The sequence below is a fragment of the Chrysemys picta genome, chromosome 14 (genome assembly GCF_011386835.1).
Source record: "Chrysemys picta bellii isolate R12L10 chromosome 14, ASM1138683v2, whole genome shotgun sequence".
NCBI classification, from domain to species: domain Eukaryota; kingdom Metazoa; phylum Chordata; order Testudines; family Emydidae; genus Chrysemys; species Chrysemys picta.
In genome coordinates, this window is record NC_088804.1 from 40213255 (window position 1) to 40357433 (window position 144179).

Below are 144179 nucleotides of genomic sequence, written 5' to 3' on the forward strand. Positions count from 1 at the left end.
CAAGGACTGAACTAGCCATAGACTCTCAGTGGCTCCTGTTTCTCATAGAAGTGCTTGCACAAAGGGTAGGGCTGACAAAGTACTGTGTGGGTACATGTTCAAAGGACAAATGCAGGACTGTGGTCTCAAGGGGTTTCAGTCCCAATGACTTGCACTCTCCCAAAATTCCTTAAAACAATACTATTAAAAAAGACAATGCAGCGGGTGTGAATGTGATCACTGGAGAGCTGTCTGTTTTCGGTCCAAAAATGTTGATTGTTGCAGCCCCTTTCTCACTCGGGCGCCTGATTTAAATAAGATACAATCAGTAACAGGCATGGCTGTTAGAGAAGAATTCCTGTTTAATTATAGATGAATACAAAGTATACAAAACAAATGAAGTTCAACAGATGAAAACGTGGTTGCAAAGAGGATCTTAAGATGAAGGTGTTGGTACAATGAATCCTTCTGGATGCCATCAGTGGAGAACACAAAGGGAAGCCAGATGTTAACTCTTGTGTCCTGGCTAAATTCCAGCTGTGTGCTTAGTTAACTTTCTGCCTACCTGTAACTCCCCTGGAACAGCTGTTCCAGTGTACTTTGCTGTATTTCTTGCTCAAGTCCTTTGAGTTGGCATCACACAGCTGTGATGGGATGTACGGTTTATGTAAGGAGAGGGAGGTTGCCTAGGTCATCAGAGTCAAGCTGAGCTGTTCGTACTTTTGGCTTCAGGGGTTGTTTATTAACCGCATTAGCACCTCTCCAGTGAGTGCAAATAGGCTAGGCAGCTGCCAATCCATTGAGAGGAATGAGTGGAAATTTGCCCACCTTGGCTTTGCCATTTCACTCTGGTGAATTTTTCTTTCTTTCTTAATGTTAAAATGTATTTGAGGAACTTCAAATTCAAGATCTGTCTAAACTACAAGAAGGACAACAAAGTGGAGACCTCTGGATGTTACCCTCACATCCTTAATCCTTACCCTTTGCTGTCAGTTTATGTAGACCAATAATCTGTCACCAGTAATGAGCAGTACTCAGTTCTTCAGAGACAGATGCAACAAACCCTGCAGTAGGCAGTTACAGGCTAACCTATTCTCAGGGGAGATTTCCTCCTAACCACTCCATAGTTAGAGATTGGCTTGAGTCCTGAAGCGTGACAGTTTATATCCCTTCTCCAATTCCAAACTTTTTTTGTAGCATTTACTATTATAACTCTTGATATTATCATTCTCCATAGAAATTTCTAATCCATTTTGAATCCTGCTAAACTATTGGGCCTCAGTGATATCTTGTGGTGGTGAGTTCTACAGGCTGATTGTAGCTGTGGGCAAAAATGTTTCCTTTTATCGATTTTGGATTTTCCAGCTTTCAGTTTCTGTGAGGTCCTGTTGTTTTGAGTCATCCCACCATGAAACTAGAGAATAGAGGCTATGGGATCGGGTGTACCAGTCATTTGCTGCCCATCAGAGGCCCTGCTGCCTTGGTACACCCTGCCATATGATGGTGTCCTTTTGAAAGAGAAGAGTGGTGAATTCAGACCTCCAGGGGTTCCATAGGGAGGCCTCTCAGGATCATCTTCTGGCAGAACCAGTGAGAATTGGTCCTCCAGTGGCTAGAAGGGCTAGAAGCAGGCAGTGGCCAATCTGGGCCCAGTAGGCCAGATAAAAAGGGCTAGCTGCTTCTTGCAAGGGCCTGTTCTGGGTGATGTTGGAACTGGAGAAGAAGACTCTCCCTATTTCACCCAAGAAATCTGGCTCGGTCTGGGGCCTAACTCGAACAGCATTTTAGTTGGCCCACCGACACACAGTTTGAATTTGCCCAGGTGACCATTTTCAGTTAAGCGTTAATTAATTTTCTGTAAAACTGAGGCGAGCCCCTAACATGCCTCTTGGGCAAATTCAAACTGAGCAGCTAATCCACAGTAAGTACTTTATTTGATTAATTTAGCCTCTTTCTGGTTGTGAATTGCCTGTGAGCAGTTAGGATAATTGTGAATAATTATCAGTCTCTTGATACTTTGCGAGCCATTCATTGTGATTATTGAGAATTAGAGTGGCATTGGTTGGTGCTGATTGGGCATGTAACATCAAATGATATTGTATCTCTTCCTTGATTGGATGGACCATGTCTGTTTGGTTTTGAGCATGAACATGCACATTGATGAGTTTGAACTTTTTCTTTCTGTATTCTCTAATATTCTTTTACAATTTATTATTTCCATAAACATTCCCGCCATGAAACACATTCACTGGCAACAAATACAAAGTTATTGTCAGTATTTTATTATTACTAATATTTATATTGCAATAGCATTTACTATGCTATTTACTAATGCCCACAAGGAATTTGGGCCCTGTTGTGTTGGGTGCTTGTAGACATCTGGGGTGGGGCTCATCCCTCGCAGGGGCGACCGGGAGCCAGGCCGTCTCACGTCACGAGGCTGGGAAACCATTCAGTCTGGCAAGTCCAAGCCCTAGGTCGGGGCGGGGCAGCAAACAAGCAGTAGTTCAGGGGCTCAGACCCTCAGGCAGGGCTGAGCCAACAAACAGCACTCCACTGTGTCCCAGCCCGGGGCCCTAACAGCAGCAGTCCGTCTGCTGCTGGGTCAGTGGGGATCCTGACCGCAACACACTGACATGGGCTCGGGGTCCGTTATCCCCAGGCCACTTCCAATCTCCCCCTCCATGGGTACCTGTACGTCCTCAGTCTCCTCCACCGTGTCCCAGACCATGGGCTCCTCAGGGCACCGAGCGCTGGGTAGGTCAGGCGGCTCCTCCAGACCCTCGGCGAGGGCAGGCTTGGCCAGTCCTGCTCAGGATACCGGGCTCGGGGCAGGCTCGGCCAGTCCTGCTCAGGACCTCGGGTACCTGCGTCTGTCCTCTCCCGCGGCCGGCGTCCAATGAGCGCTGGGGCCGTGCCTTTATACTTCCTGTCCCACCCCTTCACTTCCGGGGGGCGGGGATATACGGCGGTGACTCCGCCCACTCGGGCAGCTGTTCTGGCTCATCCCTCGCAGGGGCGACCGGGAGCCAGGCCGCCTCACTACAGTGCTGTACAAACATGTGACAGTCGCTAATCTTAAGTAGTGCCTAGAGGCCCAAACATGTTCTGGGCTAGATTGTACTTGGCAAAGCACGCGCACATAGTAAGAGACAGTCCCTGCCCTGAAAAGCTTATAGACTAAATAGTCGAGACAGATAAAGGGTGGGAGGAAAAACAGAGGCACAAAAGCAGGTGGCTGGGGCTAGCAGGGGCTCCACCTCCCAAATCTATCTACCTACCAGCTCCTCAGCTGCCAGCCTCCCTGGTACCTATGCCCAGCTCAGCAGGCAGTCCTGATGTACGCCACTTGACACGGCAGTGGGCTCCTTGAGCCTACTGCTAGTGGTGAGAGCCAGTGGGCCGGACTGGGGAGCTGGGACCAGGCCAGCACCGAATCACTGCTGCCTGGGCTTGCTCTCCAACCCCTGGACCCAGCACCATAGGACAGGAGGAGCCAGAGAGCCTGAGGGGCTGGGCAGGCTCGCTCTGTGGGACAGGAGCGAAGTTGCTACTGCCTAGTGTGAATGCAGATTGGTTTCTCGCTTCAATCCCCCTGGTGGGCATAAAGCTGGCCCAACCCTCTCCCTAATGTTTTCATCCTCTACCTGTGGGCATAGGGAGGTGAAGTGACTTGCCCAAGGTAACACAGCTAGTTAGTGGCAGAGCTGGGACTAGAACCCCGGTCTCCTTGCTCTATCCAGTAGCCTGCACTGCCTCCTGAAGACAAGGGCCGTTTATTTCAGCAAATGTTGGTGGGAGCTGTTTTGAGGCATTTGCCCTGCTTTTTGGTAAATGTGTTGAGCTTCCTGCCAGAGAAGTGGCACTGTAGCCTGAGGTTCACAGACCAAACTCGCAGGGGTCACATGCTCAGGCCCCTTCTGAGGCTACGCCTCACGGCACTCAACACCGACGTGGAGGTCTCATCCTGCTTGGCGGGGGCGGGGGGGACTGATGACTAGAGGAGGCTGGAGATCCAAGTGAGGTGAAAAGTAGGCAAATCTCCCTAGCTGTGTAGCAATGCAGTGAACCCCCTTTAGAGCAGGTGGTGCATTGACAGCGCATCTTTCCTTGCTTGTGCAACAATGTGTGCTCTAGAAGATACAGGAGACCACTGACACAGAGAATTCCGTCTAGGAATCCCGTGCAAAATACACATACATTAGCCATGCTTTAGGGTTGCATTTGCATCCTAATTCTCCTCATAAGGAGCATGCGAGCAGCTTGTAAATGGAATGTATTTACTGGGCAATATTACTCCAGTGCAACCCCCCTTGAAGTCCTTGGGGTTCTACCAAGTGTTTCTGAAAGGGAGAATTTGGCCCGGAGCATGTTCATTAGTCAAAAGCTGGCCCGGGCTCTGAAATGTGGTCATTAGCGTTACTAATTCCGTGATCAAAAAAAAGAGAGAAAAAAGTAGAGTTAGCGTTGGTAATCGCTGTGTGCATTTGCCAGGAGGTTTCATTAAAAGATAACAGATGTTTCAAGGATAAACTAGATTTAACAGTTCTGTGGGATTATTAATTTGTTTTAAATACATCTGCTACCACTGAATACTGCAGGACTACAGGCCCATTCATAACTGTGGCTTCAGTTATGCTAACAAACAGATTATGTATATTTTCCTACTGCTGAAGAATTCACGCGGCCAGATCCTTGATAATCAGCATGTCTAGGGAATGGGTAAAGGACTATGCATTTCAGTGACTCCCATAGGGTGTTCAGGCCTCTGGAGGTTTATTATTCTGGTCCCAAATCTGGTGGCATGACTGATTCTGTGCCAGTTTCCACATGGTCAAAGCAACGTCCAGAGATCTGCTGCATATCCAAAGCCCTGGGTGAATGCACTCCTGGAGCATTGAGACAAAACTAGATGTCCAATTACAGTTCCTCTTTGAGTAGTGACTCTTGGTAGTACCTGCACAGCTTCTCTTTCCCTGAGGTGTAGGAGAGCAGGGCAGGCTGGGAGCTGTAGTCCATTGTGGCATCCCACATTCAGATTCTTGTCTTCTGGCAAGATGGTAATAGGGGATTACATCTAAACGCCACCTTTCTACAGACCAGAGCGAGACCTGGAAGGAGGCTTTCCGGGAAGTGGTGGGCATATAAAACAGAAAGAAACCAAGTCTATTTTGTAGTTGTTTTTTAAAATGGTTCTGAGCGTATTGGAAAAGGCCGTGAGGCTGTGTAGCTTTCACTCCCTTTCAGAGCTGCTTAGAATAAAGATGCCCAGACAAAGGGATTTTTTAAATTATTTATTTAGTTAGTTAGTTCTTGCTCCTAAAACCTGCTTTCTAAATATATGAAGAGTGCCAACAAAGGGGAGAGGGGTATGGAAGGGGAGGGCCAGGAAGGGTAAAGACAAGGTCGCCATGATCTCATTACAGCAGACACAATGAGCAGCAGTTACGGCCAGGGCGGCTCTATGTATTTTGCTGCCCCGAGCACGGCAGTCAGGCGGCTTTCGGCGGCGTGCCTGTGGGAGGTCCGCCGGTCCCCGCCGCCAAAGCCGTGGGACCGGCGGACCTCCCGCAGGCATGCTGCCAAAGGCTCCCTGACTGCCACCCCCCCAGTGACCGGCAGGCCGCCCCCCCGCGGCTGGCCACCCCAGGCACGCGCTTGGTGCGCTGGTGCCTGCAGCCGCCCCTGGTTATGGCACGCTCAGTGCCCAACTGTGGCTGAGTGTTGTTGGTCAGGATCGGTGTAAGGAATGAAGGGGCTCAGAACTTCTCAGGGTCAGACCATTTTAAAAGTCATGGGGAACATTTTAAAAAACACTTGGATTCCATTTTCAAAAGTGAATTAAGCACTTAGGGCTGAACTTTCAGATATACTTAAGAGCCTAAACCCCACTAGGCACCTACTCTTATTGAAATCAATAGGCGTTAGGAGCCAAAGCACTTTGGAAGATCTGGCTGCACCTTTAGGCACCTAAATACCTTTAGGAGTCTGTCTTGTTTAAATTCAAAGGCACGGAGAAGCTTAAGTCCCATTTTCAAGAGTTGCTTAGGCCAGGTCAGCAGTACAGACCTATATCGGTATAATGATGTTACTCGAGGTGTGAAAAACCCACACCCCTGAGTGATGTAGTTAGCTTGACCTAGCCCCCGGTGTAGACAGCACTAAGGCGGCAGGAGAGCTTCTCCCGTTACCATAGCTACCGCCTATTGTGGAGAGGGATTAACCACACCGATCGGCATAGTAGTGTCTTCACTAAAGCGCTACACTTGTGCCACTGAAGCATTGCACGTGAAGACAAGCCCTTAGACACTGTTGAAAAATTCCCCCTGGGTCTCATTTAGTTACCTATTCAGCCTGCTGATGCATGTTCTTACCAGCAGAAAGATATCCCCACTGCATAAGTCATGAGATATATTTGGCCACGGCTCATTTTAATGGAGGCTAACGTGTATTTAGTTGTGGATTTATGTCTCTCCCCTCCCCCCAATTGTATAGCTTCTGTGATATCCTCAATGAAAGCAATACCTTCTCAAGAGCATGAAAGGATTAGAGTCCTGAAAGTTTTGGTTAAACCCATAAAGAGCTACAACTAATAGGCCGCCAGCACACAGCAGGTACCAGGCGCTGGCTGCCAGTTCCCAGCTATAAAAACACACCACTCGCACAGTTCACGCAACGTGCACAGATGCACTGTCAATGGCTGCCAGCAGGGAGGAGGAGAAAAAAGACCGTTTGGATGGGAGAGGAGAGGAGTTGTGTATTTCTTCCCAAACAAAAATAGGAGCTCGATAGGAAGGCGAAGCTCTTCTGGCAACAATAATGTAAGGATGGGCAGCATATTAGTAGATTTTCCTAGTCTGGAGCATGCAGATGTTACTGTGTCCACTGAAATTATGGCAAAAAGCATACAGCATAATTCACCTACTGCACTGGCACCATTTTGATCTCCCCCTGTGTAATCCAGGCAATTCCATTGAAGTCACTGCCGTTGCAACAGTGTATGCCAGAAACGGGTCCCAGGAGTGGTATTTTGATAGGTAGAATATTAAATGCTGAAGATTGACCTGGATGAAACCTCTGGACTTTATGGAAGTTCAGGTCTAAACGCAGACTTCACAGCTGCACCCCATTGTCTCTGAGCCCAATAAAATCCTAGATCTGAACCACCCGTGAGCCCAGGGAAAGTTTAGGTCTAGATCAGGTTTCATGGCTTGGAGCCATCACTGTTAAGCACATGCAGCATGCTCCTGACTCTCCTCTCACTCCAACTGGTGTAAATCAGAATTAACGCCAGGGAAATCAACTGAATTTCCCCAGCGGTGTAAAGCCGGAGTAACTGAGAGCAGTTCAGGCCCAAAGGATTTCTTGAGGAGGAAATGAACTCCTCTCTAACCCTGACCTGGACTGAAAGGTCACCCTCCTTCAGGAGGAGCGTTGCTGGAGCCTGGGATTCGATTTGGACTAATTACCACGGCACGCTGTTGGGGAGTATGAAGTGAACAATGGCTAGTTGTGTTTCGAGCTCACCCCGTTCTTGGTGTGTTAGGAGAGCGGATGCAGCGAGAAGTGGAAATCTAGAATGAACTCACACAGGAAAATAAATGATAGAAGCCCAAAGCACGTCATCACCTGTGGGTGAACACTTTTCACAAAGCAATCACTCTATATCTGACCCATCAGTCCTCATCCTCAAAGGAAACCTGAACAACACCTTCAAAGGATGAGCCTGGGAGCTTACATTTATACCTTTGTTAGACACTAAAAATCATGGACTCTACAGAGACTTTGGATTTATGGTTTATTACAACAGTCTGTAACCTACTAACACCCCCTTATTTTATCCTATGACTGCAGAGGTGTTAACGGGCCTCCATCTTGAATGGTCCCTTAGGTTGTGTGCTAACTACCTATTCAAAACAATCTGTTCCAACTTGTATTTAGCTGTGACACTCCGAGTACCTTTCCCAGACCTGAAGAAGAGCTCTGTGTAAGCTCGAAAGCTTCTCTCTCACCAGCAGAAGTTGGTCCAATAAAAGACGTTACCTCCCCCCTTGTCTCTCTAATAAAAAAGAAAAGCGAGAGAGAAGAACTTAACTGCTTGAGGGGCGATACCTCCTTATCATAGGATCACTTCTGTTACCCAAGTTAAGTAGAGCCGGGCCAGTGGGAGTGCGCTGCACCAAGATACTGGCATGTGCTGGTTCATGGCAAACAGATGTTTGCTTGTACGGTAACTCACTCTTTGACTTCATGAAGGTGGATGCAAATGACATTTCTCATATGGCAGCAGTTTCTGTCTCAAAGGAGGGAATGTGTGCTGGTTAGAGCAGATGATATCTTGCTGCATAATGCTGGGCAAGTGACTTAATCTTCAGTGCATCAGTTACTCCATCCACAACACTGGAATAAAACGTGTGCAATGTCCCTCGCCGTAGAGAAGAGACAGGACTCAGGTGTCGTAAACCCAAGAGGGATTCTTTATTCTGAATGCTGGATGCACATGGGCCCAGGTAGCTCCTTGGTTCTGTGGCTTGCGAACTGAGGAGCACAGTTTATGCTGCATGGTGTTGCCACGCAAGGTCTGCCTGAGTCCTGGCCCATGTTAAGTCATTAAGAAATGGGTTGGGGACTGCATTACATTTACCAAGCTGGGGAGATGTAGTCTGGCCGAGGAGTCTGCCTAGAGAGGAGAATAGGGGTATGACGCTTCTGAACTCAACTCCTGTGGGAGGCAAACTCCCATCCAGACCAGGGCTACTCACTCAGCTACAATGACACCCCACGCACACCACCTCTGTGGCCTCAGGAAGGCGTTAGAACTCCTCAGCAACCTCCTCCTGGCGTTGGCCAAGGTGGCCGTCCATAATGCCAGGAGGAGGCTGAGGGACAGGGGGCTGCTCTGCGACTGTGGGGCCTATTTCCTTTAGGTCATGTCTCCGGGCAGAGTTCCTCTGGGCCATGTCCACTGGCTCCCTGGACGCCTTCGAGGAGCAGTGGGCCCTGTCCAGGATTCTCTGTTTGTGTCCCCCTCTGGCTCCCTGATTTGGACTCTGTGACCCGCACTCCCTTCCTTGTTTTTTTCATCTGTTGTCCCCTGGAATTTCTTGAGGCCTGGGTTCAGTAGCTATTCCCCTTAGGGTGAGGGAGAGGCCTTTAGATGTGGGTGGGCTCCTGCCCGCCCATTGCCCAGAACTCAATAGGAACAATGGCTCACCCTTTCAGCAGAGCCTGCAGTGACACTGCCCAGGGTCCGTGCAGGGCCCAGGTCAGATGTCCTTCAGGTAACAGGTATTTCGCTCTCATTACCAGAGCTGCAAGTTAGTCTGGGAACCTCCTGCTGCCTCGTGGTGTTACAGACTCCCCAGGCTTCCAGCCTGTCCTCGAGCCTGTCCCTGCTCCTGCCCCAGCCTTGCCCCAGGCTTGTTCCAGCCCACTCCAGCCTTTTCCATGCCCTATTCCAACCCTGCTCCAGCCCTGCACCTGCCTCCCTGACCCCCAGGCCCAGGACTGACTCCATCCCGGCTTCACCTTCGGCCTGCTTCCGGACTCTGACTCTGATCTTGATTTGGCTTGTCCTATGGACTCTGAACCAGTTCTAACCCATGGCCTTTTCCCGGAGCCCAGTTTCAGCACTACCCTCAGCCCAGTCCTAACTCTACATCCGGCTTTGACCCTTGGTACCTGTTCTTGATCACTGCTCCAACCAGGTCTGACCACCTAGAGCCCAACGCCTGCCATCTGTGAGGCATCACTGAAGCATTTCTGAATCAAAATTTTTGGTTTTCAGCTGAATTTTTTTGTGCTAAAAAGCCAACATTTTGATGAATATGGATTTTTTTTTCCATTTTCATCAATATTTTTCATGGCGGAACCCCCCCCCCATTTTCCAACCATCCCTAACCTGATTCCTAGTGTAAATCTTTGTGAAACATTTATGTTTAAAATCGATTCTGCCTTCAGACAATATGCCCTCTGTGGTTTTTCCTTCCCTTGTTCTTTATTTGGGACTCCTCCTCCCACTACTCAAATGAACATGGTTCCTCCCTGAGCTAAAGTTTTTCAGCTGTGAATGCATGGGTGTTGGGAGGAACCACTAGAAGGAAACATTTTCACCCGCACTACACCAGTGCATCCCCAAAGCAGTCAGAACCGATTAAAACAAAGGACCCGTTTCCCACCTAATGATTTGTGAAGCAGAGAATGAATGAAAACATACAGTCATCTCTGACTAGAATGGCTTTCAGTGTTGTCCATGAGTCATCAGTGTTCCTTTTACTTTTACCATATATGATAGAAAAACCACTCCTGACCAATCTTCTCAGAAGACACAAACAAACCTGATATTGCTTAAACACCACCAATAAAAATTTGCTTAATGTTAGAGTTTGGACAACCCATAATAACAAATACAACCTCCTGTCTCAGGGTTTTGTACCCATGTCAGTCACTATAGTAACCTCAGGCCTTCTTGCTCTCTATTAGATTGCTAAAGCACACTCTCTAATGGAATTCTTGGAGTGTCAAACCCTTCTCCCATCCTTGCGCGAGCCAGCACGCTAGATACGGCTCCTGCGTTGTTGGTTTTTTTAATACTGCAATTTCCCGAAGAATAATCTATTTTTTCAAATCTATTTTCATAAAAAATACTCTTAGGATCAGTGCATTTCAAGTCCTGCCTCCTATGGAACGAACGCTTGGCGTTTCCTGGTTGGTTATTTTTCCATGACATTATTAACAGTGTGTTTGAACTTTCTGCTGTTATTATTTACAGCTTCTCTGTGTCTCATCTCTCAATAGCCATCCGTCATGCAGAGGTAGTCCTTTGCTCAAAGTTTGCTGCATGTGAATTGATTGGTTTAGTTCCATATGCAATAGATTTCTGTGTCCATTTGCTTTTGTTCTTGGACTATGCCATGGAAATGCTGCTGGAAAAAATTCTCCAGTCGAAAAGAGGTTAGGTGCCTGATTATTGGGATTCCAATTTGCAGGAGTTTAGTTCCACTGTTTTTTTTCTTGGAAATCTTGCTGTTTTCCCAGATGGTGGAAACATTGTGTGGTCGAGCCTGTCAGCCATTAAAAAACCCTTCAGAAACCAAACCAGCGTGGCGCCAGGCGTGCCATAAGTATCTAGTGGGAATCGCTCTGAAAAAACCACCTGATCTCTATTTATAAAAATTCCCGTTATGCAGTACAACAAGGCAAGGCTGGTAAAGCAGATAATGTTTCCATAACCTTAGCAGCTCCTTGTCTAGTAAGTATTGGTGAGTATTTGGAACTAGTGCCCTCTGTTGGATGGAATCAGACTTGCCCAAGTGTCTAATTGTAACAGCCTTGAAGAATTCTACTCTGAAGCACCCTGTGCCTATTTTCTTTTCTTTTCTGAAGAGTGAGCAAAATATCATTAGTTTTCCTATCCTCCTCATCAAGAGAAGGGTTGGGCAAGTTGATCTTGTGTCTAGGCTTAGTGCCTATGTGTTGCTTTTATTGATCAAAGTGCTCTATATGTTCCCCTCCCGCGGCTGCGAGACATTCAGAGAGCTATTGGTACTCTAGCTGCTGTGATGGAGATCCTCTTTTAGCTCAGTTACTAGAGGTCTCCGTTTCTGGAGTAGAAGGTCCTGAGTCATAGCCTTCGTGTCGTATGTTTGTTCCATCTCTGCCCCAGTTTTCCCACCTGTAAAAATGGGGATGATAATATTTACCCGTGTCATGTTGCGTGGGTTAGCCAGTCAGTGTTTGCCCCGTGCTTTGAACATATGAAGTTCAAAGAGCCAAGTGCTGCCCTTGGATGGACATGACTTCAGATTTCAGTGGGAGTGGCACATAGCCAATTAGTGCCCGGTCCCATGCCATTGAAGCGTTACCATTGGCTTTAGTGGGCACGGGATAAAGCCGTGAACGTAGAGGGCCAGATACTGATTTTAGTGAATGCTGATGTAAATCTGGAGTAACTCCACTCAGGCTAGAATGTGCTTCTTTGAACTGCACAATTCATTGCACATTAGGACAGTGCCTACGTTTTTTTGGTTCAGTCCATGCGATTTCTTATTTCCAAGATAAAGTACTTTGCATAGTTAAAGCGAGTTCCCTTTGAACAGATGTGGCTAGTTTGCAAGGACTCTTCCTCCCAGAGTTCTGATCCCAGCCTTATATGCAGAGCTGGATTTCAAAGCCCACGGTTCAGACACAGTTTTATGGCGCCGGAGGAAGGTGTGCAATGAAGGCTTCATGATATTGGTAGGTTGTTGTGTGGTTGGTTAATGTGAGTATCAAATGCTTGAGAAATCAGTGGAAAATAAAAATAGCTCAGTAAATGGCCTTGTAACTATATAGTGTCCAAGTTACATTGTATTAAAACACCATCCGTCATGAAGTTTGTCTCTGAGTATTCCCTGGGCATGCTGTCCAAAAGTCCTAGCAACTCCAGACACAACATGTAATTCCATCTGCCTGCCGTAAACAGAGTGGAGCTAGCAGCTTGGCTTTTAAACATAACCCATCTTGCAGGGCCGGCTCTGGCTTTTTTGCTGCCCCAGGCAAAAAAGCCTCCCGCCGCCGCCCGCCCCCCTCCTCCCCCCGGCGGGGAGCGCGGCCGCAGCCCCACTCTCCCCGGCCGGCTGGAGCGCCGGGGGGAGGGCGGCAAGCCCGGCCGGGGCCCCGCTCTCCCCAGGTGAGCGCCGCCCCCCTCCAGGTGCCGCCCCAAGCACATGCTTGGAGGGCTGGTGCCTGGAGCCGGCCCTGCCATCTTGAAAGAGAGCAGCATTCTGGGTGACTTGTTAGCCTGCGTTTCTGCTGGATTTTTCACTTCTCTAGCAGCTGGGGCAAATGGGAGGAAGTTTTTAGTAAAGTCCAAGCTGTGCACTGTTGTGTTTAGGTATCGCACAGGACTGGGGGTCAGGGAGATCTAGACGTTAGTCCCAGTTGTGCAATAGTGTGGACATAAAAGAGGAGTAAGCAGTTTATTAATAATCATACTTTACGTTCAACAGAGAGTGCCCAGTTATCTCTCTAGGTTACTTACCTGGCCCCATCACCAGAGTATCTGAGCACCTCACACCCTTTCATGTATTTATCCTCACAACATCCCTGTAGAGTAAGAAAGTGCTATTATCCCTGTTTTACAGATAGGGAAACTGAGGTAAAGTGAGAGTGAGTGTCCTGCCCAAGGTCACACCTGGGTCTGTGGTACAGCAGGGAATTGAACTTAGGTTTCCCAAGCCCCAGACTAGCACCCCCTAACCACTTCATCAAAATGGGGTGTGCAGGCCGTTTTGGTGCCTCATTGTGTAGCACTCCAGGGTGCACTAGGAGGAGTTCCTATCAAACCAAGCCACGGCTTGGGATTTCAGGGGCTGATTACCAGCCAGGGGTGGCGAGAGAGGCAATCCCAGTTTGGAAGTTAAGTGGGGGCAGCTGCGCTGTTCAATCTGAGGACTTTGCAGAGGGGTGAATGAGCTGTAGGGCTCTGAGAGATGCAGGGGGCTTGTGCTGACCACAATCCTGGGCAGAAGCTTCCGTGTTGGGTTTGTGCCTTGGTTTTGTGTGTTTGAGTGTATTGCCCGCAGCCTGGCCGGGAGGGACCCATGGAGGGAACGCAGCCAGAGAATGCCAAGTTTGGAACAATCTAGGCTAAACTACAACCTTTCCAATAGACAGCCCACCTGGAGTGTTCAGGCTCAGGGCTACCCAGTCATGGGTTTAGAGGGACATCAGGAGTACAGCGGCAGCCCTCTCCCACATTCATCGCACCTGTTGGCATATGTCCAGGGACAAAGGAAGCTGTGTGGTTCTGCCTCCCCAAAGCATTTGCTATAGCACATCTGATGGCACTCAGGAAGTTCATCAAGGGCATATGGCTTATCTAAATGTCCATCACCCAAGAATGGGCTATTCTGAGCCCTGTGTGAAATCACAGCCTAGGAGACCAGGGGATGATGAATTATTATTTGTCTTTTGGTAACACGCAGTCAGGATTGAGGCCTCCTCCTGCTATGCAGTGTACAGCAAGTTCACCCCCTCAGACACGATTTAGGATCCGCCGGCTCCGTATTTATTACTATAATTTCATATTTGTATCACAATAGCACTCCGAGGTTATGATCAGGATCTGGGCCTTGTACTTTTACAGTCCCTGCCCTCAAGAGCTTCCAGTCTAAGGCTCTGTATCCTGATTGCAGACAGTTGGCTCTGTGACTGCAATGCACTGCCCTATCCCCTCCATCCTCAAACAACTAGTTTCCCTTCCTGTCACCATTCATTTCAGCCTCCAGCTTCCCTTCATTTATAAACGCCTTATTAGACTTGCCCTTGGCTGTCTCCCTCTGTTCCCTCCACTTGCATTGTCGCCCCCTCTTTCCATTCTCACTGTATCTCTGCAGCTCCTGCCATCTGGAACGGCTCCTCTGTATCTCACTGTCTCATCAGCGCTCTCTGTTGCTTTACATCTCAGCTGAAAGCCAATCTGTTCTCCCCTCTCTGTGCCTCTCCCTTTCTCTGTACCATAGATAGTCCTATTGAGCACTGCAGCTGTATTGTCTGGCTCTGTAACATGTCTTGTGTGGGTACAGTTGCTCTGAAAGGTACTATGCACAGTGAAGTTGTATTGTGCTGTACGGTGATGTTTCCAGGTAGAATCAATGACTTGCTGGCAGCCTCTCCCCTGTATTCTGCAGGGGGCTGGGTTTCACAGAGTGTTTTTTATGTGCATGCACTTTGGGGAACTAACACCTGCAGATTTTGCACACACAAACTTCCTTTGGACAAGTGGGCTTTGTACGTGACAGTTCCATCACCTGAGCATGCAAGTGTTAATCTCTGTCAAAGCTCATGCGTACAAATGGAGGCAAGAGCCCAGAAATCAGCCCCCTTAACCCCTTTAAAGAACATGAGAACGGCCATAGCGGGTCAGACCAAAGGTCCATCAAACCCAGCATCCTGTCCTCCAACAATGGCCAATGCAGGTTCCCCAGAGGGAATGAAGAGAACAGGTCATCATCAAGAGTTTATTGGTATCTCAGTTTAACTCTTTGGCATCTTACTGCCATATCTACAGTGGACCTTTTATTTTTGGTTAGTGTTGAGCATATGCAACTAGTGGTGTGGTCATAAAAATACAAGTGGGTAAAATGGCCTAAACTAAACTCCATATCCCCCAGATGAGAAGTTTGTAAACTCGCGTTTACCCTTGATTACATGACTGTGGAACCACTGGAAGTCCTTTCACACAGTGGCTTTTGTATGACTCCAATTAGAACCACCTTCCAGATCTTCTGCACACTTGTGGTAATTCCATGCACAAATGACTGTGCATTAATTATTTCCACATGCCAGGTGGATCCACAACTATGCATCTATTTTTGTGCATGCATTTGCACACCTTAAGTTCCGGATGCTTAAGTAGAAGAGAGAACATTTTAAAGAATATAATTCTCAAATGCCTGTTTCAGAGCAGCTTTGACTTTCCCCGAGTGCAGTGAACACAAACAGATGTCCTCAAAGGCCAGGGTGACTGGGAAATTATTAATTAGGTAATGAGTGAAAGAGGAGATTGCAGTATTTGGATTTCCTTTAAAGATAATTATTTTTATCCTACCCTGACATAGCCCAGCACAGCCCAACACAAATTTCCATCTGGGCAGAACAAAAAGAGAGAGAGAGAGAAGTCCTAGAAAGATGGAAAGAAATGAGATTGTTGCACATTCTGATAGAGACAATGGTTGAGACTGAATAGATGGGCTCATGATAAATTTTAATCAAAGTCTGGACACTTATTTTGAAAAACAAAATGAAAACATATTCCACCCAAAGAGTGAAAAATAGGAATACAAGAAGTGATTTGAGAACAAGAACTAAACTGGACCTCTCCCCAATTCTGGAAGTGAATCCAAGTCAAACTCTCTTTTTGAGGCCACTTCCATTGTCCTTTTTCTGTACCATTCTGCACTTATACATTTCACCCAGAACTGGGAATTCTAAAATCTCCCACAGAGTATACTGGAATTTCTTATGATCTATCCAACCCTAGTTTGCAAATCAGAGTGTTTTAAGACCCAATCCTGCAAGGTCCAGAGACCTTCGGCTGCAATGGACTTCAGTGGTTGTTGAGGACACCTAGAGCGTCACAGAAAGTACCTTGCAGAATTGGATTCATAGGTAGTTTGGAGAAACATTCACACTTTGGGGTACTTATCCAAGACAAACATCCCAACTCCTTTGATCTTCACTGATCAATAGTAAAAGTGATAACAAGAAATCTCTGTCTGGAAATAGGTCCAAGATGCAAAATTAAAATCCATACCTAGACTTCAAATATGCCAGAGTTTTGGATGATCCTGGGGGTCTGGTTCATGCCCTTCTCTATATGTTACTCCTCTTCTGTCTCCTTGACCGTTAAACCAAACCCCGTTGTGTGTGCTGTTTCTTTTGGGTTCTCAGGAGATTTCTGCTGCCATTTGAATCAAACTGCAAATGATGATGCACTTATGAAAAGAAAAAGTAAAACTGTGCAACCAGCCCCTAGTAAAAACTGACTTGAAAGGTATGTGAGGTTTAGAGCATAGCCCCTGAGGATGTTCATTTCAATTTGGAAGAACTGTTCAGTTCATCCAACGTTTTCCCCTCTTCTGTTCACCATTTTTTCAAGAGTTTGTGTGAGCTGGTATTTGGGGAACGGCTATTCCATACTTACATGCTGGCAAAAATATTGGTGTGGGAGTGTGATATTAGCCCTTTGTAAAAGAAATGCTTGTGCAGTTTTATTACATTTGTCATCTAATCAGAGAACAGAAACAACAGCATGTGGCTAAGGTGGCCACTCGTGCACCGTGAATAGAAAATAGTGATGTAGCTGAAGTGAACAGTGTGTGAAGAACTCCTTGGCTGAGATTTTTTTGCATAAAGGTGTTGGACAGACAATCATATCTAATAAATAAATTAGTCAGAATCCAAGCCTGTTAGTGGGTAAGTTGTGAAAAGAAAAAAAGGTAAGATCGGAATAAATTGTTTGCTCCTAAAGATCCTCCCAGTTCTAGGCATGTGCATTCCTTCTGCACAGTAACAATGTGCCTTCCCCTCCCTGGCCCTTTCATGGCAACCATCTCTCTGGGAGGCTTTCAACCTTCCCCTAATTAGTATCACAATAATGAAGCTTGACTTGGCAAATATTATTTTGTCTCTGACGTGCTTTGCAATTTGATATCAGAACAGCCTCCCTTCTGGATGAACGAGCTCCTCTAAGGGACAGGCAAGCCAGCTCCCTTTGCTGTCCTAGGAGATCGCCAAGTTCAGGGAAAGCCTTGTGTGGAGATTAAGGGATCTGTGGCAAGGAACCAGACGTATCCAGGCTTCGGGAATTGCTCGTACTGGATTATGATTACAGATAAAAATACACTATGAATAGACAGTACGTTTCTACCCTCAGTCCTCCACAGGGTAATATCAGCATTTCCTTCAGCCAAGATTAGCGTGTAGCAGACTAGTAATAATAATAGTTTGCATACATGTAGCCCTTTTCATCAACAGATCTTTTATCTCTAAGGCCAGTTCTTAATTTGTGCCAGGGCAGAGCCCTGTCAGCTCTGGGCCTGGCAGTTCAGAGCCCCGGCACCTCTCCGCTTGTTGCATCAGTTATGAATGTTTGAGCTCCAGCACCTCTTTCATTACAAATTAAACCCCGTCTAAGGCTCTATTTGAATTGCGGGATGATTGTCAAAAAAAACTGCAGCTGAGTTGTGGACAAGCCATGGAAAATTCCAGAAAAGTAATAATAGACCTTATTATTTGCAGTAATAAAGGCCATTATTACTTTTCTGCAATTGTCTGCTGTCTGCTGCCCGGAGCGCAGAGTGGGGGCTCCCACTGCCGGTCATCCGGGGCTGACAGTGGCTGCCTGGGGCTGACAGCGGGGGCTCCTGTTCTCAGACCCAAGGCAGCGGGGGCTCCCCCGGTCAGCCCCACACACGGCAGGGCTCCCGCTGTCAAAACTGTGGTAGAAGCCTACTATTGCAGAATCCACAATATCACAATTTAAACATGACCTTAGTTATTTCCGTTTTAAAGATGCGGGTAGCTGGGACCTAGAGAAACAATTTGCTCAAGGTCATCACAGCAAGTCTGTGGCAGAGTGGGGAATAGGAGGGTTATGGTGGATAATCAGCTGAACATGAGTTTCCGGTGTGACGCTGAGGTCAAAAGGGCTAATGCAATCCTGGGATGCATGAGCAGGGCCATCTTGAGTAGGAGCAGAGAGGTTATTTTACTTCTGTCTTTGACACTGGTGCAACCGCTGCCAGAATCCTGTGTCCAGTTCTGGTGTTAGCAATTCAAGAAGGATGTTGATAAATTGGAGAGAGTTCAGAGAAGAGCCACAAGGATGATGCAAGGGTTAGAAAACCTGCTTTAGAGTGATAGACTCAAAGAGCTTGATCTGTTTAGCTTCCCAAAGAGAATGTTAAGGGGTGACGATCACATCGGGAATGAACGTTTGAAAAAGGGCTCTTCAGTCTAGCCACAGCCTCTCCAGAATGTGGGGTTATCCAAACAGCAGCAAAAAGCTGGTGAGCCCATGTATGACTGCAACCCTAATTACCATGAAACCGAATCCTGGATTCCTTTGTGTGAGCATGCGAATGCTTCCCTTCGAGGGACGGCCTTTGTTTCTATAGAAAACACAAGGTGGTGAGTGATGGCAAGGAAGAGAAAGAGGCTTTTAGTACCTTCTGCGGGAGTTTGCTGGCTTTTGTTTCATTTCAAAGCTTTCCGCTCCTGCAGGGTCGGAGGGAATTTGCCAACATGCAAATCTGGCCGTGGTCCTTGTTGTCTTTCCCCTTTCGCACCTTCCCTTGGGCCAAATTCAGAAGTGATGTAAACAGGTATGAGTTACGTGTCCTGGGGACAGATTCTGATCTCTGCTACAGGCTGTTGGTGTAAACGATATCAGAATCTGGCCTAGTGAGTGTTGGTGGTTGTATATACTGAGGTGGGGGAAAGCTGAGACTGTTTCAGGAAAAAAACACCAGCAGCAGTGTGTGAGACGAGGCAGGAGGCCTGTTTTCTTGTAGGCCTTCTTACACTCTCCTGGTGTTTGCATTTCCTGGGCATGTGCATGGGCACTTACCCGTGTATGACTTCCACTGGCACTTACCTTGCCTCTAAACTGTGTGTTCATAGAGTTGAACTTTCCAATGGCAAAATATTTCCCAGAGGTAAATTCATTCTGTAGGATGATTTGTGGTTGGTCTTGGCAGCAGGAAACAAGCTCACAAATCCATCGTAGTAATAACTAGGAAGAAATTTTTCTCCTCTGGGTAGGCAGGGAGATGCTTGAAAGACTGTGTGATTCTCACAGAGTATGTAATCAGACAACCTTCCTGTTACCCTATCCACATATCGGTGTCACAATACGTAGCTAAGAAGGACAACTAGTGTGATGACATTTATCTTAAAGTCTAAGGAGAGGCAACTAAGGAGTAAATAATACAGGTGAAGGCCTGTGGCCATGCAGTGGGAACATCATTAGACACCTATGCTATGAGAACACTTCCTCCTATGCTTTTGAAGCCAACATAAACATGTGCAGATGAGTGATTTGCACAGGTGATGGGAAGATGTCTGGTGCATCAGTAACCTGTGTCACACCCCACTTTGGATCTACTCCAACTCCCAATCTGGCCAATGGGAGTCTCTCCATTGACTTGAATTGGAGTTGGATCAAGCCCTTAATCCCCACAGAACACTGAGAATTTGAGGTCCTGCCAAGAGCATCAGAACCTTTGTAGAAGTGTAGGGGGGGGGAGGAGGGGACTGATGGGGAAGGGGAGGGGAGGACCAAGGCCAAAGAGCCCCCTCCCTTTTTGCGGCTGGCTGCTCCTGCTGTGAGCCAACTGCCTTCTCTTCTGGCACCACAGCAGCCTCTGGTGGGCAAATGGTGCAATTGAAGTGCCTCCCTGGCAGAATCTATTATTCTGCTGGGGGGAAAAATCTGCAGGGGACATGAATTCTGTGCATATGTTTCTTTTGTTAAATAGGTGGGAGGGGCATGGCCTCTGACCCCCTGGTTCTGGCGCCAGTTCTGGGCCTGCTACATAAAGGCCCAAATTTTCAAGAGTAGCCTCTTACTTTGCCCTTGGATAATTGTAAGAGCATATCAGGTTGTGTTTCTAGTGATGAAATATGACAGATTTTTTTTTCCTAAGGCCAGATGACAAAATGGCCAGAAGAGTGTCTCTTGGCTTTCTGTTGCTTTAATTTCTTGGCACCATACTGGCAGATGCCTAAAACTAGGAAGCCCTTTCTCCTACAACTGAAAAAGCTTTTACAGCAGGTTAAATGTTGTGTCTAAGCTGCCTTTCAATGTTTTTCTGCAGTATAAAGTGCACGGGAGTGGAGCGTGGTTTAATATGTTTGGTTCCTTTGGAACAGGGGAGCTTTGAACACATTGACTGGTTACGTATTCCAAACATGAATTGTATTATCTTGCTGTAGATTTTTTTAAATAAAGAAATGGGTTGGCTGAACAATGCTAACAGTTTGAGCGCTCGCTATATGATGAGCAGTGAATTGAAATAATGTTTACTTAACCTACAGCGACAGACTCAAACTTTATTGTTTTTAATTTTAATACATATTTTACATAGGTGAGATGACATTGTTATTAAAAATGAAAAGATTTGTTGATCTAAAGCATAAATAAACTGTAGTCCGAAATCCTTTGAAGTGGTCTGTCTTTCTCGTAATGTAATACACCTGGGCTTGTGAGCATAAACAAAGTCCACCGATCCCGTGATATGCATTGGGGCCAAAACCCAATATATAAAATGATCTTAAAAACAAAAAACAACTGAACATCCTACTTCCTGTTTGTCCTCAGTGCCTGCAGTCACTCTGGGGAATAAGCTAGGACCAAGTTGCATTGTACAGATTTCATAAGTACAAGTTTCATAAGTGCAGCTGTAGACTGACCTTGAAATGTTGTGCTAGGCAGAGTTAGATTGCTAGGTGTGTTGGCTTAGCTTGACGATACTTCCTGCTCTGAATGAGCCATAGAAAATGAAAAGATGGCAAAAGGGGAAGGTGATGTGTATTAGAGATTAGCATGAGGTCTGGGGTTTTTTTGTGTTGTTTGTATTTCAAGTTCTACAACAAAAAGATGCTGGCCCAAACCTTTAGATGACCTGCCGTATTTTAGAATTGCTGACATCATGCAATAAATAAAGCAACCCTCAATCAAGCTTGCCTCTGAGCTATACCAGCTGCAATCGAGTCATAGCATAAGCAAGCCAAAACTGCTATCTGCTTCAGACCTCGTCTCTATTTGCACGTTTTGCTGCTAATCGGCTTTCACTGGCAGAGAGGAAGGATAGTCGTGCAGCTAAGGGTACTTGGAATCAGATCTGAGTTCCATTCCTGACTTCACTGTATAATACTGGTCAAGTTACTTCACTGCTCTGTGCCATAGTTTTCCCATCTGTAATAAGAGGGTAATGCTTATCTTCCTCAGAAGAGTGTTATGCAGACAAGTGGCTGGATTTTCAAAGGTGTCAAGAGTTTGCCCCTCTTTTTGACTGTATTGAGCTTTCTGGGTCTCAGCATTTCTGAAGATCAGGACATTATTAATTAATCATCCTAAAGCAACTGGAAATACTGGTGTGGACGGTCATAGTGCAGTACAGATAGATATAAGTGCAAAACATATATTGCTGTTGATGGCTAGATGATCTCAGCCAAAGACAACTTGGAAGTGCTCATTTCACCCAACTGACAATATCCAAAAAGCTCCATCAATTATTTCACAGAGTACAGCAACATGGAACACTCATGGCCAACCCTTCCAATTCCCCGTGGCATGAACATAGCACAGGGCTGAAGCGATAACTCTGAGTGTCTCTGTATTTTGCACAAAGTTAGCAGTCTCATGTTGACTGTGGTTTGGAAAACAGCCTTAGTCAATGACATGGTCCATGGGTTCTCAATGTGTGGGTTACAACCATCCTACTTTTCTTTATGGCCAGATGAGATGGAGGGGCCAGGGCCCAAGGGGAGGAGGATGTGACTTGTGGTATGGAGAACATTCAGAACTGCTGCTTATGGGCAGCATGTCCCTGTTGGACAGGCTCCCATAATACTTGGGAATATACACGACTGTATATCAGATGTGTCCCAGATGATTGACATAACAAGGCTCCAGCCCTCCAGTTCTCTGAGGGGAATTTGTGATCATGGAACCACTGTAAATATATGACTCTTACTTTTGGCAGCCTCGGCCAAAGAGCACTCTGCATTTGTATCTTGGGAAGGTTTTTTCCCTAATGTTCTTCTTTGTGAACTTGTATGAAATGCATCCCGGAGCCAGGAAACCTTTTAAGTCTTCTTCCATCTGCTTCTTTAGTCTACAGCACCCTGAGGTGTATAGCTAAAGTGTGGGAAGCATGTGTGTGTGGGTCCTGATGTGCTATGATCAAACAAGGAAATGTTTACTTCTTTATATAGGCCCCACTACATATCTGCTTGATTACAGCGTACCTTCCTTGGGGAGAACGCAGCAAATACTAAAGGGCTCTTTAATCTAGCGTAGAAAGTCAGAACGAGAACCAATAGTTGGAAGCTGAAGCCAGGAAAATTCAGATTAGAAATTAGGCACACATTGTAAGCAGTGAGGGTGATCAAACACTAGAACGAGCTGCCAAGGGAAGTGGTGGATTCCACATCTCTGGATAGTTTCAAATTGTTGCTGGATGCCTTTTTGGCAGATATGTTTTAGCCAAAGACCAGCTATCATCCTCATTTCCTTTTTCTGTTACCACGGTTGGGTAAGGCCAACTTCTGTTGGTTGCTTGGCTTAGTAGGGACCGCCAGCCACCTCAAGTGTAGGCCCCTTTTACTGATGGGGGAGAGGCACAGAAAGTATGTCTCCTGATGAGTCAGCTGACTCAGACTCGCAGGGCTATAAAATTGCAGTGAAGACGTTCAGACTTGCTGGACTCTGAGACCCTGCAGGTGGGGAGGGTCTCAGAGCCCAAGCCTCTACACTGCAATCGTATAGACCTGCAGCCCCACGCCTAGGGTGGCCAACTTTTCAAAAGGCAAAAGCAGGAGGCAGGAGCCCCTCTCTCCTCTGTGGCCTCCCCCATGCTACTGCTGTGTCTCTCGAGGCCCCGCCAGAGAGCAGCCCCTGGCCTGTGTCCCCACCCTCAGGACAGGTGGAGGGTCTGGGGCTCCCCACAGCAGCCTGGGTGGCTCTTACCACAGCCTGGTTCTGGCTTCTGGCTTTCAGGGGGCGGGGCATTGGGGGAAGAGGAGGAGCAGGGGGTGGGGCCTTGTGTCAAGGCGATGCTAAGGCCCACCTCAGCTCCCCCATCGGGAAGAGGCTGGTGCTGCCCCTGAGCCTCGGGCAGGCACGCAGCGATGCCACAGGGAATCTGGGGGAAATGCTGTCCTGGAGTCAGCCCGGGACCAGGACTTGAACTCTGTATTTTGGGACTGTTCCGTGCAATTGGGGACTGGTGGTTACCTTACCCAAGCCTAAGTCAGGCTTTGAGACTCAGTGCTGTGGGAGATTTATCTCAGCATAGATGTACCCAGGGAGGATAAGTGACTTGCCTAAGGTCTCACAGGAAGCCTGGGTTGGAGTAGGGTTTGAACCCAGGGTCTCCAGTGCTGTAGGCTATTGCCCTAACAACTGAACAATCCTTCCTCTCAAACTTAGTAAAGTAGAAATTATTGTGCTCAATACAGGAGTAACTGGATGCAATTTTATGACCTGTGATATCCAGGAGATCTGACTAGATGATCTAATGGTCCCTTCTGCCCAAAGCCCTATGAATCTGTGAATCTAGGCCATTTCCCGCCTGCCGGATCCTTCATTTTATTTGTAAAGTTGCAAAGGATGAGTAGGAAATGAAGTAAACAAAGGTCACATTTGTGCTGGAAAGGATAAATGCGGAATGTCAACTGTTCACTGCAGATATACACATGCTACCCGAGCTACAGCCTCACATGGTTAGAAATGGATTGCCATTGTACTTAATGTTAGGATATAGATATTCTTATCACTTAGCTAGTTATAGAGGTACAAAACAAGAATCAAAATTGGTCGGCCTGTGTATGGGCCTTCTCTCACTATGATAGGCTAAGGCAGGGGTAGCCATAACCTGGGAAGCGAACGGTCACGTCCTTACCAGTCACACTGAAATAAGGCAATTTTGGGCTGTTAAAAAGGTGATCCAATCTATCACCTCCAGAGAAAGGGAAGATCCTAGAAGATTTAAAGGAAACATCCTGTCTAGCAAGAACTCACGTATTAATAGCTGGGGTGTGAAATCCTCATTTCTTTGTTGTTCTATCACTGTAGTCCCCACTTCCCTATTGTTTGTCTGTATAATCTCTGTCTGGTTCTGTGATTGTTTCTATCTGCTGTATAATTAATTTTGTTGGGTGTAAACCAATTGAGGTGTTGGGATATAATTGGTTAGATAATCATGTTACAATATGTTAGGATTGGTTAGTTAAATTTCAGTAAAATGATTGGTTAAGGTATAGCTAAACAGAACTCAAGTTTTACTATATAGTCTGCAGTCAATCAGGAAGTGGGGGTGGGGGGGGGATTGGAATCATGTTTTGGTAAGGCGGGGAATGGGAACAGGGAATGGGAACAGGGACACAGGCAAGGCTCTGTGGCATCAGAGCTGGGAAGGGGGACACTGAGGGAGGAAATTGGAATCATTGCTTGCTGGAAGTTTACCCCAATAAATATCGAATTGTTTGCACCTTCAGATTTCGGGTATTGCTGCTCTTTGTTCACGCGAGAAGAACCAGGGAATGGGAAGGTGAAGGGATAAGCCCTTTAACGCTTAACTTCACAACCACTCAGAGCAGCTGTCTGTGGACCTCAGGCTTGCTGTCAGCCATATGGTAGCAGGTGTTGGTTTGGGTTGTGGGCAAGTGGATAGGTAGTTTTTTTGAGTTTTTTTGCTAACATAGCAGTAAGGCAGCGATTAAATCACACCAGTCTGTGAGCTGTCAAACGTATACCTGTGGAAGTGAGTGCTGTTAAACATCATACGTCTCCTTGCCATTGCAGTGGACGCAACTCCCGAGTAGTCATATTGGGAGCTCTGACCACTGGAGCATGCCTCTTTCTGACTCATAGTCCAGTAGCGCCCTTTGTGCATAGTGAGAGACAATCCCCATAGTGCAGAGCTTACAGGCTAAACAGAAATACAGACCCAGGGCAAGAGGGGAAACAGGCACAGAGGAAGCCAAGTGGCTTGGCCAAGGTCTCACACAGCAAGATGGCGGCATAGCCAGGAATAGAATCCAGGTCCATGATTCCTATCTGTCTTAGGTATGTATTTGGCCCCCCCTTACCACAGTATCTGTGTACCTCAGAATCTGTCATGTATTTTTCATCACAAAACCCCTGTGAGCTAGGGCAGGGCTATTATGCAGATGGGGAACTGAAACATGGAGAGGGTACGGGCCACATTTTTCAAAAGGGGCCTACGTGCCTCTTTCCATTGATTTCAATGGGAGCTAGGCTTCTCCACGCCTTTGAAAATCCCAGTAGGTGCCTCTTTGTATCTTTAAGTGCCTAAATATCTTTAAAACCCTGGCTGTGACTTGCCCAAAGTCACATAGGAAGCCTGTGGCAGTGCAGGGAACTGAACCAAGTATCCCAAGTCCTACTCTAATACCCTACCCACTGGATCAGTGGTTGTCAAACTTTTTTTTTCACGGACCACTTGAAAATTGCTGAGGGTCTCAGTGGACCACTTAATGATCTTTCCAAATGTTGTTTGTACCCTTAGCCAACTATTGTAAAGCGCTTTGGATAAAAGCGCTATATAAAAAACCCTGAATAATAATTAACATTTTTTTGTTCTACAAATAAAAGCACACAACTCATATTTTAATATCAGTCGTCTTACCTTTCTAATGCGATGATGTGCCCTCTCTCCCCCACCGCAGCAGCCCCTGAGCTGGGGCTGGGAAGGAGGGGGGTCTCTCACCCGCCACAGCGCTGAGGCTGGGAATGACGGCTGTCTCTCCCCAGCAGCCGCAGCCCTGGAGCTGGGGAAAGTCGCCTGTTTCTCTGGCAGCCCCAGCCCTGCACATCCCAAATTCCCCCCACCCCCTCTTCTCACCCCACTGCCCCCTCCCACCTACCTCCTATTCCCCCCAAAGTCACCACCTCACCTTACACGTGCGTCTTCTCCAGTGTCCAGGCACCTAATTAGTGGAGCCATGCCTGCGTGGCTCCACTAATGAGGTGGGTGGCCCTTCATTCTCTTGTGTTTGGCTGCCCAGGCACGCACCTTAGAGGGAACTATCCGTGGACCACCTGAATGGAGCTTGTGAGCCACTGGTGGTCCACAGACAATAGTTTGAGAACCTCTGCGCTAGACGACACTAACTTTCCCAAAGCTCCCTTTCCTCAATGTTTCCAGTCTGTATACATCCCTACGGGCACATAGGCTGCAATATAGATCAGGTACAGTTATGCTATGTAACCTAATGAGCATGTATGCAGGCACAGAAGCCATGCAGTGCTGGGAGAACACATGCCTGCACAGGTGTAAGGTGTCGCTGTGCATCTTTCCTTTGAGAATGCACGTGCCCGTATCGTGATGTTGGTTATCATCCCATGGAAAGGCATGTTGTGAATCATATAATAATCCTGGAAATATCGCTTTCCTGCTTCTGGGGAAAGTGTAATGCCGATATAACTTGAGCCGGTGCGGCTATCAGATTGCTCAGGTCTACATGCGGTAAGGCAGGGATATTAGATATTAGAATTAATATTAGTTCTGGGCACCGCATTTCAAGAAAGATGTGGAGAAAGTCCAGAGAAGAGCAACAAGAATGATTAAACGTCTTGAGAATATGAGTTAAGAAGGAAGGCTGAAAAAACTGGGTTTGTTTAATTTGGAAAAGAGAAGACTGAGAGGGGACATGATAGCAGTTTTCAGGTATCTAAAAGGGTGTCATAAGGAGGAGGGAGAAAACTTGTTCACCTTAGCCTCTAAGGCTAGAGCAAGAAGCAATGGGCTTAAACTGCAGCAACGGAGGTTTAGGTTGAACATTAGGAAAAAGTTCCTAACTGTCAGGGTGGTTAAATACTGAATAAATTGCCTAGGGAGGTTGTGGAATCTCCATCTCTGGAGATATTTAAGAGGAAGTTAGATAAATGTCTATCAGGGATGGTCTAGACAGTATTTGGTCCTGCCATGAGGGCAGGGGACTGGACTTGACCTCTTGAAGTCCCTTCCAGTCCTACTTGTGGCACCTTAGAGACTAACAAATTTATTAGAGCATAAGCTTTCGTGCATATATGCATCCGAAGAAGTGGGCTGTAGTCCACGAAAGCTTATGCTCTAATAAATTTGTTAGTCTCTAAGGTGCCACAAGTACTCCTGTTCTTTTTGCGGATACAGACTAACACGGCTGCTACTCTGAAACCTTCCAGTCCTGGAATCTATGAATCTATGAGTACCTTGTACATTCTGGTCCATTAGCAGATATGGCCTTAGAAATGCAATGCACATCAAACATTTATTATTGTTGCTGTTTGTCCTTGGTTTAGAAGTAAAACGTTTCTGGCTGTAAGTGACAACACCAAATCTGATTAAAGAGCCTGCAGGTCCCTCCTCTCGGGTCCCTCATATGCCTCCAATGCTTTAGAGTTATCTGTTTTCTAATACACTAAATAACACCACTAAAACCAGGAAAAGGAAGATCTCTTCCTGTAGGCTCCTTTAATTCCACTTTAGACAAGTGCCTACGCTTCCCTGATTATTATAGATGAAAACATAGCAATTATTGGCACATTCCTTCCCTATCAACAAGCCTTAGGACTGAAATAATTTAGGTCTCTGGGCCCTTTAGGATCTTTTTCCAAACACACCTTCCTCCCTAGTTCTCGGTCTAAATGATGCGGCCTAATCTAATTTGTAACTAATTACTAAAAAATAAACAAACTTAAATTGTCTCCGCTTACTTGGCCTGTTAGAACTTTGCCAAGATTTCGTTTTTTTTTTTATTGGGTGTTGAAATATGTACTTGACTCATTAGAATGTCAGTTCAGATTAGCCTCATACCTTTCAGCTGTGTCTGGTTTGCAGAGATATCTGATTTAAGGGGGCTCTGCCAGACTTTCACAAAAACACAATTCTTCCAATATTCCAAATCAGTACAGCAACATGGGACAAATCCTGAAATCCTTACGCAGGCACAGCTCCCATTGGCTTCAGTCTGTTACTCTCCTAGGCTTCCATTCAACTTTTCTGCCCCTGGGAAAGTACATTCAATATATGGAACTCTTTCCCTATTATGCTGGCTTGTTTTTGACAGACACCCCTTTGGCTCTGACCTCTCCAAGACACAGCGTGGTGCTTAGTACAGTGCGTGATGTAGGATTCCCAGGAAATAAATAATCACAATTACTATTTATCTTTGGGAGGTCTGTAACTGTTTTTGTTTTCAATAAGAAATCCTTATACAGGTAACCCCTTCCCCCCGGATTCCCTTCCCCCATCTCCCCCTCCCCCCTTGGATTATAAAATAAATAGCATCACCTGAAAAATTACAGAGCAAACCCAAGAGGTTTGTAACATTTTGCATATTTCTTTAAGTCCTGGAGTGGGATTTAAACCTATGATGATCTGGTCTAGCAGTGTATCCTGCTAGCTGAGTCACGGTAATGACTAAATAGATAGCCAGAGCAATCATTTGTTTGCACTAATTAAATGTCACTTGTTTAGCATAGAATTAACATAATGCAAAGCCTGAGCAAATCACTGCGAATGAAAAGGGACTCCTGCACTGGGAAATGGACAAATAGAATCCTGTAAAATTTCTTCCATCTCTAATTATCCTTCTAGCTTATTATTTAAAGCCTTTCCATTGGGGTTCTTTAGGAGTGGAGCAGACAAAATTTCAGGCTGTTTTTGCACAACGAACTATAAAGTCTCACTTTAATAATTGTTGTCTAGGAAATAAATATATTAGGACCAAGTTGTAAAGTGCAGATACTGATAAGTGTGCTGAGGAGGTGTCATCTAACAGCAAAATGTGACCAGCAGGCACTGGGGACAAAGCAAAGCGCTTCTTACAAGAGTCCTCATCAGGGAGACCGTCTATGTGTCTGATCAAAGGTTGCAGCTGGTGGTGCTGAATCAGTGTGAACAGGGTCAGCTAGGAAATGAGAGACTAAACTGAAATCAGAAGCTCCGCTCAAGGGCTTTTCAGTTGCTTGTACAAGTTTCCATTGATACTTGGCAGTTATTCTAAAGCATCACATCTAGGAGATTTAAACAGAGAGTTCCTCCTTATGTGCTTAATATCTGGCTGCTGCGGGCCTTGAGGGGAACAAAAGTGTTAAATAACAGGTTGCATGGCATGTAGCAACCCTCTTTGTTCCCACTTCGCTGGCCCAATCCCGTTCTGCTCTTCCGCTTCTGGGGGTTTCCTCATTCTTTATGGAATTGTTCCTAAAATCTGATAAGCAGACACTTGGCTCAGGGTGTGTTAGTCTGCAGTGTAGCTACCTGCTGAGGATCAGCAATGCAATCAGTCTTCTTGGTGTGTTAAGACTAGATTTTATCATAAGAAGACAGGTTCTGGGCTCGGGGAGCATGCACAAACAGTAGCTGAATTAATGCAGGTAAAGGCTTCTGGTGAACAGATTAATTCATTTTAGCAGCTTTGCTAGCGGAGATGCTCCTTTGTGCCTGAACTGACCGCCCAAGAGGAATTCATCTGTGCATAAAAATTGTATGTGCTGTGATGTTTTCCTTCTCTCCCCCACCTTTCATGTATCACATGTTGTCTTAGATTGTAACTTTTTCAGGCAGGAAACTTTTCTATCTCAGTCTGTACAGTGCCTAGCAGGGTCTTAATTGGGCCCCCTGGGTGTTACCATAATATTAGTAGGTAACAAATGACAATACTAGCTCTCACTGTCCCCTAAAATTTCCCCATGAAATACTTTTGGCAGTAGAATTGGGTCAGAGATAAAAAGTTTAGATTCCAGTCTAGATTGAAACCTCTCCAGAGTTCTAGGCTTCCAGATCTAGGGTTTTCGCTTGGGTCCTAGTAGAGATGAAAATACTTACCTGAAATTCCTCAAAGTTTGAGTAACTTCACATCTAAACTTAGTCTGGACCTGTCTTTCTTGCCAGGCTGAGTCAGACTATTGGTCTGTGTTGTCGACTCACTGCCAACAGAGGCCAATAGCTGGCACCTTGGAGAAAAGTGGACAGTCACCATGATGTACTTGATTGTCACTGAAATGCCACATTATATTATGTATAGGCCTTGCTCTGTTGAAGATGAAATCAGGCACACTGTTCCAGAAAATTAAAGGAAGTGTTTTTGGAGGCTGAAGGAAAAAAAGGTGTTTTAAAAGACTGAATAAAAGCCTGTTTCAGCGTCACATTGCTGATTTTATTAGAATAATGTAACATCAGTAAAAGGAACAGTGCAGTTTCAGACCAAGCTGAAGTTGCATTGATGAGATATTCATGCTCTGACAGTTGATGGGAGTTATAGGGGAAGCAAGAATGGGGATTAAAGATGTTTTCTGTTTTCATCAACTTTACAAAGGCATTTGATTTGGTTTGAAGGGACGTTTTATGGAAAGTAGTAACTTCATATGAAGTGTCAGATAAAATCATTGCAATGGTAAAAGCTATGTATGAAGATTCTTGGGCTGCTTTAAGAATTGATGGAAAATGAAGCAACTGGTTCCAGTTGAAGTTTGGTGCAAGACAAGGGAGTATGGAATCATCATCATTTTTCATCCTGTTCTTAAACTGGATGTTAAGAATGGTAGATGACATTGGATGATCTCATATTAAGCTCCTTAGCTTATGCAGATGTTATCGTGCAAATGTCAGACTTTGCTACCTTGGAAAAATGGTGTAGTCGACTTGGACTTACAAAAAATGCCAAGAAGACAAAGTGGTTACATCTTGTAAAAGGGGCAGTAGCTGAAGTGTTGAAATGCAGAAGCAGTGAGGTCATAGAATATGTAGAATCTTACGTTCTCGGAGGATGCTTGACTAGAACCAATGGTTCCACTGAGGATGAGGTTAAAAGATGTCTCTTAACCACAAGTGCTGTGCAGAAATTATGGACTGATAAACACATTATGTTTGGTGCCAATGTGAATATTTATTAAAGCATTGAACTACCAGTATTACTCTATGGTTTAGAAGCAGCTGCATTAAATGAAACAGACACCAGAATGTTGGAGGCAGTAGAGATGACAATTCTTGGAAACATGGCAGTATCAAGTGGAATGATTTTAAGACGACTGAAGTTAAAAGGAGAGTAGGATGTGAAATCACGAGGACTGCAGAAGACACACACAAGATAGGATTGCCAACTTTCTGATTGCAGAAATCTGAACACCCATGCCCTGCCTCTGCCCCACCCCTTCCTCGAGGCTCTGCCCTACCTAGCCCCTTCTGTAAGGCCCCGCCTGCCGCTCACTCCATTGTCGCTTGCTCTCTCCCACCCTCGCTCATTTTCACTGGGCTGGGGCAGGTGGTTGGGGTGTGGGAGGAGTGATGGCTCCGGCTGGGAGTGTGGGCTCTGTGGTGGGGCCAGAAATGAGGGGTTCAGGGTGTGGGAGGGTGCTCTGGGCTGGGGTGGGGGCTCCAGCTGGGACTGCAGGCTCTGGTGTGGGGTTGGGGATAGGGGTTTGGGGTGCAGGAAGGGGCTCTGGGCTGGGGCTGAGGGATTCAGAGTGTGCTCAGGGCTGGGGCAGGGCATTGGGGTGTGGGAGGGGATGCAGGGTGTGGACTCTGGGAAGGAGTTTGGGTGCAGGAGGGGGTCAGGGCTGGGGTGGGGACTGTGTGAGGGTGTGGGCTCCAGGCGGCACTTACTTCAGGTGGCTCCCGGACGTGGCAGCATGCCCCACGTCTGGCTCGTAGGCACTGGGGCAGTCAGGTGGCTCGGCTCCATGCACTGCCCTTGCCCGCAGGCGTCACCCAAAGGGAGCTGTGGGGCCGGTGCTTGAGGTGAGGGCAATGCGCGGAACCTCCCTGGCTGTCCCTGTGCCTAGGAGCTGGAGAGGGGACATGCCGTCACTTCCGGGAGCCGTGCAGAGCCAGGGTAGGCAGGGAGCCTGCCTTAGCCCTCCTGTGCTGCTGACTGGACTTTTAACGGCCCGGTCAGCGGTGCTGACCAGAGTTGCCAGTGTCCCTTTTCAACCGGGCATTCCAGTTGAAAACCGGACACCTGGCAACCCTAACACAAGATAGGATGCCAATGAAAATAAAGCAAACACAACCAAGCTTAGTCCGACCCCGAGGTTGACCGCCAACTAAATGGTGGGACATCATATGCAGGGACATGACCAGGCTAGACTTAATGGAGAAACAAGCCATGGGCAGGGGTCAGTGGCAACACTGTATTGCTCCCCATGTCTGCAAAGATACTTTGGGATTTTTTTCTTTCATATGTCTTAAAACCCAGCACTGTTTGATGTCCAAGTCTAGGTTGGCAATCCAATGGATTGATTCAGATGACGCGGCGGGGATGGCAGAGATACCACAGGGCTGGGATTGTTTGGGACATTGATTGATGAAATCAGTCCTTGTGGTCTGCTCTGTGACGTGCTAAGGCGCAGCCAATGTCATCACAGCCAAATGCTGCTCAGTGCTGGATTGAACAGCAGTGGAAATGGTTACGTTAGGGTGAAAGAAGAAGAAAGTAATAGCCTTGCTTTGTTAGCAATGATTCTCAAAGCGTTAGGGGAGCACAATTACTGTGAGTGCATGTGCAGAGAATGGCGTAGTGGAGCTGGTGGGAAGATGCAGGGTTTTTTTATGAACTGATTTCGACTTTTTGTTGAAAAAACAAGTTTTTGACCACAAAAACTGAAAAGTTTTGGGGGTTTGGGATTTTTTATTTCTTTATTTTTTGGATGAAAAGTTGACATTTCGGTGAAAGTGTCCACTTTCCAGAAAAAAAAAAAGAAGTCAAAACCCAGTTTTTCACGTAAAAACTATTTTGACAGTAGTTTTTCATCCAACCTTACCAGATGTACATCTTCACACACCTGATTTGTGTGCACAAATTAGATGTGCAAATAAACACACATTTGTGTGCCTTAACTTGCAAATGTGGCCTCAGGAGGGACCCCCAAAAAAAGCTCAGGTTGACAAGTGGGAATGACTCCAGTACAGATGGTTGTACATTCTGTAGGAAATAAAATCTCTAGGCAGTCCCTAACAGGCCATTAGGATTGTAGGTATAACCAATCAATCATCTTACTTTCAATAGCTCCCTCACAGCAGTGCAATCCCTTCTGTCCACAGAGCACTTTATAGCAACTAACCACTGGAATATAAGTGCAAAGACTGGTATATCCATGTATTTTACACTGGTAATGTGCAAGAAACATGGAGTTACCTTCTGCAAATAAAGCTTCTGCTAATAATATGTTACCCTTCTCTAATGCCTTCCATGTAGGAATTTTTAACTATATGACAAATATTAATGGATTTAGCTCAGTAACACGCCTCTTCAGTTATGACCTTTTTGCAGGTGGGGAAACTGAGGCACTGAGTGGTTAAGTGACTTTCCCATGGTTGCAGAGGAAAGAGAAAATTTGTCCTTTATATGCAACTTTACTGGTTTCAAGTGGAATGTTTTTGGCCTGAAGTCCATGGCAGAGTCAGAAATAGAACCCAGAACTTGATCATTAAGGGCAGAACGGAGCTGTCTCTATCTATCTGACTCTCAGTTGTGCAGTTTGACCTTAATGCTGTCAATCACATTAGTAATGTGTCAAGTTGCCGGGAAATATTGTATAGCTTTTCAGACTAATAGAACTGTTCAGTTAACTGCTAGCAGTGCATGCATGGCAGTCACAATCCATTCATGCCAATACCAGCACAGAGATTAGAGTCATTCCTTTTTCTTAGCTGAAGAAACTCTGACCAGATAAGTCGAGCATCTGAAAGATATTTTAGCTCTTTATTGATTAGGTAAAGAAAAGTGAATATCTGTTCCTGGCTATCGGCTAATCAAAGGGGAGGCACTGACTTCTCAACATTAACAGAGAGGTGAAAAGAGAAAAAAGGGCAAAAGAAATTGATTACTCAAGGAGATGCTGGGAACCCAATGTACCTAAAAGTCAGAGATCCATAAACTGTGCTTTCTGCTCTGCTGCCATCATGATGGGATCCCTGTACATGTTTATGTGGTGGCTGTTATGCTAGAGGGGCCTTTAAAAAACCTCAGACATCACATTTTTGCAGTGGTTTTCGTGACCACTTAGTATTATTTTTGTCCTGGTGCTCCTAAAAACTGATGAGAACAGCCAGAAATGAAGCTTGGGCTTGTGAGGAATCACAATCGACAGAGTCAGTGTTTCAAAGGCCCGTGCAATGGGTGAGATGTGCAAAGTGAACAGCCACACACCTGTCGCATGAGGCTGACTCCTGCATTTATGACTCCACATGTGGGGGTGCATTTTGCATGGCTTCATTTATGGCAGGGGCCATGATCACTCCTGGCTAGTATCTGCCTCTAGCACTGGCATATGTACCTACAATCCTTCCCCTTTCGCCTTTACTGACCCAAATGTGCATGGGCTGCATGTGGTATTCCTTCCTTCCTGGATCCTGTTCTACAAATCTCCGGCTTATTCCCTGCAGTGCAGGTTGAAATGGAGCATGTGCTCTCCAGTGTCCAAATAGAATTTGGATTTCGCTGTCTCTAAAGCTCAGTTCCATTGAGTTTTCGTCTTTTCTTTTGGATTAATTATTAGCTTTCTATCCCAAGAGCAATAATACTTGTTCTGGTTGGAAGCTCATGGCAGCCAAGTTCTTAATATAGCTCCTCCATAAACATATTCTCCCTACACCTACATTCTGAAGCGTTCTGCTCCCAATACTGAGTGTTAACAGAATGTTTTTCTACTCTAAAATAAAGAAAAAAGTGCCGCTTTTATCCTTTGGCGCACAATCCCTGCCAGTGCATTTGAGTTAGAGACACCCCACTAAAAACCCGTCTATCCTGCAGAAGGGACCAGGGACAATTGCATCGTGGAAACAATTATTTGCTCAAAGACTTGCAGTTGGCTTTAGCCACATGATAAAGGGAAAGGCCCTTTCATTACAAATTAGTTCGACACCAACACCTGGTATGTGCCTTTGTTGCTTTCCTTGGCACACCACATCATCTGTCAAGCCAGGCAAGGGAGCTGGGGCAGCCAGGAGATGTGCTGGCACTGAAAGAAGGGAGACCTCTGGGGCTGTCCAGGGCAATTGAAATCCCATGCCTTTTGCATTACGAACCTGATTGTAAAAGCTCCTGGGACACCCACAGGTCAGGATTGCTGTTTCTACCCGTATCGTTCATTTACAAGTTGTAATGACCCACATGGAAGCTGAGATTGTTTACAAAAAGCAAAGAAACAGTTAGACTCCAGTCTGACTTTTATATTAGATTTAGGGAAAACAAGGAAGAACAAAAGTAAAGTATCTGAGAGAGAACGAGAGAGAGAGAGAGCGCAAGTGAGCATTCTCTCTCTCTCTCTCTTCTGGAACAGGTTGCAGTAATGCTGAAAAACTATGGCCACTGCTTCTGCAGGCAAAACCAAGTTCTTAGAAATGTAAATAGCGGTATGATAGGGGATGCTGTCACTTTAAGATGTCTCTCCAACTGGGTTGCTGTAACCATTGCTTTCTTTTCTTTGTATAGCTAAACATTAGCCAGCATACTTCTGTCGTCTTGGCCCCTTTTCAGTGATCCTGCAGAGGAAAATGGATAAAGGCGGAGTAGCCCTTTAAGACTGGGGCATGATGGGAATCCATTCTAGGGTATAAAACAGAAATTGCTCAGTTGGGTGGAGGCTGTGGTAGAGGGAGAGCTTGTGAGAAGTGAAGGGACCTGGAGGCTCTGTGTGTCTGATTTTGTCTCTTGCTTTTCCTTTGCAGCATTTATTTTTAATATTAATAAACTCGGATTGAGGTTATGTATTTGCACAGCTGAAGTCCTTGCTTTGTTTGCTAAGAGCTCTGGGATCCTGATGACCCTGTCACAAGCAGTACACCGAACACCAGTGCATTACAGGCCTGATCCAAAACCTATTGAAATCTAGAGAAGGACTCCCTTGTGTTTTCTGGATCTTTTCAGATTTGTCTAGTGCTAATCTAGAAAGCCCATACGGAAAATATGTAACTTATTACCTAGCGTCTCTATGCTGGTCAACAGCCGGACGGAGTTCCCAGACACAGACAGAGAATGTGAGAGAAACCACCTGTAGTGTGACTGCCCCCAAAGCCGCCCTATCCAAGTGAATCAAGTTTTCTCCAAGGCTGAAAACTGCTGGCCTTGAAAATACAACTGTGTGCAGCTGTGGTGTTTTGTGACACCCGCAGCTGGTACCATTGACCTACCCCATGGATTTTGTAACTCCTCAATGAGCTTGTCCCCAGTTCAGCTTCAGACTAGGGTGACCAGATAGCAAGTGTGAAAAATCGGGACGTGGGTAGGGGGTAATAGGAGCCCAAATAAAAAAAAGCCCCAAATATCGAGACCGTCCCTATAAAATCGGGACATCTGGTTGCCCTACTTCAGACCCACCCTTATTGGATGCTGCTGTGGTGATTTGAAGGTGGTGGGGGCTAGAGCCTTAGAAGGCAATTGGGGGTGGCGCCTTTTAAGTTTTCTTTTAAGCAGGTATTACAGGGTGTGATAATATGTAGTGCTCCCAAACACGCCCTATACATCCATGTGGCTGGGGGCTCTAGAGGCTTGTAATTGGAGTTTTGTTCTCATGGTTCTTTATAACAGCCCCAGAATGGAATTTCCTTGGGTGCATTTTGAATTGAGAAGGGGCTATGCAGAAGGGTTTCAATAAGATTTTCTTCCGCCAGCCCCAGGCATTCAAATGCTGTTGTCTTACTGCAGAGCAGAAGCATTAGGTTGCTGTCATTTTGCTGCTTTTGCAGACCAACACGGGAAACTATAAATTAATTGGGCTGAAGTTTTGTTACTGAAGACCATTCAGAAGGGTCTTCTCCAAATACTGGGCCGTGGAAGTTACGCAAATGGGCACGATGCAAAGCCCATTGAAGTTAATGGAAAAACTCCTATGGACTTAAAGGCTTTGGATCAGGCCCATGGATAGCATCCAGGACTGTGGCTAGTATTGTAAAATCAAGTGGTGTCTACTCTCTGGTCTGCCAATGTACCCCAGCCATGTTTTAGAAGGACCTACTGTAAGGGAAAGACGGGAATTCAGTCATTGGCCTCTACTCTCACCCCCAATGAATCTGCCAGTTGTGATGCTGTTTTATTGAAACGTGGACTTTTGTCCACCGGGAAATGGAGTGAGAACAATATTGCCCTATGTAGGTCTTGCTCATTTCTGGGAAGCACTCCGTGCTATCTAGTAAATGTGGGGTGTTTGCTGGTTTTTGGGAATGTCACCAATCCAGTTCGAAGGTGACCATTTGGGGCCTGCTCCTGCTCCCATTGAAATCAGCAGCCAAACTTCCATTGCCCGTGAAGGTTGTAGGATTGGGTCTGTTGTGAAAGCGTTTTAAGGTGTGGGGAACTTCAGAGGGGTTTTGTTGCTCAGGATGGTAATTCTTCCATCTCAAGCTGTGATCTTGTCACATGTCATAAGTTAAGCAAGGTAGAGCATGCTCTGTTCTTAGATGAGAGAACTCCAAGTAAGCTAAGTATCGGGGGAGTCGTGTTAGTCTGTATCCACAAAAACAACAAGGAGTCCGGTGGCACCTTAAAGACTAACAGATTTATTTGAGCATGAGCTTTCATGGGTAAAAAACCTCACTTCTTCAGATGCCAAGTAATGCTAGTGTCTCTTCTGATCATTAGTGGACAAATACCCCAGCATTGGACAGGATGGTACCATGCTCCCGGACAATCCCATCTGTTGCATGAAATCTAGTACTGAATTGCTGGTCACTCATTAAAAGGCCTTTTTCTCTTGTTGGGCAGAATCATGCTAATAAATTCACATCCTCCTGAAGTCATGACTCCCTTAGAATGGGCCAGTAGTTCTGAGGCCTGGCTTGTATACCTAAGCAACAAATGCAACGCATGTGGTTATAATCAGGTCTGCTCCTTGGAGGCATAACAGAGACACAAGACTAAATAGCTGGTGCTTTAAATGTAGGTATCCACCGTTACTGTTCTTCTTGTAGTGTCGTTGTATTAACAGCCCCCTCACAAACATGCATGTATTAACTACGTCAAACATTTTTAAAATGTTAATGTTTTAAGCTTCATCAAGATAAATGAAACAAAAATTGCATGGTTGACAGCTTTAGTAATTCAATATTTTGAAATGTTTTTTAAAATCTATTTTTAATAACTTTCTTATTTGAGCCAATAATCCACAGCCCACCCTGTCTGATTCTGCTCCTCTCAGCTTTCTTTCTGTTTAAAATAAAATAAAATCCTCTTCTCTTTTAACAGCTGCATTCTTACTTGGTGTTTTTTATTTTGGAACAGGATTATTTGCTTCAGATGGGTGGGATTTTACGTAAGGAACTCTAAGCATTCCTAGTTCTTCTCACTACATTCAACCCTCTCTTATCTCCTATTGTAGCCTTTTGGAATATGGAACAGTGAGGACAAAATAGGAGTGCTGATAATTATCTCAGGTTTTCAGTGTGGAGGTTAAAAGCAAACCTGTGGGATTGTTCCGGATACCTAGGCAATTAGAATCTTTGCTAGCTGATTAGATGCCATATTTACCACCAGGGAAAGTTTTCCAAAGGTCTAGGGTAAGATGTGGTGGCAGCTCCAGCGCTTGAGCGATTTAACATTGGACTTGATTATATACTGTAGTGAACATTCATGCCTTGGGGGAGATTGGAGATAATTAGGTCTCTTCCATCTCCAATTTCTGTACCACTTTGGTATTTGTCTTAAGGGCCATTTTATACATGTGCCCTAATCTGCAGTTATGGAGAATGTCACAGAAAGGTTATGTGTGTATCTGTATTGTAGAGGAGACTGATCTTCAAAGTTCTGATCTAGATGCAACATTTCCTGGTGGTTGGAGATGAAGCATCTGGAAGGTTGGTTTGACCCATTTTGAAGAGAATGATCAGCCATGAGGTTCCTTTCCATATCCCGAAGTTTCCCAAGGTCCAGGAGCAGGGTGGGTATTTGGTTTGGTCCCATCTCTGCAGAGTGTGTAGAGAGGCATGTGTACATGCGACATGACCAAGCAATGCTGCTGTGGATCTCTTTGTTACATCAGTGACTGATGAGATCTGGAATTTTGGCAAAGCCCCTTTTGTAATATTAGGGCCCTTTTGAGCCTTTTCACTAGTACCTCCAACACTACAGCCAGGGAAAGGGAAAACTGAAAAGAAAACAGGACTTCAGAAGTCTGGCTGGAGCCCAGTCCGTTGTCAAATTCTTACTGCCAGAAAGATTTGGCAACATCTGTACAAGAAAATAGGCTTTAATTTTGCACCGACGTATTCAGAGTATGGAGGGGACAGTCTGACTTCTGATTTTCAGGCAGTATTGCTGAAATAACAACGCGCACCAAACAGACCCTCTTGGGCCAATAAACTTCAATAATAGCTTGAGTGAAAACTGGTATTTGCATATTGGACAGGTAGTAGCAGCCACAGGGGTAGATGTGGTGTACTTTGCTCCTAGCGTTGGGAAGTAAATAGGTGTAAATAGTCCAAGAAATGCATGCTTCTCTCCCGTGTGATTTTTAAAGCGTGGGCTACTGGCTGTTGTGTAACAGGGTTACTCTAGATGGAACTGTTCAGATGACTGTTTAAGGCCTCTAAAATATTCTCATCTGGAAATAGAGGAAATTGGAGAAATCTTATTTAGTTGCAAATTAAATGAAAATGCTTTGTTACCGTTTGGCCCTATTGCAGTTGGTGTCTTGGGTGCTTTCCTTTACTATGTCCTCTCTGATTTCTCCTGACCTTATTCCTGTTACTCTGAGTTCCTGACTTTGCCGACTTTTGCTGAATGTTTCAGACCATAAACATGATTGATCTCTATGCTCAGCAAGCCGTTGAATTATTTATGGATCTTCTGGGATCCCCGGACTTGCCAGCTACAGGCATCCGGCCAGTGAGGAAAGGGGCCAAAGCCTCAGCACACATTGAAATTAACTTGAGGAAAACAGACTGTGTGGTAGTTCAGTTATTGTTCTCTGCAGGATCTCACGTACCCATCCGAATTGGTGTCCTATGCAGTAACGTTCCAACGGCAATGTAAAAGGCCATCGAAATTCTAACAGTGGAATTCTTTTGGTCTTGATTGTGGTAAAATGCTATGAGTGTCCAGGAAGGTCAGACGCTGTGGAATAAGATGAACTTCGTTCTTGATCATTAAGGTATAGAAAACGGTGCATAGTCAGGATTGTAGCGTATTGCAGCTACAACCGGCTATCTCCATTCACGGGATGCGGCAGGCCAGGACTGAGTTGTGTGGGAGGGAGCCCTCAGACGAAATAGCAGGGGGCTCTCATAGATCAGGAGTGACGTGCATTGGCAGAGAGGTTCGTACATTTGGGAAAGAGAAGGAATACAAAAGGGCCAAATGCGTATGGGGACCCAGGAGTGGAAAAGCAGGGCGTGTTTGGGCCCTGGGTGAAATGCTTTGGCAGAACTTCCCATGGAGATGTGTCCGACTGCTAGGACTGGGGTTATGTGTGGAGAAAGAGGAACCAGAAGGCTGAGGTGTGGGTCTCTGGACTGGAATAGCACAGAATGCTGCAGGTCAAGCCTGGGGTGTGTTAGTGGAGATCGGTACAGCAGCTGCCCTTTCTTCTGCCTGTCTCTAGCCTGCACTGTCAGGTCTATGCACCAAATCCCCACAAAACGAAATAAAATCATGAGAGAAGTGTAATGAAAGCGGTTAGCAAATTAGAATAGTGGGCGGCTGGCTTTCCTCAGCTGTTATAGCCTTTAATTACCCTTTTTGAGTTCTAGTCCGGTTAGGATGCACAGGCTTGGGGAGAAAACGCTGACATAATAAAAGCCATTCCTAAGGTGAGATGGGGCTGCCTAATCCCGACTCCATTTGTCATTCCATTTGTTGGAGGGGGATGGGCTTCAGAGCCCGAGCTTCGGCCCGAGTCTGTTGACCCAGGCTGGGAGGCTTGTGGCCGCGGGCTGTGTAGACATATCCAGAGATGACTGAAATGAGAACAGGTTGGCTAAAGTCTGAAATGGCCACATGAGTTAAGGACAACGGGTCAGATTCTTTCCTGTGATCTAGCCCCTTTGCGCTGAGTTGTCCAGTCTATCAACCCTGCGTGGCAGAATCCCTAGCTAGCGTCGTGCCAGAATAACCAGCACCTCTGACCCCCCCAGCAAGCCCCCTTGCTGAAGGCAGCCTGGCTGGAGCACTGCTGCCGTCTGGCTAGTCTCAATCAATGCGAAGGCTTCCTGGGGTCTTAGCCAGCCAGTGTAATTCGGAGCAGACCCCAGGCTGCTCTGAAGAGGGCCAGGGCCAGCCAGAACTGGCCCCAGAATTAAACTGTCACAGCTGGCTCCGGTGCAGCATCCCACCAAATAAGTCATGCCCAGCAGACAATGGACACGGCTGAGAATCTACCCAGTGAAAGGACGAGGTTAGCCCGTTTAGTCTCTCCAGCCTGATCGTTCTGAGGCTGATCGTTGCTGGGGCATTTTGCCTGGATTTCCTAATTCCAAATGAGAGATTTTAGATAGATTGGAAGCTTCTGGCGCTCCTGCCCTTATGAAGATTTATTAAGAGCAATTGCAAAGAAGATTTCTCCTGTCACTGGCCAGGAGGTTTGAATAAAACAGAAAATCTTTGTTTCCACTTTAAATGTTTTAAATTGAAATGCTTAAAAATATTTCATCATTGGAACAAAGCTTCGTGTTGCCTGGTTGGTTGGTTGGTTGGTTTCTTCTCCCTGAGCAAAGCACTACCCGGAGGATAGACAGCTTAACAAAAAATAAAAAAATCATGAACATGACATTTTGTACAGGCTGGAATGATCCATTTGTAATTGCAGTTATCTGCTGGGTTTTGCAGCATTGCTGGAACAAACTAAGCCTCAAGGTGCCATTTCTATCCCCCACATGCACACAATATATTTTTAGTGTTAGTTACAGTGGTAGATTTCTCGAATTAACATTTTAGTTGAGAACATATGAGTCTACGGTCTAAGGAGACAGTTGTTAGCAATATACATCTGTATTCTCCGTAGATGTTGTAATGGAATGGCCAATGTGCGTGGACCAATGCCCTCTACTGTATAGAATCTGAAATTCTCCACCCTGTATCAAAGGGCCTTTAGAATTCACAGTCATTTTCCTTTAGATCAAGAGGTTAGAGGCCAGTGCTTTTGAATAGGAGGATCTGAGTTCTATCCCTGCTCTTGCCAGAAAGTTTCAAATGGCCTTGGTGTGCAGTACTGCGACAACTTGGAAGGCTTAAATGGCTGCAGGTTTGTTACAATACCAATTAAATTCAGGCTGTGAAAGTTGCCTTGTGGATCATGTGTATGGTAAATGCTTTCTAGAGAACCATTTTCAGGTTTCTCTAGAAAGCAATAGGTTTCAAATCCCAGTGCAAAGAGGGCTGCGGTATTGCAGTTAAGGCCACATTCACTTAATAGCTGATAAAGCAAGTGAGCACTTAACATTCCTGTATACCTACCTGTGGGAGCTGGAACTGTAAATGAACTTCTCTTAAATGATCAAACACATCACAGAATTGTTAATAACATTCTCACATTAATCATATGCGTTGTGCCTTCATTCATCTTGGTGCCACCATCCATTCTTGATTAGCCAGGTTGTTAAGTTAATATTTATTTGTATTCCAGTGGCACCTTGGAGCCCTAGCCACAGACCATTGTGCTAGGTGCTGTACATACACAATACAAAAGAAAGTCCCTACCCCAAGGATCTCACAATTGTCCAACATTGGTAAGGTGTGAAAAGTCACCTCTTCTTTCCCAGCAGTGTCACCCAAATGCAGTCGACACTCATCCTGCTGTAGGCTATGGCAGTGGGGTAATGAGCTAGTTATGTGCCAGCAGCAGTTTGTAATCCACACCTCAGTTGTCTGAGCACGGTCCCTGTGTGTGAATCATCCAAATGGCCAAAAAATGCATAAATTCATCAAAGGTGAGTGGCAGCAACATTCATTGAGGGTCAGGTCCACAAAGCCTGAATTAGTTGGGCTCTGTGCACGTGTGCGGTTGAGGAGATGAATTCTATCTCCCTTAACCCAGGGCCAGGGGGCGGTGCTACTGGGCAGCGCGCTTGAGTGGCTCTTTTAGCCTCTAGGCTGGAATAGCGACCAGAGTTCCTCTGTAGCGCTTGTGTGAGGGTACTGGGGGCAACTGATCTGTGGATCTGCACGGATTCACAGCCCCTTTCTTCCCTCCTTGTGGCCTTCTGGGTTGGCATGGAGACCCTTTCTGGCATGTATACAGTGTGTGTGTAAGCACCCATGGGGGGCTGCTCTGCCATTCATTCCTCCCCACCCCACGCAGTCCTTATGCAGGGATTAAGTGGTACAGAGGTAACTGCCCTGGCCCTCCACACCATGTGTGAATTTCACCCTTAAACATCACAAACCCCGCTATGCTAGGTTCCTAGGTGTCATTTATTTTTACGCTGCTCCCCGGCGGGGATGATGTAATTATTAGATTCATATCGCCAAAACTCACCGAAACCACAGGTTCCAGTATCAGGGGAGGTCAACTCAGACCTCCATCCTTTTGAGATACAATAGAATTCCCTGGAGTTTACTGTGTGTGTGCGTGTGTCTGTCTGTCTGTCTGTCTGTCCTTGTCTGTTTCTCTTTCTTTGTCCATCTGTCTTTCTGATGTGAATGTGCAAAACAAGTTTATGTTGGTTACTCTGCACATATTTTATAGGGGCAGGAGTTTGCCCTAATGTCACTGGACAAAATCTCTCCATTGTTGTTTTACCAGTGGCCTTTGGATTGATCAGCTATTTCCCTCCCCCTAATAGGTGGCTGCATTTCTCTGGCATTGCGTGTACAGAGGTTGTGAAGCACTTTAGAATGAGAGGTGGTATAGATCTGTGAATTCTGATTGCTAATAAAAGGCCTTTATTAACAATAAATTCCTTTTTAATAAATCAGATGCAGATACAAAATAAGTAAACCAAAGTGGCACATGCCATAAATTATCAGCAAATATTACATGCAGCCTGACAGGCACAAGAGCATAACAGGTGTTAAACAGAAAAATTGAATATCTTATAAAGGTGAAAAATAAAGAAGGTTTACTGGGTTATATGCATTTGTGCGACTTCACTTCTTGACTCCTTTTCCCATCTACACAGGGTTAGGGATACACATGATTCTTTGCCACTTCTTCCCGTCCATGGCACAGGTTCAGGTCTTGGAGTTCCAGTCCTTTTCTCTTCAAACTTCTCTTAAAAGAGTCTTTCCATTGTATCCCAGTCTTCCATGTCCTTTCTTACTGTCCTCTTTGTCCCACACTTTCTTTGCTGGTCATTCTTTTCCCATTCTTATCACATGTCCATCTCAAATGTCTGCTCTCCAGTCCATCTACAACCGAGAGTCCCAAGCTCATCCTATTCCTGATTTCGTCCACACACACTCTGTTTATCCTCCACTTTCTACCATTCTCCTCGGTATATTATTTTCCACTACATTCTTCCATCTCTGGAAGACCCACCTGTTCCAAACCATAGAGCAGCCAGGGATAAACAGGCAGCACACGCTTTTCCTTCCAATTTATTACTTAATTGCCAGTTCCACAGTACTCCTACCACCTTTTTCACTGCCATCCATGCTCAGTGGTTCTTCTTTTCAATTCTCCAGAGCTCTCTCCAGTGGTACTAAACGTACTTTCTAAGCACACACATTTTTTTCTTCTGATTCAGCTTGTCTCCTGAAACTTCAATCAACATCTCTTTGTGTGACTTCCAAGTATTTAATCAATGAACGCCAGTTTTCAAGACCCGGATAATAGCTATAATTTCTAATTCTGAATATCTAGGCTGTTTTTGTTCTGTTTATAGGTATGGGACCCTCACATTGTAGGACTGATCAAAAAATTATAGCCATTTTTGAGAGATTTGGAATCTGGGGTTTTACTTTTGAGTGATTTGCCTAGGGTTAGGATGCTGTACTGTATTACTAGTATAAATCTTATGGAAAAGGAATCACTACCCTTGGAATAACCTCAGCATTAAGGCACAAACCCTGCAAATATCAAGCACATGTGTAAGGCTACTCATGTGAGCAGCGCTATTCAACTCTATGAGGCTACTCATATGACTAGAGATATGCAAATGCATAAGTGTTTGCAGGAGTTGAGCCCTAACAGAAAAGTCTCATAGTCATTAAGGCCAGAAAGGACCATCGTGATCTGACCTCCTGCACATTGCAGGCAGGAGAACCTGACGCATGCACTCCTGTATTAGGCCCATAACCTTGGGCTGAGTTACTGAAGGCTTCAAATCTTGATCTAAAGACTTCCAGGTACAGAGAATCCACCATTTACTTTAGCTCAAAGCGGCTAGCGACCCATGTCTCAGGCTGCAGAGGAAGGCGACCCCTTGTCCCCCCAGAGTCTCTGCCAGTCTGACCTGGAGGAAAATTCATAGACAAGGCCCTGTATACTCTGCAACAAGCTGGACCTGGATCCTCCTGCAAGGCCCCATAGTGTTTGCATCACCCCAGTGCTGACTGCTGTTGCAGCGCTGAAGAAAGCATGGGCGTCCCTTTGGCCTTGTGTTTCCCCAGAGGTAGCTCAGGCCTGTCTCTGGGAGGGGACCTGTTTCCTTGTTCCTCTCCATGTTGTAGGCAGGGGCAGAATGACTTGAAATTCTTTGTGGGGTGTTGAATTCCTAGGTCTCCAGTTGCCCCACTGCCCCTGCTTAATGGAAGCTTCGCCTGAGGTAGGACTGGATAAAAATAGCATCACAAAGTTTAGGGCCAGAGGGATCAGACCTGTATATCAGAGGCTGCCAACCCCACCCAGCACCCACACACGAAACTCAGCAACAGAAATGAGACCAAAGTAAATGAGACCCCCAGGAGACTAGACTATTATGTGCCACAGGCAGAGAATTGGCGCGACCAAGGTGCGCCAGTGCTGGAGGGCCCCTACAATGGCCGGGAAATGTTTGAGCACTTCCGAATTTGGCTCGTAGTTTTTACTGGGAATTTTGCCTGAATAATTCTTGAGTAAGAACTTTGGCATTTGGTCCAGGGGTTGGCTACAGCCAACCAAGCAAACATCCTTTTAAAAGTCAATGGAAAATTCAGAGATGACTTGCAAAGAGAAAATATTTGTGCATTTCTGCTTTTTGATGTACAAAGGGCTGAATTAGAAACATCAGTTCTGCTTCTTTTTTCACACTAGAAATCCCAGTGGGAGGCGTTTTGAATCTTCCACAGAGCGGTTTCCCCCCAGCTATGCAGTAGGGGGTTGAGTTGAGTAGGTGTTGAGAGTTTTAAGAATTCTGACCATAAATCCCTCCCCCTCTCACAGTTGCTCAGGTTTCAATCTCTTGTGAGGTTATAAACCGACCAGTTCTCCAGTTGTCCATAGAGTTTCAGGCTAGACTGGACTTGTAATTCTAATATAAAAATGAGCAAACTTAACTCACTTTGGCCTATTTTATACATCATAAAGAAGCTAAAAAGGGTCACAAATGCCATTAATTTTCCTTTGTGGGTCAATTTTAACTAAAGCACCATGGTAGAAACAAAGACGCAACAAGAGTAGCCCCCCTTTAAAAGCTATTGAGGCTGAGAATGAAATCGTTAGGTAGGCTGCATTCCTGATCTATTATACCGAGAGAAGTACATTTTTTACCTGGGCTTGGGAGCTGCCAGCTGACATGGTGCCAATTCTAGATGCCTGCCATTAACCTTAAAACAGTCTCACATTGTTGGATTAATGAGTCACCCTTGTATCAACACAGAGACAAGCCAAGCATATTATTTCTTCTCAGGGAAATTACTGGAAAAGACAATTCCTTCCTTTTCAAATCCCACTTCACCTCCAGCTTTGGCATCCAGTAGCCAGTGTCAGCTGTTACTCGGCAGCATGCTGTGAAGTTGGGCAGGGGTTGTCTGAGGGATAGGGAACTAGCCCAAACCTGGGATGGGGGTGAATTTGCTTCTTAAAATATACTCTGACGTCGCAGCTCCTCGGTAAGGAACACAGTTGGTGTCTGGAATGGGAATAGGACAGGCTGGCACTTCACCCAGAGGAAAATAAACAAAGAGGAGAAGCCTTCTATTGAGTGGGACTCCCAGCCAATTAGAGAGGAATTTGTTTCACATATCTGCATGTTTTTCTTCTTACCTATATTAAGGTTGAGTTGGTAATCCTCAGCCTCTGGTTGCTTACAATATCTATGGCTATGTATATAGATATAGATATTTAAGCAACAGTAAGACTGGCCAGAATGAGGCTGGGAACCCTAGCAGAAGGATTGTCTGTTGTAAATGCTAGGCACCATTACAGCGTGAGGATGGATTTTTAAAATGAATACTTTTGCTAGGAGGAGTCTGGAGACAGCAGACTCAGTCCTGAGTGACAGGGAAGGAGAATGTCACACACGGCCTGGTTCTTCTAGATTCTCAGCACCTTTCTGGAAGGAACCGAGCACCCTCAAACCTTGCAGGATTTGGCCCACCGTTTTGCAGGAATTGTTAATCAAGGAGAACCATCCAGCTGAATCGCTTGGGAGGAAGGTTTCCGTCGGGCAGAGGAAGTCAAGATTCCACTCTGAGATGGAAGTGGAGAGGGAGGAGCCTAGAAGAAACAGACTAATCTATTTTTTCTTCCACCCCCTTTGCTTTCCAGGGTGGTGTAAGACTAACTCACTCCATTATACTGTATCTCATTCCTTCAATTGTTATGGTTAGGGCATAAGCACCACCATCTAGGAGCAGACTGATCTCCCTCTCTCAGTTGTCTGTCTCCAAGAGTGGCTGATGCCAAGTACTTTAAAGGAACATGTAAACCTTCTATAATGCACCTAATTGTGCAATCCAATCCTGTGGGGGGAATTGCTTCCCGACCCCAGCTGCTGCATCTGTAGGTTGTATGCGAACATCATCTTGATCTAATATTCATTTGGAAAAAGCACACGTCTCTGCATGGCCAATAATGAACTCAGAGTAACTTCCCTCATGCATTCACCTTTTGAACATGCTCTCATGTCTTGAATACACTTTCCACCCATATGTCTCTAGAGTAGGAAAAACAGTGACTAAACACAAATGGAAACCCTTTCCCGTGAGATCTGTGAGATCTGAACTAAACACAAATGGAAACCCTTTCCCGTGAGATCTGGGAAGGGAACGTTGGAATATTAAGATATGCATCTTATGCACTAAGGATTCTATCCTCCTCTACAGGCAAAGCCTCAAAATGAAGTCAACAGTATATTCAAAGTATCATTGCAACATTTACAATCATTAGAAAAGCACATGCTGAAGGGGGGGGGGTGTTGTAATGGGGTAGCTAGTCTGTCAGCTGTAGGTTACTAGTTCAGCTCTCATCTAAGGTTCAAATGCTGAGGTTTTTATTAAACCCAAAGAGTCTAATTTGCAGAGATCTGAGCACACAATCCATCCATTGACTCCAACTAGGGATGGGGGTGTTGGGGGTGTTCCACCCACCTTGGTGCCTGAATGTGGAGTTAGCCGCCTAATTTCAGGCATCCACGTCTGAAAACTTGCTCAAAGTCCTTACTCCACCCGCATTTCCATTGGCTTCTTTGGGAGGAAAGCTGCAGTAAGGGATTTGGGTTGGACTCTCAAAGGCCCAAAGCGCACTTAAGCTCCTAACTCCCACTGTCTTCCAGGATGCCTTCGAAAATCTCCCCCTTCACCATCTGTCCCTCGGCTTGCGATGACCAGGTACTGGAACTGTTCAGCATCTTGAAAGGAATGACTGGTGGTGGGGATCTGAGCTCAGGTCTTTGTGGGGGAGGGGTCCAAATAACAAAAAAAAAAATGACCAGTCCGGTTGGAAATATCGACAGACATCCAATAGGATGGGAGACTCATCTGTCCATTAAGGACATGGTCCCTTCCAAACAGGGATGAGGTATATTTGCAGGGAGCAATAGGTGAGAGAAACTTGCAGAACCATTGTCCAGGATGTACCCATTTTGCAGATAAAGAGAAGTCACTCTTTAGGGATGTTAGTTTGGAACAAATATGATCCTCATGTTAGTAAGAGAAAAGACTGGATGAAGTTTCAGGCGGGAAGCAAGAGGGAAGGAAAGTCCCCTTATTGTAGCTGATTTGGTTCACCCACCACCTAGGATTCATACTGATTGCTCTATCAATGAAGGACCTGCCTGAAAGAACCTACACCCAATGGCAAAGCAAGCGAGATTTGTTTGCTGACTCATGTGGCAAGCAAGGTCATGGAACTGTATTGTATATCAAAGCAATGTTAATATTAGGAAATTCCATAACAAATCATATTGTCTCTTGACCTTTCTGTTTCTGGAAATGTAGACGTAATAAACAAATGTGGAAGGGATGAGCTTGTACTGAAATATGAGCATATGGCAGAGTAGAAAATAAAGAAAACAAGTAAGCAATTAAATGCACAACGAAGGGAATTCACCAATATGCAATCCATTACATATTTATTTATACTCAGGGGCACAGCAAATAATAATAGGGTTTCCACAAGGAAAATGGTCTCTGTTCCCTATTTAAACACCCTTATGGAATCACAGCAGTTACAGATGGAAAAGTCCTTTCTATCTCTTTGTTCATTCAGGGTTCTTCCATGCAGCAGATTTTCTAGTGCTTTTGTCTATGGTTGTGGAAATGAAGTTCCTGCAGCATCTTAGATTGTCAGCTCCTTGGAACAGGGTTTGTGTCTTCATATGTGTTTGTACAGCGCCTGGCAGAATAGAATTCTGATCCTGCTTGGAGATTCTGGGCAGTGCCATAAGAGAAATATGAAATAACCACAGCTGTAAGAATTGGCTAGAGGTGGGCAGGAAGGAAAATTGGCTTTGCTTTTGCCAGCTCTCACTGATAGGGTTTCAGTTCTGCAAACACAAATTCAAGGGGCGTTTGGCTCTGTATCCCATGTATGCAACCATCCTAACATTTGAGGGAGAGAGTTTGGGGAGGTTAAATAGGTTTTGGTGTAGGCCAGTGTTTCTGAACCTTTTTGATACCAGGGACTGGCTTGCTGCCAGGGAGATCTCAGAGACCGGTGCCGGTCCATGTACTGGTCATTGAGAAACACTGGTCTAGGCCATCTGTAATTGGCTGATTTGAAATGCAGTCCCCAGGTTCAACTCACCACTGCTCATGTGCTTAAAATTAGGCAGCTGCTTGTTGAATTGAGGCCTGAGCGTCTAGGTAGGTAGTCTGATTTTCAGAGGTAGTGAGCACTCGTCGCCTCTGATGACCTTAATGGGAATTTCAGATGCTCAGCAGCTCTGAAAATAAGACTATTTGTAGGTGCTTAAATATATGTTTAGTGGTAAAATTGTCAAAAGCTTCCAGTGGGTTCTTAAGTCACTTGAGTGCTTTCAAAAATTTCCCCCCGGATGTCTAACTTTAGGTACTCAAGTCTGAAACTTTTTGGTCCTTGTCTTTTGACAAGACTGAAGTCCTGCTTTGGAACTGCCCACAGAACCCAGATGTCTCAGAGCTTGGCTCCTCTCAGCGCTGGTGTTGGACTGCTCATGACGCTGGATGTGTTACTTATTGCCTGCCATGAAAGGCATCTTTTCCATCTTGCTGAGCTGCTTGATGGATTCCAGCCTCAATGTGGTCTTCTTCGATTCTGCTGTTTGTCATTGGCGGGGGGCCTTGCGTCTCACACTAGAGGTTGTTCTATGTCTGTGGTTATACATGGAAACATTTCCAAGTCTTTATCCTATTATCTCTGGAGTCCCATAAAGTTTGGTTTGAGAACATAGCTTCTTTCCCCATTTATCTCTGGCATTTTGGTTGGCACGGTGCTATTTGTGATTATGAGCTAAATTCTTCTAATCTGGGTGATGCCAATCTAGCATAAAAAATGACGGCGATGCAGTTGACATAATTAACGAGTTTGCTGGAATGGGGTGAGGTCTCCGTAAGGATAGGATATCTGTGCAGCTTCTCTTTGTGACTCAGAATTGTTCATTGTTGGCCCTTCTCGGGATGCTAATGGAATGCAGAATTTCCCTTTTACATTTGGGTCTGGATATTATTATACCAAAAAAAAATTGTGATCCCTAATCTTAGTTTATTTATGGACCTGGCTTGAGCTGTTAAAAACCCTGTTTCAAATGTGATTAGAGCTGCCTTTTGTCAGTGAAAAGCTTTGGCATCCGTCGGTTTCCCTTTGGATGATTCTCCTATGGCCATCATTATCCTGGCTGTTTTGATCTAAATGGGTCTGCACTGCATTTGAGCCTCTACTTTGTTAATGGGCAGCCACCTTCATTCCTGAAAGGCCAAGGAGACAGCTAGAGTAGGTTGGGAAATGATTTTCGGAGTCAGACTGCCTCCCATTTGGAGTCGCCTACTGACATTGCTTGTGGGATTGATTGATTAGTGTGCACAACATTTTGGAGGTGTCAAATGTTATACAAATGCTAATTGGGGTTAGGTGCTGTTTTTTATTCGTCATTTTTCTCCAACTAGCTATGGCTGTCTTGCAAAAAAAACAACAACAACCCACCACCAAACAAACAAATGAAAAAACAAATGGGTTAATGGAATCTTGTGGTTGAAATATCAAACACTGAACATGAGTGAACATATGGGGAAAGTATGGTGGGGTTTTTTCTTCACTTGCCAGTTAGAAAAATGATGTTGCTCCAACTTTGATACGTTTCCCCCCACACACTTTGGACTCAGACAAAGCACGGAAAACTTCAGCTTGGAAGGCATTTGAGAACATTATGAGAAATTGAAAAGAACGGGGTTAGAATAGAATTTGGAAATCAACCTTAAGTAGAGTGGGTGCTACCCAAAGGCATTCTAGTATAGATTCAAACTTTCTATCTGTCTGAAGTACCAATAGGGCCTCCATCACACTAGTACCTAAGCACCTCACAGTCTTTAGTGTACAGCACTTCTCTGAGGCAGGGAAGTGCTATTATGCCCATTATACAGAGGGGAAACTGAGGCATAACCCAGCTAAGTGCCTTGCCCAAGGCAGTCTGTGGCAAAGCAGGGCCTTGAACTTCAGTCTCCCTGTCCCAGGTGAGCCCCTACCCACTGGACCATCCATCCTCTCTACTTTCCATACAATAAATACCATCAAGTGCCCCATTTGTTCTGCGCGAAAATGATGCTTCTTAGACATGCATCAGAACCCAAACCTTGGATCCAAAGATCTTTGAACTTTGGATAAGTCTAAATCCAGATTCCATGGCTGAACCAAAACCTTGGCTCCAAATACCCATGAACTTTGGTTTGATTTGAATACTTGCCTTCTGAGCCACTTAAAACAGAAATTTACAAAGTTGGGGAGAGGTTGCCTTCATTGTCTGGGGCTCTTCTTTTCTCCGTGTTATGCCACACCACTCCCATTGTGGTAAGTGAGAGTTATGTGTGTCAAATGGAGTAGAGACTCCCACCTGTATGCTAAACATTCTCAGAAGGATGTTCGGATGCTTTAGTTTGCAAATGTTGATTTAATAATGTGAAGACCAAGCCAACTCAACTGAGTCTTTAACTGTGAGGAACTTATCCCAGACATGCTGTGCACGCCTCTCTGTAGAGCAGTTAACAGCGATTCTTGTGGCTGAATGCCCACTATGCTTCTGTGCCCAAATGCTGCATTTTTATTTACTAACCTTAATATCACAGCTTATTATTTATCCGCGCTCCAGTGCACTGGCATAAAATAGAGATGTCAGCTCAAGCAGTGACTACACAGTCACAAAGGGGCAATTTAGAAAAGGTTTGCAGATGGAGATGCATTTCCCCAGGTGAAAACTGCTCATTTATGCTGTCTGGCGTTGGATCCAAACTGGAGGTATTAGCTTCTTTCGTTAGATGGACACACAATGTCACTTTCTCCCCCACGTTTGATTACACCATGATGGCTCTATTGGACATCTTTGGGAGCATCACAAACCACCAAATGCTTCAGAAGGGGAAGAATTAGTACGCAGGTTCAAGGAACATGGGAGAGTATAGGAGACTGGTAATGAGGTAGAGAATCTTTCACCGTTATCTTGCGGGTTTGAATCCAGTGCAGGTCAGTGAAGACTGAAAAGCATTGCTGTCTGATGATGGTGTGGCGGCCTGCATGAAATGAGCTGGTGGCTCTCCCTCCCAGTCCTAGCAGGAAAGGTGTCACATGGCAAGTAACTGGCAGCCTCAATAGAGAGGCCAAGGCCTGCAAGAGGCCTGGAGATGGAACACATCTCCCACTCTTGAAGGAGGTTCCCCCAGCGTAGAGTCAGCGGGGTGGGGGTATGGGGAATGCAGAGAGGATGTAACTCAGGCCTTTCCCATGTTGTTAAATTACCTTTTTGTATTGCCAGGGGGGTTTGTTTTATTCCTCCCATTGTTTAGAAACTTAAAAGTAAAGCTCCTTTCTCTGTGGCCAGTCTTGTTCTACAGGGCAAAGAGCTTTGTGCCCATGTTGGTGCAAAGCACCATGGCTTTTGTAACACCAACCCACCCCAGTCATCGGCAGGCAGGATCGAACCTGGAACCTCTGGGGCTTAGTGCATGAGCCTCTGCTGCCACATGGCTCTTAGCTAAAGCTGTAGCAGACTCATTAATCTCTAAGTGGTGCCACTACATGGGACAGACCACCACACCCAGGAGGTGTGAGGGTTACACTTTCATTTGTTGACGTGTTTGTTTATGCATCACGGCCACAGATGCTGCTAACAAGAGTCTGCAGACCTCTGGGACCTACTGTTCCCAGCTCAATGTTGCAGACAGAGCTTGGAAACATACACATTGGGGTGGGGTGGCTTCCTTTTATGATGCTCCCCAAGGGGACAAAAGCTGCTTTTCAGTAACACGGTGGTGTAATTTCTGTGGCATTTGTTGCCTTGGGAGGTCATGGAGATAGATATTGTGGCTGGATGTTAAAAGGGGTGGGAGGATTTGTGCCCATAGTTGAGCTTGACATCTGAAGCTTTGGAAGATAAGGTGGTGAGATGGGAAGATAAAATGTCATGCTTCAGGCCAGGAGGTGATTTACTATAGGTATCAGGAATGAAACTCTCCTGAATGTACAGCATTGTACAATTAGCTAGGGGTATTCTGAGGGCATTAGACATTGGCTACCATTGGAGACTGACTACTGCAGTAGATGCATTGATGAACAGACCCAATACAACAAACCCTGTGCCCTCATCAGTTTCCTAAACAAAGGGTTCTCAGCATTTGTCCTAGTGTGAACCACCTTCTTTTCCAAAAGGGATCAAAGAACTTCCCTGGGGGAGCTGCAAAAATTGCTCACAAGTGGAAGTCACGTTAGGAGAGTATGGAACGTAATCTTAGCTGTTTTTAATGCAATTATTTGGCAGCTGGAAATGAGGAGGAGCCAACACCAGATGATCTCTTGGCAGACAACTAGCAAATACTCTATGAACCTCTATTTGGGAAGTGCTGGTCCAAAAGACATTGTAATATTGTCTCTCTCTAGGGACATAGGGTGTGTGTGATGCTGTCCTTTATTGGCTGGCCCTTGTATATTCATTTACGCCCATTTACCATTCTGATCTGATTAAAAAAAATTACCCATTTTTGCACTGGTGTTCATGACCATACAAAGTGCCCAGCAGCGGAGAATCACGCCCCTTGTGGCTGTTCTCTGTATTATGTGGATTCATTACGGCATCAGCCAAAGAATCCAAAGAGAATTCATAATCACTCTTTCACCATTCTGGCTATACCATGGCATTGCCCTGTTTAGGATCTCCTGCCCCTGAACTAGTGGGGCTTAGAATCACCAGTTAGGCGGCAGATTCAGGCTTACCTCTCGAGGTGTTCCAGCACGAGCAACAACAATAGAATGATACAGTTGAACGATCTGTAGCATAGTGTTCATCAAAGGTGCTCCTTTGGGTCTAGCTTGTCAGCCCCGTTCTGTTTTGCTTTTCCCTGTGGTCTGTTATTGTCTCCTTGATTTAAAGCAGACAGAATTAAATATACCTGTCCTCTGGGAGCATATGAGGTAAATAGATCATTTGTTTATTTTTGTGGCAATTACAATAATTTTTTTTTTACATAATTATTTTTTATTGTTGGGTTGTCGTTTTGTTTGACAGTTTCTTGGCCAGTGTGTTTTGCAGGTGCCCTCATTATGGGTTATGCCAAACATGAATCTCTTAGATATTCAATATTCCAGTATGGGCTGGAACCCCAGATGGCACGTGCACTAGCAACTGAATCCAAGTACAGCTGTGTAATGATTGTAGGCCCTGTAGGAGAGAACTGTTGAACTCCTCACTAGTGAGGTGACTTCCCTGGCTTTTCACCTAGAGGAGTTGATATAAAGAACAATCCACAAGAAGCCACCGTACGGAGTGACTATAGACATCAAAATGACGTCAGTATAGGGGAGGCAGTGTCACTTATCGGACACAGCACTAGACTGGGACAAAGACAACTTATGTTCCAGTCCCAGCTCCCCTAGTGACCGGCTGAGTGATCTTGGGCAAGTCATATCATGGCTCTGTGCCTCAGTTTCCCCATCTCTAAAATGGAGGTTATGATGCTAACCTCTGTTGTAAAGTGCTTTGAGATCTACTGATTCTTCGTATACTCTATAGAAATATATATATTTAGGTGTTAGTAATATACTTTATATAGGTATGAATTAATTAATATACTCTGCATAAGCATTAATAATAATATTCCGTATCACAAAGTGGGTCGTTAAGTTTTCTCTCCTATTCAAAGTCCCCCTGCAGTTTCAGTGGGATGTTACATTTTTCATCTCCTCCTCTCCCAAGCAGTTGCATAGTCTTGCTGTGCACTGTTAAACAGCTGCCGAGCTCTACCCCCGAGAGGGCTGCGGTTGACCAGTGACGTGAAATGTTTCCAGGGTAATCAATAACATAATAGAGAATCTGAACCATTGGTTTTTAAAAGGATGCTGTCAACACATCCAGCGAAAAATGGGCCTTATTTTTACATTGTTCTCAGGTGGAGAGGATCATCCTCCAGATTCTAAATACAGAATTTTAAGACCGGAAGGTTCCACTAGATCATTTTTGTCTGACCTCTTGCATAGCTGCAGGCCATAGAATTTCATCCAGTAATTCCTGTGCTGAGCCCATATCTCTTGTGAGTTTTATTTCACCTCTCATTATCCCAAATTTATCACCGAGTGCAGTGGGAGCAGAATTAGGCCAACACTGAGTGCTTTTGAAAATTCAACCCGTTGGTTTGTTTGTTTTTTAGGAAGGGTGGGAGGAAGGAGGAAGCCAATTGCTAAGGGAATGGTGGAAGGGTTTCTTAAAGGATCTGCCCTACACACAGAAGTATTCCATTGAAAATGCTGGAGGAAAGGAAACAGAACGCTACCTACATGCATTTATATTGAGGAAAAGAAACTGGGCTGATTGGGAAGACAGGAGGAAGAGGTTAAAGGATTAATATGATTAATTATTTGTATTGCGTGAGAACTATTGGATAAGGGCAAGAGACCCCCGTATCGGCAGGGAAGTGGGTGACTGCTACAGAAATGGCACCAGTGCACCTGATCAAAGCACCCATCTAAGGACAGGGGAGTAGACAACCAGGATGGGGAGAGGAGAAGCTATTTTTGGGAGGCCCCTTGTTGCGAGAGTCCAATTAACACCAGTGCCAGCAGCGTCTGAGCGAATTTCCGAAATGTAACTCCCCTGCGCAGGCTGCAGTCGCTGCTTCCGACTGAGCCAATTAAAAGTGACTTACAGACTCAGTCTTAATAAATGCAGGAACCAAAACTGAGAAGAGAGTCAGTGGTGCCGCAGGCAAAGGGCACGAAGGATGCTATCAGGCTGGTGCGCTTGGCTGCTTGTTTCTTTCTGCTCGCATTTAATTATTTTCTACGAGATTTAAAAAACCAAACGGACACCCCCTCCCCCACCCTCTACTGGAAGAAAACAGAGAAAGGGTTGTTTGGAAAGGGGCTGCATGGCACATGGCTAGTGGGCTACTGAGTAGGAATAGTCATGTGCCCTAGGGGCACTTGGGGGGTTATGTTACCACACCACTGTGGAGAGGTTTACGTTCCAAAAGGGACAATATCTTGATTTCAAAATGTGATGCTGGTTGATAATAGAAGGCCAATAGGTCAGAGGGGAGCTGGGTGGCTCCCTGACTCCAAACTCCCTTGGTGAAGTGGCTTTATAGGTGCTGCAGCTGTTTTTGAGATTTCTCTCCCCGAAGGTTTCGGGTACAGTTCAGCTGAATATCAGGGCTCTTCTGTACAGAACCTCTCAACCTTTTAACTTCAGGTTTGCCCTTCATAAGTACCGGTGTGATGTTTTCTCCCCGTAGCAATAGAACTGTCGCAGTGCTTTAAAACTAGCACCAAAAAAGCAGTGGGCAAGTCTGTCCTGGTTTACACTGGTGCAGGCTGTTAATGGAAAGGAGCCGTTTTGCCCAGTAAGGTCTGAGGCTGCATTTTCAGCCTTGAGTTGTATTAATTCTTGCCTTGAATAGTCCCTTGTCTAAGCCTTGTTTTTCATGTTGGTTTAATGCACTCAGGCAAAGTAATTGTCCAGAACTGAGACAAAAGCATTTACTTAAATAGAGCAACATAACCTTTTGTGAGAGAATGATGATGCTAAGCAAACCAGCTCCACCTCTCTGTATGATGTGTAGGGAACTGCTGCTGTTTAAAAGTAACACCCCGAGAGCTACTAAGGGTAATAAAGACTGAAGCTAATGGCATTACACGAGGGAGGAAAACCTTCCTTTTCTATTCAGTCTAAAAACCCCAAAGCTGGGGCAGGATTTTCAAACGTACCTTTCCTTAATGTGCCAGAGGGGGCGCTGGAGAGCCAACGGAATCATTCCTTCCTTCTCCCAGTGATCCAATCCCACCTGTTCGAGATGGGCCCAAGCCAAAAAAATTCAGGTGCTAACTTTCCAGGGCGCTCAGTTTTGGGTTTTGGTTCAGGCCTTCTCTCTAAAACCCATGTCTCTTGTGTGACAATCTGTTCTCAAGGTAGTGCTACAGGCATTCTCACCACTTAGGGTCAAGAGGGAAAAATTGAAACACCCCCAGAATGCTTTTGCCAGAAAACCCGTCCTTACATGCATCTTGTTTGTGCTGATCACCAGTGCCTGTTGTTACTGTGTTTGCTTCCAGATCCCTTTCTCTTTCCAAATGGGTCATTAACTGGTTCTCTTGCCTGGTCCAGGAATCCATCCAGCTTCATCACTGCGGAGTAATAGTTCGGTAGGGAGGGGACAGTGCTGTGTGTGGGACTGCAGGCTGCCGAATGAGTCAGAAAAAGTATCTTACAATTTTAGGTGGAATCAATTGACCTGATTTTGCTGTTTATTTAATATATTTAAAGGGGGGAAACAGCTTACCTCAAATTCATGTCTATAGGGCAGATTTTCAGCCCCAACTATTTAAAAAACAAATTGTACATAGACTAAAAGCCGCATGGTGTTGTGAGTTCCCATAGGTGGCAGACCAGGATGGCTACACAGCTCCCTAACTCTATTAGTTACCTATGTAGATGCCTTTCCAGTGTTTTGCCTCGTGGGGTGAGTGGCTTATTTAAGCATTCTGCATTCAGAAATGAGGAGCATTTGCAGCCCTGAACGCCCTTCCTCCAGTGCTCTCCGGGACACTCTCTAGCTCATAAATTTCCTTCTCAGCATGGCTCATTTGTGCTGTAAACTAATTAGGTAAGTGGTCAAATACCACAAAAACCTTTCCTCCCATTAGAGACCAATAACTGTCCAGAGTGGGTGCTGAAATGCCTCATTAACAATGAGTGGGGGCTAAGTTTAGCAGGGGGCCTGCTCCCCAGGATCTGTGCTAGAAAAACAAAACGTCCTCTGAACGATGTAGGAGGTTATATCCCTAATCTGCTCCATTGCTAATGTTTTAAGTGCCAATTAGCTAACCTTGAATTACACCCATCTGGATTGTGGCTGTGCCTGGGACCTTCACATGGCAAGAATCGTTTTTGTTTGAAAAGGAAAGGAGCAGTTCTGAGGGTGGAGGAGCCTATCCCCCTTCCATCAACCTCGTACCACCAGTCCTGCAGGCTCCCTTCCATCCTTCCCTCCTACTTCTCCCTTGCCCCCTTCTCCTTCCTCCCCTTCTATCACGCCCTCCCTGCCTTTTTCTTTCCATTTAGCTCTGTTCCAGTCTAGAGGGGTTCTTATACTGCACTCATCACCACAGTATGAAAACGCCTTGCGGCAGTGCCTTACGCAAGGTGACTAACATCCGTTGAAAGAACAGGAGGACTTCTGGCACCTTAGAGACTAACAAATTTATTTGGGCATCAGCTTTCGTGGGCTACAGCCCACTTCTTCGGATGCATGCAGTGGAAAATACAGTAGGAAGATATATATACACAGAGAACATGAAAAAATGGGTGTTGCCATACCTTAATTGATTAGTCTTGTTAGAGTTGGTATGGCAACACCCACTTTTTCATGTTCTCTGTGTATATATATCTCTTCCTACTGTATTTTCCACTGCATACATCCGATGAAGTGGGTTTTAGCTCACGAAAGCTTATGCCCAAATTAATTTGTTAGTCTCTAAGGTGCTATAAGTACTCCTCGTTCTTTTTGCTGATACAGACTAACACGACTACCACTCTGAAACCTATACAGCTGTTGCACATGGTTCATTCTCTCTCATCTCCTGCCTTAGAGAGAATCGCGCGTGCAGTGGAGATTTCGTTTTGGTAGAGTTGCGGTTTTGGTTTGTTTTAAATATTCATGCTTCTGCTGTGTGTATGTTGGCGAAGACAGGTCGGAGAAATGCGCCTGGTGGGTAGGTCCTCAGATAATCCCCTCTCAACACTCTATGTATGAAAAAAAATATGGTGGGATTTTTGCATGACATTTGCAAGCTCCAACTCTGCTCACTCGGCTTGTTTGTTATATCTCACGCTGCCCCCTTTCCCTCCCCCCCGCCCCGCCTTGTCTTGTCTTTTTTCACACCCTTGAGCGAGAAAGTTGCAGCGCTGTAAAGCACCAGGGTAGCCATAGCCTGACATCATTCTGTGACACCGGCTCTGCTGAAACCCAAGGCCACAATCCTGAACCTGGGCCCAGTGCCCTTTCCACACTGGTAAGCGGGGTAATGTGAGCAGAACGGATGCTTAAGCCTGGGTACAGGAGGGCTAAAATTCATACACCCCCTTCGCCTGACCCATAATGCCTCTGTGTAGGATCCCTGCAGATTTGGATGGAAACCAGAATCGGGGTGGGCAGTTTTTGCCCCATGACGTCCCTTCCGTCTGCAGCTTTCCAGGGATCTGTCTCTCACAGGGTTCGTCCGAGGTCTGCATCGTTGGAAGATGTGGGTGCCGCCCCTGAGTCAAAACACTTGCTTTGGCATAGCAAAGACCAGAGGGTGGGTCCCAGTTTCACGTCCCTTTTCAGATTGTTAAAGCAGGGTAGAAAGTGGGAACCAGGCTCTGCCTTGGGTTCTCACAGCAGGGTCACAAAAGAGTGCCACCAGCCAGAGAATCAGAAATGCCAATTGGAATCAGAGACAAGCTGGGTGAGGTAATATCTTTTATTGGACACGCTTACAAGCTACACTGAGCTCTTCTTCAGATGGAGCTCTCTGTAGCTAGAAACCGTTTCTCTCTCCCCAACAGAAGTTGGTCCAATAAAAGCTATTACCTCACCCACCCTGTCTCTCAAATATCCTGGGACTGACACGGCTACAACAACACTGCATGCAATGGTTGGAGTCAAAGACCTAATTCTATCAGGGGACAATGCCACACACTGTGGCCATTTACTTATTTGGGCCAGATTTTCAAAACAATTAGCTGTTTAGTGAAAATGAGTTCCTGAGTCATCTGCTTATCTTGTTGATTCCCCACCTTCCCTCAGAATCCTGTGCTTGCGACGTGAAAATATTGCAAGCTGGTCTGGGGCTGCAGGCTATGGGCGCCGGTGTTCTCGGTCCCTGGCAGGCGTGGGGCCGCCGCTTAAGCCGGAGAGAAGCCGCAGCCCCGCGCCTGCTGGGGACAGAGAACTCCGGGGCTGCAGGCTATGGGCGCTGGTGTTCTCGGTCCCTGGCAGGCGCGGGGCCCGCCTAGTGCCCTGCAGGGGAGAGAAGCCGGGGCCCCGCGCCTGCTGGGGAAGAGTACTCTGGGGCTGCGGGCGCCGGTGTTCTCGGTCCTCGTGGCTTCTCTCTTCTCTCTGGATTCATATATTATGTAATATTAAATATGATGTTTTTCGTATTATTTAATGTACAATTACAAAATAAGCCTCGAAAAATTGTTGGCGCCCGCCACACTCTTCTGAAAACATGAATGTGCTACTGGCCACAAAAAGGTTGGGGACCACTGGCCTAAGGTTTTCTCTAATGCCATCCTAGCCAATCACTGACACACTGTTTGAACCAATCAGATATACATGTTTTACAAATCAGGCAGAGGTAAAGCAGTTCTAGTTCTTCTGCCTAGACTTGCCTAGTTAAATACACTTGCCAGCCAAATCACAGAGGCAAAATGCACATACTGCATTCTTTGGATGCTGTCCAAATTGACATGTATGAAAAAGAGCCATTATTTACTGCCTAGCCAATAGAGGGTGTGTTTGCTCAGAATCAATATGTCACCTGGATGACTTTTTTGCCTTAAGGAACAAAGCAGAGCAAATGGCAAATTCCTCAAGAAAAGTGGCTTTTTTGGAGGGGGGGGGGCAGGTTTCAGATTGCCAGCTGCAGCAACTTCCAGATGTGAGATGATGAGTGACTTATCAGATCTGCAGCCCCTCCCATTTCAAGGTCTTTAAATGTTATGCTCCTGCTAGACAGTCCATCCCAGAAGGCTAGTTAACACCTCTGCACAGATGTGGCTGGGTGCTGATGGGTCCCTGATTCATTTGCTTTCAAAGCAAAAACTCACTCTCAGCTGGCTGAAAAATCAGGGAAAGGTTTTTTACATGTAATAATAATGTTAAATGGACCAAAACTCCCCCCCCCCATGGTCTTTCTGAACCTTTGCTGATTAACAAACAAATTGATTCAGCCTGTAGTGTGAAATGATTCTTTCAAGGATCTTAGAGCACAGCCACGTGAAGTAACAGGAGAATTTGCTGCAGAATTTAGGTTAACAACCCAGCGGTTTGGAGGAGAGAGAAATAGGATGCTCTCCAAGTTGATACGGATGGGTGAATTCATTCAGGATAGGACCTCTTCCCACTCACTTTTCAGTGCCATTCCTAACCCTCATGAAAGAGTCTGAAATGTTCCTTTGACTTGTCGACTGTTGCTTGTTTTTACCATGTCTTAACTCTGCTTTTTCTGGTCATACTGGGACCGGGAGTGCTGCGCCACCACTGCTGAGATTTTTCTTGATCGTTTTCTTTCTCCTCTCTGTCCTAGTCTCACCTTCCCTTCTTTTGTTTGGCTCTTCAGCTCCTCTTGGTTGGAAAGCTTTAGGGAGGGGGTAAGTCTTGAATTGGGCTCAGGTTTGGTGCATGCTGGATTCCCTCTGGTATGGCTTCCATCCTGTAGAGCGCTCTGTCAAGGACTTTCTGACCTCCAGCATTTGGAAGTTTTACCCGGGGCACCATCGCTGTCATGGTGGTAATTCCAGTCTGACCACTGGCATAGAGTGCTGCAAATCTCCTCCTGGAAATTTCCAGATTAAGGATTTCCTGCCCTACAGACCCTTTATCACATGGGTATCCCCAACAAAAGCAATTGGACTGACTTGTGTGAAAAAGAATTACTCACCTCCCAAGGAATTCTGACTCATGCAGGTAGCCCCACTGATCTTAATGGTGATAGTATTCAGGTTTGGACCTTAATGTCACAGACTGACGAGGTCTGGATAAACTTCAGGTGTTCATCTAAAACACACCTAGCTCCAAGCCCTCTGCAGTTCACTCAGCACTAGGGATTAGCTCTCAAAATCCAGCTTGCTAAGGAACTCATAGACTCATAGACTTTAAGGTCAGAAGGGACCATTATGATCATCTAGTCTGACCTCCTGCATGATGCAGGCCACAAAGCCGTCCCTACCCTTTCCCTTGACTCTGCTGTTCAAGTCCCCAAATCCTGTGGTTTAGAGACTTCAAGTAGCAGAGGATCCTCCAGCTAGTGACCCCTGCCCCATGCTGAGGAGGAAGGCGAAAAACCTCCAGGGCCTCTGCCAATCTACCCTGGAGGAAAATTCCTTCCCGACCCCAAATATGGCGATCAGTAGAACCCCGAGCATGTAGGCAAGATTCTCCAGCCAGACCCTCATTGGCCATTGATACTATTTACCAGCGATGGCACACTGTTCATTTGACTAAAATCACGTTATCCCATTAAACCATTCCCTCCATAAACTTATCTAGCTTAATCTTAAAGCCATACAGGTCCTTCGCCCCCACCGTTTCCCTCTACTCCTTCCTCCCCGGTGAGGATCTAGCCACAGTGATTAGTGTGTCCGTCAGCCTGGATTGCTGAAGCTCCTCGAATGTGGGTGCAATGCAGAGGCTTGTGGAGTCTCCAGCTGCCTACCTCAGTAGGATGAGGTGCCATGAGCATATCCGCCTTGTGCTCTGCTCTCTCTCCACTCCACACATCATCAAAGATCTACAACCTATCCTGAAGGACGATCCCTCACTCTCACAGATCTTGGGAGACAGACCAGTCCTCGCTTACAGACAACCCCCCAACCTTAAGCAAATACTCACCAGCAACCGCACACCATACAACAAAAACACTAACCCAGGAACCTATCCTTGCAACAAAGCCTGATGCCAGCTCTATCCACATATCTATTCAAGTGACACCATCATAGGACCTAACCACATCAGCCACACTATCAGGGGCTCGTTCACCCGCACATCTACCAACGTGATGTATGCCATCGTGTGCCAGCAATGCCCCTCTGCCATGTACATTGGCCAAACTGGACAGTCTCTACGCAAAAGAAGGAATGGACACAAATCTGACATCAGGAATCATAACATTCAAAAACCAGTGGGAGAACACTTCAACCTCTCTAATCACTCAGTGACAGACTTGAAGGTGTCAGTTTTGCAACAAAAAAACTTCAAAAACAGACTCCAAAGAGAGATTGCTGAACTCGAATTAATATGCAAATTAGACACAATGAACTTAGGTCTAAACAGAGACTGGGAATGGTTGGGTCATTACACTAATTGAATTTTTTTCCCCCCATGTTAAGTTCTCCTCACACCTTCTATGGGTCATCTCGCTTATCACTTCAAAGTTTTTTCTTCTGCTGCTACTGATAGCTCATCTCAGTTGATTGGCCTCTTACAATTGGTATGCGTACTTCCACCTTTTCATGTTCTCTGTATGGATAAATATTTTCTGTCTGTGTGTTTCACTCTATGCATCTGAAGAAGTGAGCTGTAGCCCACGAAAACTTATGCTGAAATAAATTTGTTAGTCTTTAAGGTACCACAAGTACTCCTGTTCTCTCTCCACTGGCATCCAGACTCTTCAAAGTCCAAAGCCTTGGTCTTGATCTTCAAAGTCACTAACCAATGACTGCATCTGTGACCTTCCATGTCAGCTGACGACGGAAATTAAAAAGCTCTTTGGGACAATGAAACGTACAAAGCTCCAGATGAAATGCATAAAAAGCGTCGTCAGTTATGGAATGAACTCGCCAAGGAGGTCCGGGTAAAGAGTCTGACCACTTTCAAGCAGTATTGCAAAACCCTGATATTTGACCAAGCACTTTCATCATAACTGGTGCGATGATTTTGTCTATCTATAAAAACCATGTGTGTGGGTGTGAAATATTCTTCAAACAGCTTCTCTATCTAGGGTGGCGAGAGCAGCAAAAAAGGCCGGGCAGATTTAACATATGTAGGAAGCACTCCGATACTAGGCGATGTGTATTAAGAAATCCCTGTAATAAAGAAAGAGCTAGATTAGAGATGGGAGCAAGCTTGACAATTCAGGCCTGAATCTGATCTTCCCTGCAGTTCTTGGGTTTTGGGTCAGCCCATTAAAAATATCGGATCCAGCTGCCTGTTCAGATCCAGATCAAACTTCCCCAGAGTTGTGCACTATTAGGAGCTGTGATTTTGGCTCAGGCCCATCTTTAGTCTTCATTAATAACTTCCATATCAAATCTATTCTGTTTATGAAACAAAGAAAGATTTTTCTAATTTCCCAGTACCGCCAGCTCAACGTAATCTGTGAAAATCCAGCTGTTTGTTATGCTTCGAATCTCTTCTCCAGCACCAGCAATAAAGATTCTGGAATCTGAAGTTGGCTGGTATATTTTGTGGATGGTGTGTGAAGCAGAACATAATCCAGGTTTCCTCTTCTGCAGTTCTATTGGCCTCTGACAGTAGCAAACACTTTTTGGGGTTGGTAAACTGTAAACAGATGATTCAGGAGACGCACAGGCAATAGCTATGGGCAACAGTAATAAAATAAAGGGCTATTTTCAGTCACTTCTGACCATATCCATACTTTAAAGGAACACTGTCCAAGTTAACAGGCTTCAAATCTTTCCCCCACCTCCCAAAATATCTTATTTGACAGACCGCTTCCTCTTACACGTTGCATTTCTCCAGAACCGTTCATGCCAAGATTCTAAACTGCTTTACAAAGCTAGGTATCCGAACCAGGCAGTTTTCCCCCCCTTGATAAAAATGAGGGTTTGATGACAAGATTTTTCCCTGAAAAACAAATTTTGTTCATTTTTTGACTAAATTTCTAAACAGTTTTTTGATTGGAACTTTCAAATGATTTTGTTTCAGAATTATGGGGAAATTCTCAGTGTTTTGAAAAAACTCCCCTTCCATTTTTCACTGCAAAAAGAGGGGAAAAAAGGTTTTAAATAAAAGGGAATGAGAAAGATTCCCTACTTTCTCCGGCTTTTTTACTCCCCACTCCTTTTTCCAGTGAGGGGCAGGGACAGGGGGAGGGAGAAATTTATAAAAAGGAGAGAGAGAGAGAGACTTTCCCCATCAAAACAAAACAAAAAAATTTGAAATGAAATTTCATTTTCTTGATTTTTAATCAAGAACCAAAAAATGTCATGAAAAGTTCAAAACAAAATGAAAACTCCCCCTCCCAAAATGTTCATTCAACAGACCAGTCTTTTTTCAACCACCTCTAGTAAGGCACCAACCTTTTCATAGACTGTCATTGCTGGCCAGAGAGAGTCACACACCAAACCAGTGGCACTAGAAGGCATATGTTCCTGTTCAGTGCCCTGTCCACTGGACCAGGAGCTTCTCAGCCATCTCCATTATGTAGGGTTGCCACCTGTCCGGTTTTCCGCTTGTGGGTCCGGGTGCCATTTAACAAGCCCGGATGTCCAGTTTTTTTAATCTGGGGGGATGGAGCAGGGACAGGGCCCTGGGGGAAGAGGCAGCGCAGGGGTGGGGCCCTGGGGGATGAGGCAGCGCAGGGGCGGGGCCCTGGGGGAAGAGGCAGCGCGGGGCGGGGCCTTGAGGGATGAGGCAGCGCAGGGGCGGGGCCCTGGGGGATGAGGCAGCGCAGGGGCGGGGCCCCGGGGGAAGAGGCAGCGCAGGGGCGGGGCCCCGGGGGATGAGGCAGCGCAGGGGCGGGGCCCCGGGGGAAGAGGCAGCGCAGGGGCGGGGCCTCAGAGGTCTGGTTAACAGCCATTAGAAAGGTGATAACCCTACCACTATGGCTGTGTGACAGAGTGCTGAGAGCCAGTAGCTGATCACTTCCTTAAGGATTAATTAGCTCCTCCAGGAAATGCCTGATGGAGGAGAAGAGTACTTAATTGCCTAAGCAGAGGGGGGTTGATGAGCTAAGGAGCTAGTTACCAGCTGTGGAGGCTAGTTAAAAGCACAGGAAGGCAGTGCAAAGGGGGAGGGGGGAGACTACTGGAGCCAGGAGAAAGTAAGGTCTTAGGGTGGTGAGGATCTTTCCTTTGAAGAAAGGGCTGAGGGTTAGCACAAGCTGCTGCAAGGGATTGTGATGGTGGTTTGGTGAAGGCAATAATAAAACTCGCAGAGGTGATAACCCCTGTAAAGGCATCCAACACTATTTGTGAGGGATCTCAGGACAGGAGAGAAGCCTGTCCTGTCTAGGCTGTGCTCTTAAAATCCCAGCTGTTAGGGTGTACAGTGCAGATAGAACAGAGATTCCAAGGCCAGAAGGGACCACTGGGGTCATCGAGTCTGACTTCTTGTATAACACAGGCCAGAAAACTGCCCCAAAATACTTGCTAGGGAATCAGCTTCTGGTGCCCTCTATATGGATTGTAATGGTTGTGTTCCTCTTGCACATGCTCAGTATGGGCTCGATGGGTCTAGGAGCCTGCGCAGATTCAGACGGAGCTGAGTGCACTTGTGGTTGAGCTCGCTATTTTCTTCAGTGACCCGTGTCCTCCTGTGTGCTTACGTATCATTGCTCTCCTGAGGTAGGCAGGTGTCTGACCTAAGCATGTTGTGTTCCCCTTGGGCCACTGCCTCAGCCCTTCCTCCCTGCCCACTAAATGCCAGATTCTGCCCCTATCCCCCTCCAAACCTGCTTGTTCTAAGGAGTAGGTTTGTAAATTTCCAACTTGCTTCATCTTGGGATCATTCCTTTGTGTGTGTTACTTTTAGGATTTCCCTTCGTCTTCTGCCTGTTTTGAGTTTGCTCAGTGCATGGAACCTCGACTGGGGTCGATGGGACTGCAGTGTGGCTATGGGATGGGACTACATAGAGTGGCTGCAGGATCAGGCACTAAACATGCCACTGGAATCTGCATACTGGACTCCTGTCAGGAAGGGGCTGGGAGACAAGCAAAACTCGGTTAGATTTACAGTTTGGCCACACATGCTGCTGGTTGTGGCTTTCAATAATGATTAACATCACTGCCACAAGATACATTGGCTCTCCACGGTATGCGTCTCAGCTCTAAATCAAAAGGGCTGGAAAGGAGCTAATACAAGATGTCACTGCTTCGTTCTGTCTTACACTGGAGCTGAATTCACAGCTGGTACTTAGGAAGTTCTCTCAGCCCCAGGTGCTCGTAGTGATGCAGCCAAGCTTGGTTTTCCCCATGCTGATGAAAGCTTGGTCGAGGTTCTTGGTTATGCCATGGCTGTTCCTTGAAGAGATGTAAAAGCAAATGGGAAGGGAATGATTTTACCCAGGTAGCTCTGTTCTGCAGACCACACTGGAGCCAGGAGTGGGAAAGCAGCGTTTATAAGTACTGTAAGAGGCAGGGTATCTGCCTTATAGGCTCACTTACATCACTTTAGTGCTGATGGAAGGTACCTCACTGAGTTAACACCCTTGGAAGCTTGTTCTTTGTTGTTAGCACAGGCAGCTGCAGGGCAAATTTCTTTCATGCTATTCCAAGTTTTGTGGAGAGTTTCATACCCGCTTAGTCTTACACACAATGTAAAATGTGGGTAGATCAAATTTTGCTGGTATATAGGTGAAAACTGGAGTGACTCCACTTGATTCATGGTGCAGATGTGTGTGAAATAAGCACATGCATGTTGGGCCCCTCCCGTTATCCCTGCCAGCTCAGAGGTGTCAGTAGAGTCGGTCTGGTTTTACATTAGTGTAACAGAAAAGAATTTGGGCCCAGGATTTTACAATCACTTTACAAGATATACCCAATCTCGCATTTCTCTTGTCAGGAGAAATGTCTGGAACAGTAGGGCTTTATATTATTGTGTAAACCACAAACCAGAATTTTGATTTTTTGTAGGGAGGAATTTAAAAAAAAATAAAAACCTAACAAATAGAAAAGACTTAACGAACAGGACAAACAGAAAACCCAACAGATTCTGGAGAGGCCTTACATGTGCTTCTGTCTTGCTGGAAGCCTGGGTTTCAGGACCTGATCCTGCACCATTGCAGTCAATGGGTGTTTTGTCATTGAGTTCAGTGGGTGCAGAATCGTGCCTTCAGTAGCACTGAACGACGACCAGGAATCAAAACTGACTGAAACCAACAGCGAAACTGTCCGATCCAGTTTCACTGCCCAAGCTGGGTGAAGTGCAGAAAGTGAACGAACACCACAAAGGAAGCACAAAGTCAGTTACACTTGTAAAGTTCTTTCATTCTGAGATTTTATTAGTAACACAAGGAAGGGGAAATATAACCTGTTGCCAAGTTCGGTCAGTTCTAAAGGTACAATAATGGCCCTCAGGTATTTTTTTAACTCAGCAGTAGCCCTTTAATTTGGACTGTTGATGAGAGTACCCTGTCTGTTGCCATCTTTGCTCCTGATGTGCTGCCCTTTGGAAGAGGTGGAGGCTGGTGTTTACTGAATCAGCTGCCCGTTGGCAGAGGAATCTTATTAGTGTGTCTGTGCTTGAGGAAAAGACTGTTTATTTTCCCAACATTAATAGTGATCCGGTAGGAGGCACGGGAGGGGAGCTATCCGCTGGCCTTTATTAAATCCAACTTTGTGTAAAATACTAATCATTTTGTAATCAACCCTGAGCCTGGGGTTGGAATTGAGCAGCTCCCCTAGCATTCTGGGAAGCAGCGTATGCTGTGTCTGTTAGATCATTCGGATAAGGGGAATTTAGATGCCAATGTGAATATCCAGCTGTTGGACGTTCCTTTATTTTGCATACCCGTAATTCTTCAATGACTTCATTGCACTGACTGTGACACTAGAGGGAGATTCTTTCAAGGAACTTTTGTTCTTCTGTGGGCCACCAAGAAGATCACTGTGGTGCACTGGTGCGCTATGGGGGTTGCAATTTGAGAGCCACTGTATTATATAGAAAGGATAAATTCTTCTCCTTTATCCTAGTCTAAATGCTGAGTAAGTCTACTGAAGTCAGTGGAGTGACGGCATTTACACTCATGTAACTGAGAGCAAAAAATGGCTCAGAAGTGGGTCCAAGTCATACAGTTTGGATCCAGGTTCAGATTTCCAACACTCTAAAGCTCCATAATGAGGAAGCCCTCAGAAGGGCAGGGGACATTTGCAAAATTGGGATTTGTGTTTGGGTTTGGATTTTGAAATTTCCCTCCTCCCCATAATTCCATGGTGCTCTGACCTGGGATTTTGGTTCAGGCCTGTCTCAGATTAGAGAGTAATAAACTAATATGTCTGTTCAGAGAATTGCATGAGCTGTTGTCTCACATACAAATGGATCAAATGTAGTGCTGGAAGAACTTCCGAGGATCCGGAGGGTCATTTCCAAGCAGCACCCAAATCTTTGCATGTGGAGTTGCTTGAACATCAGTGGTTTTGGTTTGCCAAGAGGTATTGTTCTTGTGGGTTTCCACCCCAAGTTTCATTGGTGTTTCCAGTTCAATTGAACCCAAATACTTGACCCACACAAAACAAACCCTTGCTTTTCCATGGTTTTAGCAGGAAACCGTACAATCTTCTCCTAGATCCCTAAAGAATAGGATGGGATTCATAGGAAATGTGGCCCAGGTTTGCTTGAAAGATTCATGGTCATCAGCAAAGTTCCTAGAACAATAGTTCATGTGAACAATTCTCCATAAACAAGTTTCCTAAGCAGGTGACACTGTTGGGTTTGTTACAAAGGTTTGGCCTAGAACCGGTCCTGGACCATGATGCTCAGATCTGGATAGAACTCCTACAAAATGCAAAGTAGCTTGGATCTGAGGTTCTGGTTAAACCTGTTATAGCACTAGGGACCAAGGGCTAAGTCTGTATCTGAATATGAACTTCTCTGAAGTGGATTTGCTCATTGGTCTCTTCTTCCAACCTTCTCCAATGCCCCAGAACCTCGTAAATCTGCAAAATCGGGCTGGAAATCTCACAAGGACCAACTTTCTTATGGAGTTTCAAGGGCTCTGTTTGGTGCTTCCTGTGAATCTGGAGATACCAGGGAAATAGGATTTTCCTGCCTTGATTCAGTGCTTCAGCTTCCAGCGGAACCTGGCAGAGCAAAAGACGCGTGAGGGTTTATGGGATCAGAAGAGATCTGGAGAACGTGTCTGAAATCATCTTCAAATTGAATGTGGTTTCTTTGAAAGCCGGGTTAGCCCCTCCACCTCCTTCCCCTCACCCCCAGGCGAATGTGCTACTGCACAAGGAATGCAAGTGAGTACAAGGAATGCATACAGCATAGGGCTATCTGGAAATGAGGAACGGAAAATAAACAGACACTTGTGGAATATTTTTTCCTCTACGGAATAGGCAGCTGCCAGGCAGAGTTTGATGCTGAAGGCCTGCAGGAGAGATCTATGCGCCTTTTGTTTCTACCTTTTTGAAAGTGTTTCCATTACGACTGCAAGTGAATTAATGTATCCAGCTAACAGCCCATCCGCCCCCTGCCGCCGCTAATTAGCCATCAGAGCAGAGATTGCTATGGATGTCAGACCCCCAACATGCAGGTTAGTCTGTGCTTTTGGGGAGTTTGGCTCCACTAGAGAGAACGGTTCTCTGTGTCAGGGACACTGCGGTTTCAGGCTGAGTTGTGATTGCTTGGTACTATCCCTGTTTATTTCATTTGCCTCCTTAGGCCTGGGCAGTCACCAGATGGAGGGGAGCAGGGGAAAGAGGCCTGAAATACTGCAGGGATGTAAAGAACGTCCCTGTGCTATAACGTTTCTTAGTGCCTTCAGGCCAAAGGGAAAGCTGATCAATAACAGGGGCATGGCTTTTGAAAGCACCCAATATGTCCTCTAGAGTAGACATCCATCCCTCTGCTGCTGGAGAATTTCCAGGGGCTTCACTGCTAATTCCCTGTCTGGATAATGAATTGTCACATCTCTGAGCAATGACAACCCCCCCTCCGGCATCGTTTTCCACTCTCCTCCAGCTTCTCAGCAAAGGCCCACTACTGCTTCCCTGGAAATCCACGGGAGTCCTAGGGGGCTCAGCATGGGATGAGCCAAAGCCCATTGAGATCAGTGGGATTTTTTCCACTGATTTCAGTGGGCTTTAGACCAGGCCCTAGGTGCTTAGCCCCCTCTCAGGATCAGGGTCTTTGGGGCTCAAACCTGTGCCAAGAAAATGAATAGGGACAGGGGAAGGCTCATGCATCCCAAAGTTATGCTCCATCTTGCCTGCTATGACGTGTCAGCTCTGCTAGGATCATGTAATCTAGGCTCAGAGGGGTAGCCGTGTTAGTCTGAATCTGTAAAAAACAACAGAGGGTCCTGTGGCACCTTTAAGACTAACAGAAGTATTGGGAGCATAAGCTTTCGTGGGTAAGATCCTCACTTCTTCAGATGCAAGTAATGGAAATCTCCAGAGGCAGGTATAAATCAGTATGGAGATAACGAGGTTAGTTCGGTCAGGGAGGGTGAGGTGCTCTGCTAGCAGTTGAGGTGTGAACACCAAGGGAGGAGAAACTGCTTCTGTAGTTGGATAGCCATTCACAGTCTTTGTTTAATCCTGATCTGATGGTGTCAAATTGGCAAATCAGCTACAACATCACCGGCTCATTCACCTGCACGTCCACCAATGTTATATATGCCATCATGTGCCAGCAATGCCCCTCTGCTATGTACATTGGCCAAACTGGACAGTCACTACGCAAGAGGATAAATGGACACAAGTCAGATATCAGGAATGGCAATATACAAAAACCTGTAGGAGAACACTTCAACCTCCCTGGCCACACAATAGCAGATGTAAAGGTAGCCATCTTACAGCAAAAAAACTTCAGGACCAGACTCCAAAGAGAAACTGCTGAGCTCCAATTCATTTGCAAACTTGACACCATCAGATCAGGATTAAACAAAGACTGTGAATGGCTATCCAACTACAGAAGCAGTTTCTCTTCCCTTGGTGTTCACACCTCAACTGCTGGCAGAGCACCTCACCCTCCCTGATTGAACTAACCTCGTTATCTCCATACTGATTTATACCTGCCTCTGGAGATTTCCATTACTTGCATCTGAAGAAGTGAGGTTCTTACCCACGAAAGCTTATGCTCCCAATACTTCTGTTAGTCTTAAAGGTGCCACAGGACCCTCTGTTGCTTAATCTAGGCTGTGCTGTTAATAAGGCATCATGTTGATTAAGCGTCAGCCTGGAATGTTACCTTGACTAGGTCGCTCCCCGTGATGATCAGGGAACGTTGTCAGAACGAGAGATCCAGGGAAGACCTGGGGGCGCCGTGTAATGGTTTAAAATAAATACCAGCCTCTCCTGTTAGCAGGAGGGGTGGAGAAAGGCTGATGGCAGATGGCTCTGAATTATTCCACAGCTTCTCTGTGTGAATCTCAAAGGTGTCTCATTTGGCCCAGCTTTGTATCTAAAACCAATTATGAGCTGCACTGGGGGTGGTTTGCACTAGAGAGTCCATTGTGGGTAATTGCACAATTAGACTGAAGTGTATAGGAGTGACACGACTTGAGAGCTCCAGGGTCAGGGCAATATCGGGAGTGAAAGGGCAAAGGACGAGCCCAGCAGTCAGGAGTGAGAATGGGGACATCCAGTGTTAATCTTAATGGTACGTTTCCTTGCTATGCAGGGATGCCAGCATAAAGGAAACAGGTGACTTTCAGGACTGTTAAACTCCCTGCTGATTAGGCCTCAACTGGAGAGTTGTGTCCAGTTCTGGGCGCCACATTTCAGGAACTATGTGGACTAACTGGAGAAAGTTCAGAGAAGAGCAACAAAAATGATTAAAGGTCTAGAAAACATGACCTACAAGGGAAGATTGAAAACATTGGGCTTGTTTAGTCTGGAGACGAGAAGGCAGAGAGGGGACATGATAACAGGTTTGAAGTACATATAACGTTGTTACAAACAGGAGAGAGAAAAATTGTTCTCCTTAACCTCTGAGGACAGGACAAGGAGCAATGGGCTTAAATTGCAGCAAGGGTGGTTTAGGTTGGAGATTAGGAAAAATTTCCTAACTGTCACGGTAGTTAAGCCCAGGGAGGCTGTGGAATCTCCATCACTGGAGATTTTTAAAAGCAGGTTAGACAAACATCTGTCAGGGATGGTCTAGATCAGGGGTGGCCAACCTGTGGCTCCGGAGCCACATGCGGCTCTTTAGAAGTTAATCTGCGGTTCCTTGTATAGGAACCGACTCTGGGGCTGGAGCTACAGGCACCAACTTTCCAATGTGCCAGGGGGTGCTCACTGCTCAACCCCTGGCTCTGCCACAGGCCCTGCCCCTGCTCCACCCCTTCCCGCCCCCTCCCCTGAGCCTGCCGTGCCCTCACTCTACCTCCCTCCCCCCAGAACCTCCTGCGCGCCACGAAACAGCTGATTGGGAGGTGCGGGGAGGGACGGGGAGGCACTGATCGGCAGGGCTGCCAGTGGGTAGGAGGCACTGGGAGCGGCGGAAAGAGGGGGAGCAGATGGGGGGCTGCTGATGTATTACTGTGGCTCTTTGGCAATGTCCATTGGTAAATTCTGGCTCCTTCTCAGGCTCAGGTTGGCCACCCCTGGTTTAGATCCTGCCATGAGTGCAGGGGACAGGACTAGAAGACCTCTCGAGGTCCCTTCCAGTCCTATGATTCTCTCTCCCTCCATCCCTCTACTCTTCCCCAGTGGCTTTGATCTGTCAGTTCAGCTATACTGAGTTTGGACTATACCTGACACATCTGGCTATTGTCCATTGATTCCAGCCCAAATCCCTTTGATTTGCCAAAGACTGCATATTTTGTCATATTTTGGCCAATGTGCTGTACCCCAGAGACATCAAAGATGACAGACTGTCTATCTGTCTATGCTGGTGGGCTCTGGGAGTACTGAGGTGATGTCTCCCTCTAGCAACTGAGCTAACCCCAGTGACTATAACAACCTACTATGTACTGCTAATGATGATCTAGCTCACATGTTAAAGGCTTATGCTGAGTTTGATGCCTGCTGGTGACCATAATGCCTGTAATGTACCCAGACACCTGGTTGAGGCAGGGGTTCCAGGGATCTGTGCCAGGAAAATAAAGCAGCCAATCTGCATTAGCATCTCTGCAAACACGCCTCATCTGTGAGATGATACAGCAGCCATCTGATAACTGCCTGGGAACTTCACTTGTTTCTTTCACTCACTCCACCCTGACTTTGATAAGAGTAATTAGTCATTTGTCACAGGCCATAACAATGATGTAGCAGAATGACTTGCTCCCTGGTGCGGAACACATGGCTGCAAGAGGCAACAAGTGCCGGTTTGATCACTTGGGGAGGGAGGGGATAGGGCGGAATGGGTGTGAGTTTTCTTCTAACAGTGTGGTTTAGCTCCTGTGCTTTAATTGCTAGGTCGTAGGTAGGAGGGTTTCGTTTCTGGTAGCCGTGGGCCAGGATTACTAGACTGATGCTCCTCTGGCTTTACTCTCCACTTGTTTTGGCTAATGGAGGATTAGGCGAGCTACCATGAAATGGATCCTGTATCCGAACAGGCGCTGGGTGACGGCGTGTTGACAAAGTTGAGCGTAAACCTTCCATCTTCTAGCCCTTGTGTGGATGGGAAACTAAGAAGGACGTTGAGTAAGTCACTGTGCCCAAACCCTCCACATTCTGTGCAGCTCTGGCTTCTAGGTACACTTAGAGAAGTGTACAAGGACAGGTCCATCAATGGCTATTAGCCAGGATGGGCAGGGATGGTGTCCCTCGCCTCTGTTTGCCAGAAGTTGGGCAACAGAGGATGGATCACTTCATGATTACCTGTTCTGTTCATTCCCTCTGGGGCACCTGGCATTGGCCACTGTTGTAATACAGGATACTGGACTAGATGGACCTTTGGTCTGACCCAGTATGGCCGTTCTTATGTTCTTAAGTGACAATATCATAAAGTTCCTCAGAGTTTGGTGTGTTTGTTTCCAGGCTTTTGGGGATGGGATATCCTGGAAAAGAACTGGCAACCAGAAAGAACTCACATGTTTCTAATCTAGAATGATCCACCCGCTCACTCTGAGACCCCAAGGTAAGTACAGGCGGGTCAAACGCCTCCTCAGCTGGAAAACTGGTAATAAACCTAACCTGCCTGGAGAGGCCCAGAGAGTGCTTCTCAGCTGAGCTTTCCTAGGTAAAAGAACCCAATGCACCGAGTAAAGTTTTACCACAACCAGCTCCTCAAAACACGGGGATTCCACGCGGGTAAGCAAATGAATTGCTAGCACACCACGCGATACTGTGGAACCAAAGCCATTTTTTCAGTGTTTGGGGGATTGTATATTTTTACTCATTCATATTCTGTTTATGGTTCTTGCATTCAAAATTCTTAGCCTGTTTAGTATCTAGGCGGGTTATATTGCCTACTTCAACTCTTTGGAGTTTGAGATCTGTCTAACGATAATGTTCCCACTGACTCCTAAGCATTCATTTGGCTAGTAGTCTACGAAATGCTAGTTCATATAGTCTTGGATCTACTGACGCAGTAGGAGTTACACACACACAAAGCAAAAGTGGTATGTATCATTTACATCTGCTACCACTGTGGTTGACATCTCATTCTTCTCTTCAATGTTTTTCGCCCGGTAGGTGGGCAATCCTTTCCGTTACTAAACCAAAACCTCATCTTGGATATTCAGGTCAGCTGTTCCCTCCTAGACATGTGGTGAGGAGTTAGTTGTTCTTGTGAGGCTTTGACTACCGAACTAGAAAACTGGCCTTTTCTGGTTTGATCCTTGGACCAGAAATGCAAGAAATGACGTCAGATCTGGGAATTTGAATGTGAATCTCCCCAAAATATAAAGAGTGTGAATTTCTGAGGCTTAGGTTTTGGCCCATCTCAAATTCTGTTACTGTAACCAGCAACCTTTCAGCGATGTTTGAGGAGAGGGAACCCCACCCAAACAGGTGGCTAGCTGCTCAGTAGAAGTGAGTAGGGGATCAACCACCTTTGACTTCCAGTAGATGGCGCTGTCACGCTGCCTGGCTCTAGCGGCTGGTGCATCTGTCTGGCTGTTAAAGTCAAGGAGAAAATTGGGAAGAGCAGTTTCAGGTCTCTGCATCGCTTCTAATGCTTGCAAATGTGCAGCTGACATCTGCTTCTGCCATGGCCTCTATCCCCGATCCTGCTTCCAAAATAAAAAAATGTTTAAAAATGGTCCCTTCTTTCCCTCTCCCCCCGCCCCACAACGTGTGCAATCAGACAAGTGCATGGGCTAAAAAGTCATCTCAATTTTGTTATTTAATCCCAGAGGAGAAAGCCCAGATACTCTTCCTAAACTGACAATTGCTGTAGGAGGTAATTGCTTATAACAGCTCCTTGAAAGGTCTTTATTTATTTTATTTTATTTTATTTTATTTTATTTATTTTTTATTTACTTTATTTTATTTTAAAAGGACAGTGTGTTGATTTGGCCACATGCCAACCAGGAAATACCAGAAAGCTGAAGATGGACCCGATACAAACAGACTAACCAGTCTCAGATGTCCCTTTAATATTGGAATATGGAGAGTAATAAAAAGCACATGGATAAATAATGAGATTATTAACGAATATACAGAAATAAATCTGTTTGCACTAGGGAACCCCAATAAGCCACCAGTTTCATACAGAGTCTCTTAATCTCCTCTGAGTATGTTTTAATGGGGGCATTATGCAGATTATCACGGTTTATAGCTCTGTAATCACTTGTCTGCATTACACTGTACATATGTGTGTACTGCTGTTTAGATCCTATCAGTCACACACAAGAGGGAGGGGCAATAGAATAAGGATGGAATTATGTGATTATACGTAAGCTGGAGGGAGAAGGAAAAGGATGCAGATCTGGGAGGGGAAATGGGAGAACTCAAAGCTCTGAAAGGCAAGTAGCTTTCAAAGGAAGAGAGAGGGGAGTGTGAGCAGAATTCACTTCCCTGATCTGCAGATGCTCCTCCTGCAACTGCCCCTTCGGGAGGAAGCTATTTACCAAGGGAGGAAGCTACTTAGAAACATTGGGAAACGCACGTAGCCCGAATTTTCAAGCTTGGGATCCCAACGTCAGGGCCCTCAATCCCTATCTAGGCAGCTCAATAAGTAAGTGCTGATTGGCTGCCGCCCCCAGTGAAATTGATGGCAGGTGCTCAGTGTCTTAAAGAATCAGGCTGTTTGTCCTGGTGCCTACGTGTGGATCAAGGAGCTTAACTTTTGAGCACTCAAGTTTGAAAATGTTGGCCAGGTTTTCAATTACTGTGACTGGGGTGTTGTTCCTTGGGCTGGGAGCATTGGGGAGAGCCTGGGTGGGGGAGCGTCTTGCATAGCTGAACAAGGATCCTGCTAGCTGACTGAGGATGGAGCCGGTCAGTTTATGTAATGAATGTCCCTTAAATTCAGCCTCCCTCCCATGCTGTAAAATTTGGGCTGGAAAGTTTCAAGCCATCCTGAGCTGAGGGAGCTAACTGGAGAGAGAACATAGTGGTTAGCGTGACAGCACTGACACGAGAAACTTTTATTAGCAATTTTCCATTGTATCCACAAACTGCCAGGCTCCTTATTACACTTGCATGCTTCACGCTGTCCTGGAGAACTAGTTCTTCTCTGTGAAAGGGCAACACAGACATAGCAGATACAGTGCAATAGTTCTGCTGGCGTTGGGGGTGTTCACTTTTGCCTGGTGGTTAAAAATGAAAACAGACTGTAAGAGACTTGCTGTCGTCGTGGGGTACGAGGAGCAGAGGAGGCAGGTGGACAGCACTGTTTTTCTCATGGAATGTACTATACTTTTCAGGGGGACCAAGTAACAAGGCATCCCTGGTTACAAAATGAGGATGATAAAGACTTTATTTTTGCACAGGGATAACTCAACTTGGCCTTGTTGAGCACTTGGGATCCTTGAAGAAATTATATTAAGAAATATAATATAGAGAAATTATTGGAAATTATTGTCCCCCCTTCTAAAGTAATGCCCCATCTCCAGGGTATCTAGGCACTTATATTACACTTAAAGGTAAGCTCTAGGGGGAGGGACCGTCTTTTTGTTCTGTTTGTACAGCACCTGGCACAACGGAATCCTGGTCCATGACTTGGGGCTACCACAATACAAATATTAAATAAGAATAATAGGCGCTGCAGCACCATTCACTGAGCAGACACCTCGCTGGGCTCTGACTAAGCTATGCAGCTCTTACCTGCGCTTGATTGGCCTAGGCTCGAGGGCACAGTGTTCTTTTGATAAAAGTTACCAAACAAAACATTGTGCAGGAGGGTGGGAAAAATCATTGCTAGTGCAGGTAGACAGTTCCACCATTCTTGGCTCCTTCTCCCAAAGGAGAAGTAACAGGAAAAGACAAGTAGCAAAGAGTCTTTCTCATGATTTATAGAATCCAATGGGTTAGTCAGGTTGCCTTAAGAAATATGTCTTAATTTATGTCAATCCTGACCCTATTCTGTTCCCCACTCTCATCCAACACCCAGCTCTTCCCTCCTTTAGAAATACGGCTTGTGAGTCATCTCTAGAACCATGCCAAAACTTAGAAAGAAAACTCCAAATTCACGTGCCCTGGGGTTTTGTCCCCTGCTCAAACCTTGTACCAAGGTTTCCTAAAGGTTCACGGGCTGGTTCAGTGAATTTGGTGTGATGCAAGATTAGATGCTGTTTGACTAAGAGAGGCTGAATGAATGTGCCGCCCTCTTTCCAAAACGTGTCTTTATTAATGCTCAAGCCAAGGGGAAATGTGAGCCTCTACTGTACAATGAAAAGGTCACGGTGACGCTAGTCTATGGACGCCAGCCTGCTCACAGAAAAGAGCTTCATGTTTTGTTGCCATCTGGAGAACAAATGTGCCCTGGTGAGGGAACTTTAGTCTGACCTTTACTCGCTTTGTTTAACAATGAGAACAAGGCAAGTGTGTAACATCTATATGGAGGATCTCCTGACAGTTCACACAGCAGACCAGGTCTGGAGAGCTCACTCTGATGTTTTATTCATGTGTCATATGTTTCTTTTTCTGGTGAGGAGCTGGATGTGAGGGAAGAGGGAGCTCCCATTTGAGGGAGGGTTTTTTGATCTGTGTTTATGAGCCCCGATGTGAATAGCAAGTCCCACCATACGCTGAAAGCGGTGCACAATGCGCCCGTTCATTGCCACAGCATGAGCGTCGCCAGTAGGCGACTGTCTATGTTATGTGCCCTTTGGTTCATGGCACCCATTGCACGGATCAAGGCCAGCAGTTAGTCTGTTATTCTGCAGACCGTGAACACTTTGTTGCTTGTTTCGTCAGTGGTTAGTGCCGATGGGCCGTGTTGCTTTGGTGACCTCTGATCCTTGGGTAGTTCAGCAGCCAGCCGGTAGCACCAGAGCACTGGGATTATGGCACTCTGGAGCCGGATAGGTTAGGGAGTGCCACAGTAGCGGAGCCTGAGAAATCTTTAGAGGACACGACAAAGGGGCCTTAGTGTGTGTAAATGAAGCCCTCTGCCCGCAGCCATTTCTACGTATGAGGTGAGCCGTGTTTTTTTAAAAAGAGCAAATCCCAGCGTAGCCTTTTTAAAGGTAGATGGGGGGTGGGGGAGGGGCTTTTTTGGATCATGTTCAGATGAATTAGGAAAGTCTGGGTGTCTGCACTGGCGGAAGGCAAGTCTCCCATAAGGCTGTCCACTGGGCAGTTTGATAATCCACCCAGTCTACTGTCCTGCCTCCTGAAGTGGCTGGTACCAGATGGGTCAGAGAATGGTATTAAATCCCTCTAGCATCCCGTCTAGTACAATATTGTGTGGGGGGGGTGGATTACTTCTTGTTGCTGTGGCTTGGGAGCAGTTTATGCTCTGAAGCATGAAGACTGAGCACTGTCCTTTCATTTTTTTCTGAATTCTGGTTAGTATCACTGCAAATTTCCCTGCATCTAGATTCTCTTTCTGCTAAATATCGATCCCATGTCTGTTCCCTCCCTCCTGCCAGCCAGCCTGCCTGTCTGCTTGCCTGGTGAGATGGGCAAGTTGGAGCTGAGGCCCAGAGCATCTGAAATGGAGTATGAAGGACTAGCTTGTGACTTGGGCTGTGCATCCGTGGAAGGGAGTCAGTAACGTCCCTCACACATGCTCCCTGGTTCCTGAATGTAGGTGTTTAACATCAGCTGGGCAGGTGGGTGGGGAGGGCTATAGAATGGGGAGGGAGTGGGCGGAGCCTTGAGATCCACTTATGTCCCCTTCTGATCCATGTGTTGGTCGGAGTGGCTGGGCCAGCGTGGGGTTGGATGGCAACTTGCTGCTGGTACAGGCCAGGAGTCAGAAGGAAGCAGCAGAGGACCTGTGGCTCCCAGATGGGGCTCCGAGTCCTAGAACCGCTGAGGATTGGTCCTAGTCTTGATAAAAATGTTGCGCTGTAGATTAGAAACATTTTGAGTGCTCCATCCTCCGATGTGGCCAGGCAGCCAAAGCGCTCGTCCGGGACCTGCTTGTCCCATCCCGCGCTGATCACTGGAACCTCCTCCTCTCTGGCCTCCCCGACACCCACGTGCTAAACACGGCTACTCGGATCACCTTCCTTGCCTTTTGCTCAGCCCACACCACAGCCCTCTCTGGATCTCGCCACTCGCTCCCTCTCTTTCCTCACCTCAAGCTCACATTTCTTTTCATAACTTCCAAGGAGCCTTCGCAACCCCTCCTCTCCCTGCTTTCTACTCTGTAACTGCAGTGCCCTCTCCCCCTCTCTGCTCCACGGACAGGGTCAGCCTTGTCTGCCTGTGGGTCAGCTGCTCCCACAAACTTCCCTGACCCTTCTTCTGTGCTGCCGCTTACACGTGGAACACCCTCCATGAAGTGCTGTATAAGGCCATTACCTTTCCCTCCTTCAATCCCCTCCCCAAGAAGGACCCATTTCTTACCTGCCGCCTGCGAGCCAGTTAATAACAGCTTGAGGGGAAGTTGGTGGAGAATAGGAACTTACTTTTTTCATAATGGGAAATAATTATAATATTTTGCAAATGTTTCTATCTATCTCACTACTCCTGTGGTATGACACATGTCATCTTAGATGACTTGATGATTAGACTATAAGTCCTCTGGGACACAGACTCTGTCCTCATATGTGTTTGTACAACACAGAGCACATGGGGCCTTGATCCTGATTGGGGTGTCTGGGCACTATTCTGAATCTCAATCCTTCCTGTGCAATCAGATGTCACCAGCATGAACAAAGCTCCGCCATCCCTGTCTATCATGCTGAATGGCAACCTTGTGTTTCTAGAACGTAACTCTTTTACAAGGATAGTTTGTTGGGATATCGCTCAACCCCCACCCTGGAGGACCAGTGGATTGCATTTCATTCGGCCCTTATCCTTTGACCTGTCTGGCATCGGTGGCCCAAGCAGGAGATAAAATTCCCACTGGCACTGCTTGCAGGGTCACTGGAATGCACAAGCCTTTGTACTGAGTCAAAGTGCAATCCCCAGGGACGGATGGGCACCCTGCCAATATAAAAATTAATTATACTGCCTTGTATGTTATCTCTAAACGGACACCATTAAGATAAAATCATATCCTACAAAACCAAATCTATGCCTGAATCATATACAAGAATTTTATAAATAAATGTATTTAGTAAACAAATGGCTGGTTTATATTTTTGCCTTACACTCAAGTGCTGGTGTTGATCTGATGTCCACTGATTTTTACATAGCTATAACTCCATCGGTGTAGTTGGAGTCACTCCTGGTTGACACCAGCCTAAGCAAGACCAGAATGAAGCTCTTAGGTTGGACAATGCAAGTAGATTGGTCTGTTTCACTCTGGGTGCCTTGTCAGTTTCACTTGCCAGTTTTCTCCTGCTAGCCCAAGAGTTTGGTGCTGCTTGGTTTTCCCATACTGCTGGCCAGAAATGGTCATTGACATTTGTTTACAACGAACCATGAAAACATTCCTTGTGTGTGTTTCATAACATTATTGTGTTTTATAACACAAAACCTAATTTGGAGCCTAATATTTCCATCACTGTTCTTTTAAGTGAAATGTGAATTTAGCAGAAGAATTTTAGAGGCCGTGGCTTTTGACTCGAGCAGATGGCTTTAGTTAGGGTAGTTTCAGTGGCAGGTCTCTGGGATGTCGAAAATCAATCTCTCTCTCTGCAGTCAATAAAGCCATTGAGAGAATCCTTAATAAATAAACAAAAAACATTTTAAACAGACAGTGGGATGGAAAATGACTCATAGGAAAACAGAGTATAAAGTATACTCTAGTATTAGGTATTACATGTGTCAAGTTTCTGTTTTGCATCCAAGAATGTTGTGGTTTTTCTCCAAGGATTATGCCATTGTGGAATAATGTCATTGTGGAGTATTTGGTCAAGATGAGTTGATCGTGTCTGGTGGTTACTTGCAAATAGATATCTATGTATTTTTCAGAGTTTGGAAAATCTTTGACAAGCAGTTTTCATGAGACTGCAGTCAAATTGTTGCCATCACTGTTCCCAGCCTTGCCAAGTACCAGGCGAATTGCTGGAGTCATGCTTTCTTATCTCCTTTTCCACTGCCACATGGGAACCTGTTTGTCCCTGAGGTTGATATGAGCAGTTAGGGCATGTTTCTTCAGCCTTCACTAGTGTGACTGGACCTAGTAAAGCCAGTGGGACCAACCACATGTGTGAGGCTAGGAGCGGGCTTCAGTTGTTTGTATTAATGCCAAGTTAATAAAGCCCCCAAGTTATTGAAACGGGAGAGGGAGAACTCGATCCTAGCAATTTGCATGGTATTTAGCAGAGCTGGAAACTCTCATTAATGTTAACAAGACTGGCTGTGGGTTACTGGTGGATCCTTTGCAGAATAAACCTCCAATTCCTTGGCTTGGTGAGTATCAAGAATTTCCTGCCCAAGCCTCAGTACACTACACTGTGTCAAGTATCAGAGGGGTAGCCGTGTTAGTCTGAATCTGTAAAAAGCAACAGAGGGTCCTGTGGCACCTTTGAGACTAACAGAAGTACTGGGAGCATAAGCTTTCGTGGGTAAGAACCTCACTTCTTCAGATGCATCTGAAGAAGTGAGGTTCTTACCCACGAAAGCTTATGCTCCCAGTACTTCTGTTAGTCTCAAAGGTGCCACAGGACCCTCTGTTGCTTTTTACACTACACTGTAATTTATTGTGTCTGTCAGCCAAGGATCTCAAAGCAATGTGCAAACCTTACGTACTCAGTCCTTGCATCTCCTCTGTGAGCGTACTTGTACCCCCTGGTACAATGTGTATCATCAGTGAGTTGCCCAAGGTCACGGAGTAAGCCATCGATTGAGTTGAGAAGAGAATGCAGGAATGCTGACTCCCAGTTCCCTGCTTCAGCTGTTCCTTTTGTCTCGTGTCCACACTTCCAGGGCTACAGTGCCCAGGAATATTGCTGCATCTGTTTCTGGGGTGGGTCAGTGGAGTAGCATGCTTTCTCTGGTTATTACCTGTTAAAAATAAACCTTTTACAGTAAAGTTTGGTTTCCAACCTCTCTGTGGGAAAAGTGTACTTGCTGACTATTCAAAATGGTATGTAAATTTACTGTGTAATTGCTTTTAACTGGTTCTAAAATATTCTACCTATACAAATCCATGTTCCACAAAGGTCTGGCCATGGTTTTGACGGCCCAAGGTCAACACAAGACAGATTGTAGTTAAGAGGCATTTAAGTATGTCGAGAAAGTGTTGAAGGATGATCTCTGAGGAAGGGGTTCCCACCCCAGGTTCTGTCTTTTGTGAGTCAATTAAATACTTTTAGAACAATACACACGATTGGGGACCATCTTTAAAAATACTGAAATCACAAACACTTGAGGCAAACAAGATCATTTGGCTGTAGAGGGTATGGTTTTGAACTCTGCTGGCAAAAAGAGGGCACAGTTGCAAACTTAATTTACACACACGCAGGGACTGCGTACACAACTAGGGTAACTGCACACATAAATTGCCGTTTCCATTTGCAAAATGATTTATTATTATTGCCACTAGCACTTTACAAGCCCCAACTGAGACTGGGGCCCCAGTGTGCTGGACACTATCTACACATAGCAAGAGACAGCCCAGGCCACAGAGAGCTTAGTCATAAGAGACAAAACAAACAACGTGTAGGAGATGAAGCAGAGGCAAGAGGCACAGTGATTTGCCTATGGACACACAGTAGGTCAGTGGCAGAGCTAGAAAAACCCATCTCTATTTTCTTGGGGTTTTTTGTGGATGAGTAGTGCAGCGAGGGCATCTGGGGAGTGGGGTGGGTGGGTGGGTATTTACGTTTGTGGGGATTTTTGTCTTTTCAGTTGGCTATTTTCTTGTTTTGGGGAGTTTATTCTTGTTTCTACCAGTAAGATTGTAGTTCAAATATATGTCGAAGGTGCTAGTGCCCAGCGCAGGTTCTTGTTTTAAAGTATAGAATAAAGACATCAAATAAAACGATGTCTAGAGTTTTGAAAATCAGGCCCTGTTACAACTCCCTGTTACAACTCCGTGCAATTTTGAGAGCTACTGCCGACTCCGCTAACATCTTACTTACTTGGGAGAGCTGGCTGAAAAAGAAAAAAAATACCGTGAAAATTTAGTCTGGTTTTATTTTGCATTTTTGGGAGGTCAGAATTCCAGATTTCAATGAAAAATGTCAAAACTTGAAAAATTCTACCCAGCTTTATAGTTGATTGCAAAACCCGGAAAGAAGTCATGAAAAAACCCCACTTTTATTTCCATAAAAACTAGATTTTTTTTTTGCAGGGGGTGGGAGTGAAACAGCAACTTTGTCAACAATTTTGACCAGCTTTCTGATCTGGACCATTCCTCCTCCATTCTCTCGTACCCCCACTACCCCAAGTGCTCTCTTCTCCCCTCCCAAATACACGTACTTCACTAATCAAATGCTGAATGCCCTCAGCAGTTTTCAGGATAGAACAATACCTGTGTCACGATGGGTCTAGCTTGGAGGGATATTGGATATAATACGGGTCAAGAGACAGCAGATCAGCCAGAGTATGGCGAAGCATCTTCAGTGACAGTACATCGCTGTGTACAATCAGGAATGCAATATCCTTGCTGTAAGGCAATTATTCTTCACAGGTCTGTTAACCTGAAACTAAACTCATTGCAAACTAGAGCTTCCAGGCAAACCTATGTCTATATATACACGTATGGACTGGAAAAGAAAATCCAGTTCTCCATCCACTTGGATGTTTTAAGTGGATTAAGCTAAAAAACCCCACTGCCGGGCTTTCTTAATTGGAAAGTCTGAAGACTTACCTGTAGGGCCTGCTAGAATCCATTTCTGGTTGACTGGAGATTTTGTCCAATTAGCAGTGACAGAAAGTGTGTCCAGTGGTCTGGAAGTGTACCCCATGCTGTCAGAAGAATGATGCTTAGTTTCTTCAACTTGTTCTGAAAGTTCACCCCTGTCTGGTTAGTATAGTAGCCAGAGGGAATTTTTGGTCTATTGTACCATCCTTTTACATGCTATCGGTGGATATGCAGAGGAGGCGTCTTAGGTTTTTGATGGAGGAGCAGGGAAAGGGATAATATGATAATACTCTTCAGATGACCTGGTGGGATACTGGTGATCTCTGAAGGGAGGTGTGTCAAGTTGTACTTGGTCAATCAATGGGTCATCCCAATGCATGACTTGAATGTGGGGTAGCAATGAAGGGGGAATCCAAAAGATGAGATCTGCCTAGCGTGTTTTCTTGGGGATGATTCCTCATGGGAATTTTTTTTTCTCCAGCAAACTGAGTTGTTGGTCCCCTATTCTATTTTCTTGAAACATGTAAATTTAGTGCTAGGACAGTGGTGGCCTCTATCTATCCAATAGCTCCAGCACGAGCAGTTTCAGTTCTAGCTTCACACCACTAAACCTCAGCCTGACCTGGAGGAACCACTTCCAGGAAGGGGGTGAGGCACAGCCCTTTAAAGCCAAATGGAATGGAGGTTTTGTGGTGGGGATGCCTTCTCACTGGCAACTTCTGGTCTCTACACCTTGGGCTGGATGTGGACCAAAGATCTAGTTGTCTGAGATTCCATGGAGGTCTCTAGAGAGTTGTCATGCTATGTTTTAGTCTAGACAATTGGCATCAAGCATGAGCCTTAGAGAGCAAGAGATGTTTGCTCTGCTACTTTGACTTGACTTTTTCCTTCTAAAAACTTCCTAGGTATTTTCCCCAGCTGTGTTTTTTATCTAGCATCCTAGGATAAAACAATTAGTGAAAATCAGCGAAAAATGACACTGGTCTTTCTATGGATTCTTAAATAAAAACCTCTAACAGCTATTTCTTCCTAAAGTTTTCTGGCAGCAGATGACAGACCTGGATCACGATGTGAGAAGTAACATGGATTAGCTCCATGCTGAGACACATCCAAGACTGTATGGCTGCCCATCAGAATGCAGAATAGATCAAGCAACAGTAAGAAGATGCTTTCGTATTTCCCTTTCATTGGTAAATCCTCTACCATAAATACTGTACAGAAGGCTTCCTCTATGTAGGGCTAACTTAGCTGACATGAGCAGGCCCAAGTTAAGATGCAACAAGCCTGAACAAGTAATTGCTGAACAAGCCCAACCAAGTAATTGCTGAAAGAACTAACACTCTGTTTTTCCAGCACTCACACACAGACATGAGTTGCTCTCATTGCTAACTATTGTGAATATGTTTATAGTAGATAAAGGAGGCAGAAGCTAACTATTGTGGTTATGCAGTGCCGTAGCTATGTTAGGATATTTGAGAGACAAGATCGGTGAGGTAATATCTTTTATTGGATCAACTTCTGTTGGTCTCTCTCTCTCCAACAGAAGTTGGTCCAATCCAAGATATTATGACCTCATCCACCTTGTCTCTCTGTTGTGGGTATGTTTATAGTAAACAAAGTAGGCAGAAACCCCCTACACTGATAAGTTTGCCTTATGCAATCTGCAGGAGGATTGGTCCTTATGTGCAAGAAGTATAGAGATTAGTAGCTAGGAAAAATGTAGATAAATTGCAGTGTGTGTGACATGAACTGGAATTGTGGTATCACCCCCTGCGTCTAAGCCTGGCCAGTATGGGCAAAGAGCTGCTACGTGACTAATAAAGTAACCCGACTGGCGAGCTGGAGTTGAACTGAGGTTTTTGGATCCCAAAGAACTGGGTGAGGTGTTCTGGATAAGGTCTTGGAGGGAATCCCAACACTATATAGTTCTCCCATGCCCCAAACAGGGCCTTGGTGACTGGAGGAAGCACTTTAATTGTTACATTTAAAAAAAATTATTGTTTGAAGGCACCAGGCTGTTTTCTTAGAGATTTGTGTTCTGTGCTATCATACGAGAGACCAGGGCTTCTTAGAGGTCTTTGCTATCATATGGGAGACCCAAGATAGATTCCCGATCTTACCCATTTGGTAGATCCCTGGTAGAACAGGTTTTTAAGGTGCTCCAAAACCAGCAAGCTTAATTCATAAGTCAAATGGTGACGTCCTTGAGTCAGGTTAGCATATTTCATAGAAATAAATAAGCCCTTCTGTACCAGGGACATATCACCTATTATTAGCTACTCACTAGTTATTGTTAAGGCTGGTGTTTGTAGAAGTACAGGTATCCTATGATTTTTCTGTGTTTTTGGCTATTAATTTTCAGATTTGTGTCTGAGAGTTTAAAAAGGGTGTGGGGCGGTTTATACCTAACCCATAACCCTACCATACAAAGACCCATAACTGCTGGTGTTAGGGTATTGTATTATGTTACAAACCCCACAAACTGTTCATTCTCAGACAGGAAGTAATCTAGGCCCAAAGTTCTAGAACTTCCTTTGCAAATATGCGCCTACATAATTGGTCTATATAGTGCTTTGATGGCATGGAAGTGGGAGGGACAGATCACAAGTTAGATGCCTACCTGGACTACTGCATGTGCACTTGCAAAGATCATGCAAGAAATCGCAGTACATATGCAAGCATATCAATGTATCTTAAAGTTTTATACTGCCATCTATCACCATAGTATCTGAGCTCCTCCCACCTAAAATTAATAGCAATAGCAAGGTCCCTAGTGGAGTAGATGGCATCGCTGACACTCCCTCTTTACAAGTTCAGAACTCTTTTTGGAGTAGGTTTCTATTTGGGTGGGGTGTGTTTTGGGAGAGGTTAGGGAAAAAATTGGTGTTTGAATAGTGTGTCATTTATGGTTGAAATGTGTTCTAACAGAGGAATCCTTTGCCATGTTTCCTAAATATGGAAGACTTCCTAAAATTAGCCTGGGGCATTTCTGTGCATGCAGTTCCAAAAATCTGGGCCCTAACAGGGCTAGGGCTAGGATTAGCATGATGGGTTAGGATTACGGTAAAGTGTCGAGGTTAAATACATGTATATTATTAACAGGCTTAAAAAACAGTGCCCACAGCCCCATCTGCTGCTTGAAAGTACGGATTGTAGCCTCCCCGTTGTGTTTGTAGCCCGCTCATTTAAAGTTTCAGCACTTTGTTTTACATTTTTTAAACTACATCAGTAAAATAGATTTTAAAAAAGCAGAAAACATAAGACTGGGTTTTCTTTGGCATTTGAAGTTTTAATATTTATTTCCAGATACGCTGGTGTGATAGTATGTTGCTGTTAATGGTTTTAAGCTTTTAATTGCAAAATAAAGAAAATCTTGTTTAAAATAACTTAAAACTAACTTGGTCAGGGATGGTACTTTGGAGGTCAGCTGGAACGTGAAAGGGGCCTGGCTTTATGGGAGGGGCCTCCATGCAAGATTTGGTTGGATCTTTGCCTGGTCAAAAGGCAGCAGACCTACGTCTTTGTTTGCAGGGAAAGTTTGCTTAAAATGTGTTTAGCTTAGATAATAGGATCTTAGGTTGCCAGCTTTTCAGTCCAGGCAGTTTATGGGCCTAATGCTCCTTTCACTTGCCTACCGTAAATCAGGAATAATTCAATGGAATTATCAGTGTAAAATCGCGTGAGAGACAGCAGAATCAAAGCAATAATCATTATTGTTCTGTAAAGCACCATGGGCCAGATTTTTAAAGGTATTTAGGCACCTGACTCCAACTGAAAACAGTGGGAATTAGACACCTAGATACCTCTAAAAATCTGTCTCCATGTGTGTTGATGATGTCATGCCAATTAACGGGTGAATCATGATTGTACTCCACCTTCCATTCTTGCTGGTGCATTCTTTTATCTGTCATGTTTGTAGAAAGGCCAGAAGCACAGCCCATAGTTAGGTTCTGCATTCTGATCCCATGTTCCGTAATTTGAAAATACTTCAAGCAACATGGAAATATCAGTCATCCAAGTTAACGTTGTTTGTGTGTGTGTGCGCGTATGCTACACGCTAGTTTGTTTCCACATTTGCTTGGCTTTATGCCATCCTCCAGATATGCCAAAAAAACAAATGCAGATGCCCAACGAAAGCAGCAAGAGGGAGCACGCGTTTAAAAAAAGACCAGCTCCATTGGTACATTTGGAAGGGTCGTTTTTAATCTGGAGCGTGGCTGAGGGGTAAGAAAGTGAGCAGGTATCAGAAGGAAAGAACAAGTCTGCTGTCCCGGTGGCGTGAATCTCTGTTTCCCATGTGTGTTTTGTAGTTGATCTCCCCTCCCCACCCTGTTTTGGTCATAATGGATCCTTGTTGCAGCCCAAAGTTTGACCTACTTTTTCTTTTCTCATTCTATCTCTTTGCAAAATCCGTCATTCTTTGTGTGTGATTTTCCAAAACAAAAGCTTTATTGCAGTTATTTTCTAAAGAAGAAAAATCAGCGCGATCAGCCTAGCACCCTACAGCCTTCCAATAGAAACCAGTGTTTCTTTGGGATCCAAAAAACTCAGTTCAAGTTTCTCAGTGCTCCCAAGCAACCCACACTACAATAATAAACCCAAGTGTGCAGCCCGGAATTATGGAATAACTTTGTAACGAGGCAGCTGTCAAGTTCTTGATCAGCCCTACCGTAATAGCCGAGATCTCCTGAGCAACTCCACGATAGCAAACCAGTATGTGAATCTACAAGAGAGCAAAAAGAAACTTAATACTAAAGAAACGGATTTCTCTTTTGAGCTTCCGGTGAGTTGTAAATAATGTGAAAAAATGCTTTTTAAACCTGATTAATTCTCTTCTGGTGGTATCATTAATCAAATATAATCATCAAAACATTTTGGGGATGGAGTGGAGAGCAGGGAACAGACATTTGTATGCATTGTTTTTGATTCCCAGCTAAAACAAATTGCATCAGTATTTTCTTCTGTCGAGAGTGAAAAATGTCCAATGTCATGCTTTTTTGGTGACCATCTAAAAACTGCTTTGTAAAGTCAAGAGGGCCCGGTACAGTCTCTGATAGCATTAAGGGCTTAGTCTGGTATTTTCAAAAGAACCCAATAGCGTTAGGTGCCCAACTCCTTTAGGCTTCATTGAAATTCCCAGCCCTTGTTTTTAAAATCTGAGCAAGGGCATTTGCAGTGCAGGGCAGGGCATCTCAGGTTTTACTCCAGTCTTGGACGACACTGATAGTGATTTATTTTACTGTTGTCACAAACCTGTCTGTGGTACTTTATGTAGGAGACCTGCAGTAGTTGTGCATCCATTGACATATGCTAAACCCCGTATTTGGTCATACACGGGTTGGGCGGGGGAGGGGAGGAGAGGATTTTTTGCCCATGCATGTCAGGAAATTAACTTCCTCCTGACTCTCCAATATGCAACTGTCAGCGCGCTTCTCAACGCAGCAGGAGCAATAAAAGGAGCCCCAGTGAAACATCAGACTTAACGAGTGTCCAAATAAAGACTGTAAAACTTGGCACGTGGGAGGTCGAAAAGTGATATTCAGAGTATATAGCCATATAGGAGCAGGCAGTCAGCACAGCAGGAAATCTGTGCAATCAGTAGACTTTTATAGGCTTATATAGATTTCATGGGACATTTGTACGGACCCTAAGGAAATCATACAAGCCTTGGCATGCTCGCCTTAGGTTTTCAATTCTCCTCCCATGTATGCGCACGCGCACAGACTTTACAGTGGATGATACTGTAATCCCAACCTCCGATTTCTGATTATTTATTTGTATGATCATAGCACCTAGAAGCCCCAGTCATGGTCCCCGATCCCATTATGCTAGCTGCTGAACGAAAAGACACTCCCTGCCCCAAAGCACTTATAGTCTAAATATAAGACAAGACCAAGGCTAGAGTCCACCAAGGCAGAGACCAGCAAGAAAACACTGAGACGATATTGGCCAGCATGGTAAGCTGTGATCTCAGCACACCTGAAGCTTAGCCATTGTCAAATTATTTTTCCTAGACCAAGATGAACCCTATTTTCCCCCATGGAATCCTTAGCTCACCTCTGGGTTTGGACTCTCACCTTCATTGAGCCTCAGATTAGCCTTGGGTTTCCAAATGGATCAGCCTCCAACATCTGACCTTCTCTTGACGGTGGTTCATGAGCCTTCACCTTCCTCAGATTTTCCATCTCTTGAACGCAGCTGGTTTAGTGAGCAGTGGTGGTTCTAGATTAGAAGTTCAGGATGAATAAACATCCATGGCAAAATGTCTGAATTTCAAAAGTTTCATGGACACCCTGGCAAATACTAGACTCCCAGCCAAATACTTGCAAATAGCGAACAGTATGGCCCCACAAATCATAGTGCTTTGTGGAAATGTTTGCAAATCGAAGATGGGTTTTCTTCCTATTTGATCCGTTCAGTTTGTTAATCCAGAAGGGAGTTACAAAAGGACTGAAAAGTCATTTGGACCTTATGCACTGGTTTTGTGACTGCACAGTGAATATGAAATTCATTAGCCAGGGTAGGACCCTGGATCATTTGTGTGAAGAAAGCAGGAATTTACCAACTTGACATAAAGGAGAATCTTAGTGAGGTGCAGCAATATAAAGAGTTGCAAATGGTTAAGCCTGACGTTCCATCCAGCCAAGGATGCCCCCTACACACAATATCAACACTCGATCCATGGAGTGTTCGGGCAGCAGTCTGTAACCAGCCCATGACTGCCGATCTAGAAACATGGCCGTCATTTATCCCAACCACAATCAACATTAAAACACCTTATGGTGTAATTGAGACTACAGTTTCAGTTTAGAATATCATTATTTTTCTTCTTTAGTTTCTTAAAGTGATCCTGTAAATCTTGCCTGCCAGTGATATTACCCACCTAACCGATGCATAACCCCTGCTAATATCCTTGTGAAATGGATACATACGTCAACGAAACATTAAACTTTGCTTTTTCCACACATTTCCTTCAATCTTTCAGCTAACGTTTGTGTCTTTTAAATGACAAACTTTATTGCCCCCCTCCCTCCTCTGTGAGCCACTTGCTAAATACATTTGCAACCTCAACACTTTGTCTTCTGCTACTTATTTAATTACCTTCTCTTGCTTCCACTTGATTAAGTTCATCTGTCTTTGGATGTTTTGGTTAGTATTAAGTTCCCTTTATTTCGGGAAGTTGATTTCCACACAGTGTTTTCTCCCAGTTCCTGTAAGTGAGGAGTGTAGTTTTTGGTCCAGATTTTTCCTCCCTGATTTGCAGTTCTCCCCTAGCTTAAGGGATTTCTTTGAGCACTTTTTCCCAAGCAGTTTCTGATGCTGTAAGGCAGAGCACATGGTAGTGAGAATGGCTAGATAGGTGAGGAGCTGAGACTACTGAGTACTATGCAAACTGTGCTTGTATTACTCTTGTCCTCTTGCCCTGCACTCCCCCTCCTTCTCTGTTCCACCCATCTGTTATGTCTCCTCATAAACCTGGATTGTGAGCTCTCTGGAGCAGGAACTGCTTTCTTCCGAAGTGTTTTTATAGCTTCTAATTCAGCAAGGTCTCAATCTTCAACTGGGTCATGACTGTCATTCAGTTAATAAAGAATATTGATGGTGGTAATGTAACTATCAGCCAAAATGCTCCAACTGGAGGCAAACCCAAATTAGAGCTCTCATTCCAAGAACTCCATGACTTTGGAGAAGTTTGGATTGGAATTACAGTATTAACAATGTAAGCGCATTTTGAAATGATGGCTCTTTGCTAGATTAGTGGCCAGTGCAGAGAAGGCTATTGGATGGACTGACTGAATGATTTGATCCAACGTGGCCATCCGATGATCAGAAATCTCCCTTGTCTCCACTGATGTGTTGTATGTAAATTTTACTCTAAGCAATATTAGTGTTGAAAATGTGTTAGAAATCACCCCCCAAAATATATAGTCACGGGTCTTACAAGAAGTGCAGGAAATTAATGAAATCGAATGACGCTAAGCAAAAATCTCCTGCTACACAATTCACATGCTCTTAGAGAATTTCTACAGATTTGGCTACAAATTTTTGCAAACCTAATGAACCTAATGAAATTTTGTACACATCTGGTGAAAGCGTGAAAGAATTTGCCTCAACCAGTTAATGAGTAGAACACCAGAAACAGGAAGAAAGAGTCATATCCACGAGTCACTTGGGTTCACCTGAGTTTTATGTTCTGTACAATCCTGTTGAATTAGGGACTTTATCAAATATATAGACGTGTTGGTATCTTAGTGCCAAGTCCATAGTTTCTTGTGTGAGCTTATAACCTATTAATATTTCTCAATCATTTAAGCATAGTTCTGCTGAGAGAAAAATCATTACTGCACAGTCACTTCAAATAATATAGGGGGTCAAGATCTGGTCTTCTGTATGTATGGCTTATGTGCACCTACCTCCCTGTTGATACCTACATACAATTCCAGTAATAGTGGATGGAAATGAGGCATATATATTTTTTGCCCACGCAATTGCATGTTTATGTTATGTGAAGAATCTGGCCTTTTGGTTGAGGTGATTTTTTTCTTTTTTTTCTTTTTTTTGATGAATTTAAGCTGCTGTTACGTGTATGTTTAAATCAAACTGGAATACTCTGATATGAAATCAGAATGGCACAGTGGTTACATCTGAGAGGTGTGTCAATCTTTGAGGCTTGGCCTAAAGTAAGGATTACTGGAAGGATCTTTCTGCACTGGTGCAAGTCCATGGTGTAAGTGCTAGAATGGAGAGAGAGATGGGACATTTTAACCAGAGCTGGTCAGGAATTTTCAACAAAACTTTTTTTGTTGAAAGAAGTGGATTTGTCAAAATTGAAATTTTTTTCACAGGAAAGAGTTGGTTTCCATGCATTTCTTATCTCCAAAATGTTTTGGAAAAAAAAGTTTTGAAATTGTCAAAATGTCCCTTTTAAACATTTTCTAAATTAAAAATATCAGTTTTCTGGTTCAGAACACCTTTCTCCACTTCCCCCCAAAATTAAGGTAATTAGAGTAATATAATTTTTAAGTGGTCAAAATGAAAACAAAACACTCCAAAATTATTGAAATGAACCATTGCAATTGACCTGAAGCAACACTTTTTTTTTTTTTTTTACTTTGCGGCTTATGAAATTTTTTAAAGATTTCAGCTTTTCATCCCAATTCAAACAGGAACATTTTTTTGAAAATCTTGAAAAAATTTTCAGGATGGGAAAATGGTTTCCTGCCCAGCTCTAGTTTTTACCACTATGCCAATGGTTTTCAACCTTTTTTCATTTGTGGACCCCTCAACAATTTTGAATGGAGGTGCTGACCCTTTTGGAAATCTTAGGCTTAGTCTGCAAACCCCCAGAGGTTCACAGGTTGAAAACCACTGTTCTATGGTAACGACAATCTTTCGTGGACCCCTCAGACACAGTCTGTTTACCCCAAAAGGGTGCGTGGACCACAGGCTGAAAACCACTGTACTATGCCATGAAAGCTTGCTCTGAGCAGGTTTAGATAACGCTATGATACAACTCTTGAACTCTGCCCATGCTAATGCCTACCCCATTGCTAAAATCCTTGCACCTGCATTATTGGTGTCACTTACACCCTGATTCATGAAAACACTTAGGCACACGCTTAATTGTAAGCGACTACTTAAGTCCTTTCCCGTTCAGCAAAGCACTTAAGTACATGCTGCGTAAGTCTGTGGGATGTCAGCAAGTGTCTAGCTCAGGGGTTGGCGACGTTCGGCACGCGGCTCGCCAGGGTAAGCCCCCTAGCGGGCCGGGCCAAAAAGAGTTCTCAGCTATGCTTGTAGCTGCTTACATTGCTCCATGCTGACTCAACAGCTGTTCTAGGCTTCAGAGTGGCACACAAAGTGACCGTCCTGGAATCTTTCGATAGAGATACTATCAAAAAGGTACCTCCACAGTGTCTGGCTGATTGCTGAAACTACCGTGACCCTTGGACACCCTGTATGAAGAAGGGTTAGGCTTTACTATAAACAATATATTGAGTAATCATAAAAATCAAGGAACTAGATTCAGATTATCCAAACTTTTCAAGGTTGTTGGCTGTGTTTTCCAAGTGGGCTCCAATTCCTTTTGCTGGAGTGCACATGGCTCTTTTATTCTCTTCGCTGTTTCCTGGCATCTATAACGAGCTGTTGGAGGAGGAAGGAAGAGAAGGTCCGGCCCCCTCGGAATCAGGTGTGGACTGGGATTCTTTGAAAAGATCCCCCTGTTACTGTAGCAAGCTAACCCCGGCCATCAAGTTCCAAAAGAATGGGGCCAACACAGAAGAATCAGAGAACCAAACACAACAGGTTGTTATGGCAACTGGAATGTTTTGGTGACTTTTTAGGTCCTGAGAATTTAATAGTTTTGTAGGCGCTTGCAAAATATCCTGGCTGGCGTTGCCTGGCTGTGACCCCCTCGGCTGCTTGTGGAGTTATCTGTTCTAATCCTTAGTCTGATTTTATGTGGACCACTGAACCTTTTGGCACCTGAGCAACTGGAACGCTGGCAATTTTGTTTTGCGCTTTGTCACAGGTAAAGTAGTATCTGCCATGACGCTGTCCATTTGAGGAGCAGCTAGAGACAACATCTGGTGCAAAATGCAGTTACCCTACTTTTGAATGTGAGCAAGTAATGCCCATTGGGAGGCTAAATACTTTAGTGTTTGGACCATTTAACCAGCCTGTGAGAAGGTAAAAATAAAACCCCAAGCAGTCACTTTAAATCTCCTTTCGTCACAATTTGTTTTAACAAAAGAAGAGCCCAAAACAAGAGCTGTTTGACACAGAGCACTGGGTGATAATCACCAGAGGCTTTTCCAGCTGGGAGGGGAAAGGACACGCTATCCCCTTAGGTTGCCTGAACTTCCCCATACAGAGCTGTCCTTTTCCTTTATATAGGTCACAAAGGTTCCAGATTCCCTGATCATGTGACCTCTGACTTCTCAGTTCTCTGGAGAACTACAATTCCCAGGATTCATGCTCTTAAAGGCCCAAGTACACAGTGGAACAGGAGTGTATTGTTACATGCATTATATCGCAATTTGTCTTTGAGGCTTCTGTTGTGGTGAAAAATATCAGACCAAGCAACAGGAAAAGCTCAGAAGTTTTGGAGGGTAGGTTCACTCTAATTTGGATGCTTTCACTGAACCATGTCTTGGGACAAATTTATCCCTAGAGCAGGGGTCGGCAACCTCTAGCACGCGGCTCGCCCGGGTAAGCGGCGCGGGCCGAGGGATGTGCCCCCATTGGCCTGGGCCAGCAAACCGCGGCCAGTGGGAGCCGCGATCGGCCAAACCTGCTGACGCGGCAGGTAAACGAACTGGCCCGGCCCGCCAGGGTGCTTATCCTGGCGAGCCGCGTGCCAGAGGTTGCCAAACCCTGCCCTAGAGTAATTCTGCTGACCTCAGTGGGGTTATCCCAGCCTGCAAAGTCTGCAAAGTCCTGGAGTCTGCAGAGCCAGAAGTCTCCTAAAGAACAGGTTTTGCATTAGATTTCCAGGATGTTGTGGCTGTGATCAAGCTGGGAGCAGCCTAGTAATAGCCTTTCTGTGCCCAGAAACACAGAGGGTATGAAAATTATACAATGAATCTGGAACTGTGTTCCGACTGTTGGAATCCAGATGCTGAAATTCCGAGACGAGAGGGAGATTTAAGAAATTAAAAGAGCCCTGAAATGAGCTACATCCAGTCTACTTGGGTCTTATCTCCCTTCCTGGTCCCGGTAACCACATTGCATGTTGTTCTGTGCTTCTGGATGGAGAACAGTATAAAGAATATTGATGTTTGCGAGCGTTTAATCTCCCTGGGTATTCACCATGCACAGTTGGATGTTCTTTCCCAAGAACTGTTTTTGAAAATCCTACATAATACCAGGCCAATAGGACAAAACACCGTCGAGTTCCAAACTCTCCACCCAAGCAGGAAGGAGATACAAAGCTTTGGATGTTTCCAATACTGATATCGTTCTAACCAGCCCTCTGTTGCATAACGTAGCTTTAAATTGCAGACAGAACCGCAAACTGCTGGAATGCAGTTGCTATAAAAGCCTCAATAAGAATTCAGTAACACGTTTTGAATGACAGGCAGTATCAGCGAGTCCATCTGAGAGCAGTTTGTAAATCCAAAGTGAAGCCTGTATGTAAAGTAAACCAGCTAGCGTGAGAAAGCTGTGAACCCAGCTTTATACAGCATGCTCTTTTAAGACTTATCTACATGGCACGGGCAAAGGGGTGTGATTTGCAGAGTCCTCTAATGTGTTGTGATCTAACTGCCCCCTGTAGATCCTGCTGGCACATTCTAAATGTTATTAAAGAAATCACTTTTTAAAAATCCCAAATTATGGCCTTTCTGATTGCTCCTTTGAAAGGTAACTGAACCTTTGAAGGCCTCGGTTAATTGGGAGTGCTGTACATACTCCACCGACCACAGAGCAGATATATATTATGTGACTTATTTGTCCAGTCAAAACTACCCAATATGGTTTCAACTTCAGATAGATAAGATTTAACGTAAGACCATAAGAACAGCCAGACTGGGTCAGACCAAAGGTCCATTTAGCTCAGTGTCCTGTCTTCCGACAGCGGCCAATGCCAGGTGCCCCAGAGGGAATGAACAGAACAGGTAATCATCAAGTGATCCATCACCTGTCACCCATTCCCAGCTTCTGGCAAACAAAGGCAAGGGACACCATCCCTGCCCATCATGGCTAATAGCGATTGATGGACCTATCCTCCATGAACTTGTCTAGTTCTTTTTTGAACCTTGTTATAGTCTTGGCCTTTACAACATCCTCTGACAAGGAGTTCCACATGTTGACCATGTGTCGTGGGAAGAAATACTTCCTTTTGTTTGTTTTAAACCTGCTGCCTTTTAATTTCATTTGGTGACCCTTAGTTCTTGTGTTATGAGAGGGAGAAAATAACACTTCCTTATTTACTTTCTCCACACCAATCATGATTTTATAGACCTCTATCATATTCTCCCCTTAGTTGTCTCTCTTCCAAGCTGAAAAGTCCCAGTCTTATTAATCTTTCCTCATATGGAAGCAGTTCCATACCTCTAAATCATTTTGCCCTTTTTTGTACCTTTTCCAATTCCAATATGTCTTTTTTGAGATAGGGCAACCAGATCAGAACACAATATTCAAGATGAGGGTGTACCGTGGATTTATATAGATGTAATATGATATTTTCTGTCCCTTTCCTAATGACCTCTTCACAAACAATCTGCAGACCAAGAATTCTTCTTCGAAATTATTTGGTGAATATTTTTGAAGAAATAAATTGGTCTTCAGGCTATGCTCAAAAGTTTTCCTCTTCCAATAGGAAGGCCCATCACTGCTGTTACTGGTTGAATCGAATCTATTATGTTCGCATCAGGAACAGGTGGTAATAATGAGCAAATACCTTTTTCTGGCTTGATCTACCATCTAAAAATAGATCATGCATAGAAATGGAAGGGATTTAGAAAACTGACAACATTCTCCTAAGCAGTCAGGTGAAATCTGTCAGCTACTCCCTGTATATTGCTGCTACACTGATGACAGGTTAGATAGTAGCTATTCCTAGTAGACGGATTTTTTTCTCCCATTAAAGTTCCCTGGGAGGTCAATGCACTTGAGGGTTTAGGGTTTTTTCCCCACCCTCCCCAGTTGTAACTTATTTATAGACTCAACCACAAAACTGGCATGGAACACAAGTCTGTGACTTACGTTGTATGGTGAGTTACCATTTGCTCCAAACCCTAAGCCGAGTGTTGCATCCATAGCTTGTGCATGTTAGTGGGGGATCCTAGAACTTTAAACTTTATCAGAGGCTGCCGACTGAAGATATTTCCCCTAAGTCGAGGAATTAAAGTATCTATGGATTATAGTGATGGAAGGGCGAGGGCTGCTTGCATTGTGTATGAAAGCAAAAGTTTGGCCTTACAGGAATAAGGAAATTTAGATCAGAATATTCAGCAGGGCTCAGCACCCACAATTTGGCGTTTGAAAAGAACTCAGGCACCTAAATAAAGGTCAGATTTTCAAAAGAGCTCACAGCGGAGAATCCCGCCCCTCCAGTTGTCTTGAGAGCAGCGGGTGCAGCTGTAGGCTGGGCTGTTTTGGAAATCTGGCCTTTAGCACTCGTACAGCACTTTTCATCTTCAAAGCACGTGAATATCACTAATTAACTGAGCCAGTCGGGGGCTTACTGTCAACATGAAATGCGGTGAAAAATGGAGGAAAAATGTAGGGTTTTTCCCTCCCTGTTTTCCAACTAGCTTTGCAGATCAGCTCCCCTATGAATTACATAAATATCAGTAGCCTTATTTTACAGATGAAGAAAAGGAGGCACAGAGAGATGAAATGACTTCCCCAGACCCACACCTAAGAGCCAGGATTAGATTGTGAGTCCTTGTCCCTCTCATGTACTCCTGTCTCTTTCTCAGATCGCACCCCTGTCAGAATTAGCTTTGGCCTACACGATGAACTTATGAACCAGACCCCTGAGCAACGCAGTTATATCAACCAAGCTTCCTGTGTAGACAGGGCTATTCCAATGGGAGGGCTTCTCCCATCAACATAGCTACTGCCTCTCGGGGAGGTGGATTAACTCTGGCGCTGGGAAAAGCCATCGGCGCCAGTAGCGTCTTCACTAAGTCCAGCAGGGGTGCAGTTGCACTGCTGAAGTGCAGACAAGCCTGTAGGCATGCTGGGTAACTTAGGCTCCTAAATCACTTAGGACGTGTCTACACTGCAGTCAGAGAGAGGCATGATTGCAGCCCATGTAGACATAGCTGAGCTAGCTCAGGTACCAGTAGCAGTAAAGCCATGGCAAGACGGACTTCCGCATGGGCTAACTGCCTGAGTGAGAACCCAGGGTCCCGGGTTGTTCAGTCTGCTCGGAAGCCCCTGCGGCCACAGCGTCACTGCTGTTGTTCCCCGTGCTGGCTCCATTGCAAGGGCTGCAATCACACACCCCAACCACAGTGCAGGCATACCCCATGGGTCTTTTGAAAATATGCCCCACTGTGTTTAAAAAGCACTTACGGAAGAAAGTGCTGTCTAGTGGCTAGAGCAGATCACTCCAGGACCCCAGGGGCTATTCCTTTCTCTACCACTAACTCACTATGTGACACTGGGCAAGTCACCTAATTACTCCTTGTTCCTCAGAGTACGCATTTTTTACATTGTGCTGTCAAGGTTCTTATATTGCATCTGCTGACTTGGGATCTGAGCGCCATCCAGAGCGGAAGATAAAGAAAATAGCTCCCACCTGCAGTTCCACTCCATTCCTCCCCCAGGGGAAGAGCTTATCTGTGCATGGGTATTCTTTTATTCCTCTGATTTTATTAGCTGATATGTTGGGGAAGGCGAGGTGAAGAAGTGCAGCGAGACTCAATCATAGTTTGTAAAGTACCCTGAGACCCTTATGTGACAGGTACAATAGACAAGTGAGTTATTATGGTTTGCGTTGATTTGCTTGGCATCAAACTTGAGTTTGAGGGTGTGCGATATAAAGGCAGTGCAACAGAGATAGGCAGTACATTGCATGCCTGTCAGAGATAAGCTGGAGGCTCACAGATACTCCAACACCTTTTACAAGGGACCCTTGCTTAACCTGAGTCTTTCCAAGCAGCGACAGGTGTTCTCCTAAGATGAAACAGCCTTAGAGAAGGTTTACGAAGCAGCCAACCAGCCTCGCAAAGTCCAGGTGCCTCACTCAATTTATGGACGCTCTGCTGCAACACATTCAGGCATTCATTATCTTCCCAGTCACTCTGAATCAGCTGCAGAAAGCCGAGCGAGGCTTTCATGTTGTTGCTGGCTTTGGCTCCCGAGTAGCTGAGGGGTGATTGACGGCTCTCCATTTTACCATCGTGACACCTGCGAGAAGCAGCTGTTTCAGCTCACCAAGCAGTGTGGACTTGCAGGAGAGAACATGTGACTGCGTGAGAATTTTCCTTCTCGGCGCTCCAGCCATTTATGTGGGCAGCGTGCAAAATACCGGCATACCTGGGACGCCAGCCAGGCACCGGTTGCTCAGCACAGGCCACTCTACTCTAGCGGCCTGCCCCGTGAGTTGAGAATCGATCTGTGCATTACCTTCTTTGCGTGTACCCTGAGGATGAAAACATGTGGCTCCCATGTTTCTCCAGTGACTCTCAGCTCCACCTCCCCCACCCTTGCTCAGACTCTCCTCTCCATCTGTCTTGGTTGTCTCCCTGCTCTCAACACCAGCTCGCACTCAGCATGTAAAAACTTCTCTTTCCTCCAAAACACTCGCCCACCCTTCTTTTCACTTTAGTTGTCAGCTGTCCCACCATCTTCCCAGCCCCACAGACGCAGGAGGCCATAGGTGTCATTGTGACCCCTTTGTCTCTCTTCCCCCTTTCTCCCATGTGAACACTGCTGGTTTTAACTCCCTGGCCCATCCTTTCTTCTTTGATCCCATCACCAAAACACTTGTCCAGGGCTCAAGTCATCTTGCTTTCCAGCTTCTGCTGCCTCCTGTCTGACGTCTCTGGAGCTCAACTCGGCCCTCTCTGGCTCATTCTACGGTCTCTGATGCTGGATCTCACATGATGCTCCATCTACATTCAGAATCTCCAGAAATCCTTCACTGGCTCTCTATTGCTCATGTTCTCTTCACCAAGGCCCTGCCTGACTTACAGGGCCGGCTCTAGGCACCAGTGCTCCAAGCATGTGCTTGGGGCGGCACTTTCCAAGGGGCGGCACTCCGGCTCCTTTTTTTTTATTTTTTATTTTTATTTTTATTTTTTTTTTGCTTGGGGCGCAAAAAGCTGGGAGCCAGCCCTGAGCAGAAGTGAGCTGTGGCGGTGGGGAGTGCAGGGAGGGCCGCAGGAAGTAACCCTGGGGGGGGGCAGAGGAACCGCTCCCCCCCAGCTCACCTCTGCCTCCTCCCCCAAGCGCGCCGCCACTCCGCTTCTCCCCCCTCCCTCCCAGGCTTGCCTGGGAGGGAGAGGTAGGAGGGGAAATGCGGCACGCCCAGGGGAGGAGGTGGGGCTGGGGATTTGGGGAAGGGGTTGGAATGGGGCAGGGAAGGGGCAGAGTTGGGGCAGGGCCGGGGGGCACGGGAAATTTTTTTTGCTTGGGGTGGCAAAAAACTTGGAGCTGGCCCTGCTGACTTAGCTCCTTCCCCTCCCTCTGCTCTTGTCTCTTTTTACACAACTCCCATCTGCCCACCCCCATCCCCACTCCGGCTGCCACTGCTCATGTGACCGAGCCTGTCAAGTCATTCTCCGGCTCCTGCATCCCTTCCTCTTCTCACACCTTCTGCTGGCAGGGGAGTGCTGGCCCTGGTTCTCAGGGTTCTCTTTAGGAAACAGACATGATTCCTAGAGAGATTGGTCCTGCTTTGAGCAGGGGGTGGGACTAGATGACCTCCTGAGGTCCCTTCCAACCCTGATAGTCTATGATTCTATGATGCATCTGTGCTACCCTCTCTCCTTTATCCACAGTGCCCCCTTTAACCTTTAGGAGCTGGCTGGTCCGTAACACTTTAGGATTAGCCAGTGTCCCAGGGATGAATGATTATAATTATTTACTATTTTTCATTGTCTGTTAACATAGGAGATGGTGGCTGAAGGACAGGACGAGGGGGTCTGGACTCCTGGGTTCTATTCCCACTGTGCTTTCCCATAAACTCTCTGCATAACCTTGCGCAAGTCACTGAGGCTGAGTTTTTCAAAGGAGCTAATTTGCGCCTTCAAAAATCTTCTCTTCAATCTCTCTCTGCCTCAGTCTTGCAGTCAGGAAGAGGGGGATAATACCTACTTACCCACCTTCTAAAGCTCTCTGAGATCTTTGGATGGAAAGATCTGGAGAAAGGCAAAGTGGAACTATTATACTTAATTTAATTGCTTTCTTACTCCTAATCATAATAAGACTGTTACATCATTAGTCACAGTTGCCTCATTCACTTGTAAAGCCCGCCAGACTCAAATAAACTAATGAAAATGGCTTGAAATGATATCAAGTAAAATTCATAGATTCCGAGGCCAGAAGGGACCATTGTGATCATCTACTCTGACTGCCTGTATAACATAGGCCAGAGAACTGCCCCACCACAATTCCCAGAGCCGAGCTTTTAGTACAATATCCAATCTTGATTTAAAAATTGTCAATGATGGAGAATCCACCACGACCCTTGATAACTTGCTCAGTTACCTTCACTGTTAAAAAATTATACTTTATTTCCTGTCTGAATGTGTCTAGCTTCAACTTCCCTTTCTCTGCTAGATTGAAAAACCCATTATCAAATATTTGCTCCCCATGTAGGTATTTCTAAGGCATTGGGACGATCCTATTCAGTGTCTATGGGAAGGTGAGTTTAGTCATTCAGCAGGGCGGTGTCAATTACTACTAGTTTGATTGAGAAGTCTAGCTCGCTGAAAGACACTGTCCCCTGGAGCATGGAAATGGCTTCCCAAAGAGTAGTTAAAGCAGAAATATCTGTCTCTGCTTGCCCAAAATGCTGCTCCCATGGGCCCCATTCTCTCCTTTCCAGTACCCTGCTTCACTCTTTCTCTGTCTGATGTTTAGGGTTGTTTGTACTGTTCTCTGCATGAGACGCAGGGTGGGTGGCCTAGTGGAATCAGACATTGCACTAGGAAGCAGGAGATAGAGGTTCTCTACCACTGACCTGCTGTACAACCTTAGGCACGTCACTTCATTGCTCTGTGCCTCAGTTTCCCTTCCACCCTTTGTTCTGCCTATTGAGATTGTAAGCACTTTGGGGCAGGGACTGTTGCTTACTGTGTGTGTACAGCATCTGGTGCAAAGGGTCCGCACCTTTGCTGGGGACCCTAGGCTCTGCTATAATCCAAATAAATGACACAGTTCTGCTCTTTTTCCTGTGGTGTTTACTTCTCACAGATGAGTGTCTGAAGAGGTTGGTAGGATTAACATTAATTGCAGTTAGCTGGATAGGTGGAGAACTATAGTTTGCCGTGTATTGACAATGCAGCATCGGTGACAGAGTCCATATAAGAGGATGTATGAAACAGGCCACTCGTTGGTGTTTCCTTTCTTCTGTGGAGTCAGATGCACAGGGGCCTTTTTTGGCATTGTGATGCTTCGATAGGGTGATAAAAATTTTGACTTATAAACAACACAATTTTAGCAGTTCCAGTCTCAAAAACCAACAACTAGGCAGTTGTGTTTCATTGTCTTTACTGGATGCTGCAAATCAAAGCTTTTCCCATCAATCTCTTTGGCGTGTATTCAGCCCATTCCAGAGTGTTGTCTGTTTTATACCAATTCTTGGGGTGAAATTGACGCCTAATGCTGCAAGACCAAGGGAGAGATTTTATGGCTCTTGCATGAAGATGTTTGAGGTGTGTGCTATATGTTTAGTGCAGTGGTTCTCAAACTTACTTGATTGCACCCCCCTTCTTTGTGTCTGTTGCAGTGTACGCCCCCCCTCCTCTCCCCGCCACATAAGTCCATATACCGATATATGCAGCGGTGGTGTTTCACTTGAATCAGTTTCAGCTTCTTTGTTTTTCACTTTTTTTTCCTGTTGCACGAGTGAGCCAACGATCCACTGTAGTAAGAGTAACAGCAAAACTGCGACTGTGGCCGATGCTTACAATTAAATGTGCGCAGCACATCGTAGCAAACGGATTAACGGCCAGCTGGCAGCGACGTTGGGTAATGCTCTGCAGGTGTAACAGAAATCCACCCAAACGGACAGCGCCGTCTAGAGCCAAATGCACAGGGCCAGCTGAGGACCTGATACGGCCGACAGCTTTGCTAGTTATTCATTGCTCTGGGCAAACTGTGCCCAGTGAGGGTTTTTTCCTAACGCGTCTCGTTCCCCGCCCCAAAAATACATTCCACGTCCCCCAGTTTGAGAACCTCTGATCCTCAGCTCCTGTCAGTGAAGATCTGCTGATTTTGGCTCTAGAGATTACATTTTATATCTGTCTTTCTTTCTCCCATTGATTTCTTTACACACCATATTGATGTGTAGATTTGCACACGTCACACTTAGTCACATGCTTCCTTTTCATGTTAGGTGTTGACATGAGATCAGGGTGGTGGACAGGGCAGATAGCAAAGCCCAGCTGCTCGGGTTAAGCTATCCTGCAACAGGAGCAGCAGAGAGAGAATGAGGTTAGGGTTAGGGTTAGGCTGTATCTGTCTGTTATATGCTCGTCATATTTATACAGAACTCTGTTCTACCTCCCTGCTTCCTGTTCAGCGTAGTACTTCCCTTGGTCCCCAGTTCAGGAAAGCAGTCATGCACAAACTTAAGCCCATCCCAATTCAGGACAACACTTAAGCACACGCTTAACTTTAAGCACTTCCCTAAATCCAATTGATCTCAATGGGACTTACTCACGTGCTTAAGTGATACACCTCTACCTCGATATAATGTGACCCGATATAACACAAATTCGGATATAATGCGGTAAAGCAGTGCTCCGGGGGGGTGGGGCTGTGCACTCTGGCGGATCAAAGCAAGTTCGATGTAACGCAGTTTCACCTATAATGCAGTAAGATTTTTTGGCTCCCGAGGACAGCGTTCTATCGAGGTAGAGGTGTGTCTTAAATAGGGATGCTTTACTGAATTGGGCCATCCATGGAAACGTGCATTGAAATTTTCTGTGTAGTAGTTAGATCGGAGTTTATAACGCTTACCCTACCTCCATTCCTTGGTGGGTATTACAAAACTCCATTAACTTTTTGGAAATGCTCTGACCTTTCTTGCAGTTGGGACTCCCTCCCTCACGCTGCAGGACACATTCGATTTCCCATGAAGAATATATTATCTGAGCTTAAAGTGGAGAAAGTGATGTAACTGGCCCATTCCAACATGCTTCATGGCAAGCAGACGACATCGGCAGCCCTACAAAATGCTGTGTCTCATCCTCATAAAAACGTTGACAAATTGTATGCTTATACTTGACTCTGCTACTCTGTTTAGATTATTACCAGCCCCGGTACATTTTTTAAAGCAAATGAGGTTTCAAAAAGCCTGTTGATAAAGATCTTTCTTGCCCTCAGTGGAGTCATTAATTCAATATGCTGAAATACCATTTTAATTAGTTTGCATGACAGTCCCAGGAGCTATGAAATAATGCTCTTTATTGTATGAATATGCACCATACTGTGTATGAGCCTATCCTTTATCTCTATCCACTGTTCTGCATCTTTGGCAAATATTAGTGAATCCTGTCTCATAGCTGTATTCTTTAGGGAGCACGCCAATAGTTTGAAGTTAAATACTCACCATTACATTAAAATAGCATTATAGTTATTACTTAACTGACCCCAAAGCCAGGAAAATCAGAGTTAGACTGCCTTTGATTGCTTGTGTTGTGGCCAGCTATTACAAAAGGCCTAGAATAGCGTGTACGATTATCTATCGTTATGCCCTGCAATACCTAGCCTTAAAGGAATGCGTTGAGAATGTAGCTTTTTCTCTCACTCTTTATGCACTGTTATTTATCATGTGTATTGTGGTAGCACCAAGAGCCTCAAAATTGATCAGGGCCCCATTATGCTAGGGGGGTTACAAACACATTGTAAATGACAGCACAGGTGCTGACTTTTGTTTTTGCTGTTGGATGCTCCTCTCCACTCCCCTGCCCCCCTGCGAGTGGCAGGTGGGACCTCAGGGGTAGGGTTGCCAGGCATCCGGTTTTCAACCAGAACGCCCAGTCGAAAAGGGACCCTGGTGGCTCTGGTTGGCACCACTGACCGGGCTGTTAAAAGATCAGTTGGTGGCTCAGTGCGGGCCCAGGGCTAAGGTAGGTTCCCTGCCTGCCCTGGCTCTGCGTGGCTCCTGGAAGTGGCCGCCAGGTCCCTGCGGCCTGGAGGCGCATGGGCGGCCAGGGAGGCTTCGTGTGCTGGCCCCACCCCAAGTGCCGGCTCTGCAGCTCCCATTGGCTGGGAACAGCGACCAATGGTAGATGTGGAAGCGGCTCCTGCAGGCACGAGGGTAGCACGCAGAGCATCCCTGGCCACCCATGCTCCTAGGGGCTGCAGGCACCTGGCGGATGCTTTCTGGGAACCACAGTAAGCACCGCTGGGACCCTGCACCCCAAACCCCCTCCTGCACCCCAACCCTCTGCCCCAGCCCGAAGTCCCCACCGCACCCAAACTTCTTCCCAGAACCCACACCCCACACTCCCCACACACCCCAACCCCCAGCCCCAGCCCTGAGCCCCCTCCTACACCCCAAACCCCTATTCCCCAGCCCTCACCCCTCCCAAACACCCCTGCCCCAGCCCGGAGCTCCCTCCTGCACCCCAAACCCCTCATCCCTGGCCCCACCCCAGAGCCCATACCCCCTCCTGCACTCCAAACCCTTTGGCCCCAGCCCAGAGCCCCCCCTGCACCCCAAACCCCTGCTCCAGCCCGGAACCCTCCCCCACACCCTAAATCCCTCATTTCTGGGCCAGCCCAGAGCCCGATCCGCAGCCCAGAGCCCATACCGCCGCCGCACCCCAACACCCTGCCCCAGCCCAGCGTCCTCTCCCGCACCCCAAACCCTCCACCCCCAGCCAGAGCCCTCACCCCCCCCGCACCCCAATCCCCTACCCCAGCCTGGTGAAAGTGAGTGAGGGTGGGGGCGAGCGAGCGACGGAGGTGGGGAATTGAGCAAGCAGGGGTCAGGGCCTCAGGGGCGGGGCAGGGGTGTTTGGTTTTGTACAATTAGAAAGTTGGCAATCCTTCTCGGGGGGAAGAGGCTGAGAGGGGGCAGGGCCTCGGGGTAAAGTGTGCGTGTGGCCAAATGGGGAAGAGGCCAGGCGGGGATGGGGCCTCAGAGTGGAGCATGGGTGGGGGCTCAGGGGGAATAGGCCGAGCAGGGGCGGAGCCTTGGAGCAGAGCAGTGGGCGGGGACTCGGATGGGAGGGGCAGAGTGGGGCAGAGCACAGGGCAAGTGAGAGGTGGTTTATCACCCCCTATTTTTTTTGGAGACGGTGCCTATCGATGACACTTCCCAGTTGAAAGAGCAGACAAAAGTGATAGGTTTCAGAGTGGTAGCCATGTTAGTCTGTATCAGCAAAAACAACGAGGATTCCTTGTGGCACCTTAGAGACTAACAAATTTATTTGATAGTATTATCCCCATTCTACAGATGGGGAATTGAGCAACAGAGTGATTAAGTGACTTGACCAAGGTCACCCAGGGATTCGGTACCAGAGCCAGGAATTGAACATAAAAAGAGCTTGCATCTACTGTATCTGTCTCCGTAGGTACTTACCTGGCTCCTTCACAATAGTATTTAAGCATTTCTCAGGGCTTGTCTATACATGGATGTTGTGCTGATTTAAATAGTCAGTTTAGTTAAAATTGGAGTGACTTTTGCATGCACACTGCTAAATTGTTTACCTTGTGTTAGTGCAGTTATAGGCACAAGCTAAATTGACATAACCAGTTTTAAACTAACATAAGACAGTCCACGTACAAAAGTTGCAGCAATCTAACTTAAACCAATTAAGTTAAACCAAGGTAACTCCTATGTGTAGACAAGCCCAGGAAAGGGAGTGTCACAGATTTGCACTATTTACTGTGAATGATGGCTCATTTTGGTGCTACAATAGGGTGGCATTAGGGAAAGAACACCACTTTCCTTTTTTCCCCATTTTGATCCTTGCTGATGGGTCAGAGTTAAGGATATTATTGGAATATGTAGTGTGTATCTTCACATGCCAACATTATTAACTTAATGTGAAGCTGTAAGTATAATTTAATGTATATGTAAATTATCTTAACTGGCCACTTGCATTTTTGCTAAGGTTTAGAGATTTTTATTGGTAATGTTCTCGGTATGCATTTTGCATAATGGTTAAGTCCTTTACTGTAGCTACCTTCACTGTAAGTGAACAAAGTTTTTTGTCAAGCATTATGATAAGCTTGAGGATGTATTGCCCTTTTAAGCAATGTCAGTAGAATGTCTATAGCCTTAGAAAATCCTAACCATCAAATTCTCAGTTAAGGTTCCAGCCTTAACTCTGCCCTCTTATCACCTGCCTCCCATCTGCCTTCCTTCACCTTTGCCTTTCACTCGGAACATGGCTGTTACCTTAGGTGTCTGGAATGATTTCCTGCACCACCATTCTAACAGGAAAGGCCAATACTCCCACAAGGCTGAGACTGGGGTAAAAGGCTGCCCAGTTGTTTAGAGCACTACCCTAGGATTTAGAAGGCCTGGGTTCAAGTCCCTGTTCAACCCCAGACATCCTGCATGACCTTGGACAAATCTCTGTAAAATGGGGAAAATAGCACTGCTCTACCCCAGAGGTGTGTTGTGAAGATAAATAAACTAAAAATTATGAGGCATTCAGCGGGCTTGGCTGAAGTATTCAGCCACACTTTAGGCTTTTAAGCTGTTCTCACACAATGTTCTTCCTTGGAAGTATCTCCAAAGCAGGGAGCGGTTGGTAAAGTTGCTCCAGTTTCCTCTGTCTGCTGAACAGAACACTTTGGAATATAATGAAACCTCAATGGATGGCTGCACATGCCAGTTTCTTTATCATAGAATATAATTTGCAAACCATAAAGAGGCTGTTTGTGACTAAATAAATATGGTCGGTCAGATCATGTAGCCTAGGTTCAAAAAACAATTCCAAAGCAAAGTTGCTCCCAGCAGATTACGGGGATGAGACCGATGGAAAGCAGAGAAATGGTGACATAACCCAGAGTTTACCAAAGTAGGCAAGGGGGTGTCCAGAAGGATGTGATTTACAAGGTACCACTGGACTTCAGCTATCAAAATAATAGGCCGCAAGGGTTTACCCATATGGGTTTATGTGAGTCCAGTGCTAGATGCAGAACTATATAAACTGCACCAGAATGAATATATTGGCTAAAATCCTGCCAACCTTTTTCAGCCCACTTCCCGTGCGAGTCAGTGGGAACTGCACTAGTGAGGAGTGCTTTAAGGACCTCACTCACTTTGGCTCTCTGACCTAAATCAGCTATGCCTTAGCAGACAGATCTATTGCAGGCTGCCCCTGTAACATCCTTTCCTGTTAAATAACAACAGGTCTTGGGAGTTTTATATCATTTTTCACCTTCAAAATGCTGTGCAAATGTCAGCAGTAGTAATCCTCGCCAGCCCTCCTGTGGCGTAGTGTCACACCCATCTTACAAAAGGGGAAACTGAGGCACAGATGGTTAGGGTGCTAGTCTGGTGAGAGACCCTGGTACAGTTCCTTGCTCTGACAGACTTTCTGTGGGATCTTGAGCAAGTCAGATAGCCTCTTGGTGCCTCACTTCCCCATCTGATCTGACCCAGTATGGCCGTTCTTATGTACAAAGGTCCATCTAGCCCAGTATCCTGTCTTCCGACAGTGGCCAGTGCCAGGTGCCCCAGAGGGAATGAACAGAACAGGTAATCATCAAGTGATCCATTCCCTGTCGCCCATTCCCAGCTTCTGGCAAACAGAGGCTAGGGACACCATCCCTGCCCATCCTGGCTAATAGCCATTGATGGACCTATCCTCCATGAATTCATCTAGTTCTTTTTTGAACCCCGTTATAGTCTTGGCCTTCACAACATCCTCTGGCAAAGAGTTCCACAGGCTGATTGTGCATTGGGTGAAGAAATACGTCCTTTTGTTTGTTTTAAACCTGCTGCCTATTAATTTCATTTGGTGACCCTTAGTTCTTGTGTTATGAGAGGGAGAAAATAACACTTCCTTATTTACTTTCTCCACACCAATCGTGATTTTATAGACCCCTATCATATCCCCCCCTTAGTCATCTCTTTTCCAAGCTGAAAAGTCCCAGTCTTATTCATCTTCCCTCATATGGAAGCTGTTCCGTACCCCTAATCATTTCTGTTGCTCTTTTCTGTATCTTTTCCAATTCCAATATATATATATATATTTTTGAGATAGGACGACCACATCTGCAGTCAGTAGTCAAGATGTGGGCGTACCATGGATTTATATAGAGGCAATATGATATTTTCTGTCTTATCTATCCCTTTCTTAACGATTCCCAACATTCTGTTTGCTTTTTTGACTGCCGCTGCACATTGAGCGGATGTTCTCAGAGAACTATCCACAATGACTCCAAGATCTCTTTCTTGAGCTCATTTAAACCCCATCATTTGATATGGATAGTTCCGATTCTGTTTTCCAATGGGGATTTCCAATTATGTTTACAATGGGGGTAATATCAGTGCCCCATGTTGTACAGGTTTGGTGAGGATAAATACTGTAAAGATTGTGATGTGCCCAGATACTACAGTGGTGTGTGTCATAGACAGACTCGCCTCAGGTCTGTGCCAGTGGGACAGGCAGAATTCTAGTCTGGTGCTCCGAGAGGAAAGGTGGTCTTGTGATTGAGACACTGCACTAGAACTCAGGAGCTCTAACTTCAATTCATGGCTCTGCCACAGACTTCCATAGTAACCTTGGGCAAGTCACTTAAATCTCTCTGCGCCTCAGCTCCTCCCCTGAAAAATGGGGATAACACTTCCTTTGTCTTGTCTCTTTAGACTGTAAGCTTTTCGGCTGTTAGTATGTTCATGTCCAGCTCCAAGCACATTCGAGCCCTGATTTCAATTGGGCCTCTAGGTGCTATTGCAGTGGCCCCCAAACTTTTCACGTCGCACCCCCACCTTGCCTCTGTCGGCGCCCTCTCCCCTGAAGCCACAGTTGGGAACTGGGGCTGAGAGCAGGGTAGCGGTTCCCGGGGGTGGCGGAACGTGGGCAGGGGTAAGGAGACCGAGGTTGCGGCCAGAGCCACAGCTGGGCGCCAGGGACTGAGGCTGGGGTCGCAGCAGGGGGTGGGGCTGGGAGGGAGCTGCGGCTGGAAGCCTGGGCCGCGGCTGGGGGCAGAGTCGAAGCAGCGCTCGGGGCAGAGCTGGGTGGCGCTCCCTCCTCGCCCCCTGGTGAGGGCTGGCCCAGGCCCGCTGCACCCCCCTGAATGATCCTCTGCGCTCCCCAAGGGGCGAGGAGTGCCCCACATTTTGGGGACCACTGTGCTACTGGAATACACACACTAAGCTTCTCTACTTCTAAAACCCCTCTCATCTTGCATGGGAAACTCTGTAGAGCTTCTAACTCATATGTTGCCACATAGCTAGCCCCCAGCACCATGTGTCCCTCTCACTGTTACCAGTGTCCTCCCTCACCCAGCCCTTCTACGCATCTCTTACACCCATGTGTTTGGACTTGTCTCCACTGAGTCTCTAAACTCTTTGGGGCAGGGGGACTATTTGTATAGTTCCTAGCACAGTGGAGACCCCGATCCTCACTGGACTGACTTGGGGTATTACGGCGGTATTAATAACAGTGTATTCTGTACATCTCTCCTGTGGATGGTGTGACTAGGGAGTTCATCTACTAGTTCTGCTTCATTCATCCATTTAAAATCATAGGGCCAAATTCAGTCCTGGAGTAACCTGACTGACATCTGGCACCCACCTCTCCCCGTATCTGCTGGTCACCCAGTGATTTCAAGTGCAACATATGCAATGGGAACACTTGAAACCCTTAGGGAAAACCGATCCTCTTTTCACGCAAAGAAGGGTCCTTAAAAAAACCAGAAGAGAAGTACAGAAATAATGAAAGTGGATGCTATTGAAAATCCATTGATGGATAGGCAGAAAAATTGAAGCAGGTTGGTCTTTAAATAGAGAGACGAGACTAGTCTAGTCTAGTCTATCAAGGTTCTTATATCATGCTCATCCTTAAAGTGTCTGAGTGCCTTCCAGTCTTGCAACAAGCAACATGACTAACATCTCTCGCGTGTTTATTTTCTCAGCCCCTCCTCAGGGGGAGAAGTATGTGCAGTGGAGTGTTTTTGTTTTGGAATGTTTTAAAAATCTAAGTGCCTGTGGATAGTGAGGGGGGACAGATTAGGTGACCTCTTGAGGTCCCTTCCAGCCATGCATTTCTATGATTCTGTGTTGTTATGTGGATGTTAGAGAAGATGAGATCAAAGAAATGAGACTTGCACTTGAAGTGGAGGTGGCGAGGTTATGATGGTTCTTAGTTCCCAAGGGAACTCATTCCATAGTCTTGTGCCAGCCCCTGAGAACGCACTATGTTCTGCACAGAGGAGCTTTTCCTTTTGGGCCAAAGGAACAAAGCAGTCGACCTTGGTCTTCATCATGGAACATTAGTTGATCCTTAGATACCCTGGGCCCAAACCATTGAGTATCCTGAAGATAAGGACCAAGACCTTGAACTTGATTCGATGTTCGTGTAATGAGCATCAGACAGGTCTGATGTGTTTCCATGAGCCAATGTTGCTGAGGAGACGCACTGCAGCGTTCTGGACCAGTTGGAGTTTCCTAAAGGCTGAAGGCTTCATGCTAAAGTACATGGCATTGCTGGAGTCCGGTCAAGTGGTGACAAAGTTGTGAGATCGTACATAGAGTATAGCCTGGGCTATGTACGGCTCTCGAGTTCATGCTGAGTGGCACGTATCCTGTGGGGAATATGGCTATAAACACAGTTTAGGGCTATCAATCTGAATTCTAAATTAGTAGCTCAGCTTTGTGCAAGCTCTTCCAATGCATCACGTACCCGAGGTCTGTTTTAGTCAATCGGATGTCAAGATTTATCCACAAGCCCTAACCAACCCTAATACGTTCAATGGGCCTTACATGAAGACTGGAACATAGATTATTTATTTTCATCCTCCCTCAAACCAGTACAGATGTTTTTGCATTTTGTTTAAGTTGTATGTGCCCACCATTAAAGCACAAGAGAACAGCAGTTTCTGAAGTACACGGACTATCCTGTAACATGGCGGTAGAACTAATGTACAGCAGAACCTCAGAGTTATGAACACCTCAGGAATGGAGGTTGTTTGTAACTCTGAACAAACTCTGATTGTTCTTTCAAAAGTTTACAACTGAACATTGACTTAATACAGCTTTGAAACCTTACTATGCAGAAGAAAAACGCTGCTTTTAACTACCTTAATTTAAATGAAACAAGCACAGAAACAGTTTTCTTACCTTGTCAAATCTTTTTTGTTTAAACTTTCCTGTTAGTTTTTAGTAATTTAAGTTTAACACAGTACTGTACTGTATCTACTTTTATTTTTTGTCTCTGCTGCTGCCTGATTGCGTACTTCTGCATCTTTGGTTCCAAATGAGGTGCCTGGTTGACCGGTCAGTCCAGAACTCTGGTGTTCATAATTCTGAGGATGTACTGGACTGTATCTAGTCCTTTCCCCAGCAGGGGCAGGGTTGTGACCTACATTCTATATGTATGTGCGCATATATATTATGTACACACACATATATGACATAGGGCATTAATATATATAGTGTGTGTTTGTGTATTTCAGGTGTGCATGAAATATGTATATATGCACGCTGGTGGGTTTGGCCAGTTCAATTTTAAATGACCTAAGGGAGGAGTTTTTGTAATTTCCCTTGGTTTAATAGCTCTCCTCAGACATTTTCCTTTGAATGTCATCAGCTCCCCTTGATGTGCTAGAAGAAAAACTTTGTCCAGATAAACTCTATCTCAAAATTCCCCCAAAGAGGCAGGTTAGCATTTCTCACTGTGATCCTTTTTTGCAAATTGCCTTGAGGGGTTAATAGATTTTTTCCCCTTTAAGATCTATTCAAGTTTAATTTGTAAAATAGGGTAGGAATAGACAAAGATCTGGGACATTTAAAAAAAAATCCAATATCTTTATTCTCTTCAGACGTCACCTGAGCTGGCAGTTCTGGACATAAGCACTGCCTTGCATTTTACTGGCCATTTGCAAAGTAATTAGCGTTATTAGTCTTTAAGTGTACTGTAAAAACGTAACCTGCCTTTGTTAATATGGAACAGCAAAGAGATTCTGTTACATAACATAGCCTGTTGCTAACCAGAGAGAGAGGGAACTCTCTGAACTGTTGTTTTTCCAGTAGGATGGCTGTTTTCTTATTACGTTTATTAAGTAATATGAAAAGCATGTGGAAGTGGAAATACCGTTGGGTCATCATGAAGTGATTAAGTTTGTTAGAAAGTGCAGCACACATGCAGTAATTTCTCATAACCAGTGTTGAAAAGCTAATATCCATCCCAGCCTGTCTACATGTCTATCTGTTGCATGTTCATCAGCCCATTCCATTGGCTTGCACCTTCAAAGCATATTTACCTTAATTGTAGGCCTTTTCTCTCTGCCAGATGAGAAGCAATCATGATTTTCTCCTCATCTAATTGGGAAAGATTTTAAGAATTTGCCCCAGTGTGTTTTGTGCTTTTACCTGTTTTATCCTTTGTAAATCTTTCCTCTAAGATTTTGCTGCTTCAGCAAATCTGTCTCCGACCTAATCCAGCTACAGTATCTATCTAATCTAGACAATGCTTCTTATTTTAAACCACTTCCTCCTTTCTGCTTAATCATCTCTGTTTACTATTTCTATGGGCCTTTTGCTTAACTGGGGCCTACGCCAAGCATTTAAACATGTGCTTAACTTTAAGCATGAAGATAGTTGTTTCATTGGAGGTCAATAGAGCTTCCCATTCATGTTTAGCTCTGCTTAATCTGCTGCCTTAGATTGTAGAACTGCCAACATTATGGGCTGTGATCTCATCTGCTCCCAGATGCTTACCTGGGTGAGAGACTGCAATGACCTTGCTTTGCTGATATGATCTGATGAGAACTGAGCTGTGGCGATTGACAGTGTATCATTAAAGGGGTCATTAGCACTTGCCTATAACCACAGCTCAGGGGCAGCACCATGGAGCAAACTGCAGCAGAACATGGCCACGTTTTATAAGCTCAGACCCTGGGACTGACGTCAATTTTTTGTGTAGCTGAATGGCTTCTGAATTTGCTGGTGTTTTTTTTTAAGCATGTACAAGTGGTGGGGTCCTGCGACACGGGTGGAACATAGTAAAATGTCACCCCCCAGGATAGCACAACCTGTGACTCCACTGAAATATAGTCTCACTACAGCCACCACCAGAGGTTCTGAAAGCAATAGAAAATGCTTTAAAACAAGCAAAGGACTTCATCCGTGCACAATTTCTATAGTCCCGGGGGATCTTCTGTAGCATAGGTCTGAGGCTTCGACATAGCCAAGGCCAGCACGACTTAACCCCAACAAATAGCACCTAATTATCTCTGGCCCTTGCAAGCCTTAGTTACTGGTGTACTAATGAGATGTTTCTATGTAGCTAATTTAAGAGGGAGTGAATTTGTGCCAAGGGGACAGCTATAGGGAATTGCCTGCTGCATTAAGACCTATCATACATTATTCAATTAAACTGGATCAGCTATTAAATGCTTCTATGCTGACAGAAAATTAAGCCTCAGACATGTTATCAAACCTACAGTCCCCTCCAACTTCTCTCCGGACCCCACCAGATTGGGGTTTATTCCATTTAATCACCCCCCGTGTGATGGCAGATTTTAAATTACACGTGCCGTACACAGTGGCTGAGCCAGGTTTTGCAGCCGGGGCGGCTACGGGTCATTAGTTGTGCCACCTTCAATTATACCGATTGGCTTGCTAATTTCACCCCTTATCATGCCTGGGTAGTATGGCCACCAAACGAACATGATATTGCGAAGTTGAGCGGCAGACGTAGCCTCCCTGTTCAGTGGGTGCGCTCTTCTGCTGCCTCCTTTCCTTCTTGTCTGCCAAAAGGGCACTGACTACCTGCAGCCACCCCCTTTGCCCTGGCACTGCACCCCTAATCCTGGCCCAGTGTGAAGTGGGGGGAGGGACTGGCGAGTAAACCTACCCCACGTTTACCTAGCAATGGTGGCCCAGCTCCCCTCTCCAGGCATTGCAATCTGGCCCACAGGGTCACAGTGCTATTAAGGTTTGGCCTAGCCGCCCCTCTGTCAGAACGGTGGGGCGGCTGGGCCAAATGTGGTGAGCGGCGCTGTTGCATCGCACGACCCTGCGCACCATGTCACAATGCTTGGAGCCGGGAGCCCGGCCGAGCCCTCCAGCACAGGCGCTCCCGTTGCCAAGGGAGTGTGAGATGGGCTCACTCTCCAGCTCCCTCACACTCCTCCCTCCCCGCCACACTGGGCTGGGATCAGGGGGGCGGAGGGGGCTACTACGGGTGGCACCACCAGGTCATATGAACGCTTGTCTCATACACCTCCTTTTGTCAATTGCATAATATGCTTGAAAAGGCACCAGACACACACCTGGGGGCGGGTGCCTCCCCCATCCCTTTTAACTCTGCCACTTGCCATATAGCAAGGCCCCAACCACTGCAGCGGGGTACGGGGATTGTCACCTTGCACTGCTAAGTGACTCTTATCCGATGCTGCTCCTCTCAGGTGGAGAGAAGATCTGAAGACAGCATTTTTAAAGCCCAGCGCACAGCGGTTGTGCGGTGCCTGCGTGTCATGTAATTGCAGATTCAAGAACCCACTGGTGCGTGCTCTTGCCTGATTAGAAACCAATAAATAACAGAGAATAATGGGGGCTTTGAAGGCACAACTGAGGCACAGATACATTCATAAGGGGCACCCTTGGCAATGGGGCACTTGTGACTATTTTTTGTTTTTAAATGAGCCCTAGCATCTGTTTTGTAGAGAGGATCAGATGCTACTTATGTGTCATGGCTGCCGTTCGGCTGAATTGCTGCTTCTTTCCCCACCTTCCCATCACTGTCAATAATGTCTTTCCCCTGGTCTCTTTCTGAACTCTCTGAAAATCTCTGACTATCCCACCTACTCCCTAGGAAATCCTTGCCCTGTTCCACCCTGTCTCACACACAATGCTCCCCCACTGTGATTCCAGTCTAGGCTACGCTATGGCTAAGCTATCGATTTTGACCCCGTTGCTCCCACAGATGAGCTGCTTGCACACCCATTCCCACTGAAGTCAGTCAGCCTACACATACGAGTAACAGTTCACCCACGGAGTAAGAGATTCACAATGTGTCTCCCTCCTTCCCCCCAATGAACGGCAGAGCAGTATAAATCATCTGCTGATGAAACCAGTCCAAACTCAGGCCAGATTTGTGCGGAGTTTTGCATGGGTGTGAACAAGGGCTGAGTTCTGAGTGAGCCGGGGCTTATGCCCTGCCGTGGGTGCCCACCAGCACTTTTCTTCCTGGTTTAGACTAGAGATGGGCCTGAGCAGAAAGACAGAGCCGGATCCAGACTGGGAATGTTCAGATGAGCCCTCTATAGCAACAGGAGTTCAGGCCCAGTTTGTGATTCTGTAACCTTTCCAGGAAGACTCTGGGATCTGGTTTGGGCCCACTGGCAAAACGTTGTGTATGTTCCTGAGTCTCATGACTTATTTATTGGTTTTGGTGAATGTGGGATGGCTATTGAAACCCCAACCTCAGCGCACAGATCCAGGGGTGCAAACCCCTGCAAACCAAAGCTGAACTAAAGGTTGGTGGGAACCCCTGGTGACATGGCTGAATTGTGCCCAGGTCTGTCTCTGGCCTTCTCCACTCAGCCTGTGAAATTCCTCCTTCCAGCTTATATCTTCCAGTATTCATAAGCTGCTCTTGCGTTTTCCACTGACTTACGGCCCCAATTCAGAAAAACACGTAAGCACTTGGCGTCAGGGGGACTTAAGCACTCAACATGCTTAAAGTTAAGCACGTGCTTAAGAGCTTTCCCGAATAAGGATGAATTTAAACACATACTTAACTTAAAGCACATGCTTAAATCTCATTGGCTTCAGGCGTTTGTGCTTTCCTGAATCAGGGCCTAGGTTAGGAAGCTGGAAAACTGATGAAGCTCTTTGTCATTTTTCTCACCTCTAACCCAGTGTAACTGGCTCTTTCCCATTGGTCACTTTTGTTCCAGGCCCGTCTGGTTCAAGAGAGCAACGTACAGATTCCTTGCTCTATTTTATTTGTTCCTGTTGAAGGGAGGAAATAAAACCCAACTCAAATGATGAATGTATAACGTGACCAAGACCATTACTATATAGACTATTTACCTCAAAGAGTCACCCTTTGCCATGGTAACTAGCAGCATAAGGCACATGCTGTATAAAGGAAAATGTCCTGCTAAAGTAATTCGTGCAGACTACAAGGTCCAGTTACAGTACCTTGTTGTACTGCTGCATGCACCAGCACAATGGGACGCTCTCCAACAATTCCTCTGCACTAGACTTTTTTTCCATAGGAAACTTCTCTCCAGGCCCCAGAGTTCTCTATGAATCGATGATTGCACAATTGCAGAGGCTGCTGCTCCAGTCCAGGAAAGGGAAAGTATTGCTTAAAGCAGCTGCTCCAATTCAGAGCCCTAGTCCTAGCCAGCAACAGCTAAGACCTGGCCTCCCAGTCCATGACCCACTGCGATGGCTGTGCTCCACTTGGAAGATGTTGCTGGTGGAGGCCAGGGTGAGTTTCTTGGGAGCTGGGGGAACGCCTTCAGCTTTGGAACTCCTTACTATAGCAGAGGAGATTGAGCCTCACCATCTCCAAAACATGATGCAAAAGCCTTCTACCAACGACGATCCAGCAGCGAGCCAGCATCTAGAGGAGCATGAGGAGGGAGAAGCAGAATGGAAGGAGAAAAGAAACAGCAAAAAGGGTAAACGGGGGAACGTTGGAGAGAGAAGTCACTTTGGGACGTTTCATCAACCTCTTACTTGATTAATCTGACATCTGAATACCATAGGCTGTCTAGAATCTCTGTAGATAGAGATACATGATGGCCCAGTCAAGGGAGGAGGGATAGCTCAGTGGTTTGAGCATTGGCCTGCTAAACCCAGGGTTGTGAGTTCAATCCTTGAGGGGGCCACATAGGGATCTGGGGCAAAAATCTGTCTGGGGATTGGTCCTGCTTTGAGCAGGGGGTTGGACTAGATGACCTCCTGAGGTCCCTTCCAACCCTGATAGTCTATGATTCTACTCCCAGGCTGTCTGTGATACCACTCGTTCCGAGTCACCTTCTTGCTGCTTTGTTTAGTATTTGGTTTTCAAAGGGAACATTTACAGCAGCTGGGCAGTGTAATTCGCAGCTGGGATGGACATACGCAGGCTAGCGCTGATCAGTCTAGCATGCTAAAAATAGCAGTGTGGCCATGACAGCATGACATGTAGCTAGTTCAAAACAAATATTGTGTGCTTAGTTAAAGAATGTGTCTGACTCTGTGTGTGTGTGTGTGTGTGTGTGTGCTATTCTTCAAACACTGTTTTAATATAGTTGGTTGTGTAACTTCTGTTGTATTATGTATCATAACAATTTTTTTATAAATGAATCATGCTATAATTGTCTAGTGGCCAGAAATCAACTTGTTTTCTGATATCATGGCTGATGCACGTCAGCATTTTTTTCATCCTGGAGAGAAAACCTTCTTAGCTGCATAATTACTAAAATAATTTAAAAAAAGGGTTTAAAAAACGCTGTCGCTTTTATTGGATCAGCAAGTGCAATGACAATGCAGCAATCAGGAGATGAGCCAAAAAGAGAAGTTACCTGGGCCAAAAATCTGATGGGCTGTTATATCTTTATTTGCCAGTCTCGTTAAAAATGTCACATTATCTACCTTGACCAACATTCTTCCAAAGATGATTAGGAGAGAGGGACAAATGCTAGAAATATCCAGCAGAGAGAATTACGCTCCAGCTATAGTTCCTCAGAATCCGTTTTCAACTCACAGTCACAGATTTTAAAAAGCTCACAAAGTGACCTCTGGTCCGTGGTTTATGTGTGTGGTTATGCCATCGTCACTGCAAATTTGATATGACTGATGCACACTAAGATCTGACCACCAGGTTAACCTAGCCCAAGTGTGAGCAAGCTCCCGGCCAAGCCCTACCCAAGTTACTATTTCCTCACTAGTGCTGCACTCATCCGTATGTGTCAGTAGGACTCCCAGGGTTCTGCACACTGGACTAAGCTGAGCTTCTCTAGGATTCTTTTCCAGTGAATCGTGGAACAACTTGTCTAACCTTCTGGGCACAAGAAGGGGAATTGTGGGATAGCACTGGAGGACTATCAGCACTCATGTGATTTATCCCTTGTCCTCACTACAAAGAGGACAGTTTACCAGCCTGAGTGAACTCAGAACTGAGGCTCAAACCTATATCCCAAGATGGACTAGCTAACCTGAGTTTAAAGCACCACTAAACTTGGGTAAGAGGGTTTTGTTTTGTGTATGTGTGGAAGTGGATTTGGGGCAACATCTGGTCAGAAATGGGGCCAACTCTGCAGTGGAGACAAACCCTCTTGTGTAGTATTTGGGACTGTAAAAATAGACACTGGCTCTTTTACATGCTTTCAGTTACACTTTTGCTTTCTTGGTTGAATGGCCAACTCTTCTACCTTTGAAGGACAGATTTCATTTTGACAAGCAACAGCAAAGTAAATTAAAGAGATACAAGTGGCCACTTACTTTAGACCCAAAGCATAGGTTTTGTAACAAAAGGATTTTACAAAACCTAATATGATACAGAAAGGTTTCCATTGCTATTTAATTTCCAGTAAAATAAGTTGGGCTTTCGTACTGATTTATATCAATCCCCTGCAGTTTTAGGAACATAAACATAGCAGCATTGTCCTAGGTGCATGGAAACTAGAAAGTGAAACTGACTGACAAAGCTGGTCAAAAAGTGGAAAAACAATTTTGTGAAATCTTGTAACATTTTAAAGTTGTTACATTTTAAACCCTGCAAAACAGAAATCATTTTTGTTTTTTCAAAATATTTTAGTAAAGTTTTTCAGTTTTTTATTTGTACAATTTTTTTTTCAAATTTTGACACTTACTTTATTTCTTTTTGCCAACTAAAAGCTTTTTGTGAAAATGTCGGTTTCAACAAAAAGGCCATTTTTTCAATCAAAAAATTAAATAAAAAATTTCAAATGAATAATTTTGACCAGCTCTACTAAATATAAACAGAAAGAGAAACTGACGAGTGTAAACAACCAGGAGTCCTTGTGGCACCTTAGAGACTAACAAATTTATTTGGGCATAAGCTTTTCTGGGCTAAAATCCTCTTCCTCAGATACATGGAGTGGAACATACAGTAGGGAGGTATAAATACATAGCATATGACTAGCGTAGTTTTACTGGGCAAAAAAAGTAGAAGGCAAACAAATGGAATGAATAGTGAAATATACCATGTATTCTTAAACTACTTCCCTTTTTAATATTAAATTAGGAGATTTGGGATGAACTGAGCATTGGATCCAGGCCCTTGTTGGGGAGGTTTGGAACTGATTCCACATCGGAATGTTGTGATGTGGGCCTATCTCAGGATATGAGTAGATTGAGTGAAATGCTAGTAATAAAATGTCAAGTCAGTCAAAACTCACCTGGTTTGGGGGTTAGTTTCTCATCTAAAATGTAGGTTTTTGTCTCTTCTGAAAGGCAGAATGTCAGCACTTGCTAATGCATTGGATGTGTACTGTATCCCACCTGGTGAATCTTCAGCATGGCGTCTAGAAAGAAGAATTTGGGTATTACTTGGAGGTCTCCCATCCAAGTAATTACTCAGCTTCACTTAGCTTGTGAAATCTGACAGTATCCTAGCACAAGACAATCTGCTTCCTACTCTTCTCTTGCAGTCACGTGGAGGGGAACTTTTCAAAGAACAAGAAGGAACTCAAAAATCACTGTGATTCTGAGCGTACTGGTTCTGATCAGTCTATTGAGACCAGGTGGCTCAAAGCCATTCATTGGAATTCCAACTAGAAGAGTGAATTTGGTTTTAATTGCCCATCTGCTGGGCGAATGGCTGTATATTGGAGCCAGGTTTCCTGGCAGGTCAATCAGCTCTGATACATCAGAACATAACCCCCTGGTGAGTTCTTCTGTCTTGTATCACTTCACCTTATAGTTTGTTTGGCTTTTTAAGTCACATCACAAATTAATAAAAACTTGGAAAATGTAAAGAGAATGTTACCAGCTGCATCTGTAAGCAAACACTCATTTTCCATCTCTGAAAGCAGCTTCAGTGTCTGAAATGGCTACTTAAAAAAAGGCGTGGGGGAGAAAATGTGGTGCCAACATTTTAGAGGATGAATAAAGGGCCTTGTGAAGTGTCCTCTCTCTAATGCTTCATTTCCACAAGGAGAGCTCTCGGGGGAGCACAGATCCATCCTCCTTTTGTGTCAATAATTGCCTCCTTATGTGGCACCACTGTCTCTGCCTCTTTTCTTCCTTTTCTGCTTTTCCTATTTATCCCTCCTATCTGAGATCAGCACTTTCACTGGTATTTTAGTAACTCCGGCTGGTATTGTTTGCAAGTCCTTGATGTGAGTAGCAGACTGTCTGTGGCCTGTCCGTCTATGGACAGAGTTCATCTTTTCTGGAACTGCTGCGGTTAGGGTGACCAGACGTTATGATATTATCGGGATCGTCCCGATATTAGGGGCTTTGTCTTATATATGCAACTAGACGCTCCCCCCCCCCCCCCAAAAAAAAAAGTGTCTGGATTTTTTACACTTGCTATCTGGTCACCATAGCTGCAGTACAGTTACATCAGGGACAACTATGGCCTTGTCTTTCTAAATGGTACAGATATTGACACTGTCTCTGCAGGGGCCTCTTGTCTTAATAATAAACGGCTGGTGCTTCATAGCGTATGCCATCCCAGGATCTCAGTGGGGTGTAAAATCCTTAATTATTGTAATGGTCATTGTAAAATGGGGAGAATGAGACAGAGAGAGTAAGCATCTTGTCCCAGGCTACATGGAGATTTGCTGGCAAAATCAGGAACAGAGGCCAGGGGTCCTTGACTCCCAGCCCGCTGCTGTAGCAACTAGACCACACACCTTTGCTGAAGTCTTTTGGTAGCAAGAATCTGGCCTGTTTTAGCTCAGTGAAGAGTCTAACAGTAGAACCCTCCAGTCTGGTGTGTTCGGTACATGTAATGGTTTAACAGTTTGTGAGCCTCGCCGCTTTCCTTTTTCTACCTGGGAACGGTAGGCGAATGGAAGGAAAAGTGAGATTGAGCACAGGGGTTCCTCTTCCCCCAGTTTGACAGGGTTCTCACACAACTGCTCTTTGTCTGGATATTAACGGTTATTTTGCTTTCTCCCATCTCTTGGCCTCAATTCCTGCCACTTTTAACATGTGTCAAATTCCTGGGTGGCTTTTCCAGGCTTTAGGAAATCCAATTGCATATTTGCATTAGGAAAGAAATGTTTGTCTGCTTTCCTGTTTATCAAAATGTGGATGAATTCAGTGTTTCTAGCAAGGCTAATAGTCCTGGCTTGAGTGCCCCCCAGTTTATGTATAATCACAGTGAATGGGCAAAAGTTTGCGTCCATCCAGAACCCCTAAGTCAGGGGTCAGTAACGTTCGGCACGCGGCTCGCCAAGGTAAGCACCCTAGCGGGCCGGCCAGATTATTTACCTGCTGACGTGGCAGGTTCGGCCGATCGCGGCCCCCACTGGCCGCAGTTCGCCGTCCCGGGCCAATGGGAGCAGCAGGAAGTGGCGCGGGCCGAGGGATGTGCTGGCCGCGGCTTCCCGCTGCCCCCATTGGCCCGGGACGGCGAACCGCAGCCAGTGGGGGCCGCAATCGGCCGAACCTGCTGCGTCAGCAGGTAAATAAACTGGCCTGACCCGCCAGGGTGCTTGGCCTGGCGAGCCTCGTGCCAAACATTGCCGACCCCTGCCCTAAGTATTTGACTATTTCCCACCAGAGTCTCTGGACACTTATATCGTACTGGAGCCCGGGCATTATGCAAACTCCTACTGCTAAGGCGGGACACCACGCCGTTTCCAGTTGGGTAACTCCTCTCCTAGTGTATGACCCGGGCTAGTCATTTCCTGCTGTAATGAGCTGGCACCATGTCAGCTCCATGTGCCACGGGGTGCACTGTATTCCACCTAGCTCTTTGTTTTTGTGGACAGTCAGTTCTGTGTTCTGCAGCAAAAATTAGATATTTTTTTTAAAGAATCATTAATATAAGGCATGAGACAGCCATAAGGCCACTCATCTCTGATTCTTAAGCCTAGCAACAGCAATGCTTTTAAACTGTCGTCTGGTGTGATAACTTACAAATCTGGGACCCGGGTTTGGCCATGCCGAGCCTTCTATGTGCCACATCACATGTCACCTCCATAAAACAAAAAGTTAGCCATTTTTAGTGACAGAAACGGACACTGCTGCTGTTTTGCGCCACTCCCTCTGTGACAGCTTGCCCTAGTAAAACATGAGTGTGCGGCTGCTGGTATAGTCCCAGAAGTCCAGACAGCTTTCTAGCCATTGCTTCCGAGGCTTCTCACTGCGAACTCGTACCTCACTTGTGAACTCCGCTAAGCGTAACACGTGTCAGCCTTTTTCAGCTCCCCAGTCGCTGCTATCGAATTTCCACGTCAGCTGAGGCGTGGTTAAAAATGCACATTGAGGGTTCTGTATAGGAAATGGATGATCTTTTACAAGTGACATCCACTCGCCTATTTACCACTTAATATATCAACCATCTGCCTGGGAAACCTGCTTATGAGTGTGTTAAAGAGGTCAGATGCCAGCAGCAGCATCATGCCAGGCATTGGGTTACTGATATTTTTTCCCTTTCTTTTTATCCAAAGGAAATCTTTAATACATCAGGTGCATTTTGTATGTGCAACTGTGTTATTTTTGACAGTGGTTTAAGTAAAGTTTCCAAAGCACTTTGAATACAAAAAGGGCTAAGGGGCAGATCTGCTCTCCATTATGCTGATCTGATTTTCATGGAGTTATTCTAGATTTAGACACGTGTAACTGACACTAGAATCTGGCATTGTATATTATCATTAGGCTTATTCCACTTATGTTGCTTCCAGAGCACTCATACATACACACACACACACACCCTGCCCATCCACAATGCCACTCTTAGCACTCCATTCTATCCACCTGTTCTTCCCTCGCTGTCCTGGGTCAGCTGTTCTCTCTTCTTATTCTTCTCCCAGGTCCTCCCTCAACTCCTTGAAATGATTTCCTTCTGCCTCTCAAGCATCTCCTGTTGGTGTCCCCTCTAGTCTTTTCTTGAGGATGAAGAAGCAGCAGACAAACCTATTTTTATTCCAGTCTCTCCATATTTAAAAACAAACACCTTCAGTTTTCATCTGGGAGCAGACGTTCCATGATCGAGTTAAAAACACTTCTTCAAAGTAAAGGGTCATATCAGGCCCTTTAACTTGGTCTTGCTCATATCAGTTTTATGGCGGTATAATTCCATTGATTTCAACTAGGTTATGGATTCATTGTTTTTTAGGGTCAGAAGGGACTACTGTGTCATCTAGTTTGAACTCATGCATAACACAGCCCGTGGAACCTCATCCATTAATTTCTGCAGCCCATAATTTGTGTTTGAGCTATAGCATATTATTTAGAAAGACATCCGCTTTTGATTTAGAGACTGCAAGCAATGGAGAATCTACCATGTCTCTTGATTCACACCAGTGTGAGAACAGAATTTGGCCCCTTAATGTTAGTGGCACCATCATGTCACTAGAATATGCTGAGGTTTTGAAAGGCATATTTCTTTATTTCATATTTTGCTCTTATTCTGGTATATAATTAATTAAGCCAGAATTGCTTGAAATCCATTTCTAGGAGTTGGCATTTGTTACTAGGCAATTATTGAGAACAGCTTTTAAGACATAAGATGACGTAGAGCAAAAATGACATTCTGGTATTTCTTAGAAAGAAAATAAAATTAACCTCTGCTTTACTAAAGCTAAAGTCTCCTGACTACAAAGAGTATTTACATGAGAATGGCCATACAGGGTCAGATCAATGGTCCACCTAGCCCAGTATCCTGTCTTCCAACGGTGGCCGGTGCCAGATGTTTCAGAGGTAGTGAACAGAACAGGGCAGTTTATCCAGTGATCCAGTCCCAGTTTCTAGTAGTCAGAAGTTTAGGGACATCCAGAGCATGGACTTGCATCCCTGATCATCTTGGCTAATAGCCTTTGACGGACCTATCCTCAGACAGACTGTGACACAGTTACCTAAATTATATGCCAGGGGTCAGTAACGTTCGGCACGCGGCTCGCCAGGGTAAGCACCCTAGCGGGCCGGGCCAATTTATTTACCTGCTGACGCAGCAGGTTCGGCCAATCATGGCCCCCACTCGCCGCGGTTTGCTGTCCCGGGCCAATGGGGGCGGCGGGAAGCGGCGCGGGCCGAGGGATGTGCTGGCCGCGGCTTCCCGCTGCCCCCATTGGCCCAGGACGGCGTACCATGGCCAGTGGGGGCCATGATCGGCCGAACCTGCCGTGTCAGCAGGTAAATAAACTGGCCCAGCCCGCTAGGGTGCTTACCCTGGCGAGCCGCGTGCCAAACGTTGCCGACCCCTGTTATATGCAGATGAATCTGAGGTTCCACTGAAGTCAGAGGTCCATTTTAAAATTGGGAGAGTTGGAATCTATGTTCTTAAAAGTTTTGGAAAAATCGGTTTGCATTTTGAGCAGAACGGTTGCAGTCGTAGCTGATTTCCCCTCCACTTGCAGTTGTAACATTGCTGCATGTCACTGGTCCTATTTATAGGCCCGAATCAGGCCTACACCAAGCAGAGAATATTTCCAGCAATTGCTCCTCCCAGCTGCTGGGAGCTGGGGCAGCATTGGGCACAGGAATGGAGCAGGAAGGCTACCCCTTCTGTACTCTCCATGCTACTGCCGCTGGTGCCCTGACAGGGTAGAGGCCCATATTGCACAGGGGACAAGAGCACGCCTGAGGGAGTTGATATCGTAATGCATATACACCGGGGGCCAAATCACAATTGCATGGGCAACTTTAATTCTGGCATTACCTACATTTTGAGTGCTTGACTTTGCAACCTTTATGTTATTCCTCGGGGCGGGAAGTTTATATAGCAGTATAAGTCTCCATAGAGTTTTGGGATAGAAAGTGCCATACAAAGGCAAGACACTGCTTGCTATTTACTAGTTCAGATTTTTCACAAAGAGGTCCAGCAGTCTCAGAACGTGCAATTTGAATGAGCGCTTTCTGGGCGGAAATTCTGTCTCTTGAGGCTACGGTTGCTATTTCAAAGAAATCTGTTTGGATACTTCTATGTTCTTTAAATGGAAGAGAAAAAATCTGATCAGAGTCTAGGGTGACCAGATGTCCCGATTTTATCGGGACTGTCCCGATATTGGCTTGTTTGTCCCGCGTCCCGACCGATGTGCGGTCGGGACACTGGACAAACAAGCAATTTTGACGTCCTGGAGGGACTCTCGCCCCCTAGGCTCACTTAGGGTCACCAGGGCAAGCCGCTTGGCTTCACCGCCGCCTTCAGGGCCCGGGGCCGGGAGTGCAGTGCGGAGGCTGCTCCAGCCCTGCAGCCCGCGGGGCAGTGCGGTGGGTCGGAGGCGGACACGCTCCTGCCGGGAGGGGCCGGGCCCGGCTACCTGGTTCGCCCCCTGCCCAGGTCCCCGAGCTCCCCGCGGCTGGAGAGGGGCTGTCCGGGGCTGCGGGGGCGAGTGTCCCAGCCCTGGCGGGGTGGAGCGGAGCAGCCCCTGCTGCGGGGCCGGGGCGACGGAGCCCGGGAACGGCTGGGCAGGGAGCTGCAGGAAGGGCCCGGAGCGCGGCTCGGCTGGAGGGTGCTCCGGCCGTTTTTGTTTTTTTTTTCCCTCTCCGCCGCCGGCTTTTTTCTTCTCTGCCCCCCTCCCCCGCGGCCTTCCCCCCCCCCCCCCCCGCGTCCCGATATTTAATCTGTGGCATCTGGTCACCCTAGATCAGACTTGTATGTACCTTGCTCTTGATTCCCCAAAATAACCCCGCCCTTAAATAAACCAAGCTCATTCTACCCGAGAGGAAACCATGTGTCATAATGTTAAGTGCAGCACAGCTTTGATAAGTCAAATGTGCAGATGCCTAGCAGGAAGGTCCTACGGTACTGAAGTCCATTAAGAAAAGACAGTTCAGGAGGGTTCTCAGCTTATGCTGCTAACGTTTTGAAACCTGTGACCCAGGCAAATGTGTCAACAGTCAGGGGCCTGCAGTGCCGTAGAATAGCGGGTGAATATTCAGTGTAGTGCTGTTCGTGCAGGACCCAATCCTGACACTCTTGGGGTGTGGCCAGTCAGCAACTTGGCCGGATTTGGACCTGTAGACAATGGGTTTCACGTTGCCCCTGCTCTGTACATTTGCAATGTTCTTTGCCAAAGGTTGAGCTGGAGCGTCCGCTGTTTCTGCTTTTTCCGCCTTTCTGTGTCTGTCTTTTTTTTTCCTGTTCTTTTTTTAAAATCAGGGACTGAGCTTGAATTTACACGTTTGTGTAATATTATAATAACCTGGCAAGGGGGCAAAGCTGGAAATAACATAGGAAAGTTCCTACTTCTCCTGTTTCCATTATTCTTGGAAGGGAGGGTAGTATGAAAGGCGGAGGTTAAGGCAGGAGTGACAGAGCTCTTCTCACAGATTTCTGGCTGAAGCAGTGGAGAGCATGGAAAGGAGTTTGTTATTTGTTTTATTTGTTGGTGTGAATTTAGCACCGGTGATAGCTACTTGATTGACAGCTCTGGAAGTGAAATCCCTGTAAGCCACAAAACAGATGCAGCATGAAGGGAAGCGGTGCCAGTTTCTATACATTGTCCCCACCAACATGCTTCCGGGCAGGTCCCCCCCCCCAGGGGACAAAAGTTGCGGGCAATCATTTCTGGCTTCTCTGCTGAGCCTGCCTACAAGGGGAAATCATAATGGTGGTGGCTGTGACATGAAAATCTACCCACCAAGGACTGGACTGAGACCTACCAGCTATAGGTGACTACCCAGGATTGGACCCCTCTCTCCCCCGTGTATCATTTCCTTGGATTTGGGTGCATCTGCTGGCTATTCAAATGACTTATATGACAAACTTTTTGAAGCCTGGTGTGTGGATTGTCTCTTCTGTACTGCACCTAACACCTGGAGCCTTAATCTATTTGGGGCTTCCAGACTTTAGCACAATAGGTAACAATGAATGTAGAAGAGAGAATTCCGCACCCTGAAACGTACAGGCAGTATCGACAGTTCTTGCAGTTTTATCAGGAGTCTCATGATCCTTGGTGGTTTTGCTCCTGGAGTCAAGTGATTTATGTGGCATCTCGGCTTTCGTTTTAAAAAAATCATTTCTAGCCCTCCTGGTTGTGGATAAAAGCTTGAAAAATGTGCCTCCTAAAGGCTCAGAAATAAGAAGGCAAATAAAAAGAACCCCAATTTGTTGTTGTTTTTAAAATCACATGATTTTTAAGCCAATCTTGTGATTTTTGGGGGGGTGTCTAACTCATGATTTTTGAACGTTTGGGGCTGACAGTATAGGACATGATAGGCAAATGTATTTCTGTGATGGCTCAAAGAATATGGAGCTTAAAAAATCAAACCAATATCTTTGTATTTTCTGTAGCTCGTAATGATCAGCTGCCCATGTTCAGTGTACGTCTAACTCCAGTGCGCTACCTGTGTGCATGACGCCATAGGTTAGATATCAAACTTGCCTCCTAGCAAGTCACTGAGTTAAAATTCTTTCCTGACCTTGGGTTTATCGCTCTGCTTTCTCAGGCTTGGCGTGTGTCAAGCTGCTAAAAATCCCACATGCCAAGACTAGTTGTGAAAGCCTTTAGGGTAGGGGGAACTAGCGCAGGTGTGATTGGAAACAATAGCCCACGAGGAAGATGTTCAAATGAAAATGCATAGCCACAGGCCATTAGAAAGTTCAGTGGAACGCAGACTATAAAGGAACGGTTTGGCTGGGAGCCATCGATGACAGCAGCTCACACACTTCGTGGAATTACCTGCTCTTCTGAGCTGAGACTTTCCAGTTCTTAGTCCTTGTGCTTAGGAAAATTCATCTCTGGCTTTCAAAGCTCTCCTGACCGCACATCAACCTCTCCCTGTATTCACAGCATTGGGAAATGCAGAACCTCATCTGCTCCCGTTGACACTTATGGCAACTGGGTCTGATATGTGCATGCTTGGATTATGGGTGGAGGCAGCATGCATCCCGGTAGACAGTTTTTCTAGGGTGATATTTCTTCTGGCACTTAAATGGTTTGTTTGCCTGTTCATCAGGCCTTTCGCTAACACCCCGGAGCTGTTCTGTATTGTGTCCCGTTTGCTGGCGACCAGATTCTATGAAAAGAATGGTGACTGTTGTTTTGTTCTGTGTTTGTACAGCACCTAGCACACAGGGCCTTGTGCTCCTTGACTTGTGCCCCTACGTGCGATGATAAAACAGGTAATAAATAATGAGCTTGTGGTTAGCCCATAGCACTGGGAGGTTCTATATCCACTGCTTCCATAGACTCTGGGCTGGTCCACACTAACCCCCCACTTCGAACTAAGATATGCAACTTCAGCTACGTTATTCACGTAGCTGAAATCGAACTATCTTAGTTCGAACTTACCGCGGGTCCACACGCGGCAGGCAGGCTCCCCCGTCGACTCCGCATACTCCTCTCGCCGAGCAGGAGTACCGGCGTCGACAGCGAGCACTTCCGGGATCGATCCCAGAAGATCGATTGCTTATCGCCGGACCCGGAGGTAAGTATAGACGTACCCTCTGTGTGACCTTGAGCAAGACAACTAGGGGCAGACTTTCAATGCAAGTTCAAAACTGCCCAAGTTAAAAACGCCCCAAACCATTAGCCTAATTTGCATGTGCATGCATAGAATCATAGAATATCAGGGTTGGAAGGGATCTCAGGAGGTCATTTAGTGACCCAACCCCCTGCTCAAAGCAGGACCAATTCCCAGCTAAATCATCCCAGCCAGGGCTTTGTCAAGCCTGACCTTAAAAACCTCTAAGGAAGGAGATTCCACCACCTTCCTAGGTAACCTATTCCAGTGCTTCACCACCCTCCTAGTGAAAAAGTTTTTCCTAATATCCAACCTAAACCTCCCCCACTGCAACTTGAGACCATTGCTCCTTGTTCTGTCATCTGGTACCACTGAGAACAGTCTAGATCCATCTTCTTTGGAACCCCCTTTCAGGTAGTTGAAAGCAGCTATCAAATCCCCCCTCATTCTTCTCTTCTACAGACTAAACAATCCCAGTTCCCACAGCCTCTCCTCGTAAGTCATGTGCTCCAGACCCCTAATCATTTTTATTGCCCTCCGCTGGACTCTTTCCAATTTTTCCACATCCTCCTTGTAGTGTGGGGCCCAAAACTGGACACAATACTCCAGATGAGGCCTCACCAATGTCGAATAGAGGGGAACAATCACTTCCCTCGATCTGCTGGCAATGCTCCTACTTATACAGCCCAAAATGCCGTTAGCCTTCTTGGCAACCAGGGCACACTGTTGACTCATATCCAGCTTCTCGTCCACTGTGACCCCTAGGTCCTTTTCTGCAGCACTGCTTCCTAGCCACTTGGTCCCTAGTCTGTAACAGTGCATGGGATTCTTCTGTCCTAAGTGCAGGACTCTGCACTTGTCCTTGTTGAACCTCATCAGGTTTCTTTTGGCCCAATCCTCTAATTTGTCTAGGTCCCTCTGTATCCTATCCCTACCTTCCAGCATATCTACCACTCCTCCCAGTTTAGTGTCTTCATGCATGCAGATCTGGTATACGTTATTTGCACATGCAATCACACAACATGCAAGTCTGCCATAAAGTTTGCATGTGCATCTTTGTTTAAGGACAGTTCTGAAAAGCATATCCTCTATCTCTATCTGTAACTCATCTGTAAAATGGAGATAATTCTAACCTCAGGAGGTGGTTGTGGGGCTAATCTCATTATCATCACTAAAGAATGTAGAAAACGTTTGACAGAAGGTACTACCGTACATATCTGCCCAATGTTGTTAGAACATTTCTGTTGTACCTGGGAAGATTATAGGGCACAGTGAGAGTATGATTTTATGGCGATTAGCTGCGCCCCAGGCATGTATGCCACACATATACAGACGTGGGGCTCGCATCATCAGCGTAATCAACAAGATGACAATCTGGCGATTGTCAAAGGCTTAGAAGGCCTGAACTTTTTCTCATTGCATGTTTCTTGGCGTGTTTGTGTCTCATTTGTTTGTAACTGGGAAAAAATAAACGGAGTTGCAGCAGTGCCCTGCAATTTGGCTGCAGAATATGGTGCTGTCTCATAAGTCTCAGGTGTCTCTCCGGGACTTTCACTCCCTGGGTTCGACTGGATCTTCAGAGAAGTCCATGGTACATGTGGCCTCTGGCAAAGGAAGAGCTCTGGAAGGACGAGTCTATTGAACATATAATAACCAGGCAGCAGAGAACATGGGAACTGGCCTGGGTTTCAAATAGAACTTTGAATTGATCGGAACCTGGCCATTTATAAAGGACTCTGCCCAGCATGATCCAAGATGTGCTCTGTTTGTAAAAGAGCACTGACCACTGACCCCCACACCTCTCTGTCCTAATTGTATTGCTGGCAGGGGCTCCAGTCAGGAGATCTGGCAGGAAAGAGAAGGATCTGTTTGGAGAGGGAGGGCATGGGGGTGTGGAGAATTGATGGAGATGGGGGTGGGGAGACCTCAGAAGTTTGGAAGCATTTTGGATTCGAGGGCAGCCTTTTCTGGGCAGAGGGAGGGAGGACGTGATGGTGGAGATGAGCAGGGAAAAGCACTTTATCCAACCGCCCGGAGGGTTGCTCATCAGGCGTTCACAAGCCCGTCTGCTCTCTCAGCCTTCCTGACATTGGCTTCAATCAACACCGCAGCATCGGCCCAGAATGGGGCCATGTGTTCACACTTCCAGCCAGGAGAGACTCTGCGTGTGAGTGGAGTGCATGGATGAAGGGAAACGTGGAGAAAATGGCCATTAAACTGGGCCAGAATGAAGTGATTTTGCCAGAACCAGCCCTCAGGTTTGGGTCCGGCAGCACTGAGGAAGTCTGGGCTTGTGTATTTCATAGACAGGCTGTCAGAAAAGGGAACTAAAAGCAGATTGTGTTGCATGAGGAATTTATTGACAGAGGGCTGCATGCCACCCGAGGGGAAATGTTTCTAGCAGGGGAACGTCCTGTAGCGCCAGGATCATCACAAATAGCTCTTACGGATTCGAAACTCAATGGACCAAGATGAAAATTCTAGAAATCATCAAATTCCTTTTGCCCTTGTGGTCAATCAGCCAAGAACTGAAATCTTTCACCGTAGTGCTGCTGCTGAGTGAGTGATCACACCCATTTTTGGAAGACATTTTCTCCAGTTTGTTCTGGAAGATTCCTCCTTTTCAGCATAGGCCAGCCATAGGAAATACCGTTTTGTTTTGTTTTAATTCCTTAGGAGGGCTACAATTGTTGAAGGCTTTTTAATGAAATTATACCACCAGTGGGAAAAAGGCCAAGCGTATTCTACCGGCGCACCAAAGGACTTGAACTGCTGTGGTCTGCATAATGCAAATCTCCCATGTTGGCTGATAAGCTGTGCATGATTCACACTCTGGCAACATGCATGTTATGAGTATAGGTGTCGGTTAAAGTCAGAGCCTTAAAGCTGTTTTAGCATTGGAGGGGTTTTTTTCAATGTCATTTCCTTTGTTTTTAACAGTAGTGTGCATAAAAAGCCGCCAAAAAAGACTGAAAAGAAGCCCAACTCAAATTTAAAAAACAATAACGTTAAGCGATGGCTCTGCCCCAAAATCTGATTCCATCCAGGTTCTATAGGAGCCTATGATGTGGTGCTCTGAGATGCAGGAATCTGACGCCCTGACAAAGAGCCACTGTGCTACAGACATCTGGAATGGGGCTTGTCCCACATGGGAGGGGCGGGTTGGGTTATTCCCCAAGGCAGCAGGGACCCTGAGAGCCGCCAGGACTGAATTCTTCCCTCGATCTAGCTACCGTCTCTTGGGGAGGTGGGTTAACCCCTCCCGTCGCTGCAGTGAGTGTCTGCGCTGCAGCTGAGCCGGGGTAGCGTTTCAAGTGTAGACAAGCTCCTAGTGCTGAGAACTGAGTTGTGACCACATGAAGCTTTGATGCGATACATGGACTAGCAGAGTTGGCTCAGATCTAAGAGTATTAGTCACCAATGCCCCAAACCACCAAAGTGTGTGAGCATGCGCAGTGCTTTAAACCCACAGGTAGGCCTATTAACTTCTCTGGAAATACTCACATGTTTAAAATTATGTACAAGCTTAAGTGCCTGGCTGAATTAGGTGCTACATGGTACCACTGTCCCTTTTGCTTTAAACTTTGTGAGCAGGGTAAACAGATCTGAGAATCCACATGTCAGATATGATGTATGATCCACCATCCTGATCACAGACACTTTTAGCAAGAGATGCGTTGATAACCCCATGTCCTGGTCAAATTCCAAATGAACTGATTACTGTCCACCAGCAGTTTCACCGGGAGGGAATATCAGTTTTCCCTGCCTGACCTGAATGTGTTCTATAGTGTTGCTGTCTGCATTTCAGAGATGGCAATTGCCCATATAGTGCATCATAGATTCCTAGAACTTAAATTCAGTGCCAAACCCTGAAACAATCATTGTGTCTTTCAGGATCAGCCCTCATCCTGCAAACCCTTAGGTATGTAGGTACGTAGCTGAAGTCAGCGAGGTCACTCACATGCTTGAAGTTCAGCATGTGCCTAAGCGCTTAGTGTGCAGGCCACAAGCTGTATGTTTAAATCCCCAAGGTAGTTTGAGAGCATTGGGGATGCAAAGGTGTTATACAATTGGAAGTCACTAGACTACCATCATTACTGACAATTCAGGAGATAATTCGCAGGCACAAGCCGCGATCCTAACTGCACCTTTGTATTCTTTGCTCTGCTTCATGTCTTCTCCCGAGCTGCTTCTGTTTCTTGGTTGTATTATGGCAGCTCCCAGAACTCTCTTTTTGGGCTCCAAACAATCACCTCGCTCCACTGAAAGATACGTTCCCCCATGAGCCTTTCAGCTGCAATCCTCTCAAGAGGCAAATATCATTTAATTCTTTCTTAATTCACTCTCTGTTTGAAGTCGGACCTCCACCTGGCTCTCTGGCATGGTCTGATTTTCAAAGGTGCACAGCTCCTGTTCTATTTGGGTTCTTGCATCAAACCTAGCTCCGCCTGGACTGTCCCAAGTGATGGTGCTTCCAGCCCTGCTCTGCATAAACTATACTAGCTCCAAGCTTCACTGCATTACAAATGTGTGGATAAGGGACAGGCTGACGATTTTCAGACAGATTTTCAGACTAATGCGGCTACCCCTCTGATACTTGACACCATGCAAGGCACTGCATTTAGCCGTATGGAATGGAAATCTATCAACCTCATGAAGAAACTTGCACAAATACAGACAGATATCATCTTCCTTTCCAAATGCAAATGGACTGAAGGTGAAAAATCCATTGCTATCTACATACTGCACAGACCACAGTGAGAGATTATGCCATGCACTATCAAAGAAATTGAGGAACCACCTGATCAGCATCCTATACAGCAAACAGAAAAACATCAAGAAAGAGCTCTCCAACCTGGAGACTTTCATAAACAACCAACCCTCCACACAAATGGACTTTACTAAAATAAGACAGGAGATCTACATTACACACTTCACCTCTCTACAAAGGAAAAAGGACCGTAAGCTGTCTAAAATCCTACCTGCCACATGGGGCCACAACAGGGATACCCCTAACTCACCCAGCAATATCGTCAATTTATCCAGCTACACACTCAACCCAGCAGAAGAGTCTGTCCTATCTCGGGGACTCTCTTTTTGCCCCAGCACCCCCACGAACATGATACAGTTCTGCGGTGATCTGGAAGCCTACTTTCGCCTCCTCCGACTCAAAGAATACTTTCAAGATAACACTGAACAGCGTGCTGATACACAGATACCCTCCCACCAACAACACAGGAAGAAGAACTCCACATGGACTCCTCCTGAGGGTCGAAATGACAGTCTGGACCTATACATAGAATGTTTCCGCCGACGTGCACAGGCAGAAATTGTGGAAAAACAACATCACTTGCCTCATAACCTAAGTCGTGCAGAACGCAATGCCATCCACAGCCTCAGAAACCACCCTGACATTATCATCGAAGAGGCTGATAAAGGAGGTGCTGTTGTCATCATGAACAGGTCTGACTACCAGAAGGAGGCTGCCAGACAACTCTCCAATACCAAATTCTACAGGCCACTTTCCTCAGATCCCACTGAGGAATACACTAGGAAACTGCACCATCTACTCAGGACACTCCCTACACTAACACAGGAACAAATCAACATACCCTTAGAGCCCTGACTGGGGTTATTCTATCTACTACCCAAGATCCACAAACCTGGAAATCCTGGACGCCCCATCATCTCGGCATTGGCACTCTCACTGAAAGACTGTCTGGATATGTGGACTCCCTACTCAAACCCTACGCCACCAGCACTCCCAGCTATCTCCGTGACACCACAGATTTCCTGAGAAAACTACAATGCATTGGTGACCTCCCAGAAAACACCATCCTAGCCACCATGGATGTAGAGGCTCTCTACACAAACATCCCACACACAGATGGAATACAAGCTGTCAGGAACAGTATCCCTGATGATGACACAGCACAACTTATTGCTGAGCTCTGTGACTTTATCCTCACGCACAATTATTTCAAATTTGGTGACAATATATACCTCCAGACCAGTGGCACCGCTATGGGCACCCGCATGACCCCACAATATGCCAACATTTTTATGGCTGACCTGGAACAACGCTTCCTCGGCTCTCGTCCACTCATGCCCCTTCTCTACCTACGCTACATTGATGACATCTTCATCATCTGGACCCATGGGAAGGAGACCCTGGAAGAATTCCACCATGATTTCAACAGCTTCCACCCCACCATCAAACTCAGCCTAGACCAATCTACACGGGAGGTCCACTTCCTAGACACCACAGTACAAATAAGCGATGGCCACATTAACACCACCCTATACCGAAAACCCACCGACCGCTACGCCTACCTTCATGCCTCCAGCTTCCACCCCGGACACACCACACGATCCATCGTCTACAGCCAAGCACAGCCAAGCACTGAGGTACAACCGCATCTGCTCCAACCCCTCAAACAGAGACCAACACCTACAAGATCTTCACCAAGCATTCTCAAAACTACGATACCCACACAAGGAAATAAAGAAACAAATCAACAGAGCCAGACGTGTACCCAGAAGCCTCCTGCTACAAGACAGGCCCAAAAAAGAAACCAACAGAACTCCACTGGCCATCACCTACAGTCCTCAGCTTAAACCTCTCCAACGCATCATCAGTGATCTACAACCCATCCTGGACAATGATCCCTCACTTTCACAGACCTTAGGAGGCAGGCCAGTCCTCGCCCACAGACAACCCGCCAACCTTAAGCATATTCTCACCAGCAACCACGCACCGCACCATAACAACTCTAACTCAGGAACCAACCCATGCAACAAACCTCGATGCCAACTCTGCCCACATATCTACACCAGCAACACCATCACAGGACCGAACCAGATCAGCTACAACATCACCAGCTCATTCACCTGCACGTCCACCAATGTTATATATGCCATCATGTGCCAGCAATGCCCCTCTGCTATGTACATTGGCCAAACTGGACAGTCACTACGCAAGAGGATAAATGGACACAAGTCAGATATCAGGAATGGCAATATACAAAAACCTGTAGGAGAACACTTCAACCTCCCTGGCCACACAATAGCAGATGTAAAGGTAGCCATCTTACAGCAAAAAAACTTCAGGACCAGACTCCAAAGAGAAACTGCTGAGCTCCAGTTCATTTGCAAATTTGACACCATTAGATCAGGATTAAACAAAGACTGTGAATGGCTATCCAACTACAGAAGCAGTTTCTCCTCCCTTGGTGTTCACACCTCAACTGCTAGCAGAGCACCTCACCCTCCCTGATTGAACTAACCTTGTTATCTCCATACTGATTTATATCTGCCTCTGGAGATTTCCATTACTTGCATCTGAAGAAGTGAGGTTCTTACCCATGAAAGCTTATGCTCCCAATACTTCTGTTAGTCTTAAAGGTGCCACAGGACCCTCTGTTGCTTTAGACAGAACTCAGTTATTCTTTTTCTTTAAAAACAAATCTCTCATTTTGTGAGGGGGGGGAAATGCCAATTACTATTAACGCGTGGTTTGCCAATTTGCATTTGATTACCCAGGATGCTCTCTGAGTTCATAGCTATTAAACAGCAACTTGTTGGTGTCTGAGTCCTCGAACCCAATGAAATACACTGGCACGATATCCCCAGCAGATGTCATTAATAAACAATAACATAGCCCTTCTTCTCCGTTTCTGTAATGGGGAGGGAAGACGACGAAGGAGGAGACCCACCCCTGGAAATTAGGCAGCTTGCTACCTTTGGGGGGAAAAAAATCTGCCCTTATTTAATTTAAAAATGGCAAGACTGATTTATTTTAAAAGAATCAACTCTTCCTCCCCGGGGGCATGCTTGATTTTCTAGATGTGGCCTTGAGTCTCACGATACCGGCTCCCCTCCCTAGAGCGAATGGGCTGCGTTCCCTCTCTCTCTCGCACCCCAGAGGCCCCTGAAGCAGCGCAGCCCCAGCAGCTCGTCCCGCGTTATTTCGGTCACAAGCATGGCTCCTTCGGTTCCATTGGCAGGTGCAGTGAGCAGGGGAACGTGGCCCATTTGCTGCAGGGAGGTAGGCCAAGCCGGAGACCAGAGGGATCCATGCTGTGCTCTGGAAGGGAGTGAGCACCATGTGGGCTTGCCAACCAAGAGTCACTTATAACCACTCGTTACCCCGTGGGAACTGGATTCCCAGATTACCTCTCGGGAGCGTGCAGGTTAATGCAAAAAGGACAAGTGTCTAATGCCCAAAAGACCGTGAGAAATGCATTCAGTACTGGCCACGGCCTATTTCCCCATGTAAGCGATTGTCACCGGGATGTCAACGCGACTATGACTGGGTGGGAGTGGTCTGTTGGCAGTGATGAATGGGACTGGGTGCGGGAGCCTCCTCCCCTCAACTGATGATGGTCCAGAAGTACATTTGGTCTCTGACCTAAGGGTTGCACTAACTTGTGCCATCCGCAGCTTTTCTCAAGGGCTCATTCCAGCAGCCAGGGATTTTTGCTGTAGCACAACTGAACTTTGGCCAACCTTCCAGTACAGCTCCTATTTCTAGGCTGGTGGCAGAGGTGTGCCGTAGCCAGCTCTCTACCTCTAGGGCTTCCCTTATGCTGAGGGAATCCCCGATCTGCTGACTAAGCAAATGGGGCAGGGGCTGGGATGTGGGGTGAAGGGTAGGGACCTTCACTGAGGAGTTGTGAAAGCTGGTAATCGTGACTATGACGTTCTGTCCGACTCCTGTTGTCCCCGTGCGTTTGTGCAACCTCCTCCTCGCTCCTGCGTTCTGTCTCACCTGGATATTGGATATTTTCAATTTCTACACATGCAGCTTAAAATCTCCCGTGTGACTTGTTCCCCAGCTGGTTTCATACATGGTGTTGTGTCATCTGTACCTGACTGGGTGCAATCCAAGAGCTCACTTTTAGAAAGAGGCTATGCCTTTTCCTCCTAGCCCCATCTCAGCAGAGATGTCAGATGTGCAGCAAAGTGGAGGCCTTCCCCGTGGGAAGGTCCAGGCGGTTAGGCCAGTCTGCTCGGCCTTGTTGGACAGCTGGTAAAATCCCTTCTTCTCTCTGCCACTCTGAGGTGTTAGCAGAGGCTGCGGACAACAGCAGCAATAGAATAATGGATTGAATCTGTCTCTTCTCTGGGCTCGTTTCCTTTTGGGAGACAAGCGCCGTATCTCCACCTCTGAAGCAGCTTGGCAATATTTCCCATCGGGGTGTTTGCTTCCAACGCAGCTGTTTATGGCCTCTGCACTGCACTCTGTTCGCCCTCACGCTGCTGGGATCGGCCGCTTCTCTTGCACGCCTTCCTCCCCACCCTGCAGTGACGGGATCAGCCAAACTGAAGTCCAAAGAACGTAGCATCAAAAAGCTTTCTGCCCCACTCTGGGGGCTGTTCAGTCCCTCTGCTGCCCTGAATTACTGAACACAGAGATCGTGTCTTTGATGCTGATGGTTTCTCTGGCTCACAATTGCACTAAGGTCAGAGTCACATGCTGGTTATCGAGTCCTCTACAGAGAGGATTGTTTTCAAAACACAGGGGTGACTGCCGAGGTGACCCCCTGCTCTATGAATCAGGACTGATGTGAAGCCTGGGGTCAGCGACTCAATCCAGATCCCCTCCTTCTGGGCTCTTTCACATGTGGTAAGAAGTTAGTCACTGCCAGAACTGCTCCTCCTGGATTCGTGTTAGTGGTGGGAAAGGGAGGATGGAAAATGTGTGTGACAATGGGAACTGAAAGATCAGAACATAAGAGAGGCCGTACTGGGTCAGACAATGAGTCCATCTAGCCCAGTATCCTGTCTTCCGCCAGTGGCCAGTGCCAGATGTGTCAGAGGGAATGAACAGACCAGTGTATCGAGTGATCCATCCCCTGTCTTCCAGTCCCAGCTTCTGCCATCTAAGGGCACGTCTTCACTACCCGCCGGATCGGCGGGTAGCAATCGATCTATTGGGGATCGACTTGTCGCGTCTAGTGAAGACGCGATAAAATCGATCCCTGATCGCTCTGCCGTCGACTCCGTAAGTCCACCGCAGCAAGAGGCGGAAGCGGAGTCGACGGCAGAGCGGCAGCGGTCGACTCGCCGCTGTCCTCACAGCCAGGTAAGTCGACCTAAAATACGCAACTTCAGCTACGCTATTCACGGAGCTGAAGTTGCGTATCTTAGGTCGACCCCCCACACACACCCCTGTAGTGTAGACCTAGCCTAAGGTTCTTGTCTGACTTCTGGAGTTACCAGCACGGCACTAGAGTTCATGGGTTCCAGGCCCTGAGGGCGTTTAGCATCTGCCAGCAGTCAGGTTTGCGTCCCCGTTCTCTAGTTGCATTGCATCAGTGGAGAAATACAACTCTACCTAGGTTTATTTTGAATCTGGAGTACTTTTACATGGGTTTTTAGTGGAAGATGCTGCCATATAGATGTAAATGAAAGCCCCATTTCCAGTTGCACTAGAAATGCCAGGACATGTTTTTCTCTGGTGTAGCTCCGTGGAAGTCATTTACACTGGCTGAGGATCTAGCCCCTCCTCTGATGGTCACCTGACTTTTTTTAATCCAGATTTTCCTGGAATTCACCAGTAAGGGGACATTAGCGGGAATAATGTCTCCTTGAAACTCCTGGTGCCTCTTGAACCTTTACAAAGATCTTACCCCTTCTGTATTGTTATTTTTATTATTTATGTAGTACCAGAAGTGTGCATGGCTCTACATAGGGGAATGGGGGCAGGCCAAGTCCTTGTCACAAGACTTTACAAGTACAGCTGGGTGGGAAACAGGTTTCCCTTCTCGTGGAAATATTTGAGAATTTTTTTAAAAAATCCATCGCAAATCAGGACATAAAGTCCAAGTATTGAACATTTTCACAAACTAAAAATCTGCTCCCCCCCCCCCCCCCCAAAAAAAAACTTTTTTTGGGAGGGGTCAATAGAAATATTTCATCATTTCAAAATGTTTTGTTCAGATTTCGACCATTTTTAAAAATGATAATTAGCATAAATTTCAAAAGAAAAACTTATTTCAAACCGGAAAATGGAATATTTTATTTGGAAAATGTTCAGATGTTTTGTTCATCAAAAGTTTGAGTCCAAAATAATTTGTCAAAACCGACTCCTTCCTATGAACAGTTTTGGTTTCAACAAATCGGCATTGTCCGATGAAAGCACGTTTTCTCGAAAAATTCCCAACCAATCTGCTCGCAAGCTAAATTAGATGAATGACAACAGCCCGGAGTGAGTTAGGGTGACTGCATGAGGTGCCAGGCAATGGAGAATCAGGACCAATTGTCTAGACCGGGAAGGAGAATACTGTTCTTTGAGAAGGACGTGGGAGGAAGGTTTTGCAGCAACAGCAGGTCATAGGCTGTGTCTACACTACCACTTATGTCGGCAAAACTTACGTCACTCAGGGGTGTGAAAAAACTCCCCCCTGAGTGACATAAGTTTCACCGGCATAAGTGGTCGTGTGCACAGCGCTGTCGATGGAAGAGTTGAGAGAGAGAGCTGCCATCGCTCCTTGGGGGTGGTTTAATTATGTCGATGGAGAGCTCTCTCCCGCTGGCATAGAGCGGCTACACGAGAGATCTTACAGCGGCACAGCTGCACTGGTACAGCTGTGCCGCTGTACGGTCTCTAGTGTAGCCATAACCATAGAGGTTGATGAGATTCTCACATTACTCTTGTGCCCTCTACAGAGACCGAAGCGGCTACATCTTGTTCAATTGAACCTCC